We start from the raw sequence: 144,179 nt of genomic DNA on the forward strand, positions 1-144,179 counted from the left end.
TTAACAGATTTTAAAATTATTACCTATTAACACTGTCACTCTTGTTAGAACCCACAGGTCTGTGAATTTGGGCCAGCATTTACTTCTACAGGTGGATATTCAATTCTAGACTCAATTGAGATCCACACATTATTCTAGTAATCTGGAACCTCAAGTGATCTAATCAAGTCTTTAAAACGTTTAAGCTATAACAATAACATGTTTAAAGCAGACCCAAGGCAGATAGTCAGGATTTTGACATTATATGCATTAATGTTTGTAGTTTTGGTGAATACTGGTTGGATAATGAAATGGGTTTCAAAAAAAAAAATTAAATTTGGAAACAAGCCTTGATTCTTGAATTCCTTCCATCACAATCCAAACAAAGGATGGTAAAACTGAAGTGAGTTAAAGAACATTTTATTCAACAGTGCCTTGAGAGCCCAAGGAGGAGTTAATTCTGAAAATTTAAAAATTTCTTCCAAAATCAATCAAAGTCCTGCTCTACAAGAAGATTTTTTTTTTCTTAATGACAGCCTGAGGCTCAAGAACATGAGTAACAAGTTTTAAAAAAGGGAAAAACTACAAAATAGTTTCTTTGAATCAATAGCCCCCTAGGTTTTCCAGTAGTTCCCCAAGTTCCAGAGAGTTTCTCAATCACGCTCAAGGGAATTTAAAGAATCATGTATATTTTTCTTTTGAAGAATATTATGTATTTTAAAAAACAAGAATACATCAACTATAGAGAAGCTTCTTAAATTATTAAGAATTTACCTTTATAATTTCCCTATAACCTTCAATATTCATGCATATTTTTAAAAATTCAGCCTCTCAAATTCAAATAAAGGAGTGAAAACTAGTTACTCACCATTGTTTCCAAATCTCTTTCTCTTTTTACACAATACTTGAAATGAAATATGAAGGAAATAACTCTCTTCAATACAATTTTTTAAAATTTTAAATGAGTACAAAATTATAAAAAATTATTGTGCTTATTCTAACATTTATGTTGTGAAACTCACCAGGTTCTTTCTCAAGTCCTGTGGAAGAGGAGATCTTGGGTGGTATTGACAAACCAGGAAGAATGGGAAAGGCTTCTAAAGAATCCACCGTTCTGTTTCCAAAACATAAAGTTAGATCTGTATGACAACCTTCAAAGCTAATGTTACAGGATTAAGTGCTAGTCTCAGCGTCTCCAGTCCACAAGACAAACCTGTAGCACCCTCAGTGACATGCAGAGTCAATACTTATTACTGAAGAAAGATAAAATAATAACAAACTTTTCTGAGCAAGGATAACAAATAGGAATATCTGCTCTCTGAACTGGCCCTGTCTAACAAAAATCAGGAAAACGAATAAGCATCTTTGTTGTTTTACAAGAAATTTTAACACTTTCCTAACATGACTTGGGGAGCTTCAACCAAGTCATCTGAATCAAGAGTTCAGTACCACATAGAATTTTATCAAATGTAAATAGCAAACTGAAAGAAAATAAAAATCACTCCTAATCCCATCAGCATGACATGTTATATTACAAACCCCTTTAATGCTTCCTTTGGGTCAGATACTATTCTAAGTATTTTACACATCTTCCCTAAATTAAACCTACCAACAATGTGTAGTTACTATTTTAATACCCATTTCATACATGAATAAATTGAAACATTTAGTTGTCAAATAATATATAGTTCAGATTGCCCATCCAGAAATTGGTAAAGCTAGGATTTGAAGTCAGGCATTGGGGCCTCAGAAGTTAAAGTACTATTTTATACGATCTCCATGTGTCAGATATAATATATTTCAAACCCTCTCTATGTTCATGGGTACCTAAATGCACATGAACTTTCTAATTTGTTTGCACTTGGTATTATATCATTAATAAAAATACAAAGATGCACATTTTGGCCCATTATATTTTGGTATTCCATTGTATGGGTTTAGTATACTGACAGCTTATTTACCAGTCTTCTTTGGCTGATTATATAAGTTGCTTGTACACTTTTGTTATTTGTAATTAAGGATAAAAATCTTTGAGCATTCATATTTGTGCACCTGTTCAATTCTTTTCTTTTCTTACTAAAAATGTATAAAACTGTAATTGTGGTTCAAACATTCTGTAAATTTTATATAAGTTTTTGCTATTTTAAAACATTTTGCTGACCAAAATACTAGGGTGTATAAGGGCAGAGCCTGTGACTGTCCTGTTCAGAGTAACATACTTGATAGAGAGTAGTCACTCAGCAAATGGCAAATAAATGACCAATTCATAGAATCCATTAGTTTATCTGTTACTCTTGTGGCATGCCCACAGATTTGGCCAAAATATGTCAACAAAATATGGAACACTTGAATATATAGGCAGTTTTGCAAAATTTCATATGAAATTCTAGAATTGACTTATATGCTAGCAAGAATGGGGTAAAATATATTAATCAGACCCAGCTTGCTTTACTTTCCAATATGTGGTCCATGGCTTAGTATTAATCTCTAAACTAGAACTAACAGCATTTTCTCTGTGATTCCCTACTAGTGAAATATTCTACTAGAAGTAAACAACTCATTTACTTAAGCAACATATTTGACAAACATTAAGGTGAAATGACAAAGTGTTTCAACACAAATAAGAAATGCCATCAGGGATCCTACTGCTATTGTATAATATTCTCATTCTATTTTTAAATTGATCATAATTAACCTCCACATAGACTGTCATGTGCCCTTTGGAAATTCTCACTGATCATAGAACTAGGGGAAGAAATCTAGGTTCACTCACCTGAATTACAGAGTGCCTATACAGAAATACAGTTGTCTACTTTTAAAGGCTCCATATATCATCAACTAAATAATGTATTCCATACCATCTCTACGTTTATAGGCACATAAATGCATATGAACTTTCTAATTTGTTTGCACTTAGTATTATATCATGATAAAAATACTATATCATTAACTAAAATATTATATCATCAACTAAAAATCAGCACTAGTAAATAATTGAATAAGTAAATTTTTGTTGCTAGAAGATTAACATTTAGAATGCACCTATCTTTAACATTATTGTCATCAAGAGTATTTTAATATATGACAATGAATCTTTGAATTTAGAATTAAACTTAAATTTGAAAATGCAGAAATACCCCCATTTGTTTTTTTCTCTGCCGGTTAAGAAACAGAGAAATTTGAGGGAAAAGTAAGAAATCATATTTTTATAAGACTCATATTTTTCACACTTTATTTAAGAAAATTTATTTCATGTGGCTAGAGTGTTTTATGGTCTACCTAAAAATGTTATGTGTCACCTTAACAATTAGTACTTTCTAAGGCATCTTCAGGGGAACTGTAAATAGTTTATATACAACTAATCTCACAGGGGTCTATGTGACTTGAACAGAAACCTTGCCAGATCTCTCAAAGAGCTGGGCAATTCATGATAATTATTCCTAGAACGTAATTGTTAACAATCCCCTATCTGATTTCCTGACTGATTCTATTTTCCCTCTGTTGCTTGTATTCTCAGTGCTGCTTTCTGATATGCATTACATGGAGAACTAGATTTCAATAAATATATTTGGTTCAATGACTTTTTGTCTATTTAAGCATAGATTTTCAAAAAACCCAAGTCACCATGTCCCAAAACACTTATTTGTCCTTTCCTCCACATTCCCTTCACACTTCTAACATTAATGAAATGAAGCTAACTGCTAAGGTAGAAAACAAGTTACCACCTTAAACTAGCTATAAATAAAGACAAGGCGGCCCACGTGGATTGAAGTTCGGGCTTTATGTGCCCAGCGCTGTCACTGAAGTACATGCACTTGCTCTTAATTTCAAAGGGGGTTGATATTCCTCATTAAACAGGACATGTTTTCATTAAAAATGGTAAGTTAGGGTGTTGTGAGATCTTTATCTTCCACCAGTTGCAGAAGAAACAATTCTCTGAGAAATATTCAACCCTCTTGAGAAAGACATTATACTGAAAGATATTATACCTGATCAGATTTATTATTCATGAGTGCTCCACTTGTCCCTAAATCATTATTCTTCTTCCCTGGATTACGAGCCTCACCTAAATACGTTGAAATTGATTTTCAGATGAGTTTTGTTAACTTGAAATTCTAAACTCTTTCGTTCAATTGCTTTATTAACTAGTCTTTTCATAGCTAACCACTCTACTAGACCAACCTTTTCTAGATCTTGGGTTAAACTTGGAAAAACCAGAAAGGAGATTTTTTTTAAAAAACTGTTACATTTCCAGTACAATTTCTTTCCCTCTGTACTTAGTGTCCTCCCTTATCATAGATAAAACTAAAGCTGCAGTGTTGAAGCTGCAGACACATCCACTGCTCCACATTGGCATATCATGTTACACTTAAGCCAAGAAAGTGGTCACCCTGCACATGGATCTCCTTGTACAAAGCACAATTTGCAGCATCAATGTTGGAAGACATAGGCTATTCTTCACAGCCATAGTAGCATCTTCTCCAATTTCTGCTATTTATAGTTTGTACCCATTACCCCCCTTTCTGACCATGTTTTATTAATGGAACAATGTAAAATAATGTTAGCAACACATTTTAACAGAGCAGTGTTTATAGTCTGAAAGTATAAATGTCTCCCAAAATATGTGCTGAAGGCCTGTGAGTGGTTCTATCTGCAGCCTGAGGGCCATCAGTTGTGTACACAATTTTCAAGTTTTCTTGAAGAAGACAGTGATGCAAATCTGTAGAACAATTCAGAGAAGTAACTGACCCATCTCCAAACACTTGGAAACCAGAAGCAAGGCTCAAAATTCCTATGTTCAAACTGTGTTCTGTAGAACCAGCCTCACCTTCTGTTAGGGAAAGACTAACCTTTAATTATTAGATTTTAAAAGGAAAATTATAACTTACTCTGCTCCATAATTGCTGCAGAAGAGTTATTAAAATTCCAAACTTATGTAATATTATCATAAAATATGGCATTTTTCTCAAGAAAGACACAAATTGGATTTGAGCTTATGCACTGTAAAACCCAGATGGTTTGCTTAACTACTCAGACATCCTCCAGTTCAAAAGTTAATTGAACTGAAAACTAAAATTTTGATAATTGATATGCTTTGAGGGACTCAAGTAGAAAGATAAATTAGCCTCATGCATGGGGTGTTAATAGATAGATTTGAGAAACCATGACAATTGGCCAGAGAATATTGGCAAAGTACAAGAAATATACATTTTCTGTAGGTTATTTAATTACCTATTACCTGGACTTCCCGGGTTGCTGTTGCTTTTCTTTCTCCATTTTTTTACTCACGGGTTCAATATCAATCATTATTTTATGCAGTTTAACTGGTTCTGGAATTTAAGGGGGAGAAAAAGCTTTAAGTGTATAATGCTTCGTAGTTTTCTAAATGCACTTTTCAAATTAAATTGCAAATCACAGATTTTTAATAAGAAGAGGTACAATATCCTTCAAAACAATTACCAACACAGAGATACTCAAAGAACACACTCGTGTGGTTTTTTTTCACCCCATGCTTCTCAGATGCTTTGCAATTACTAAAATTTAGGACTGGCAAAGTATAGAGTAAATGAACTGCATATATCAGAAAGGAAACAGCTCCCAGAAAAATGCCTGGGACAGCACAGCACATACCAGCCTGCACAAGCCGCTTCCGCCACACACAGGCAGCACGGCCCTAGTCCTTATCGGCACAAAACTTCGTTTTTATAGGAAGGCCTGATGTTTTAAAATAATTCAGCAAATCGTAGTTAATGCAAATGGAAACACTTTCAGAAATCACATCATTTAAGACCAAAAAGTCCAGAAAAGGCAAAATCTTGCTTCAAAAAATCTGGTTCTTAGAATCTAAAGAGAAACTTACATCAATATTTTTAAATATCCATTATTTTTTACCTTGTACAGAAAATGGGACAAATACATAATCTTAAGTATTATAACAAAAATACTATGTCAGAAATTTAATGAGCACCTTGTAGCTCCTTGCTCAGGCACAATACAAGATACAGAGAAAACACGAGATGAAACCCTGTGCTTTAGAAAAAATGGATGAACTGATTGAGGGTCTCTATGTCAGCAAACAAAAGCACACTGGGCCATATTAAGTAATTTAGATTTAAATGTATAACAGGGAATACAAAATTGGGGGAGAAATGGAAAGCAGAACATGGATGTTTACTATTCATAATGTAATTGGAGGACTGGTTAGTATCCTCTATAATTTATCCCATGGACCTCAGAACAGTCATTTTTGGCAAGGTGCCTTCAACACATGAGGAAGAGCAGCTTTCTCAAGATCCTGGAAGGTCAGACCCAGGACTCACGATGTCCGTCACTGTGCTCTACTGAAGTGCCTCCTCATGCAAAGAGACAATTCCAGCCTCACTGTCCTCAGAGGGTGACTAAAAGCTCATCAGCCACGGTTTATGTACAAATACACATGGTAGGTTGAGGAATGGCTCTCTAAGTGGTGGGAGTAGAGAGCTCAGGAGACAACTTTTTGTCTTCAAAGCAGGAGCATTTAAAAATATTTACCATATGCCAAGTGTGCTAATTGCTAGATAGGGATTCTCATATTTTTCTCACAACCACCCCATAAATTGAGTATCATCATTACTCACATTTCACCGATGAGGAAACTAAAGCAGAGAAGGAGCAAATAACTTTCCCAAAGATATGGAACTCAGAGTAGGCAGAAGAACATTCAAACTCAAACAGGCAGTCCCCCAAAACTGCATTCTTAATCATTCCATGCTCTGTGGGCATCTCCGTTTATATGCTTATGGATTTCTACCTAACGAAAACTGCGACGCTGATTCCAAGAGAGTAGAGATGGATGTAAGCCACAATCATTAATAAAACACGATTGCCACTCTCAGTGGATGGCGTAAGTGACAGCGAGAAGAAGCACTACTGGAAGTAAAGGAGAAAAAAAACAGGTGGGGAGGAAGCCCAAGAAATGCAAGCCAGAGATCTAGAGACTGACTTTTACAGTGGCAATAAGGCAATAATGCTGCAGAAAGACAGCAATGGACCTTAAGAAAGTCTTAGAACCCACAGGAGGTTTTCATTTTGTTGTTTGGCCTTTCAAGACAGGAAAACTGCTGCATGTGTGAAGTTAGATGTGGAAGAAGCCGACCATCCATCAAAGATTGCTGATGCTTACATCCAAACACACTGCAAATTTGACATCATGAGCCGAGAACGGATGGACTGCAAATCAGGGGAGAAGGTGAGGAGGTGTTGTTTAAGGGTTATATTATTTTGAGAAGAATGGTCTGTGGGCATTTTTATTTATTATCTAAATGTGCTATGAAAAATCATAATGATTATCTCACATTTATAAAAATGTACATATATTCACTGTGAGTACCGGTTTATTCATTGACAGATGCACAGTGGAAATATGAAGAATGCATACCCCAGTGGAGACCCCTGATGATCAGGATAAAGACAGGAGAATAGATTCTGGCCAATCAGATGTGAGCAGATGTGAGTCCCACCAGGCCCAGGCCTTAAACTGTTCCTCCAGCCTGCTATGTGTCCTGGGAAGCAAGTCCACAAAATGGTAGAGCCACAACATGGAACTGTCTACCACACTGTGATGGAGGGGAGAAGGGCGGAATAAATCTTCACTAAATGTGAAACAAGCCACCGAGAATCACTGTTTATGTGTCACTCAGCAGAGCCCAATCTTGACTAATACTTACACTAACTAAAATTAACAACGGTGCCTATCTTTGAAGAGAAGGAGGGCGAAATATTATAGGGACTTTCCTTCTCAACATTATGTGTCTCTTTTTATACTTCTCAAAGGTTTATAATGAGCTTGTGTTACTATAATAATTAATAAAGCAAAAGAGTTACTATAAAAATAAAACAAACAATATGCCTTTTTGGAAGACTGTTAAAATCTTTAGGCATAATCCATTTAAGTGCTAAACTAAAAGCCCTCTATAGTACCAGTTAACTAAATCGTGTTAGGACTGCATCCAAAATACAAAGTAAATACAGTTTTACCCCTTAAATAGCAACACAGAATTAAAGGAAACATCTAGAAAGGCAATTAAGACTTGGGTACCCGACACTGGTTCCAATTAGCTCACCCTATTGGGAGAATAGACTCACTGTGTGACTCTGAGAAAATTACAACATCTGCGAGTTGATAACTGATTGCCTTTTTGTAAAATCTAGTCCTTAAATCAACCTCATAAAACTCTAGAATTTCAGTTCTAGAACATGAATTATTAATCTCTTCTGATTGGAACAGTTAGTACAAGAAAGAGAGAGGAAAAGAAAAGACAGGTTAACTGATGAATATTTTGAGGTTGTGTGATGAAATCAGATAAAAGGAACATAATATATTAGAATGTCAACCAGACGCCTCCAGTCCTTAAGAGTATTTGCCACAGTGGCCTCAGAGTCACTCTGCCATCAATTATTCATTGACCAAAAAGCAATTGCCTATTCAATTTCCTGCACTTTTGACTTTTTCACCTCTTTCTGGGGCTCATTTTAGTCTGACCTCCTCCAGCTGTTGTGTGTGCCTCGTGGTTCTTTCCTTGACTAGACTCTTTTTTTTTTTTTTTTTGGTATTGAGAATTGCACCCAGGGATGCTGAACCACTGAACCAAATCCTCAGCTCTTTTTTACTTTTTATTTTGAGACAGGGTCTTGCTAAGTTGCTAACAGCCTCACTAACTTGTTGAGGCTGGCTTTGAACCAGTGATCCTCCTGCCTCAGCCTCCCCAGCCACTGGGATGACAGATGTGTACCACTGTGCCAGGCTCCTTGACTATATATACTCTTACACTTCAGTTGAATGATATGGCCCACTACCATGTTATGCTTGTTACCTGAATGTACATGAATCACATATCTATGTATCTTGCTCAGACCACTCTTGAGCTCCAAATTTGAATAACTATCTCTCTCTCAATCAACATATCCCTCTCACTTTTAATGACACTACTGTCCCTTTTAAGCCTAGAAGCCATCTCCATTCTTCATTCTCCCTCAGTCATCAAATCCCCCCAATCCCTTCCCACTCACACAGCCTTAATATGGCCTTAATATTGTCGTCTCTCATCTAGAACATCAATAGCTTCCTTAACAGGATTCCCACTTACAACCATGATACCATTCCCATCCATCCCTCATACTTTCCAAAAATATTTTATTTCCAAGTTACAGAATTTTGAATTGTCATTGTGTTACTTTCTAAGGTAATTTCATGGTAAAGAACAAGTTTTGTAGAGCTCCACCTCTCTGAAATTTGTTGACTTCTACTTTATAAACCAATTTTCATAATGTTCCACATTTGCTTGAAATAATATATAATCTAAAATTGTTAGGAATAGTGTTCTATATCTATCTAATAAATAGAGCTTGTTAATTTATTTGTTCAAATAAAATACTTTATATCCTTACCAATCTGTGTGCACATATTTATATAAAAACACATGTATAAAACACATGCATACATTATTTTTTTCAGAACCACTTGAAAGTAGGTTGTAGAGTATGCCATTTTACGCTTAATTATGAAGTTCCTGAAAAGTACATCTCCTACATAGTCACAATATCCACCCCCAAAATTTAACACTGATGTAATAATATTATCTAATATCATTATTCAAAATTTCCTAATTTTGTTCAAAATATCTTTTCCAGATATTTCTCTTTTACCAACCCACAATATAATCAAGGGTCACAGGTGTCTCTTAGATCTACTTTAAGCTAGAACTTCCCTTCTAATGCCTATCCACATGTAACTACCAAGTGCTTAATATGACTACTCTCTGGATTAACACATGTTATAATTATAAAACACACATTGAATTTTCAAGATTTATTGCAAAAATATAAGCTACCTAATACATGTTGGTTACATGTTTAAATAATGTTTTCCTAGATCAAATAAAATATATTATTGAAATTGATTTTGTTTCTCTTTACTTTTTTTAGCATAGCCAATGGAAATTTTTTAAACTACATTTTCAGTTTACCTTGATTTCCAATTGGACAGCACTATCCTAGGCTATTCCTCTCACCCCTTTCATCTTTTTTGACAGGATATTCTTTACTGCAATCTGGGTTCTTATTGTGTCTCTTTGACTAGATTGAAATTAAGCATTTTTGACAGGAATACTATATAAGTGGTATTATGTCCTTCCCTTTATAATCATATCAAAAGGTGCTACTTAACTTGGTTGCTTGACTAAGGTGGTAAGTGGCACATCTTCCCATTAAAAAGGTACATTTGTCCTTTTTGTTGTGGTTAATGGCCAATCTGTCTGATCCTTTGAGTCCATGAGACTAGGTTGTTCCCCAACTGCCTTTCATTTAAAAAAAATGATTTCAGTGTCCATGGATAACTTTTGCCTTAGTAGTAGCAAAATAATATCTGGTTGTAATTCTATGGTTCCTTCTACATCGTAAAAACTGGCATTTACCTGTAAAGGAGACATTTCCTCTTTTTTCTCCCCCGGCCCAACCCCAAGTATTATTATAGACACATTAATTCCATTTTACTGAGTGTATTATCATCTATTTCTATCATTATTCTTGTTTTGTTTTGTTTCAGTACCAGGGATTGAGCCCAAGGGCACTGGACACTGAGCCACATCCCCAGCCCTATTTTGTATCTTATTTAGAGACAGGGTCTCACTGAGTTGCTTAGCACCTCGCTGTTGCTGAGGCTGGTTGTGAACCATGATCCTCCTGTCTCAGCCTCCTGAGTGGCAGGGATTACAGGCATGTGCCACTGCACCTGGCTTCATTCTTCTTTCTGATGTTCACAATGGCAAAACTGGCAGGTCACAGTCGTCCGCTCCCATTCCATTTGGGCATCCCTCCTGTAGTCTTTTGCCTTTCCACCATTCTTGTCACAAGAGTTCTCACTTTGTCCTTTCCCTATTCCAGACCAGAAATCTGGTATCCAAGAAGCAGCAATTATTCCTCTTCTAAAATAACTTTTTTCTAAAATAACTTTTATCCATTCTTCTGTTGCTTCCTAATTAGAAAAATCTGGTTACATTTATGTTAAATACATCCCCCAGAGCTCTTTGTCTTTCTTGTTTTCTAAATCTTTATACTTCACTGGTAAATTTCTTAACATTTCTTACAAATTTTATTTTGACAATATCTACAATTATTATGGATTTATTTCTAAAAGTTCCCTATAGTTCTTTATAGAGCTTTCTGAATATTTAATAGTCTCTAGTTCATTCATGTTTATACTTTCATATTTTAAAACATTAGGTTTACTTATTTCTGTTCTTTATCAGATAATTCAAATACCTATTGGTCTTTGTGTATCTAAGTCTAGTAGTGGGAAGTGGCTCAGTCTCAGTCCTAGCGGTTGACTTCCTGATACATTTTTATTTTATACATTTTCATACATTTTTATTTTACATTGGAAACTCATATGGGAATGGGGATTATTTATATATTCTATAGAAAGGATTATTTGTATATTCCATAAGAATATGAATTATTTGTGTTGAATGCAACTTGGGATTAAGAACTATTGCTTGAAAGATAATTTGTATTTGTTTCCTGTAGGAGGTTGAGGGCATTTTCAACTCATGACAATTTTAATTTCTCACTTTAGGGATTTTTGAGATACCAGTAATATGAATTCTGATTCGATCCCAAGTGAGCTTGTTTGTGGTTATGAATTACACAAGAAAACTTTTACTCTCCTTCTCACCCCAGTTTGCACTTTCAGATGTCACCCCAGTTTCAGATGTGACCACCTTTCCAGGGCGAAGGGGCTCAGGTTGGGGGAGTCTCTGACCTAACATCCTATCATGCAGTGACACAGGTATTTTCCTTGTGCCTTGCTCATCAAGGTCCAATGAAATTGAAAGCTTGGGTCCACCAGAGATAAGCCTATCCTCCTCCCAGGTGCAGAAGTGGGGCTCTGCCCTAAAATACCTCCTTGGATTTGTTTTTCTGTTTTTTCCATTTGGATTCTCAGGTGCTCTACAAAAACATGTTAAATAAAGGAATGTTTTAAATGATTTTCTCCATATTACTAGTCACATTTTAAGACTCAGCTGAAGGGATACTATCTATTTTGACATTGAAACAATTTGCACTACTCATCATTTCCCTGGTCCACCTCCCTTTTATTAGTCTGTAAACTCTCATAATGTGGGCTGAAACTTAACTCTTCTTGAATTTTCTTTAAAACCTCTTGTTAAGCCTTTGTTACATGAATCAGTAACAAAAATATTTAGTACCTCTTATTCAGTTATGCAGTTTTTGGATATTGGTATTTTATGTTTGCCAGCAACATGGATTTATTTCTTCCCTTTTTTTCTGAGATACTCTAGATACTATATACCTGCCTCCTTCAAACTACTTCAAAGGGGAAAAGAGGCCCATTTCTCCCTTGACCTTTGTAAATAATCCTATCATCCTCCTCCACAAAAATAAAATAAATAACCAAGGGCTCTAATTCATGTCATATAAACATTCAAAGTTTTTAACTGAACCAGTGTGTCACTGGGAACTGCAGTCTGAATAATTTCAAAACTGGATGTCATAAAAGAGACTGTTCTCTCCATCCTGGGTGTCCCCTCGTAGAGGAACTTTCTAAAGGACATCACAGAGGCGATTTCAGGATGTAAAAATGGTGGGGCTAGAGGAGTATTAAGGTCTTTTCCACAGAGATGCTTCATGATGCTATGAAAGTGCTTCATACCAGTTAAATGCAGATCTTTTTTTATTTAAAAAAAAACTGAGATTTTTATATTGATTATAAAATGATTCTTTTCATTTCTTTTTAAGACCCACTATTTAAATCATATTTCATTTTATGTAATTATAATAAATTTAAAACTGAAAAATGTTGCAAATTTATAGACAGATTCATTAGTCAAGAATGACAGATTGCAATTTACTGACATTTCACATTCTAGTGTGTGGGCTGGGTGGATGTCATATGATTTTCTACTGTTGGAATTTCCAGCACATGTGTGTTCTACAGAATGCCAATTCCTCACTGGTTTGTGAACTCTGTGGTGGTTTCTTGAGGACAGGAATTGTGTTTTTATGCATGCATCCATTTATTAAATCATTCATCCAACAGGTCTTTACTGAACACCTACAATGTGCCGGGCAGTCTGGTAGGACTAAGAATGCAAGAAACATCTGGAGTTATAAAGCCCTAGTTCTGGGAAGTGAAATTAACTACAAATAATTGAGTGTTCCAACTGCAGTACTATGGAACTTTATTTTCATTATCTCATGAATCTAAGAGAAGGAATGAAATGTATCCTTTAGCTTTATAATTGGGATACCAATTATCCTCTAGTGACATAGCTGAATCTTTGCCAGTAAGAATTATCAGTAGAGGCTTCACAAAACTGCACAGAATAAAAGGGTTGAGATTGATCTTCCCTGGACAACAACAACAAAGATACAGCTGCAGTTCAATGACTCTCCCTAATTGGAGCCTTTGCTCAGGCTTACCTAGTCCTGTGTCCCTAGACAATCACTTCTGGTTTTGCCATGAGCAAAATCAAAGCAGGTGTCAGGAGGCTATTCTCCATGACTATTTTCACATATCTACAAAGTCAGAGCTTTCTGAGAAATGAATCCTAGCCCCCTAGATTAAACAGTGCTTGAAAGATAAATAAGTCATGGAGTTAAAGACAGAGACCTCAAGGGAGACTGAGAGGACCCTCCGCTTGGCCATCTACCTACCTTTCAGAGAGTAATAGACCAGGGGCCTTGACTCCACCTGATCTCTCCTGATTGGAGTTGCTTGCATTTCCATCCCCTTACTCTCCGTGTCCCTACTGTATTCAATGAAGGAGGGCAAATGTGTCAAATGCCCTAAACAAGTTCCAAGATTCCCCATTTCAGAGTTCTTCTCCGGTGGTAATAACTCCATCATGCATGTAGACAACATCTGTCCTTCTTGTGTTGGTCTCCAGGGGTCTGAGGCATGAAGAACCTGAGGCAAGATACTCTGAATAACTTTATACCATCTCTAATCCACAAACCTTGTGTTTCCCATCAGGAAAGACAGAGACAGACAGACAGACACAGACACACCCACATACATACATGAAGACATGAAGCTTAACAGAAGCAAGACTAACGTGCTTCTTTCCTTCACAGATGATATGGAAAAGAGTTAGGAACTCCAGATAGGTAAGCTTTCCTTAAACCTGCAGTTAGCCTGGCCCCTTGAAACTGTTCTCCAAGGTTAAACATCTGGGAGCTCTCACTCTCTTCTCTGTGCAACTTCTGAGGTCTCAGATTCATTGCTTTTGTCGCAGTTCCTCAAGCTGAGCTCTGTCAGGCTACCCCCTCCATGCTGTCCCCCAGCTCCTCAGCACTGTGGCAGGAAGGCGCCTCTGGACCTCTTCAGTTTCCACAAAACACCTCAGTACTAACTATTATATTTTAGTACTAATTATCTTGTCGCAAATTTCTCTCAGCTCAAAAATTTTTGAAAACTCTTTAGAAACACCCATTCCTTCAGGGGAATGAGTCAAATAGTGGTGTGTGACAAACTTAAGTTGAGGCTCACAGGCACTCAGCAGGCTGAGTGAGTAGTGGAGCTCAACCCCAGCCTTGGGAAATCCACTTGGCCTCTGAGTTCCAGTTTCCTCGAACTTAAAATTGGTGGCTGATACCTCTGAGCATCATAAAATTCATTATCATGAAACATTAAACAAGTTATACACTCAATGCATATAAAGCAGTGAGCACTTAAGTTCTTGGGAAATACAGAACTGTTCCCCTTGTCATTTATACTTTTGTTGTCCCTTTTTTGTCTTCACTGAGCAAAGCATAAATAAGCCCGCTCTGTTTTACTTGGCAAGATTCCTGTATTTGGTAAGACATGGGTACCCTACAGGAATTCATCTTTGCTTCCCATAGGGTCAGAACTAAAGAAAATAGGAGACTCCGTTGTAACTCCAAATCCTTCTTAACGTGCTTCTCCCAAATGAGGCCTAAAAGTATACAAACTAGAAGTAAATAAATACACAGGGACATGCTAACAAAGTTTGAGAAGTCAAAGAACTCATTCAACCTCAGTTAGAATTCTAAGGAAGCCTGAGAGGGGAGTAACCATGGGCCAGTGGGTGACAGATACAAGAAAAAATATACCATCATGACCCAAACTCATGTGTTGCAGGGTGCAGAGAATACAAGCATTCCTGGAGAAGCCAAAAATACTGCAGTCCTTTATCATAACCATTTCATGACCCGGACATAGCAAAGAAGACCTGTATTTATAATTTTATTCCCCACACAGATATTCACCGGGAGAAGGGTGTAATTTCTAGGGCAGAGCTGCTAAGCACAGAAAGTGGAAACTTTGAAGCATCAGGGAGATGTTGCAAATGAAAGTCTTCTTTATTTATTTCATTTCTGTGGCATTAATCATGTTGCATCTTGCAAGGGTGTTGTCGTTTCTCCCGCGTGCACACGCGGAGTGACTGAGCAGTGCTATGCAATGTGTCTCTCGCGCTCTGGCACTTCCATTTCATACTTCACAGTTTTAGTGTCACTTTGAGGTTTGAAATGTTTCACAGTTATTTGCTATATGTGGGTGCCAAAATTAAAAAGAAAAAAAAAGCCAGCCTATATCACTAAAAAAGATCCAGCAAGAACAGAAAATAGTTAGTCAGATGGGAATTTTTGTCCCATTAACATTCAGAACTTTGTCAAGAATCAATTTACTTTTTATCAAAATCTAATTTATGTTCTACAGATGCGTGGTGCATACAATTATTTTTATCACCACATACAGTTCTTATAAAGTTAAATATAAACCTTTATTCCTGTAGATAAGATTCTATAATTAAAGGAAATTGCAAACACCATACATCTTTCCTAGCCTCACAACTTGCCCATATGCTCCAGCACAACAAACCGCAAAGCCTCAATCCAGCCACCTGATCGGATCCAGTATAAATATTGAGTGAATTTCTATGTGTTTATCTCTATGCATTTTTCAGCTGAATGTGTGAAAGTCAATCTATTTAAACAAAGAACGACTTAGATCTGCCACAAATATGCATTCATTAAAACTGATAATGCACTGAGCAATATATTCCCTAATAATTACTAACAATGACAGAGATTTTGCCATTAAGTTTTCTAAGACAACAGCACACCCAATGACCTCCTGCCCTCTCTCTATGTGCTTACTGTTGATCCTCTCACTGTATATACCAGAGACCCACCCACAGTCGTTGGGCATCTGACCACCTAAAAGTTACATGTTTTTTTAATTTACTCACGTATTCTGTCCAGCAGCCACCAAAAAAGATAAGTAAATAAATAAATAAATAAATACACAAAGAATGATAAAAATGTGGGGACTCATAAAAGGAAGCATTTTGCACTGGAGAATTATCTAGAATAAGCACCTAACACAAATCAAGCACTTAGCAGAGACTCATCCCTTTCCTCTCCTCGTCTTTTCAACTTCACAAGATGCCTCCTAAAGCTCTGTTGTCTGGTTTGTTTCATTAAGAATGGAAATTGAAAGCCATTGGTAAGCATGGAAAGAAGGCACAGAGAGGGGTGAGCAAATACAGATGGAAACTCAAATGGCAACACTTTTAGGCAAGCTCTGGACCAGATTCTAATATCTGAAATTATTTTTCTGAGACAGTATAAAATAATTTTTCCACTTAGGGAGAGGGAATTTATGCTTACAATATTGGCTGTCTAAAAGATTATAATTAACTACTGGACAGAAAGAGAGTTAAGTTTTCCATCTGAAGAACCCAGCACTTATCAGAGAAACTAATAATGGCTAATTATGCAAACGTGTTGACAGCCCTAGTAAAGGTTCACGGGGCCTACTCTAGTTTCAAATATTTCAGCAGGAATTCAGGATAATTCTGAAAGTGTGCATGTGTGGGGAGAGGGCCAACCTGCCACAAAACGCATGTAAGAAAGCGGATGGAGACAGTGTTAGCGTGACCTGCTTTGTGTTCTCAACGAGTCTAAATTCCAACTTGACTAAGCCATGCCCAAAATGCAAAACTGTCTCCATTTTATTTTTTATTTCCAACTTACTCTTTAAATGTGTGCACAATTAAATACTTAGCAGCAACTGAGAAATTGAACAATTTCCTTATGATAAGGATACCATTCAGCAATAATGTTACATTATTTTTAAAAGGTTTGATTTAATTTCACTACCTGCACTAGACATTCTGACAGTACGGTACGGGAGCCCCAAAGGACTAAAATTGTATCAAGGAGTCTCATGAAATTAACACAAAGGTCTCAGAATAAATCCATCAATTTAATAAATTCAGGAATTTATTAAACTTAACACTTCTGAGAGGCACCCTTATAGTAGAGTGGGTGGGGTGAAAGGTGGAAAGAATGGATCAAAAAATACATGCAAAACTTCATAACTATCATAACATCCCACCAAAGGTCAGGAAGTATTGGCACAGACAGTCGAACAAAGCCTACTAGCCAATTGTTTTTTATTTTCTTATTTAGTTACATATATGTTGCCCTTTGTGTATCAAATATCCCATCAGATGCTGTGGGATTAACAAAAGATATAAAATATGCAGCTTAATCCATCAATAAAATTAGAAAATAATATTCATATAAAATAAGAATTTATTTGAATACAATTTACAAGGCAATACTTCAGAATATTCTTGTGAATTTCAAAGGGAAAATGATGACCATGAAGGGGAAAACTGGATGAATGGGTCAACTACAAGTAATGAGAAGGTTTCAGAAAAGAGAGTCTATAAGACCAGAGAGCATTCATGAGGCCCTAACATTCTCCAGAACACTTCCCTTATCTCAAATTCCACAACCACCCCTCCTAATGCCTTTCCTGTGCTTAATACTACTGTTCTTTTGCATAAGCATACGAAAGGCATATTTCCAATGCATCATCTTTGTGAAAAGTTCAACAACTTGGAACAGGAGCCTCCAATTTTCTAATCTCTTTTTCCATATTTCCATCACTACAAAATATCTGGAGTAACTGCCTCTATATGTAAAGTTATTTATCTATAAATTATAGATTCATATTCTACCCTATTAGCATAGTTCATATATTATAAAACAAACACAAAATATACATTACAATCTGAATATATATATATAAAAAATATAAATAAGAGCTTCTTCGGACACAATCAGGTATCATTTTACTCAAGCCCCCAGAATAAGCACTTCCTCTTATGATACCAGTGGATCAGAGCAGAGGTTGCCAAATGCTATGGTTGGGAAGTGCTCCCAATGGCATATGTGTTAAAGGCTTTGTCACCACCATGTGGTGCTAGTGGGAGGTGGCAGATCATTTGGGGCCTAAAGGCAAAAAATTAGATCACTCAGGATATGCCCTTCACAGGTTGTAGGAATACTGGTCCCTTCCTTTCTTTGCTTCCATCACACCCTCTCACCACCGTGATAAACTGTGCCACCCACCACAGGCCTAAAGCAATGGGGCCAAGTGATCATCGACTGGAACCTCTGAAACCATGAGCCAAAACAAACTTTTCTACCTTTTCAGTGGCTTACCTCAGCTATTTTGTCATGGCAACAGAAAGATTAGTAGTATAGCAAACTATAGTCAATGCCTAATCCTATTTTTGTACACAATCACATCCATTTGTTTACCTGTGACTTATGACAGTTTCCGCTCTACAAAGGCAGAGATGAGTAATTGTGACAAGAAAACATATGGCCCATAAGGTCAAAAACATTTAATATCTGACTCTACAGAAAAAGTTAGCTGACCTCTAGATTAGGATTAGTTTCAACATAAAAAGGAAGAGTTCTGCAGACAGAATGTTAAGAACATAGAAAATTGAAAGAAAAGAAAAGGCAAAATTGATAAAAATCTGCTAATTAAGGATGCCAGTCAACATGCAAAACAGGTCAGATCATTAATTTCATATGTCAACTTGATTGGCTAAGGAATGCCCAGATAGCTGGAAAATATTATTTCTGAGTGTGTCTGTGAGGGTGTTTCAGAACAGATTAGCATTTGAATCAGTAAGAAGATCCACTCTCACTAATAGAAGCAGGCACCATCCAATCTACTGAGGGGTAGAGCAGAACAAAAAGGCAGAGGAAGGGTGAATTCTCATTCTCTTTCTCTCTCTCTCTCTCTCTCTCTCTCTCTCTCTCTCTCTCTCTCCCCCCTCCCCCCCCCTCTTTTTCAGGCCTGGAACATCCATCCTCTGCCTTCAAACATTGATGGCCTGGTTCTATAGTCTTCGTACTCCAACTCTGGAACTTACACAAAAACAACACTTGTCCCTCTACAGTCTCAGGCCTTTGGACTCAGACCTGGACTTACAGCACTTAGCTACGTGGTTCAGGCCATCTTACTCAGACTGAACACCAGAAACTTTCCTCATTCTCCAGCTTGCAGACAACATGTGGTGAGATTTTTCCGCTTCCAGAAATCCCATATACTCTGTTGCTCTGGAGAACCCCGACTTCTACCACGGCATAGGAGGGGAATTACCTACGAGGGTAAAACTGGCTATAGCGTCATAGAGTATGGAAACAGAATTTTAAGAAGAGTGAAAAGTAAACATAGATCAAAGGGCATAAAGACCACAATTGTGGTGTCTTTTTTAAAACAATGTTTCTTATAACACTTCTTTCAGGGAGTAGACCCATCTCCCCATTCTAGAACAACCTTAGTTGGCAGGGCTTTCATATCCATTGTGCACTTGCTGTAAACTTCAAAATAGAGCACAGGGGGATATTTAAATATCAATGGACAAAAATTGTGATTTAACATGAAGAATGAATAGCAGTGATTCCAATTCAATCTCTTACATGCACACACGTAATTCTAGGTTTGGGGTCCTCTAGAAAATGTTGTGATATTCCTTTGGTCGTCACAGAGAATTTTGTTTTTTTAATAGGCCACCAAAGATAACTGTTAGACTATAAAGAGTTTAAGGCCTTCAAATCACCAACAATCTCTTTTTTTCTTAAGTTGTATTATTCTTGAAGTTAATGCCAAAGATTGTAGTCCTTAGTTACTGTCCTAGTTTTTTGGTGAGGATAGAACCCAGGGCCTTGTGCATGCTAAGCAAGCACTCTACCAGCCCCTTATATTAGTTCTGACTTCCCCAACTAGAGCACAGAAAGAAACAAAACTGTGTTGTGTGTCTTTATATGCCCCGTGCCACTTAACTGGCCACTTGATATTATACTCAGTGAATAATGATCAGTTCCTAAGAAGTTATGTCCAAAATACATTGCTGCATGTCAAATCTGATTTTTTCCACTGCTTTTCATTGCAAAATAGAATATTCTTTTAAAAAAAGTGTTTCAAGAGACTAAGGAGAAAAAAGACCAGGAATAGGCACGTCTGGTTCTAGTCACTGGTGTGACAAACTAGCTGTTTGGACTTGAGGAAGTCATCTCTTTAATTTCCCTTTCACCATAATGATGGGTTAGAGATGCTGACAACTAATATCCTATTTAGCCGTAAAAGTCTATGCGACAAAATCACATTTAAAGATATTATGGATATTTTACACCACATTATTCCAGTCAGGAGTTGCAAAATGGTAACAGAAGGACCAAATGCAGAGGGAGACATGGCTGAGGAGTTAATTTTCAAGAACTGTATTGAAGCCAGGTGCAGTGGCACATTCCTGTAATCCCAGCTACTTGGGAGGCTAAGGCAGGAGAATTGCCACTTGGAGGGCAGCCTGAGCAACTTTGTGAGAGGCTGCCTCGAGATTTAAGAAATAAATAAACAAAAATAAAAACAGGTATGTAGCTTAGTGGTAGAGTGTTTGCCTAGTATGTATGAACTAGATTCAATCTCTAGTTCCATATTTAAAAAAAAAAAAGGAAAGGAAATAAATTGAATCAGAGTATGTCTGGATGGCTGTGCTATCTCCAGTTTGCTATAGACTCCATTCCACCCTCTGATCACACACCAGCTACTTCACACATTTTTGTTACCTGATGATCTTAAAAAGTATTTGAATTTGTAACTCATGATTTAAAGGAATAATAACTCTTGTGATCATTCTGATAGCTAGATTATTATCCTGCATATGGAACACAGAGGTACTATTGTTACTAAAAAGAACTTCAAAACACATAAATGCGAAGGTACTAAGCTTCTGCCAATATGCTCAAATTGTTTTGATTTCAGAGTGCAATGTAGCATAGTGACAAGAACACTGAATTTTCTATACAAAAAAAAAAAAGACTGGGTTCTGATCTTGTTTACCACTAATAAGACCAGTGACCTTCAGTGGCAATTCACACAGATTCTCTGGATGTCTGTTTTCTTATTAGTAAAGTGGAAGTGGGGTAGCTAGACAAAACTACATCTAATGTACATTTTATCTCAATAACTCTGCAATTCTAAGATAACAGGCAATTTCATTGTTTTGACCCTATTTCCTAGAACTTTGTGAACGCTACAGACCTTTAGAAATAAACAAATCTTTCTAAACTAAAGAGAGGCAGAGATGTAGGAACACAGTAGACCAGCAGAATCAAAATGCAGCCATGGAGGAGCAAAAAGAGTTGCTAAAATGTAGACAGCCATCAATAATGAAATAGCCCATACTAAAACATGGGGTGATCACAGCCTGAAAATGCTTTTTCTTTTGAAGCAGCCAATTCTTTTTTTTTAATATTTATTTTTTAGTTAGGACACAATATCTTTGTTTTATTTTTATGTGGTGATGAGGATCAGACTCAGTGCTTCACACATGCTAGGCGAGGGCTCTACCTCTGAGCCACAAACCCAGCCCCTGAAAGTTCTTTAGCAATAATTCAAAACTATCTGATGGCCACAGCGTTAGGCTGTGGATTCAGAATGCTGAGTTGTGGGGCAAGCTGTGCCACTTGTGTCTTCAGATTCTTTTGTACTCACCCTGAGACTCAGTTTCCCCATTTTCAAAAGAAAAGGGAATAATATGCTTTGAAACATCAAATAAGTGTGCCTAGGGTTTATGCAGGTTATGGTTTTCTTGAGGTCCTTAATGTTGGAAGAGGCTGTCCAACATGGACCCAGAGTGTCCCTGACAATCCTACTAGGTACACCAAGAATGCACGGTTCTGGCTGCTCTTTTACTCTCAACCCAGGCCTTTTCTCAGGGTTGTGTTTGCAGTGAGAAACCTTGAGGAATTAAGTAACATCTCACCCCAGAAGGAAATGCAACCTTACTCGAAATGTAATAGATTCCCCAAGCCCAGCTGTAACACAAATCTGCTATGTGTGTGCATCTCCCTGAGCCTCTCTCTCCACCTTGCTCCCAGGAGGACTCTGGAGAACTGGATATGGACAGGAAGTTCAACCTGTAGATTGTGCTGTGAATAATAAGGTCCTTATCTCTGCTAAGACCTGATTCTGTGAATCCTGCCCACATTCATGACACTGTGAAAGTGCTGCTTAGAGGAAATTCTAGCTCTTTCCCTGACCCAGTGAAGATGCTGAGTAAATGTATGATTGTTCGATGAATGCAAATTAAGGCATCTTGTTTATGTTTCATTACCGTTTTCATTTTTTGGTAGAATAAAACAGTCTTACATTTTAATTTAAAGCCAGTAAGACAGTTTATATGAAATTGCAATCTTCCTTTCTCCCGATTCTCACAAATTGTCACCTTGTAGGTAATACACTGCTGTATCATCAACATCCCACCCTGCCAACCACTCAACATTATTAGTGACCTATGGTATCTAGTACCTCAGCCCTTTCTTCTTTATTCTCCCACAGTTGGAATTTTTCTCACATTTGAAACCAAGATCTTACACCTCAGCTCTAAGGATCTTCTGATCCCTGAGCTAATCCAAGATCTACCACAATAATTACAAAGCAAGTTACTGATCTAGCACCAGAATGGAAAATATGCTTGCTTTGTCGAAACTTTACCAGTTATACTTCTCTGCCTTAATTGCACTTGAAATTGTTATAGAAAACAGGTAGAACTAAAAAGACCGTAAAATTGCTTAGGATCAGAACAGGATTTAAGCGCCACCTCTACTATATTTTGTTAGAATGTAAATATAATGGCAGGTGCTTAGGGGGAAAAAAAAAGAAAAGTATACCAATAAAAATCTTACATGCTGAACGCCAGGAAAGCAATAACACTTCTATTATAAACCATTTTATGTGATAATTGCCTTTTGAGAAATAGGGATAGGGATATTATCACTAACAGAAAGGCTTTTAAAGAAATGCGAATTCCAGATTAGGATCATTTTCAAGTGAGGTAAACAGCGATTTGTACGTGATTATTTCTTTGTTTTCTCACCAACTCTCAGCACTCCTCGTATTTCATACCATTATTTGTTTTGGGTAAAGTATCTTGAACACCTCGATATGCTTTCTCACCTTGCCTTAGGAGTCATGATTCTCCCAGACCTCAAACCGAGTCTACATGAAAGGACAAAGAACGCTGGCCAAATCATGATATGTTGTTTGTCCTCAGATGGATTTGGCACTCTTTTTGTTATTTATCAACATACACTTGCCAGTGGTATCAACAACCAGACAGAACAGGAATGTGACTCATTTGCAGCCAATCACAAAGCTTCAGGCTGTAAAAGCTGACCAGTTTTGGGACTGGTTGCAAAATCAGAAACCAAGGTGAAATAGAGGATGGAGCCTGGCCCCTAATTAAGGCACTTCTGCTGAAAGCCCTATTGCCCAGTATATTTGATGGCAAAAACATTTGTCACAGCTGTTCTCTAGCAGTTTACCAAGCAGTTAAAGTTTTATTAACTCTCAAAAGCCACAAGATACGCTAAATTCTGAAACCATATGCTATATTCTTGGGGATCAACATAGCTTGAACATGGTTACATAAACCAAAATATTTATTTCCAAATAAACGTCAGGTAAATATATCAAACTCAGTCTTAGAGTTTCTAACAAGTGTAATGTGCAACTACAACCTGTTGGTTGATGGGAAGTAAAGAAAGACAGCACATGTAACCCACATGTATTTCCAAAAAAATTCTCTTTTACAAAAGCACTATGTGTCTGCTTTACGTGGATATAGGGCCATCAGCTTTATGGGAATCAGCAATTTGCATGAGTCATCAGTAATATGTCCAGTATTTTATAGTTTACATTGTGTTTTCATACACAAATCTCATTCGGTCCTTGTAGCAATAGAGTCAGCATTTATTTTTATCATCATCTTTTAATAAAATAGGAAACTGAGCATCCAATATGTTAAATAATTTGGCCAGGTTCATGCAATAAGAGAATCAGACCTTAATGTTCGATCTCCACTCCCTAAATCCCAGATTCTTTCCAAGCAGATGCAGGGAATTTATTAAGTGTGGCACATATAATTAGAGTCCCATTATCATCCATGAGCAGACCATCATTCTGGCCTGTGCTTGCAATGTGGATACAGCAATGCAATGCCTTCTTGTTATTCATCCTACACAGCCATAGAAGATACTCCTTTAAGAAGGCAATATATTTCTTCCTGGAAGGAATGTTAATTTCAGGGCTGCAAACACAGGAACAGGAAGATGTGAAATTCACTCCACAGGCAAGAAAATAAAACTCAGTGGCCAACAACAAAAAAAAGAGAGCAATACCCCTTGTAATGGTGGAAGTCAACACTTTGAGACTAACAGTCCTGGAAGAATGATCCAAATCTAATGATCTGCACTATTAAAATTTCTGTAGGAAATAAATGACTAGAGAAGTCATATACTCATCTGATTTTACTGTTGTTGCTGTAAAAACTCTTTCTAAATGCAATTATGCCTTTAATAAGTAAATAAAATCAGTTGCAAAAGGCCGATCGGAGCAAATCGGGGTTCCAGTTATTGTCGCTTTTTCTTTTTTATTTCTTAAACAAGGCAGAAGTATTATGTACAAATTAAAAACAGATTTCACTTTAAAACCAGGCAAAGAAATGCCTTGGGCAATATAAACCCAAGGCGTAGCATGGGGTCCCAGAATTCGAAACATATAGTGTCTTTTCTAAGTTCTAACTCACAGAACAATTTTATCTAAGAAACTGTCCAGGAACACCAAAATAACCTTTATGGCCATTTTGGGCAATTCATTATGGTTACCCAGCAAGGTAATCATGCTCTCGCCTCTTTTTCAGAAACAGTCAATCTATTCCCATATTCTTGCTGCTCCTCCCATTCAACGAAGCCATCTGCTCTCCCATTAATAAATGTAGTGTTGTTCAAAAGCACTCTCCAGGTAGGTGTAGGAAAAGTCATCATTTTCACCATAAAAAGGAAAAACAAAGTGACTGTCAAAGCTCATCCCAAAGCTAATATTCTAACCTGTAAAATATCTGTACCACACAAGCTCCTTCTTCATCTTTACTAGCAAAAAAATATATATTTGTTTCCTGAGATTTCTTGAGCTCTCCAATTCATAGCACAATATCCCCCTTAGATGTCATTTCTTTGTGGTGAAGTTTCTGAAGTGCATCAGTTCTCGGCGGCTTTGGTCAGACAGGAGAGTGAAGCAGCAGCAGTAGCTGAATATTTCACTACTGACTTGTACACACAATCAGTGCTGAATTACATAGCTGTCAACACTCCCTGCCATTCTTTCTCCCCATCCCCAAGACACCTGTGAAGACCTACTGAAAATGACTCTGCCACTTGGGAATATCTTTGGAAGAACCAAGAAAACATTCAGTTGCTATAGTACATAACCGTCAATGGGCTGTTTTCATTATTATATTATATTTGGGCATTTTAAATGCCACCTTTCTTCTGAAAACTCATAGTTCTTTACGGAAATAAAACAGCCTCCAATGAAGCTAGGTTTAGATTTTTCTGAAGAAAAGCAACTTGCTCAAGGTCATAAAATAATTTAGAAGAAATACTGATTATCAAGTCCGCCCAAAGCACCTGCAAGACCCCATTTCAAGCCCCATAAGTCATTCAATTCCATCAAGAAAAAATGTAGCACAGCACATGAGTTGAAAGAATGCAAACTTCAGATTGACAGAGGTCTCAATTCCTGGTTCTGCCATTTACCATTGGTGACAACTTGGACACATATCTCTCGGAGTCTGGACTTTTATTTTCCACAAAATGCATGTAATAATATCATAGTTTGCAATATTTGGCAATGCATGGCTTAGTACAGTGACTGATAAATTACTAGATGCACAATATATGCTATTTTCCATTCTTTCTCCATTAACTGGCTTCTAATCAAACTGGAAATATTTTCCGTCTTTTAAAAACAAATATCAGTTTGCATGATATCAATACATTTTCAAATTTTTATGAAAAAATAAAGAAGCCAAGGTCATTAGTTTACAGAGCCACAACCAGATACTTCAGTCTATTCTGAATGTTGCTCAAAGGCCACATTTAGGGGCAAAGTATAGATGTAAACTAGAAACTTTGCTAGAAACTCCCATCAAATCAATTAAACTGGAGTACATATGACACCTATTAAACATGTGATGACATGTTGTATATATGTCTTTGTTAATGTCTCTCTGGTGACTCCACAAGATGCTTTTTGAACCATCTTCACTAAAGTACAAAGTACTCATTGGACTTCTGAAACAGTTTTTTAAAAGATAAAATGTCTCTAAAATAATGTTTTGATTCATTAAGTACAGTGGGATCAAAACCAGAAGGACTTGGCATTGGGCTTGTTCCTCTGGTTCTCAGGCTGCTTCGGAGCAGTGCCAGCTCAGGGAAAGGATGATCAATGTCTCGCATTCCACACTTCAGGCACTAATAGATCCTTGGCTCCAGGTTTCCCAGTGTTCAGAGGAAATGCCAGAAAACACATGCTGTGACAGAATCATTTTGGAAGCATCCATGCAGGCCAGAGAAATGAATAACTACCCTCGGCTCTCAAGAGCTCAGGCACAGCTGCTTTATACTGGACAGTGATTAGGATGGATCTCTTTATTCTGTTCAGTAACTGTTGTGCTATTAATGTTCATTACACACACACACACACACACACACACACACACACACACAGTCTTCTTAATGTGTAACTCGGGGATCAGTGCCCTATAGCAGAAGTACTTCCATGCCATGGTAAAAGGAAAAATTGAAAAGCCACTTGGTTTGTTTTAAACCTGTTTAGCTAATTACATACACATATATACACACATACACACACACACACACAAAATCAAACTTCTTTCATTCCATTATTTAATAATAATTTCTAGAATATCTTTCAGGTCTCAATGAGCTCATCATTCTGCTGTCTAGTCACTAGGATATGAATAAAATCAAGATAAACAAGGTCCCCCGCCTCTAGAGGATTACCTTCTAGCAAGGAATGCCATCAGTGCACAGGCAAACTCACCTTATGGAAGATGTTCTTGAAGCTACAAGTTACCAGGAGGACCTGACACTTCTCGAAAAGGTAGTAAGAACCTAGTCCCACCACACTTTAGAAGACTGTTGATGTCTCTGGGGGAGCTACTTCCCAAGCAATCCTTAGGTGTCTGATTAGTCAGTGCCCTTAGAGTACAGCACCATGAAGAAGGCTCTTTCTTCTTCTTCTTCTTTCTTCTTTCTTTCCTCCTCCTCCTCCTCCTCCTCCTCCTCCTCCTCCTCCTCCTCCTCTTCTTCTTCTTCTCCTTCTTCTTCTCCTTCTTCTTCTCCTTCTTCTTCTCCTTCTTCTTCTCCTTCTTCTTCTCCTTCTTCTTCTCTTTCTTTTTATTTTTAAAATATATGTCCTGAAAAGGAACTTACCCTGGTATGTTTGTTGTGATACAAAATGACTGTGTAAGTCAAGATGTAAATAAATTTCTCCTCAGGAAAAATGATAGGAAGTTTATAAATGGACTGGCTATCCAAAGCTTGCTAATAGTAACGGTTATTAGTAAAATAACTAGTGTTAACTATTTGAGAGTAGAATTCTCTTCTACTGACCTTCTACTGAAATAAAAGACAAAAATATAGAGGCTAAAATGCACATTTGCATAATTGCAAGAACATTTTTGTTTACTGTGATAGACCCTGCTTTTTCCTACAAGAGCCCCTTCTCTCACAAAAAGGTGATTTGTTTGGGGTTGCCTGTCCCATGCACTTCCCTCCTCCAAACATACTCTGCCGAAAAGTTAGGCCTGATCTTCTATATTGGTTCCTTATCACCACCACCCCTGTCCTGATCAAGGATTTGGGATGACCTGGCAGGGAGGAACTTTAGTGACTAGATGCTACAGAAAATGTCTATATTTCAGAGTACAGAAGAAGCACTCTGATTTTTTTTCCTCTACATTGCAGAATTCCATATTAAATTTATTAAAAATAAAAAGTCAATTAATTTAGCCTCTGCTTATTTTTTATATAAACATATATAAGTCTCAACATAGTATTACCCCATAAAGACAACTAACATCTTCATAAGTTAAGCCTAAAATATTTAAAGTTAGCTTGGTTTGATTTACTAAATAGTATTTACTGGTCCAATTTGTGCCTGAAAAGGTTAAAGTAATATAAATGTTAATGGGTGGGGTTGACCAACTTCCACACAGTAGGGCAAGAGTAATTATGGGCTCCTGGGCTACATATAAATACCCGAGAGAAGGGAAGTGTTCCATGGTATACATTTTTTTTTTATGTCCCAAAGTACCTAACATGGCTAGCAGGAAATTTATGTGCCATTCAGTAAAAGATTTAATTACCTTAATAACCAGTTTATGGTTGTTCCTTTCTCAACCCATCCTAAAGTTATGAAAGCTCAGACTACAAGCAAATCCCCAGCACCAGCAAATGAGGAACATGGTGGCCTTTAGCAATAAGAATTTTTATCATTGAGGAGCATGTAGATATTGGCCATAGTAATGCCAATCTTAGTTCAGAAATACAAGAGAAAAAATAATACAGTGCAAGAGAAAGGCTCATAACTCTGGTTAGTGATAGTAAAAGCCCTTCCTTTTCTACAACTGGTAAGGGGAAGTTTCATTCTAGAATAGGATTAAGAAGCCATGGAGCCACTTATCCTGAGCCACATTCTCTCAGTTTTCTCCATTGCCTTAGTTCCTGTGTCTTACTTTTGAATTCAACTGGTTCCAAACTCAGAAAACATGGCGCTACTTTAACAACACTGATCCCTATATCCCATTCCCAAAACCCGTGAAAGAGTTATGTTTTTGCTGTTGTTGTCATTAAGCAAGAAATAAGAAAAGTCATTGCTGCTAGTCTGACAGTTCCTGAAGGCAAAGATCATGGTATATAGTGTCTGATTAAAGGAGGAGCTCAATACAGCAGCTCAACAAAAATACGATTGAAGAAATGGGAGTTGGAACAATTGCCCTATCAATCATCTGTACTCATCCTGACAAGGAAAATAATCTAGAAAAATGATGTCTAGAACTGAAACTTCCTTTTGGAAGTACACGGAGATCATTTTCTACACGCATTATAAAAAAAAAAATTATGAGAAACTTGGTGACTAAAAGGAACAGAACCTTATTCTCTCACAATCATGGAGGCCATAGGTCCAAAACCAAGGTGCCAGGAGGGCTGCTTTCCCTCAGAGGCTCTGGGGGCAAATCCATTCCCAGCCTCTTCCAGCTTCCGGTGACTCCCAGCCATCCTTAGTTATGGCTACCTGGTGCCAATCCCGCCTCCATGGTCATAATGCTGACTTCTCCTCTTCACCTGTCTCTACTCTCCGTCTCCTACTCTTTTATAGACACTTCTGATAGTTTTTACAGCCCACCTGGATAATCCAGGATGATGTGCCCAGTCCAAGATCTTTCACATGATCACATCTGGAAAAACCCTTTGTCGAGATGGGCAAGATTACAGATCCTAGGAATTAAAATTTTCTATCTTCAGGCAGCCATTATTCAATTTACTACATACACCTTGAGGGAAATTATTCTTGTAATGAATGGGTAATAAATAAGTTCCTATCAGAACTCCAGTGACAACCAACAAAAGACAAAATCAGCATAACCAAACAGAAGAAAGGACCAAGTGGTAAAGCTGGGATTTGAGCCACTTTTACGGTTCTATCAAAAGACAGGAATCCGTTAATTCACAGAAACTGGAAAACCCAGGAAAAGTTTATCTTGAGCAACACTTGGTCCAAAGCCCTAAGCCATGTCATTAGGACTTGACTTCTCTCCATCATTCAGCTACTCCTTCCATGGTGTGTTTAGGGATTTCACACTGTGTCTTCTGGCACTTCCAAGTTCTCGTCTTCATTGCTGTTGGTGCCAATCACTGGAGGCATTACTATGGCCAAGACAGTAACTCATCTCATTGGCTGGGCCAAAATCACATGCCTGGAGCTGGGGATGGGTAACAGCCCTACCTAACCTGCATGGACTTGAAGTAGATGGGTTTTCTCCAGATGGAATCAGAATGCTATTACTTAAGCTCAGGGTGAAGGATACTAGGAAGCTCAAAGAAGCAAATACTCACCCAAGAAGATTTTCACTACAAATAGGAAAGTACCATGCATTTTAGTTCCTGAGAAGAGTTAAAGAATTGGTATTATGTACTCATATGTTAAAGCTCCTGGAATGACCCTGCCCACTGTCACACTTTTGGTCCCTGCCTGTACTCCTCATTAAGCGTGAAACATGAAACAAATGAGCTGAACCAGAAAACCTCTGCAAGTTACTACTCCGTCCTCTGGGTCGAACGATATCAGAGTTAGTAGAAGGCAGATGGTAATAAAAATGTCTTTCAATTGTTTCTGAAGCCTTGTAAAGTTTTTCATATTTAAGACACTATATTGTTGCATTAAGTTAGTAAATATACAGCTACTTCAAGACAGCAAATCTCGATACTACAGCAAGTACTATTAAGGTCCTAGAGTACTGTCTTACTCTGAGTCATCACTCTGGCATCTTTGTGTTTCAGAGCTCACCGGGTCAATATGAAAAGAGAAGAAACAGGAGGAAGAAAGGGAAAGGACTGTGTGGAAGACATCTGTCACTCAGATATGTAATTCTATTCCTTTGCTAACTTTAAGAATTCTGTTTAGGTTCTTTCTGCCAGAACATTGAAAAGCAAAAGAAAATTCCTGAGAAGAAATGGGAAGAAACAGCAATCTGAACCAGGAGGAAATAAAGAAAAGAAACAGCAGTTGCAGAATTCCCTGTGTGATGATCTCCCAAAAGATTAACCCAAATGTATTCCTTCATTTATAAATTCCACAATAAGAGTCTGTTTTTATGCATGGAGAAATATTAGTACGTTTCAAGTTCCAAAGCTTCAAAAATCAAATTATTTTGTGATACCAAATTCAATATCATTTTCCACCTCATTGAAAAAAAAAAAAGTCTAGTTTCCACTTTGCTTATAAATTGTTATGGATCCCAGTCTTAAATTCTTCCAAGTAATTTTGTGGAAATAAGTAAAAGACAGTTTTAACACATTTGCTACTATCACATGTGTACTTGAAATCATTAAAATATAAAGTGGAATATTTTATAAACATCATTGATCAAAAAACCATTTGGTGAGTTGTCATGACTGTGGGCAAAGGAATGAGCAGAGCACAAAGTCATTTTTCCTGAGAGTTTTCTCCAGTGCTTTCTCAATATGCAGTCATTTTTAAAGCATTATTAAAATTCATTATGCCTTCATTTTATATACAAAGGAAAAGACTTTTGATTGGGAGACCAAAGAACACATTCACATTCTCTCTCTTCCTCTTTTCCCCTGCCCCCTCTCTTTCCCTTTCTTCCTCTCTCTCTCTTCATCTCTCTCTCCCTCCCTCCTCCTCCTTCCCCTCTCTCTACCTTTCCCAGACTAGCTAAGATCCAATATCATCCCTAAGTATATGTACTTACATGGGCAGTGTGAAATCTCATCGAGTTTAATTAAAGATGGTTTTCAAATTTAACTAGTCCAAAAAGTAAACCTAAATATGTTTTATTTCCAGGGGAATGCATAAAGAAATGAAGAATATATATTTTATGAATGCTATGAACTAATATTTAGTTGTTTCACGGTCAGATTTTATGCCTGATCTCTAATTTCTAACATTCAATAATCATTTCTAATAATTAGAAATTAATCAGATTCATAATGGATTGGCAGAATGACAATAGACATAGGTTAAGCAGGACTGCAGAATATCGACATACTCCAATGGGAAACTGTTTTCATATTTTTCCTTATTTTGCTCTATTAAGAAAAATAGGCAAGTATAAAGAACATATTTACTGAGGATATTTGATATTATAATTGTTACAGTGTATTCTTAAACTTGATATCCTTGGTTCAAATTCAAGGATTGGCCTGTTCTCACATAAGATATTGAGTTTACAGAAGAAAATGCAACTGAATTTGTCAGCCTGAGTAGAGAGGACAAGTTCCACACACAGGACATACTTTTTCTTCCCCCCCAATCTTACAAACTTAAATCAAGTTCTGGAATTAATGCCGCTGATATCTTAGATCATGCTTCCATTCACACAGAGTGAGTATCAGGAATATGTTTAAAAAACAGATCCAAAGTATGAACTTACTATATGCTTTCCAGGATAGAACTTTGAAAAATAAACTGCAATTTTAATTCACATATACACTAAGATCAGCACTTCACAGCTGTCTGGTGGGGCACATAGGAATGTTCTCAGGGAAAGTCTCTGAAACTGTCTTCCTTCCCCAAAATCCTTGTCCTCATGATTCCAACTGCTCAAGAGAACAATCCCCCAAAGAGATAAAATGCCGTCCTTAGAATGAATTACCACCTTCTCTAAGAGACCCTCGGAACTAGTCTCTCACTCTTCTTCCATTCCCCTCAATCTTCACAGACCCACAGTCTTTCATCTCTCTCCACACAACTCCCTGAACTCTACATGGTGCTTTAAGAACCTCAGGACCCCTGGGTTTGGTGGTGCTTGCCTTGTAATCCCAGCAGCTCTGGAGGCTGAGGCAGGAGGATCTCGAGTTCAAAGCCAGCCTCCGCAACTTAGCAAGGCCCTAAGCAACTTAGCGAGACCCTGACTAAATAAAATATTTAAAAGGGCTGGGGATGTGGCTTGGTGTTAAGACCCTTGGGTTCAATCCCTGATACCAAAAATAAATAAATAAAACAAACTCAGGGCTTTCCATCAGCTAAACTGATCTCACTGCATTTTCTATAGATTCCCTCCCCATCTTCTTGTTTCACCCACCTTTACTGTCCTAAGGACTCAACTCTCATGATAACTTCACCCTTCTCCTTACTCCTACACTCCACCTCTTCCAGCTCTCCCATGGTCTGTTTACTCTTTCCTTCCAGCCCTCGCAAACTCTTAAGACTTTAGGTAAAATCAATTTCTTCCTTGATCCTCAGGGACACTTTCCAACCACTTCTCTTTTCTCAGGAAAAAAAAAAAAACTAACACAATAAACTATCTCTTCATTTTCATACTCACCCCGATCATGATAACTTCACCCTAAAACTCCATCTCTTCCAGTCCTATCCTGCCCTCAAGTGAAGACCCCAGTTCTAACTGCACTGAGAAAATAGAAGCCAGTCCATCACCTAATCCACCAGCCTGTCCCCTCTGTGCCCGTGTCCTTGCCTTTCACCTGGGACAACAGGTGAGCTGTCCTTGCTCCTGTCTAAGGCACTTTTCTTGATTGAAATATGAGTAGCATACTCCATGCTCCTCTGATTTCCCTTCTAGCTGTTCATTTTCCACTTCCTTTGCTGGGAACTCCTCTTCTTGCCCTTGATGTTGGAAATCCCTGAAGCTCAGTTCTTAGACTTTTTTTTGCACTTACATTCACCCTCTCATTGACATTATCTGTATTGCTGCTGTCCAATACGGTGGCCACTAACTACCCGTAGCTACTGAACATTTAAAATTTGTCTAGTCCCGTTTGAAGAATAGTTCAACTAAAATATAGACCAGATTTTGAAAACTTAGTGTCTTGGTCCACTTTGTGCTACTATAACAGAATATGTGTCCCTGGGTAATTTATTAAGAACAGAGATTCATTTCTTATGGTTCTGGAAGCTGGGAATTCCAAGGTTGAGAGGCCAGTATCTAGTGAGGGCTCATTTGCTATGTTGTCACATGAGAGAAGGGAGAAAGGCAAGAAGGAGTCCACAAGGGACAGGGCGAGAGGTGGAACTTGAAGCCTCAAGTCTTAAAATAACTGTTGTTTTAAATTCATTCATGAAGACAGGCCCTCACTGCCTCATCACCTCTCGCCAGTCTACCTCTTACCACTGTTGCAACTAGGATTATGTGTCTAACATGTTTTTTAAGTGACATTGCACTTACTATGAAAAAAAAGACATAAAATATCACAGTACTTTTTATATTGACTATTAAAATTGATAACATTTCAGCTCTATTAGGTTAAATAAATGCATTATTAAAATTAATTTGACCATTACTTTTTACTTTTAAATATAGCCACTAGAAAATTTTCAATTATGATATTTGCAGTTCACACTGGACAATATTGATGTATTCATTAATGGCTTTAGCAATTCCTAAAAAGTCCACACCTATGGAATAGATTACCTTGTTGATATTTTGATTCGTATATCTAATAAGCACCTCAAACTTCCCATGTCCAAAATCCTAAATTTTGAGTTTCTGCCCTTTCAAAATTGCATCTCCTTCTCTTCCCCAATTCAATGAGTAGCAATGCTCCTCTCCAGTCCACCAGGCAGGACTAAAGCCTAAAAGTCATTCTTTTTTGGGGGGATTGGGGGATAACTAAAAATTGAACCCAGGGGAACCAAGCCATATCACCAGCCCTTTTTAATATTTTATTTAGAGTCAGGATCTCTCTAAGTTGCTTAGGCCTTGCTAAGTTGCTGATGCTGGCTTTGAACTCAAGATCTTCCTGCCTCAATTTCCCAAACCTCTGGGGTTTTAGGTATGTGCCACCATGCCCAGCTAAAAGTCATTATTGTCTCTCCCTTCCCCTCACACCCCATGCCTCATCTTTCAAGGACTAACAATTCCACCATCAAAATATTTTTAAGGCAGCAGTGTAAGGAAGTGATCTTAGGGAGATCACTTAGGGAATAAAAGAGGGAGAAATAAAACAGGCAAAATAGGAGAGCTAATTTAAGAATCTATGTTGACCTAACCATCCATCACCCTGTGACACTGGTTGCTTAACTGTGTGGAACTTTCTGAAAACTTTATGGAATGGTGCTGAAACCCTTGTGCCTGAAGAAAGAGAGGAGGAATCACTATCCTTGAGCAGTCATTCGCCCTTCCTGCTCACTCAAGTGGCTGGGCTGAGCCAGGTTGTATGCAGAAGGGTGGATCCCAGGGCAGGAAGAAGTCAGGGAAACTAGAGCAGAAACCAGTCAGTAGCTGGAATGGGTAGAAGAATATGAGGCTGAGAAGATTTCAAGTGGTGTGTGAAACGTGTTCGACTGAACAGCCCACATGCAGTGGTATACTAAAGTCAGCTCACACCTGTCAGGAGAGCTGATTGCAGGCATCTCCTCCCAATACCTACCATCAGTGATGTCACATTGGTCATCTGAAATGGGCTGTGTTCAGAGTATTTACACCATGGAAATCAGCAGATGCTACAAACCAGGGCTTCCTCCCTCCCTGCAACTTTTACCAGCATACCATTTGACATCAGGTTCTGTTTTTATACAGGCTCAGTTCACTTCTTCTCTAGCTCATTCTCAAAAACTGCAGCCACATTAGCTTTTTTTTTTTTTTTTTCATTTTGAGTGCCACCCCCCAACTTTGGTTCACTGCAAATGGTTTCCCTGTTGCCTAGATTTTCCTACTACTAGGCTGAGTGATTCCTACTCATCTTGTACATCATCACTCAAATGTCATTTCCTCTAGGAAGGCTTTCCTGAGCTTCAGTCAGGTCCAATTCACTCCGTATACACTCTTAGTCTACGTATTTGTGAGTATTTATTGATAATGCCAGATTCACGGGAACCCAATAGACCTCCAGGAGCCAAATCCGATGCAGTCACACAAGAGTCTTTATTGCAAGCTCAAGCCTGGACTCACAACTGTTTCCGATGCAGCGGTCCCAGGGAGTGAGTCCCAGCCCTTTGTTCAGTGAGATTTTATAGGTTTTTGGGGATACTCTATGCGTCACAACATTACCTAGCAAAGCATTTCACATCACAGGAAAGTCAAACCACAACTCTTAACATTGATTAGCACATTCACTGGTGGGAACAAGTTGGGTAGGGGTGATTGGTTAGTACAAGAGGGGGATTTCTTTGAACTGATTGGTTTAGGCCACGAGGAGAGTACGTGCTAAACTACATGGTTTCCCAACATGTTATCAACCACCATAAACTATAGGGGGGTCATCTGGCATCCCAGGTATTTTCCCTGTCTCATGCTGATTGGAGGTTGCTGGGGGGTTGCTATGGGTCCTCATGTAGCTTAACTGAGTCAGGGACACCTGGTGCTGCAGATCTCTCCTGTTACTTACAGACAACTCAGCAGGGTGGGTATGTGCCTAGGAGTGCTCTGTGGGTTTTTCCCAGGACAAGGGTCACGTCCCCTTCCTTAGGACAGGCCTTAAGGTAGAAGCTGGTTTCTCAAAAATGGAGTCACAGCAGTTTCTCAGTTTCTCCAGCTAGACCGTGAGTTCCATGAGAACATAGTTCAAGTCCAGTTTTTCTCACCTTTGTATTCTCTGCCCAGAGTGTTGCACAGTGTGTTAGTCACGTCTGCACCACTGTGACCAAAATATCTGACAAGAACAATTTAGAGGAGGGAAAGTATTTTGGCCCACAGTTTCAGAGCTTTAGTTTATAGTCAGCTGACTCCATTGCTCTGGGCCCAAAGTGAGGCAGAGCATCATAGAAGAAAGGTGTGGCAGGGGAGAGTTGCCCGCCTCATGGCCACCAGGAGCAGACAGAGAAAGGAAAAGGAATCAGGGAAGATGAACCCTTCCAGGGCATGCTCAAGTGATCCACCTCCTCCAGCTACTACCCCCTGCCTAGTTACCACCCAGCTAGTCCATTCAACCTGGGACAAACTGATTAGGTCACACTCTCATAATCTAATCATTTCACCTCTGAACATTCCTGCATTAATATAGGTACACCTCATATCCAAACCATAACATATAGTTATTTAATGAACAAAAGTTTTTAGATCAACAGATATTAAAAGAAATATTACCTCTATTAAATGAGTAAAGCTACAGTTGTCTGATGGATATTGAAAAAAAGTCCTCATACTTGGAAATTTTAGAGCCAAGTTAGAGAACACAAGAAGACTCCATGGGTATGCGTCACAGCTATAATCTTCTGAGCCAAATATGTCCTATAGCCAACTATTAAGGACATGAGAAACTTCTTTAGCCAAACATCAATAAAGAAAAGATGTGAGTCTAGAGATGGGCACAGTGGTGCACACCTGCAATCCCAACAACTTGTGAGGATAAGCCAGAGGATCACAAGTTCAAGGCCAGATTTTGCAACTTACTGAGTTCCTGTCTCAAAATTAAAAATAAAAAGGATTGGCTATTCTGGAAAGCGGTAGGTAGTTTCCTCAAAAAACTAGGAATAGAACCACCATTTGACCCAGTTATGCCACTCCTTGATACATATACAAAGAAGTTAAAATCAGCATACTATAGTGATGCAGCCACATCAATGTTGACAGCAGCACAATTCACAATAACGAAACTATGAACCAACCTATGTGCCCTTCAAAAGATGAATAGATAAGGAAACCATGGCATATGTATACAATGGACTATTACTCCCCCATAAAAAAGAATGACTTCATGACAGTTGCAGGTAAATGGATGGATCTGGAGACTATCATGTTAAATAAAATAAGCTAATCTCAAAAAAAAAAACAACAGTTGATTGTTTTCTCTGATATGTAGATGCTAACACACAACAAGGAGGGGTGAGAGGAATAGACATTTAGTGGATTATACAAATGGGAATGAAGGGAAGGGAGAAGGAAGGGGAATGGGAAAGACAGTAGAATGAATCTGACACAATTTTCCTATGTTCATGTACGAATATGCCACCAGTGAAACTCCACATCATACACAGCCACAGACTGTGGTTAGAATAAGATATACTCTGTATATCTAAAAAGAACAAATAAAATTTGAAAAAATATAAAGGGTTAGGGATGTAGCTCAGTGATAAAGCACCCCTGAGTTCAATTTTTAGTACCAAAATACAAAAGCGGATGAGCTGATGATGTAGCTCAGTGACACAAAGCCCCTGGTTCAGTCAGTCCCCTCTGCTGGGGTTAAAACAGGACATAAGTCTGTGGAGTATCTATCGTCCCTGCCAAAGTATCCCCTATTAGAGTTCACATATCCATCCATGCTTGATCCATGCTTGATCCCTGACACACTTCCCCTCCCCCAACAAGACAATCCAAAGTTGTCCCAGGCACTGCACCCAGCTCTGGGCCCAGGACCAATGGTTGATTTCCGACTTTCTTGGTCAAATCTTTATGGTCCAGTAGCAGGTGAACCAAATTCAAAAATTATCTCTAGCTTCCCCCTGAAGTTCACGACATACAGTAACAGAACAGGTACAAGAAAATTGCAAGAAACTTCCCTTAGTGAAAGGGAAGGAGAGAATATGCATAGAGGTCCCTGATCCAGAGAGGGTACAGAATTCTGCTGGGCTGCTGGAAAGTCACCAAGAAGACCCCCTAGGGATGTCTTTGAATACACAGCCATTCTATTCTGGGAAGCATTCTGTTGTTGTTCTGGGTCTTTTTGTTTTTGTAGTGTCTCCTGGATCCGGAGCCTCTCAAGGCTCTTATTTCTTGCTCCCCAGTCACATCTTGCTGTCATCCTCCCTGGAGGCTGCATAATGTGTGTAGTTAACTTCCTGTGGGTTATTTTACTTTGTGAACATTCAATTAAATCAAGTCTCATGCTTTTTTCAGCAATGGAATTTTCTTAAAAATTTGGTGATTTTTTTTTACAATCTATTTGCTTCCAATTAATTTTACATGACAATAAACACATTCAGTCTTATTTTTTCCCCCTGAGGTTTCTTTTCCCCACTTTTTAAAATTGGTGCATTATAGTTTTACGTACTGATGGGGTTTATTGTAACATATTCATACATGCACACAATATAATTTGGCCCATATCCCTCATCAGCAATCCCCCTTCCTCCCCACCTCCCACCCCTTGGAGCATTTCCTCTATTGACCTCCCTTTGGTTTTCATGAGATCTGTCCCCTCCTTTGTTTGCTTTTTTCCTCTCTAACTTCCACATATGAAAGAAAACATATGGCCCCTGACCTCCTGAGTTTTACTTATTTCACTTAACACAATGGTCTCTAGTTCCATCCATGTTCCTGCAAATGACATAATTCATTTTTCTTTAGGACTGAAAAAAAACTCCATAGTGTATATTACCAAATTTTCTCAGAGTCATTTTTTATACAGAGTTCTAACATTGCCTTGGTTTCCTTACCCCTTGGCTTTAGTCTCTTAGTGGTGACTGCCCTGAGGCCATCTGAGATAATGGGCTAGGTGGTGAAAGATATATCCTTTACATTATTTTTTGCTGCAATGTCAAATCATAAGGGTATTTGCTCAAAAAAAAAAATCCCCAAATATCTCTGGGGTATCTCTGTGGAAATTTCATTTCCCATTGCAAACTAGTTGGTACTTTCTTAGATATATAACTTTTTGGTACTTTTCTTAGATATCCTAAACGCATTCAGAAACCACCATAAAGCTTCTTCACCTAAAGCTACAAGGCTCAGGAGGCAATGGTCTACATTCCAACTTATTCCTGGTGGCAGCATTACCATTTACATAGGATGCTCTCCAACCTTCTAAATTGCCCTGGGTTCTAGTATGTCAATGGTTCTGTGCTGCCTCTTAGAGGAAACCTCTAGGCCAAGGCCACGTCTCTTCCCAGTTTCTCATACTCCACTGCTGACCAAGTCTAGATCACTCTACCTCTCCAATACCTCTAAATCCCTTTCCTTCAGTGCTATCCCCAGTACAACTGTCTTAATTTAAGTCCTCCTTTCTCATGTAAATTAACGTTTCCTTACTGGTCTCTATGCCTCCAAGATCACATTCCATCTCTGCTGCCAGTAAACATTCTAAAGTGCAAATGTGATTGCAAATTTTCTTGAAAACATTTGGATGACTCCTATACTTTTAGGTTAAAATTCAATGTTTGTTATGGTTTGGAGGTGAGGGTGTCCCCCAAAAGTTCACATATAAGACAATTCAAGGTTCAGAGGAGAAATGATTGGGTTGGGAGAGTCTTAACCCAATCGGTGATTTAATCCCCTGATAGGGATTAACTGAAGTGGTAGGATGTGGCTGGAGGAGGTGGGCATTGGGGCATGGCTTTGGGAATATATTTGTATCTAGCAAGTGGACCCTCTCTCTCTGCTTCTTGATCACCAGGATATGAGCGGCTTCCCCAGGCCACACACTCCGCCATGATGTTCGGCCCCATCACGAGCCCCGAGAATTGAAGCCAGCTTTCTATGGACTAAGACCTCTGAAAACTTGAGCCCTCAAATCAACTTTTCCTCCTCTATAGTTGTTCTGGTCAGATCCTTCAGACACAGCAGCAAAAAAGCTGACTAAAACAATGTTCTTCAGTGTCTAGTTACCACTCCCGAAACCTCATGTTCCAGGTCTAGAAGAACAATTTAGCTCCTTTGAATATACCACAATCACCTTTTCAGAATTCGATCATCAGGTAGATGCTAAGACCTCTAACTAGATGGGGTTTTTCTTCTTTCTTAAGTTAATTATTCATACTTCAAAATTTACCAAAGATGTTAAATTTCCTGGGAACCTGTCTCTGGCTGCTAATCTGAAAGAGGTATCCCCCAATTGATTTCAAATCAATAGATTTGTTTCTATATATAATTATCAATTTGGTATATTTTAATTACCTGTCCTCCTTCATCCCACAGTATGCCATCATGTCCATCAAATTTGAACTCTTAAGGGCAAGTAGCATATCTTTTGTTCCTTATACATCAAATATTTAATAAATGGCTATTGGAGAACACATACACGAACCTCAAAGTCTCAGCATGGTAATGGACCCTCCTGTATACACACATCTTCAGTCTTCTCTTAAGTACCAGATCTCATTTTCCAACCTCCTAATGACTATCTCATACACATAGCTAATTAACAGGTCTAAAGTAAACGTCCCAATCCTTCTCCCAATCCTTTCCCTGTCTATCCAATATCTGCTTTTCTCTGATATGGCCTGAAGGTTTGTGTCCTTCCAAAATTATTCCTGGAATCTAAGACCCAGTGCAATAGTGTTAAGAAGTGGGGTTCCTGGGAAATAATTAGGTCATAAGGGCTCCACTTTCATGGATAAGACTAATGCCTTCATAAAATATGCTTCAGAGAGCAGCCTAGCCCTCTTCTCTTCCATCCCTCCAACTATGTAAGGGACATTCCCTCCAGAGGATGCAATGTTGAAGCACCATCTTTGAAGCAGAGAGCAGGCCCTTACCACTTCCCAATTTTTTGTGCCTTGATCTTTGACTTCCCAGCCTCCATTACTGTGAGAAATAAACTTAGACCATTTACATATTACCCAGTCTCAAGTATTTTGTTATAGCAGCAGAAACAGACTGAAACACCCACTGATTCCCTGTTTCAATTCAATGATATCTGTCTAGTTTCAAAGTCTAGAAACCTCAACATCTTTCTCAAAATCTTAATTTTCATTATACAACCAGTTGATCTTCCAAAAAATAATTAAGTCATCCTAAAATAGTTCTCTAAGTCTGAATTTACCAATATATATATTTTTAAAAAAAAACAACTCAAGAACATTAATTGGAGTAATATGAAAAACAATGGTATTCTTTGGTCAAATGAAAACAGTAAACTAATTTCTTTTTTGCAGTATTTTCCAGAGGTTTTAATATATTAATGATCAATATGAATGTTCAAGAGGGGAAAATAATAGGTATTTTTTCAAACTTATCTGACCAAAGAGCAATTTTGCCACAGCAAGTCACTCAGGACTAGTGTTCCAGCACTTACATGCCATCTCCTCTCTATGCGCCATGCTTCACTGTGTCCCTGCGAGAGAGCCCTCCTCTCTTACCTGCCCCGTCTCTGTGTCTCAGCCAGCCTCCCCACTAAACTCTCTGGTGCCATTCTCTCCGTAGCCTCTGCTGCCAGTTTTATTTTCCTGACAGAAATAATGGGTCACACCTGACCCCTTCCTTAATCACAGCTTCAAAGTCATCTCTGGTTTTTCATGAAACAGATTCAATTCCTAGTCCTGCTTATGTTCCCTCAAACCTAGCCCTACCACTCCTCCCAACTTCATTTCTTACCACATCACTTTGTTCCAAAAATATACCATGATTTTTTACCCTTTAGAACTTTAATATGCTTGGCTCTAAATGCTTAATGTGTCCTCTGGGTCCCTGCCCTACCTCTCAACAAACTTCTCCTTAAAACCATTTCTCAGGAGATCTACTCCAATAAACTGTCATTCCGGCCTTTCTTGGTTTCTGCTTGATGTCTCCATAACACTCTGCATTTACCTCTATTATGGCAAGGATCACCCTGTGTTTAACCCACACAACTGTCTGAGCCTTTTAATTTTAATTTTTTCAGTTCCTAACATAGTGCTTGGCACAGAGCAGGCACTTTTTGTAGAGTGAAAAAGATACAAATGAATGAATGAATGAATGAGCATGTTTACAAATATAACTAAGAGGAGAAAATTAACATGAGGGCTTGAAAGCCATAACTAGAAACATGCTATGAAAAGTTCCTTTATGGGACTGGGGCTGTAGCTCAGTGGTAGAGCCCTTGCCTAGCATGTGTGAGGCACTGGGTTCGACCCTCAGCACCACATAAAAACAAATAAATAAAATAAAGGCATGCTGTTCTTATACAATTAAAATGTTTAAAAAAAAAGAAAAAGAAAAGTTAGTTTATTTAAGTCAGTAATGACTCAGGCAAATAACACTTTCCTTGAATAGAACTCCGGTTTCTAATTTACTGATAGGGGGTATATATCTTGTCTTAAGGGAAAAACGTTTCAGCTTAAAAAAAAAAAATCTTTGTAGTGTTTTGGGGGAGCATACTTGTATTTTATTGTATGTATTATTGGTAAGTTGCCTGCTTCACCTACCTCATTTGATAGCAGAATTCAGGCCTATAATCTAATGACTGTTTTGGTTACAGTAAAATAAACAGTCTCTGAGGATCTGCACTAGAAAGAACATCACTGCTAGAAGACACGCCAGCCAGTCTGGTCCCCCAAACTTCCTTTTCCCATAAAGATGCTCTCCTCATTTTCTGGTGGTCCCAGAGACTGGCAGCTCTGTTAATCACACCTCCCTATCTTTCATGGCTCAAATTTAAAGTTTAGAGATTGCCCGAACAAGGAAATTCTGTTACAAGCACGGGAGAAGTCAATAGTTCCTTCTACTGGTTGCTGAATTGCTTAACTCCACCCCAAACTTACCTTTTGTAAAAAGATCTATACACTGGTATTTTTCTTTCATTTTAGAGACATGTGGCTCCTGGGAAGAAGTTTGTGGTATCGAGGGCTCCTCTAAAGTTTCACTTTTGGAAAGCTCCTTGGAGAAACCAATACTTCTCAGTGCTGTCCGGTGTTCTTGGACCATGTCAAATGATTCCATTTTTTTAATCTTTAAAGGTATGTATTTGCTGGATTTCAGTTTTTGATGTTTGTTTCTAAAAACATTTATAGAAGGACCTCGAATTTTATTCTATAAGTAAAACAAAAAAAATTTTTTCAATTGATTTTAGTATTCATGATTTACAAAATTCATAATTTTCATCAACAAATTAATAAAAACGTATAATATACTGTAATAGCAAATTAATAATTTGGTAATACATTAAATTTTAATCAATTAACAAAATTGTGTCTTTACCAAATACATTTTACAAACTACCTTACTATACCAGGCATTCACTATAAAGCACAGAATAATAATCAGCTAAATCAAGTGTTATTCTATGTAACTCTCCAAAATCCCTTCACAAGTATGAGATTCATATCTCACTTCAAAAGAAATGTTAATTTTTAAAATAGTAACTTTCCCTTCAAATGTGATGTTTTAAAATACAGGTTCAAAGTCTATTTTAAAATAGGAGTTTTCAAATAGACATATAAGAATTTAATTCTTTTGGCCATCTTTAAGGAACTTTTAAATGTCCATAAAATGCTAGCATCCCTGAAAGAATGAACAAGGCTCATCGTCGGAGAAAATGCCCATTTATTGAGGAACAGCTCTGCATATTTATAGAGCCAGGGGTGGTTTGACGGTTATAATAGTTTAACAGTTTAATGGTTTGACAGTTGGCACAAGGTGCTTTCTGATTGGTAGGTAAGGATCATGTGAGTCAGCAGGGCTAGTCTGATTGGTGGGTAAGGATCATGTGAGCCAGCAGGGCTAGTCTGATTGGTGAGCAAGGATCATGTGTGCCAGCAGGGCTCACCATTGGAGGCTCTTTTCAGGGGATGGGGAAATTAGTCTTTGGAGCCGGGGCGACTACCAACAATCCCCAAATCTCTTTTTCTTCTAAACTGGAAATAATTGAACAGATGTGAAAGTAGGCTCTCAAGAAAACCATACTGATAATAGGATATGTATTTCAGAGTCTTTTATTCACCTAATTCTATGTTCATTTTGACCAACTTGAATAAAGAAACTAATATAGCTCCAGACCTTTGATGGATAATTACCTGAATAATTATAATTGGTCTAAGGATACAGCAATAGCTCTCTGCTCCCAACCTTGGAAGAGGTCAAATCATTGCCATTTCAAATCATTTCCAACTCGAGATGCCAACAAAAAGGCTACTACAGTAAGCTGGCATTGTCTGGCCAGGCAACCTTATGCTTTTACAGTCAGATAAGATTCCTAACACAGGTCATGTTTCCAAAGGCAGGTGTGTCGAAAAGAACACTATCAAGCTTTCATCACATGCTCCTCCCAGCAAAACCAATACAATTAAAAATTATTTAAAATGTGTTAAAGGAAAAAATTGATAAGTGATGTTAATAACAATGTTGATTATAAGATAAAACCACCTATAGCCCATGTCAGCATAGAGAACCATCCAAAAGAAACGTAAGTAAAAATTACAGCCCTCCTTCCTACCAAAATAAGCATTATAAAATATTTAATATCTTCATTTAAAATTCTATAAAATATTTTTTTAAGTATTCAAACCAGAAAAAGGCATATAGTACACCATTCTAAGATGCCCTTCCCCCACCTGCCTCTCAAAGGTCCCTTTGTCACAACAGCTGCCCCTTCTCCAGATTTCCCAAGTGCTCTGTGGATGCTTTTCTCCAAAATGTCATCCATTGCTGGCCTTCCTCTTCTCTTGGCTCTCCTTTTCCCTGCCTCTTCTCATCTTCCAGATCTATGCCATTCAGCAAATATTTATTGAGCCAGGCATAATGCTTGTTGCTAAGATGCTATCAGAGTGGCAAGCAGACTATTCTAATGCAAAGTGACCTGGATGAAGACACAGGTAAGCATGTCTTGCCATGGGCAAACACAAAGTAAGATGCATCTCCCAGTACGTTTCTCACTTTATCTTCATCTACACAGTGTTTAGAGAAGTGTTTACTTGAGATAACAAATTCAAATAATCTTGTTATAATTCACCAAAAGAAAACATCCAAAATTGTATTAAATGTGCAAACTCAATACACGTGTATATGATTAAAAACTTGTATGACTGAAAAATCCTATTTTTAAATGCCATCTGAAATCGACTTTCATAGCTACTGACAGTTTTATTTTCTCTTCTATTCTGAACCTGTCACATATTAGGGTTCATGCAATTCTTGGAATAACCCATTGTAATATACAAAAATAGTTTCCTAAAAAACAATGATAGATAAATACAAAGCACTAACCTCATTTATTCTTTGATAATGTTCGGCAATGAGAGTTTTTGCTTCTTGAAAAAAATCTTGCTGGATGATCTCTGATGTAGGCCCTGAAAGAAAAACAGAGAAACACTTCATTTTTTTTTTAAGTAGTTACTTGTACTATTATCTCCATCAAAATGATGAAACTGTGAGATTAAATTTTGGGGACAGGTATGACTCTCATAAGACATTATAAAAAGTAAACTTTATAAAAGAACATTATAAATGGATACAAAAGAAGTCAATACAATGATTACTTAACTTAATATTTTGCTACTTAAAATGAAAACTCAGTTTGCAGTGGTCACAGTGATGAGATAGATTATCCTAAATTATTAAAGCTCAGTGAACGGAGGGAGTGGGGATAGGAAGAGGAAAGACAGTGGAAAGAACCTGACATAACTTTCCCATGTACTTATATGATCCACCACAGTGAATCTCAACACCATGATGTATATCCATAAGACTGGGCCCCTAATTAGAATAAGATATACTTTGCCGCAGTCTGGCTGGGCACAAATCACGAGCCACTGAAGCAGGAACAAACTTTATTTTTTATTTTTTATTTTTTTTTAAGAGAGAGTGAGAGAGGAGAGAGAGAGAGAGAATTTTTAATATTTATTTTTTAGTTCTCGGCAGACACAACATCTTTGTTTGTATGTGGTGCTGAGGATCGAACCCGGGCCACACGCATGCCAGGCGAGCGCGCTACCGCTTGAGCCACATCCCCAGCCCAAACTTTATTTTTTTACTGCAAGAAAAAACCTCACACACGCTCCTGGGGAATCCTCCCGAAAAGCCACGAGGCTCCTGCAGGAAACCTCAGCTGGAAATCTCTCCCCGGGAAATCCCTCCTCCTGCACTTCGCCAACCAATGGGAACTCCCGGGGAATCCCAGTGAGAACTAAAAATAGCGCGAGAACTCAAAAATAGTGCTAGAACTCAAAAGTAGCGGCAGAGGCGGATATTAACGCCTTGCCTGTCAATCAATACTGTTGGCAAAATGCCAGGGGCCATACAGACTCAGCTGTGGCTCTCAGCATCTCCCCCTTCTGTTTAATTAAACAACAAGTAATGTGGCTTAGGGACCGTGCCTGTTAGGTAGTCCAATTCAACATATGGTCCTTACCCATCATCGGATGAACTGACCTCTAGGCGTCAGCCTCCTGTCTTAGGTTGGTACCACTGCAATCGGATCATACCCGTCACTGACTACCGGTCCAGCATACAGCCATACTTGTGGATAGGCCTTTGCACCAGTGGGGGGGTGAGGTTCTTTGCCTCACCTCTGTTGGCCCCCAAACTTGGCCTTGGTGCCAGTGGGGGGGTGAGGTTCTTTGCCTCACCTCTGTTGGCCCCCAAATTTTAGACCATCACTAGTAGAAGGGAGGAGGATGAAAAATGCCATGACACCAAGCCAATTGAGGGCTCCGTTGAAAAATTGTACCACCGGTGACACCATCAGCAAAGATGCCAGCATTACCACAATTCGCTGCACCAACAGATAGTTCACAATGCATACAAGTGATACATAGTCCAGGCAAGTTCTGCAAGCAGTTCAAAGTAGAGGAATCTGTCAATATGTCCATTTCCTCCCAAAGTAAATCGACTCCTTGATTGAGCATTACTTGTTGAGTTATTATTCACTGATGCATCAGTTTATACAGTTTGTTGATAGCTACCGAAGAAGCTGTAGTATGGTTTTATCTTTGTCTTCACTGGCACTGGGATGAAGATAGGAATTCTGGCAATGATGCTAGGAAAAAAATTATGTAACATTCCAACAGGCATTAAGAAAACAATTTTTTGAACAATTTACATTATCCTGAACAGAATTATTAAATATAATGAAAAGGAAAAGTGAAAGTAAACAAACAGATCTGTTAATCACTTTTAAAAACAATAGTAAGCAAACAGATCTGTTAACCACCTTAGAAAACAATCATTAACAGCTGTTTACCTAATTTAGATTAAACCACTTAAATCACGTGAGTAAAAAAAATTCGGATCCATTTTTTCATGAGCGCTCCTCATATAAAAATATGGACATACACACATACAGACATACAACACAAAACAGTGCACACATAACATACAACATATAAGACAATAATAACGGCCTTGTAGCTTTACCTAGGTAAAATCTCCATTGCAATGTTTAAAAACTCAACAGTCAAAAAATAAAACACAGTCAAAAAACAAAACTGATCAGAAGAACATTAACCTAGGTTTGTATGAGCTCAAAAAATAAAACAGAACTTTATGATGTGGGAAAAATGCAATAATAAAATAGATATGGAAAAAAGGCACCGTGGTTAATCACTGTCGCAGATGTAAGAATAGCCAAGCTGGAGCTCTGGATATCAGCTGTTATGGATTTCAGTCAAATCATCTTCTTTTTCTGTAGAAATTGTTTTGGTTAACCTCTCTGGAATCCAAATTGGCTGCTGTTCTCCCTGTGGGAACACACAAATGGAACCCCGACTCCAGACAATAACTGGGTCAGGACCTTTCCATTGTCCTGTTAGAATATCTTTCCAAAGTACCTTAGTTATGTACATTTTTCGGATACATATGTCTTTCCGCAGCACTAAGTCCTGATGAATCCAAATTTAGAAAGTTTAGAGTAAAAAGGGTTATTTTAAGTTTATCTTTGGGGGATATATACCCCTTTCCAATTCCCTGTTTTTGTTTTAATAAGTACGTTTTAATAGTTTGATGAGCTCTTTCAACTATGCCTTGTCCCTGTGGATTGTATGGGATTCCTGTTATATGAGTAATACCAAAAGATGAGCAAAATTGTATAAAAGAGTTAGAAGTGTAACCAGGACCATTATCAGTTTTTAACTGTTTAGGAACACCCACAGTGGCAAAATTTTGTAAGCAATGAGCTATAACATCTTTAGTTTTTTTCTCCGGTATGAAGAGAGCCCATCAAGAATCCGGAAGAAGTATCAACTGTAACATGTAAATATTTTAATTTTTCAAATTTTGGCAAGTGTGTGACATCCATCTGCCAAATATGGTTAGGTAACAGTCCTCTAGGATTGACTCCAAGATTAACTTGTGGTAAAAAGGTCACACAATTTTGACATTGTTTTATTATTTGTCTAGCTTGTTTCTTAGTTATTTTAAAACGTTTTTGTAAAGTATTAGCATTGACATGGAACCTTTTATGAAAATGTGTAGCTTTTTCTAGTGTAGAGAAAATATGTATGTCATGTGTAGTTTTATCTGTTAAATCATTGCCCAAACTAAGGGCTCCAGGCAATCCTGTATGTGCTCTGATATGTCCTATAAAGAATGAATCTTTTCTGTCCCAGATTAGACTTTGTATAGCAGAAAACAAAGAGAAAACAGTAGAGGAAGGGGAAATCCTACCAGCATCTTCAAGGGATACTATAGCATTAACTATATACTGACTATCAGAAAATAAATTAAATACAGAATCTTTAAACATCACAAAAGCTTGTAAAACTGCATTAAGCTCTACCTTTTGAGCTGATTGTTTGGGTACTAAAAATGTAAAAGTTTGATCAGGTGTAACTACTACTGCTGTACCATTATTTGACCCATCAGTGAATATATTTGGAGCATTTATGATAGGGGTTTTTCTTGTCATTTTTGGAAAAACTACAGGATGTTTAGACCAAAAAGACAACAAAGGATTAGATGGTAAGTGATTATCAAATGAAACATTAGATTTACACATGATTATTGCCCAAGTATTTAACTCATTAGCTAACTCATCAATTTGATCCATAGTATATGGGGTAATAATTTTATTGGGAGAAATTCCAAACACTCCCTTTGCTGCTTTTATTCCTTTGAGTATTAATTGTCCTACAGCCTCAGGATACCTAGTAAGAATAGTGTTAGGAGAATAAGATAAATGTATCCACAATAACGGACCATCTTGCCAAAATACTCCTGTAGGAATATTTTTTGTTGGTATTACAATAAATAATAAAGGCAAACTTATATCAATTCTATCCAAATACATATTTTCCATATATGTTTCAATAATTTTTAATGCCTTTCTTGCTTCAGGAGTTAATATGCGGGGTGAATTTGGATCTGATGGACCTTTTAGGATATCAAATAAAGGTCCCAACTCTCCTGTTGGTATGCCTAGATAAGGCCTTATCCAATTTATGTCTCCTAATAACTTTTGAAAGTCATTAAGTGATCTGAGTTGATCTACTCGTATTTGAATTTTTGGTGGACGGACCATGGTTGAGGATAATAGAACTCCTAAATAATTAATTGGAAAATTTAATTGTACCTTATCTATTCCTATCTCTAGATTATAATTTTTTAACAAGTTTGTAAGTGTGGCATAACATTCCAGCAATGTGTTTTTATCTTTATGTGCTAATAATACATCAACCATATAGTGAAATATTTTTAGTTCAGGATTTTGATTTCTAAGTGGCTGGATTGCTTTATTAACATATATTTGACACATAGTCGGACTGTTAGCCATACCTTGAGGGAGTACTTTCCACTCATATCTCTCATCAGGACCTTCATGATTTAATGCAGGGATAGTAAATGCAAAACGTGGACTATCCTCGGGATGAATTGGAATCGAAAAAAAGCAATCTTTAATGTCTATAGCTAAAACATGCCACGTTTTTGGTAAAGCAGACAATTGAGGAATCCCTGATTGAGCAGGTCCCATAATAACCATCTCATTATTAATTGCTCTTAAATCTTGTAATAATCTCCATTTACCCGATTTCTTTTTAATGACAAAAATGGGAGTATTATAGGGAGATACAGAAGGTTGTATATGTCCCTCCGCTAATTGTTGTTTGACTAGGTCATGGGCTGCTTGTATCTTTTCTTTAGTCAGGGGCCACTGAGAAACCCATACCAGTCTATCTGATTTCCAAGTGATTTTTATTGCCTCAGTGACTCCTTCTGAAAACCCAGTCCATGTCTATTTATTCTTTGATCTATTTGTATTGGTGCTGCTATACCTTGTTCTTGTTTTTCTAATCTTTTTCCTTTCCTAAAACCTTGTCTAGCCATAATAGTGGGTGCATTTTGATTGATATTATTTGTTAATGTCAAACCTAATTGATCTAAGACATCTCGTCCCCATAAATTTACGGGAAGATGATCCAATACATATGGCTGTATAGTTCCTTCACATCCTTCAGGATCCTTCCAATCTAAGACCATTGCACTTCTATGGGGATTAGTTGCCACTCCTAGGCCTCGAAGCGTTTGAGTGGCTTGTTGTAATGGCCAATGTTTTGGCCATTCTTGACGAGATATGATGCTAAGGTCTGCACCTGTATCCAGTAGCCCATTAAATTCATGTCCTTGAATATTTAGTTTTAGCATTGGGCGAGAATCTAAATTCAAAGACAGCATAGCCCAATCTACACCTGTGGAGCCTAAACCCCTGGAACCTCTTTCCATAGAGGTTACTGGAAAATTTATCATGTAGGCTGGATATTATTAATAACTGTGCTATTCTATATCCTGGTGAAATTACTGATATACCCTTTGGAGAACTAGCTATAATTTTTATTTCACCTTCATAATCGGGATCAATTACCCCAGGACTTATCATAAGTCCTTTTAGAGTAGAAGAACTGCGTCCTAACAATAAGCCTACTGTTCCTTGGGGAAGAGGTCCTTTTACTCCTGTGGGAATGATTTGAACTCCCATCTCTGGAGTTAGTACTGCTCTGGCGGAGGCGCAGATGTCCAACCCTGCGCTCCCTCTGGTTCATCTGATGAGAGATCTGATGGATAATGTGTCCTGGGTACTACCCTGATGGGGTTGCTGGGTTCCTCCATGTTTTTTCTGGGTTCCTCCAGTGCCCCGTACATTTGTGGTCGTGGGCCCCGGAGCATTGGGCCCCCCTGTCCGTTTTTTGGCAATGGAGCCTGATGCCTTTCTCCACGATATCGTGGGTAACCACCTGGTCCTTGTCCATTTTTTGATAATGGAGTACCCTCTATGGTGGTTTGAGAACGGCATTCATTAGCCCAGTGTCTCCCTCTACGGCATTGTGGGCAAATATCCGGTGTTCTATTCCTTTGATACCTAACTTTGTTAAACCTTCCTCCTATGGAGCAACTCCTTTTGAAATGTCCTGTTTGTTCACAATTGTAGCATGTTTTTGGCCTGGCATCTAAAGCCTGTTGTACTGCTGCCAAGACTTGTCCTTGTTCATTAATGTCTCTACATAATTTAATATATGTGTTTAAATCTTCATGTCTCCATGGTCTAATGACCTCTCTGCAGCAACGATTTGCTTGGTCATAAGCCAGTTGTTTTATAAATGGCATTGCTTGTTCTGTATCCCCAAAAATTCTGGAAGCTGCTTGAATAAGCCTATCTACAAATTCAGCATAAGGTTCATTAGTTCCTTGTATTACCTTAGATAATTGACCTTGTAAATCTCCATGCCCCTGTAAAGTTTTCCATGCCCTAACTGCATCCACAGCAATTTGTGCGTATACGCCAGGATCATATTCAATTTGTTGCTGTTGACCCTCATAAGGTCCTTTTCCTAACAACATATCTAGATTTCTTTGAGGGTAACCAGCTGCTGCATTTCGCCTAGCTGTCTCCCTGCAAAATTCCTCATTGGCAACCTTCCATAACAAATATTGTCCTCCATTTAGCACAGATCTACACATGCTAGCCCAATCTGCTGGAGTCATGTCCAAGTTAGTAATGGATTCGACCATGCTTACAGTGAAGGGTGCATGAGGACCATAGGTTGTTACAGCCTCCTTTAACTGCTTCACTGTTTTGAACTCTAACGCACGGTGAATTCGCTGCCCTCCTGCCTGCTCAAGTACAGGGCATGCTAATCTTTGAGGTCCTGTCTCAGGATCCCATCTATCAACTACGGGGTTTGAGGGGGTTGAGGGCCACTCAGCTATCTCCATAGGTGGAGCTGTTGGCTGAATTACGCCCTCTGGTGATAGATCGGTGTTAGTAGCAGCCTCCTGTTGTTGCTTCCCCCCTGATAGCTGTTTCTCCTCTAAGCTTTCTTCCTTTAAATTTTCTTCCTCTGTCTGACTAGCTTGAGAGACCTTCTCTTTTGCTTGATCTAAATTGTCTTTCTCCATGGTTTGAACCTCTAACAATTTATTTAACACTCTTTCAGTTTGTTTTTTACTAATTTCTAATCTGTTACAAAGATAACGCAACCCAAAAAGATAACACAAAACAAAACCGAAACAGAATGAAACAAAAATGGAACAAAAAATCGTTGTATCAATTTTCCTATTTTCTGGACATGTGCATTTGTGGTCTATTTCTATCTCTTCCTCAGGGGCAAACAACTTCAAACCTTGAGCCAACCATTTTTCCCAGTCTGCCTGAGAAAATTCTAGGGATAGGCAGCTTGAAACAAAACCAAAACAAATCAAAGCAAGAACATATTGGTTTTTAAAATGGTCACCCATTCTCTTGCCTTCCCTTAGGGGTAAGCAATTTCACTTACCCCGAAGCTTCAGACGTTCCCCGTGTGGGCCGCCAAATGCCGCAGTCTGGCTGGGCACAAATCACGAGCCACTGAAGCAGGAACAAACTTTATTTTTTTACTGCAAGAAAAAACCTCACACACGCTCCTGGGGAATCCTCCCGAAAAGCCACGAGGCTCCTGCAGGAAACCTCAGCTGGAAATCTCTCCCCGGGAAATCCCTCCTCCTGCACTTCGCCAACCAATGGGAACTCCCGGGGAATCCCCGTGAGAACTAAAAATAGCGTGAGAACTCAAAAATAGCGCTAGAACTCAAAAGTAGCGGCAGAGGCGGATAGTAACGCCTTGCCTGTCAATCAATACTGTTGGCAAAATGCCAGGGGCCATACAGACTCGGCTGTGGCTCTCAGCAATACTTCATGTACATATAATTATATAAAAATGGACTCTACTCTCATGTAAAACTAAAAAGAACCAACAAAAAATATTAAAGCTCAGGAAAAACAAATAAAACACACAAAGTTAAAATATCCATCTGTTTTGGAAGTTCTTTAAATATTACTTTATAGAAGACACAACATATTTTGGACATAAAAGTTATTAATCTGTGTTTTCTATACTTGATGACTAATGCATGTGGCTGAACATTTCTTCAAGAATATTTACCTTAAAACTTGTTGAAAAAAATTTAACTGCAAAATAAGATGCTTCCATAAGTTTACAGGATAGGAATTGCCGTGAAGTAAAACTATACAAACTAACAGATAAGTAACATGGTAGTGATAGCTCATTTCTATTTATCTAAATTTCTTAATTCTTTTTAACCCAGGCCACATACAGATTTCTACAGCATGTACAGTCAATATCATTCTTGTTTACTTTTGTCTAAGATTTTCTCCCCATATATTTCCTTTATATTAGCTGTTCCTGATATTTCTATTTCTTGGCTTCCTCCTCCTAATCTCAACTCAGTAAAATTTAAACATGTTACCTGCTGATATTAGCTTCTTCTTCATCTTTCCAGTGGGGTCCTCCTATCTATAACTCGACCTCCTTTAGGGCTCTTCTTCTCATAGGCTCAAATTTTAATTAATTAAAAAGTCCATCTTCATGCAGATACAAAACATAATAAGATACTTCCATACCCACCAGAATGACTAAAATTAACAAGATGAATAACTCAGAATGTTGTTCATGCTATGGAGCTAATGAGACTCTCTTGTTCTGGTGGAAACATAAAACCAGGTCATCAGTACGGAAAAAGGTATGACAGTTTCTTGAAAACCAAAATAACTACTCATCCTGTGACTCAGCAATTCCACTCCCAGATATTTACCAGAGAGAATTAAAACATGTTAACAAAAGACTCCTACAAAAATGTTCACAACGGCTTTACTCATAATTCCAAGTTGGAAAGGACTCAGATGTGTATCAACAAGAGAATGGATAAACACATTGTGGTATACTTATACAATCAAAAACCACTTAGCAATAAAAAGAACCAAATTACTCACATGCACAAGAACACAGAAAAATCTCAAAAAACATTATACCATGTTAAAGCAGCTTTACAAAAAAAAAAGAGCATTTTGTGTAGTTCCACTCATATGAAGCTCTCCAGCAGACAAAACTAATCTATGATAGAAAGAACAGTGATTCTACTGTGTGGAGTATCATGGAGTATCAAGCATTAACTGAAAAGGGACAAGAAAAGTTTTGTGGTTTTTTTTCTGAGATAATGATGATATCACTTGATAGGAACAAGACATATATAATTATCATAACTCAATAAATGGACACTTAAGATTTCTGCATTGTTTACATATATTTTACATAAAAGTTATAGAGTTAAATACTCTGTAGTTATGGAGAAACTACAAATATTGAATTCTAACTGATATACACGTTGATTAATGGATAAATCCATGTTCAACCAAGTACAGTAAAATATTAATGTAACAACTGGGTAGTAGATATATGGGTGTTGAATCAAAATTCTTTCAAGTTTACTATAAGTTTGAAATAATAAAGTATTGGGGCAAAACTCTCATTGTTTTTCATTGTGTAGACTCGAGGGCCACAAGCAGCTGAGGTCCTGAGGAATGGATCCTAGGGGAGAACCCAGCAATAAAGAAGAAGAAAAGTGGTCTCTCAATCTACCATACAAGTGCTTGGTTAGAATAGGCAGCGTACCAAAGGTGACCCAACAGCACACACAGCCTTGGAGATGTCCCTCTACAGTCTTCTAGGAAGAACAATACCTCCCTAGCTCTCCAGCCCCTCCCTAAATCCACTCCTACTTAGGAAGTGCTTTTAAGTCATTAACAATACAATGCAGCACAAACTCACGTGCAAATCACAAAATCTATATGCATTTCACAATTCGGAGCCATAAGATGCACTGTCCTCATATGGAATATACAAGAGTTCAGAAAGGAGAACGTCAGTTTCATCAAGTTTCAACTAAAATCCAACTCCGCTCTGAGGAGGCCTCTATCCAGAGCACTTCCTTCCTGGAGTAGAGACAGTGAGCTGTTCCCAGGTGTGGCTCCACAACTCGTCCTCTTTTTCTTCCTCTCACAACACTCCTTTCCTCTTTCCATTCCCTTCTTAGAAATCAAACCTCCCTAACAATTATTTTAATTACAATTAATTGCAATATGGTCATGAGTCATGCACAGGACAAGCTATATAATGAAATGTTAAGTCACCTTTTTTTTAAAATATAGCTTTATAAAAACAACTATCATTTCCGCCAAGAACTTAAAGATGATCTGGTCTTCATTTACAAGTAAAGCTCTGAGAGGCAGAGGGCATTAGTGACTTCTGAAGCCACACAGCTGTGCTGCAAGCCTGCAGAGGCTTTGGTCTTCCGAGTCACATGCTGCTTTTTTTCCACACGTCTGCCACTTTTCCTGATGCCATTTACTCCCTGCTAGGGCACTGGAGACTCCTCTGAGACTTGGCTGGCCACTCTGGTGAAATGCTCACATTTCACTGACATTTGCATTTTAAGCCTGCACTCGGGCACCCTTGATGTCATTTAATGTGCTGATGCAGCTGTTCTGATTTTCCCAGTAGTAAGTAAAAATTAGCTGTTGACAGAGGAGTTCAATTCCCAAGATGCCATTTTCTTCCTAGCTGGGCTCTGTTGATCTGTGTGCCTAATTTCCCCACCCCAAAGGGCCATTGGTCCTCTATGAACCATGGAGAAGCTCAGCTCCACTCTGACAACCCTGATGGCCTTCTTGGGGCCAACCAGCCAGATTCTGACTCTTTGAGGTCCTGCCTCAGCGAACCCATACAGCAGGCACCAGAGTCTTGAATGGAACGAGGCCTTAATATTGTTCATAAAAGAACAGAGACAGACAGCCATGGTCAGAGTGTAGCAATTGTGCACAGTTCTCGAAGCAGCTCCACAGAGAGCAGGTGGACACGCTGATCCCAGGCAGGCGACCCTGAATCCTTGTTGTCATTTTGGGTGCTGAGGCAGCTGTTCAGATTTTCTTATGACATCAAAAATTAGCCTTGAAGCAGGAGCCGTGGTGCACTGTACCTCCCAGCAGCTCAGAGGCTGAGGCAGGAGGATCACAAGTTCAAAGCCAGCCTCAGCAACTCAGAGAGACCCTGTCTCTAAGTAAAATATAAAAAAGGGACTAGGGGTGTTGCTCAGTGTTGAAGCCCCCGAGTTCAATCTCCAGTACCAAAAATAAAGCCCTGAAGAAAAGGGTTAAATTCCCAAGGTGGCACAAGACAATTCATATTGGCATGGCTTAGCAAGGACAATGCCAGGGTTGTTTCTTCATAATGTTCAAGGATATAGACATGGTTTAAATGTGAGGTGTCCTCCAAAAGCTCACATGTGAGACAATGCAAGAAGGTTCAGTGGAGAAATGATTATGTCGTAAGAGTCTTAACCCAATCGGTGAATTGATCCCTTGATAGGGATTAACTGAGTGGTAATGGGGTGGGGTGTGGCTGGAGGAGGAGGTTCATTGGGGGCGTGGCTAGGGGGTATATATTTTGTATCTGGAGAGTGGAATTTTCTTCTCTCTCTGCTTTCTGATCATGGTGTGAGCTGCTTCCCTCGGCCACACTTTCCTGCCACGATGTTCAGCCTCACCTGGTGCCCCAAGGAATGGAACTGCTTTCTATGGGCTAAGACCTCTGAAACCACAAGCCTCCAAATAAACCCTTCCTCCCCTACAATTGTTCTGGTCAGGTCCTTTAGACACAGCAACAAAAAAGCTGACTAAAACAGATATGTAAATATCCAACAATTGAATCTAAAGTTATGAGAAATTAGACAATTCTGATCAGGAGGATCCATCCTGTTGGGAAGCTCTGAGGCTTCTGTTTCTTTGTTCACAATGGGATGAGCATTAAGCTTGCAGCTTTTTTTTTTTTTCCCCTCACGTGCTGGGAATTGAACCCAGGCCCTTGTGCATGAGAGGCAAGCACTCTACCAACTGAGCCATATCCCCAGCCCTAGTTTACAGCTTTTATGCATTCAAGTTCACATTTTAACTGAAAGTATTAAAAGGAAGTCACCAATGTCTGCTCCTTCTCCATCAAGACAACTACACTTAATCCTTTGTTTATTTGTAAATACACATCACTAGAATAATTATGTTAAGATTATTTTTCTAATTTAGTTTGAATAAACTCATATCACAGTTCTTCTTATATAAAACTAATGAATAAATGTGTTCACAGATAATAAAATCTCTTTATCCCTGGGATTCTTCAAATTACTAAATCCCCAAACCAAGGATATAACTCTGAAACAGCAGTTGCCTAGCATGTGCAAGGCCCTGGGTTCAATGCCCAGCACTGCCGAGAGAGAGAGAGAGAGAGAGAGAGAGAGAGAGAGAGAGAGAGAGAGAATAAATCATCATAAGCAATAACAAATGTTTAATAATAAAGTTCATGAAGACACCGGAAATGATTATATTAAGCTGACTTACAAATGAGTGCAAATATTAATGTTTCCATAGAGAAAGAAAATGTGAGTACTTCTAATCCTAAAGTTTTCAATAGCCTAAAATAATTTCTTACATTTATTTTCTCTTTGAAGGAAAACTCATTCTTCATATATCACCCATTTAATGTTATTGCAATGATAGTTCATCAACTGTTTTAAGGGCTCTGTATAGTTTCAGTAAATCTTAGAACTAAAGATACAGTAAGAAAATGTAGTCATGGAAACTCTGACAGGGAATGAGCCATTTCTTGATTATAATCATTCAGCAAATCTTGTCTGTATCCAAAAAGACCCAGGGGCTTGCAAGCATGTGTTTTTCATAACCATAACAAATAACTGGCCACATTCAGAGGGTTTCCATTCTTCCCATTAAAAGACTGTGTTCTCCAGAGTGTTTCACAAAAATTTGCTAAGAAGATAACCCTAACCAAAGGTATATGGCCACATGGATAAGGCCATCAAAGTGTGTGTTATCAGAGTAAATGCCTGACTGATTTCACAGGTGTTAGAAAAGCTTCCCCTCAGGTACAATGGGAGCTGGGTTCAAGATATATTCATTAAGCACCTACTTAGGGTTAAGTACTTTTTAGTGCTAAATGACCCAAAATATGTAAGATAAAGATAGCTAGCTATTTTTACCCTCTAGGTGCTTAACTGTCTAGTGCCAAAAAAAAAAATGTTAAGAAATGAACTTCAGCAAGAAACATGGTATAATAGAGGACAGTGTAAATCACTACCAGCCAGCTCACTAATGTAGAAATTTCTCTTTAAAGAGATAACACTTTACGTTGCATTATTAGAGATAAGGTAAATCAGAAATATCCCAAGAGAAGTAACACAGTGAATCAAATCCAGGATAAGGCTGTGGTTTTAAGTTTGTGCTTCATTAATTTCATGTGCCTTGGGGGCTCTTCCTTCTTTCAATCAGAGCAGCTCAGACCGTCTCTGTTTTACATATGTGAGCTCTTTCAAACTTGTATTTTGCAGAAAATAATTTCTTGGCTAAAAATAATATACACCCAACAGGTAAAAAACAAATCAACAAAACTTTGGGTATAAGTGCATAAACACAAAGATCTCTTTTCAAAGACATCTTCAAAAAGAACCTGTGTTTTTAGCTGGCTCAGAGGGTAGAAGAGGTCAGAATTATCCTGGTGTAGGGGCAGGAGGAGCTATGGAGAGGGGAAAAGCGGAAGCAGGGATAAGCCAGACAGGAGAGAAGCTGAAACTAAGATCACTAGCCATATTTCTAGGGTAAAGAGTTGTAGAAGCTGGAAAGTGAATAGAAGCTCTTTGAATTAAAACTTCAAATCAAATAATTTATATACAATTCTTTTCACATGTAAAAGAAGATATGAGGCTAGGCCAACAGCTCAGGAGGCTGAGACAGGAGGTTCACAAGTTCAAAGCCTGCCTCAGCAAAAGTGAGGTGCTAAGCAACTCAGTGAGACCCTGTCTCTAAATAAAATACAAAATAGGATGCGGGTGTGGCTCAGTGGGCAAGTGCCCCTGAGTTCAAAAAAAGAAAAATAAGACATGAATTATTTCTTTTCAAAAAAAGTTAAACAAGTGAAACTCAAATTTCAAGGGGCATATAGTAATGTCCTAAATCACATATTGAACCATTTTGTTCTCACAAAACATTCTGCGTCAAGATCCAACTCTTCAGTTCCACATTGAGGGCATCTGAGACACATTTTTCCTTACTCTCCCTCCTATTTCCCTGGTCATCTTTAGCAATGTATCTTACCTTCTTGGCAACAAAAATGATCAATAGGTTCCCTGCCTACCTAGAGAGATTTTACATCCCCCCCTCAAAAAAAAAATAAATAAGTAAAATCTCTGTTATTTCTCAGACTGGGGACAGGCTGCTAAGAAAATGTAGGGGAATTTCAAGCTCATAGCATTGTGACTTCCAATATGATTTAAGTAATTGTGTGCATGACCTGAAGGCAAAATGAAACTGAGAACATTTCTCCTCTGCTTCCTGGATCTTCTTCCCTTCCCACCGTTTCTAGCTTGAAAATTTTGCTGTATTCTCCAAATGGAGAAATAGCAGAAGCGATCCTCACAACACTACATTGTTAGCACTGGACAGATGCCAGGTGGTGGTACCATACACTAATGGAGGCCCTAACAGAAGAGTAATAGTCTCAGCTTTATGCCCAGCACTCCAGGTTTCTCAGGCATGCTACCTAACCCTAAATTTAGGATTGTTTGCTGAATCAAGATCAATTCTAAAAGGAATATAATGTTCATAATGGATTCTATATTTGAAATTTGATGAGAGTAAACCAAAGTATTCTACACACACACACACACACACACACACACACACACAACTACGTGAGGCAACAGATATGTTAATTAACTTGACTGTGGTAATAATTTCACAATGGGTACATATAGCTAAACATCATGTCATTATGCTGAACACCTTAAACGTCTACAAATTTTATTCATCCGTGATACCCCAATGAAGATAGAAAAAAATAATAATGTGAGCTGCATATGTAATTTGTATGTAATTTAAAATTTTCTAAAATACTAAAAATAAGTGAAAAAATAAGTAAAAATTCAAATTAATTTTAATAACATAGCTATTATTATATTTTAATAAAATATATTTTAATAAACTATGCCCTAATATATTGCCAACATTAATCAATATTCAATATTCCAAAAAAATTTAAAATATTACATTTTAATAAAATATGTCCAAATATGCTCTCAACATTAATCAATATTCAAAATTAATGAGATATTTTACATTGTTTTTTGGTTCTATTTCGAAATCCTATATGTGTTTTTCACATACAACATATCAATTCAGATGCTAAATTTTTATCAGAAATATTTCATCTGTATGTTGATTTTATAAAATATTCACTTGAAAATGCAGATTCATATACTTAAGATAGGCTTCAAACACACTTAAAAGTTTTCCAATAACTGAATTATCCATTTTCAATTTAAGATATTAAATTAAATATTCATTTTCTTACGTTCGCTGCCATATTTCAAGCACTGCATATTGACTGGCGAATAACACAATGGATAACATACTAAACTAAAAGTTGCTACAAATCTCTCAGAAGTTGGTGATATTTAAATAAAAGTAATGTAAAGTGTGCAAATATAGAACTCAGAGAGCTATTAATTAAAGACAAGATTATTTAAAATAATTGGAGTGCCATGCGCCATGCATCAAGTAATTAGGTAGGCATCAATACTCACATTTCTCTTTTTCAGGCTCAGTCTCTGCAGAAGCCATCATGGGCAGTGAGGGCGATCTTTCTGAAGGATGATTTCCAAGTCCTTAAACACAGTTACATTAAGTCATTCAATGATGAGGAATGTTTATTTTTAGTTATTTCTTTTCACTCACAAATAAAGAGGATGAACAATGAACAACTTTTACACTTCATTCTTCTGCTCTAAAACCTTCAATGGCAATAACATTAATGCCACCATCAGGTAGGGCTCTGCACCTTACTGGTTCCGAATAGCCTGTTTTGTGTCCCGCTAAGGTTCAAGTGCTGAAAGCTGGGTCCTTCCTGTGGGGATGACCTCCCACCGTGCAGCCTGGTGAGAGGTCCTTAGTTCTACTGGAGGCGTGCCATCTGAAGGGATCCTGACACTCCTCCTCTGTGGCTTCCTGTTTCTGGGATGTGATCTCTTGCTTTCACATGTGCACTTCCACCAGGATGTGATTCAACCAAGAGAGCCCTCACCTGAGCTGGGCCAAAGCTAGCACCCATTTACCCTCCAAAATTGTAAGCTAAATAAGTCTCTTTTCTTTATAAAGGTAGACTGCCTCAGATGTTTCATTATTTTCCAACCTAAATCCAATTAATACCTGGTACACACCTTATGTGTTCCTGCCTTTGAGCACAGGGTTATGTCAGTCACCTGGGCCTCCAGCTGTGCTGTCCATACACCTCCCTTAAAACTTATATGCTCTTGTGTAAGAAGATAAAAAGACAAAGTGACTGCTATATACAAAAGACCAATATTCCCAAAGAGATTTTAATTGCCTTGGAAACACAAAATTAGAATTTATACCAATAGTCCTCAACCCTTGATGAACATCAAAATCAACTGAAAAGGTTTTAATAAAGTATCAAAGTCTAGAGTGAAGCCTAGGCAGGTGCATTTTTTGAAGTTTCCCAAAGATTCAAATGTGCAGAGGAGTGAGCTCCTGCCTTGGGCTCAGTGTTGGGATTCTGGAGGTGCTCAAAAACAAGGCAGAGTAATGAGTTCACAGAGCTGAGCCCTTGCTCCTACAGTTTAGATTGGCATTACCTTCATAGTTTCATCCAAAACACATCAAATGTGGTCTCTATAGCCAGGGAGTCATTACACTGATATATACGACTACATACTCACGTGGTTTTATAATTACAAACAGGGATATTAAATGCTTTCAAAAGTCCCATGAAGCTTATTGTTCTCAACCTGTCAGTAGAAGATTCAGTTGTCTGATTCAACCAACAAATTATGAGGGGAGTACGCAAGATCTGTTCAATAATTTGGGTATTATTTGAATAAACACAGAAGCCAGTTTTGACCCAGGGAAGTCTAACTCTCAAAGGACTACAACACTTTGCTGCAGCTTCTTCCCCAAAGAAGGGAAATTACTGTAGTTATGGTTTTAAAATAACAAATCTAGGACATCCAAAAAGATTAATTCTCAAATCATCAGCATCATACCATGGGCAAGGGCACAGAACATGTACCTTGTCTGTCTCGTTCGGCAAGTAAACCTGGATAAATTAAAATACAGCACCTCCCTCAGCAATTAACCATCAGAAGTCATCTCCCAGTTTGGCTTAATTAGTGTCTTCTTACATTTAAATACAAGAAAAAATAAATTAAAAATGTGCTCTGTCATTGTCTCATATTAATCTCCATAGAACTGGACTCTTCTCTGGGGCTGTTGGCTCCTTTACCTTAATTCGGTGTGCCAGGAGTGTCATCCTGTATTAAACTGTCTGGCAGCAAGACATCCCACTGTCCTTCTAAGGCAGAAAACTAGTCCAGCATCCTAAGGGGTGCTGTCATAGTAATGCCCTCACAAACCCAAGGTGATGGGCAAAACTCCAAGACAAGAGATGGGGATGGAAGAAGGATGCAAAGGGTAGAATTGCTTAGAGATAGATGATCACAGTGACCCAGACTATCAGGACACAGGGTCCCTCTCCACTTTAAGACCATGCAGACAGTTATGAGATTCTGAGCCCCTCCTGATGCACTGATCCATAAATAAATGCATATCTGGTACCTGAGTTGAAAGGGCTTTCCATCTATTTTGGAAGAAAAGGCAAAATAATGGTCAAGCTTTAAAACCAAGATACAACTATACTCCAGATGTCATAAGAAAGTCTCTGAGCCCTGGGAAGTAGGTGCTATAAACCCATGAGCAGCACAAGTTCAAAGGTCAATGACACCAGCAAGGGCAGAAAGTGTAATGCATCAAGCGGGACTGAGCCACACCTGGAAGGCAGGGCCCAGGGGCAGTAGTGCAAGCAAGGGCATCAACCAGACACAAGCCAGCACACGCCTGTGGCACTAAAAATCAGTCCTGAGTAGGTGAGACTGCTCTCCCCTAATAGGAACACAGAAGGCAGGTAAAAGAAACAGCACAGCAGATGCAGGGCTGAGAACACCTGTGGTCCTGGGGACAGCAAGCAGCACCTGTGTCTGAAACAGGGTTAGACTTCCTGCTGCTGTTACGGACAATGAACTAATCCATTTGGGGACATTTTTTGACATATCCACTGTTCTGGAATGTTGCTTCCATAAGGGCAAGGACTGTTTTCCTCCCTGCTATACTCCCAGTGCCTGGAATGGGGCCCAGCATGCAGAAGTGCCTCATAAAATATTTGTGGAATGAGTAATTATGGCAACAGCACGCTGGTCAGGGATGCCCTTCCTCCTCATGCCTCTTTCAGCACATTTAGAAAAATGTCCCTTCACCTTTCTCTTCCAGTAGATGCAACTTAAGGCTCTCCTAAACTGGGTTACAAGGATGCTAAGAATTTCTAATTCCATTTTTATGTGGGTAAAGACAAGCAGAAGAGGAAAAACATTTTGTATTTTATCTTATTAGCTTGACCTTCCTAGACAACTGATAAGACTTTATTATGGTGTCTACTATAATTTGCATCTTAAATGTCCTCCAAAATGTCCCACATGTTGAGGACTTGGTCCCCACTCCATGGCACTGTTGGGAAAGATGGAACCTATAGGAGGTGGGGCCTGGTGGGAGGAAGTTAGGTCATTGGAAGCATGCCTTTGAAGGAGATAAATATTGGGATGACAGCTCCTTTCTCTCTCTTTTTATCTTCCTCCTTCTCTCCCTATTCTCCTTCTCTTTCTCCTTCTTCTTTCTCCCCTCCACCCCCTCTCTCCAGAGCCAAGTAACCATGAAGAGAAACCTCTGAAAGTATAAAATCAACCTTTCCTCTTCATACATTGATTATCTGATTATCTCAGGTATTTTGTCACAGCAACAGAAAGCTAACACAGAATCCTTTATGAATTAAGTATCCTGGTGGCAAAGAACTGCCCTGTGGTTCACAGCAGAATGCAGAAAAATGAACCATGCTCCAGGGATGGACAGGCAGTTTCAGCATTTGATATTAGAGCAAATGAGAGCAAATCTTTATTTTCAACCTCAAACTTTCTCCTCATTGTTCCTTCCCACAACCCTCCTAACCTTCAATCACACTTTCCCTCCTTCCTATTTCTTGAGAAACTGTCCCTATATCTACCTAGTTGTTCAAGTCATGAACCTTTGATTCCTTCTAATTTTCACTTCCCACACCAACCACCAAGTTTTCTAGATAGATGAACTTCAAAATACACCTGCATCTTCCAGATACAATTGCTTCATACCCAGGCCCCTGAAACAGCCTCCTAACTGCTCTCTTTCCACCCCTTCCCTATTCATTCTTCACATAGCAGGAGTCAACTTTCTTAATGTGAATCAGATCACTTCCCTTCCATGGCTTCTGACTGCAATGAGAATAAACCCTAGCCTCTTGCCTGGCGGTCTCTTCTCTCGTGCCACTGAGTAAATATGGATGAAAAGTATACAGCTGTCATTCCACAGTTCCACCCAGAGCTGATTCAAGGGCCCTAGTTTGACCTGTCTAGGCCTCATTTCATCATTTGCATAATAAAGTTGTTGGGAGAAAGGATCCCCCAGACCCCATTAGATGCTAAACCCTATTACCACACTGCTTTTATACACTATGCTGAAAAGCAATGGTGCCAAATCCCGGAAATCAACTGCATGGTCCAGGTTCCTGCCTCTCCTCTGTCCCTCTCAACTTTCCCATTTCCCTTGTGGCTCTGGAGCAGAATACCAAGGAAATCCGTATGGATCTCATGTCTCTTGTTGCAGCTCTTGCCACTGCTCTCGAGTTGTGGCTTCTGGAACCTCCCTCCCAGGATCTTTCCTTATCTCTGTTTCCTGTATGAAGCATGAGCCTCCCTCTATTTTTCTTCAAGTCAACAAAGACGCTTAAGTCAGCCATTTTCCAGATTGGCTTCCTGACTGGCTTCTCTCTCTCTGTCCCTCTGACCAGAAGATCTGATGGTATCAAACACTGGGAAGAAGAAGAGAGAAAGAGAGCAAGGAACTAAACTGCTTTAGTCAGCTTCATGTTGCTGTGACCAAAAGACCTGACAAGAACAATGTAGAGGAGGAAAGGTTTAATCTGGTTATGGTTTTGGAGGTCTCGGTCCATAGATGGCTGGCTCCACAGCTCTGTCCCTAAGGTGAGGCAGAACATTGTGGTAGGAGGGCTGGGTGAGGGAAAACAGCTCTGGGCCAGGCAAACAGGAAGGAGAGAGTGTTCATTCACCAAGGACAAAACCCCAGTGATCCACCTCCTCCAGCCATTACTTGCCTACAGTTAATACCCAGCTAATCCACATGAATGGATTAATCCACTGATTAAGTTACTACTCTCATAATCTAACCATTCACCTCTGAATGTTCTTGTGTTGTCTCACATATGAAGTTTTGGAGACCACCACACACCCAAACAATAACAAAAACCAAAACAGAACAAGTATCCACTAGGACCAATAAAACAGGGCCAATAACAGGTGCCTAAAATGGGTAAATGTAAACTAGATGAAAAGAGAATGAAAGATTTATAATCACACAGTCAAAATTTGAGCGAATTATATTCAGAGGGCTATAAAATGAGATGGAAAGATGATACTGTATCAATTTGTGACCATGAGTATCAGATGGGAGCCCAGGGGCTGGGAGCAACATTAGCAAATATTGAATAAAACACCTTTTTCCTGAGGCAGACACCACCCTCTGATTCTCTGAGTAACTCTGGTTAATTTCTTATCCAGAGCAAGGAGGTGGGAAGGAAAGGGACATAACGAATCTTTGGGCTGCCCAGTCCCACTTAACACAAACCGCGTGGCAAGAGAAAACTCAGATTTCAGTCCCACTCCTGCCACAACCAAAGGTGTGATCTGGGCCAGACCACTTAACTTCTGAGTCCTACCTCCTCAACTGTAAGGGGAGGACTTTAAAATACACACAAGGTGTGACAATCACAGCTTCAGCCCAGGTGTAAGGGAATTCTCAGAAGGCAGTGAGAACTGATGAACAGAATGCACAGCTGTTCTGATTGGAGAGGGTCACAAAGCTGCCCCTGAGCCAATTCTTGCTCCCAGCTAATCCCAACCCCAACACAGAGAAGTTATCTTACCCTCACTGGTGCTTTCCAGCTATCAGACTTAATGGTTTCATGAAACAGATGTTATTGTCTATTCCACTGTGGTCAAGCCTAGACACACATTAACTGAGATACCCCAAATACTCCTACTCATGCAAAAAAAAATTTGAATCTTTAAATCACAAAAGAATTCACTTTATTTCAATTATCAATTCATTAAGAAAGAGGTGCTTAACTAAGAACATTCTCCCCATGATGCTTTAAAATTCTCTCAAAGACGCTGCTTAGTTAAAAAATATTCTTTTCAACTTTACCTCTCTAAATGAGTGAAAGAAAACTAACCCTTCAGAGCCATAGTCAATAAGCCATGCAGTTTTTCTGTGATCTTATTTTAGTGTTTGATAGAGCAACACATAAAATATGATTTGTCAGTAATGAACATGTACCCTAAAGATCACTGAGAATCAAAGATCACCAACAGGTAATGGTGGGCTGGGGTTGGGGAGATTAGTCTATCATTCCACAGTGGCTAAGGGGAATAACTTGGTGGGGATACAGGGGTGCACACAATCAGTGTCATAGGTGGAACCTTTCCTGAGTTAAGAGATTTAACTGTTCAAGGTTCTTGAAAACTGAATTTTAGTCCCTTTATCATTCAAAATAATACACACAAACATAGCATATACAATGCAAATAAATTTTTTGCATGATTTCTTTTTTTATTTATATATGACAGCAGAATGCATTACAATTCTTATTGCACATATAGAGCACAAGTTTTCATATCTCTGTTTCTATACAAAGTATATTCACACCAATTCATAACTTTTACAAATCAATGAAAAAGATAGATAACCTAATATAAAAATAGGCAGAAGACTGGAATAGTCACTTTGTAAGGGGGCGTTCCAAAGAGAAATAATCATGTGAAAAGATACTCAAAACCCATTTGTCATCCAAGACACCCAAAATAAAACCACAACCATCTCACACCCAAACAAATGGCTTTTTAAAAACATTAAGAGTAGGGCTGGGGTTGTAGCTCAGTGGTGAAGCACTTCCCTCACAAGTATGAGACACTGGGTTCGATCCTCAGCACCACATAAAAATAAATGAATAAAATAAAGGCATTGTGTCCATCTACAACTAAAAATATTTTTTAAAAAATCAAGAGTCCATGAGGACACAGAGCTACGGAAATACTCATTTACTATCTCAAGGAGTATACATTTGTAATCTTTGGGAAACTAATTGGCATTGTCTTCAAAAACCAAATCTATAACTAAGACCCAATCCTCTGAATCCCAGCACAAAGTCTTAATAGCATTTACTAAACGACACATATGAGATGGATATAACATCTAAATACTAGAAGCAAACCAAAGGTCCACTGACAGCAGAATAATGGTAAATAATTGTCATTTTATTTGCTCAATGGATATTTTATAGCCATGAGAATGAATTGTGGTACACAGATATAAATGATCTCACACATACCCTTGAAAGAAAGAAGCCCTAGGGACATTAGCTAAAATATAAAGTTAAAACATAAGCAGAATCTTGTGTCTAGTGTTACTATATTAATAACAATAGAAAACAAGACAATGGCAATCTCTGGGGAGTGTAATATGTCAGGTGAGTTCACCAGGGTCTGTCATTGCTCTCTCTCTATGGGATGGTGGTTTCATGATGTGTTCACTTTGTAAATATGCATAAAGCTGCACACTTATAGGAACTGTGCAGTTTTCTAAAATGTCATACATCAATTATAATTTACTTAATAACAATATTAATATATAGTACATTAATTTTTCAATGTGACACATTAAAACTGAAAATACTACCTTAGTCATTACATTTCTCTTCTTTTTACCACCAAAACAAATATGAAGCATAGATCTTTGCTAAAAGCCATCAATATCGGTGCTAGATTATAAACCCTACCAGGGAAGAAACTAGTTTTTAAAATTTCCTTTATGTCTTCCTTAAGATCAAGTACACAGTAAGCCACGTAATAAATACTCCATAAAAAAAAATTGATTTGAATTCCTGCAAGGAAATCCTAAAGTTTTACAACTTTCTAGGCTTTCTCAGACTACTACTGAAATGTCCTTATAACCTATCATGAATTTTTGCACTGTGGCTAATGGACTTTGCTTGTTAAATTTTATCCATCTAGTTATCTTGATAGGAAGACCACAATTATAGAAATGAGATAAGAAGCTCATTACTTTGGTCCTGAGTGAGTGCTAGAGAAACACACACGTACTCACACAAACCAAAAACTAGTCTGAAAAAAGTTCACATTATTCCACATTTTTCTCACCCCAAATTCCCATTTCAGTCTTTGAATTCAGCTTTCAGATGCTGGGAGAAAGGGCCAGAGTGGAAGTAACAGAGAAAGTGCAGCTTTTCTTGCATCAAATGTTAAAATATTAGAAGCTATGTCTTATAAAATTTTATTTCTGAGAATTTGGTTAGAAACCCATCAGTAAGAACACGTGTGTCCAAGAACAAATGAGGGTACTAGTGCCTTGTGTCCTAGTCACTCCACTGTAGCAAAATGTTTTCCAAATGGCTTATGAAAATCCCCATATCACGCATGTGGTGTTATGCCTTCAGTGATAACTGTGGCATGTTATGACTCTCTTTTCCTTGTGATTTTCACAGATGAAAACAGGGTTGGTATAAAACTACATTCTCTCAGCTATTAATCACAAGAGCCTTAAATAGAAGCCATTAACATCTTATAAATAACAATAAAGAGTGAAAACTTGATTTATAAAGCAGTCCCCTGCTGAGATGTTTGGGACACTGTGTAAACATTTAAAGACAACAATGAAAACACTATAAAGTTAATTGTAACAAATTAAATAAAACAAATTAAAGGCCAACGCTGCTAAACCGCTTCAATAGAATTATGCCTTGTGCAAAAATACCAACTGATGTTAAAGAGCCAGATCTAGAAATTGAGCACATTATGAAATATTGCAAATCCTGACTTCTACTTTCAGTTTTCTTTTTTCTCAGTGACCTTGAGAAAACTAATTTTACAGGCTTTGAAATGGTATTGGAAAGTTTATATTTAAGGGACAGCTTCAAATAATATCATTTAAAATTGGAAAGCATCTTAGGAGTCATCTGGTTAGCCCCTCGGATTACAGGTACAGAAAGAGCAACACAGGGATGTGATTTTAAATTTACACTGGGTTTGTGAATGAACTAGAACCAGACTTCTGGTCTCCTGACTCCTGATAATACACAATTACTCCAGACAAAATTTCTTTCTGGAAATGGTTATTTGCCCTCTGTGAATTTTTCATGCCTTTATCTTTTACCTACTCTCTCAATCAAGCTTTTTCCCCCATATTTGTCTGATGAAGACAATAAAGCATCATTGGGAGAAGAAAGAGTCTATGCTCAGATGGGTCTGGGTTCCTGCCCAGGGTTCTTTACCTGCTAGTCACTGACCTTAGGCTTTGGGTAACCAGCTTACTCTGGTTTTCCAAGGATATTCTTGGTTTTAAAAGTAAGGGTCCTGAGTTCTATCAAATTGAGTTCTTGATCCCAGCTAATTAACTCACCTGGCTAAGATCTTTCAGATAAAATATAGATGTTAATAATAATTAAGCTCAAAGCCCTGTGGTCAGGCCAAATGAATTAAATGGAAAAGACGTGACACAATGCCCAGGCCTGACCCTAGAGAGCACTCACTTTCATATCTTTCCCTTCTTCTTGGGTCTCTTTCCATGTTGGAAAGGTAAATTTCAGAATTTTTTTTTTTGTTTGCTTGTTTTGTTTTTTTAACAGAGGATATATAAAACCAAATAGGAGAACGAGTTAAATAGAGGCCATTAACACCTTGTAAATAACAATAAAGAGTGAAAACTTGATAGAGTTTGAAGGTAGACCTGGCAGAATTTGCTAAGGAATAGATATGGAGTGTGCAAAAAAGAGAATATTCAAGGATGAGCGTTGGGCCTCAGTAACCGGATGAATGGAGATGTTATTTGTCGAGGTTGGGAAGATTGTTGGAGGAGAATCAGAGACTTGGTTTTGATATGAAAACTTTGAGATGGTTTTGTAACCTACAAATGGAAACAGCCAGGTTGAAAAACATCTATGTTGCCAGTTGTTAACACAGAGAAAACAGAACAAGCAGCAGAACAAGCAGGAGGGTGGGAGTATCCCAGAAACAGAGGAGAACACAGAGAAGGCAGGACAGTACCGTGAGGCCATGCTGGTCAACATAAATAAGCAGGAACTGAAGGAACGCCAAGGTCATGGCATGCAGGAGAGGACATCATAAAAAACCCTACACTTAGGTTTATTACTAGATATGAGCTCTATGAAAGTTTAAAACAGAAGAAAAGAGGAGGAGTAAGCTTTTCCCTAAGAAATGAGACAGGACTAAGGTAGGGATGTACTGTTAGTCATCTTCAAGGACCAAAGACAGAAAATAAATGCAGAATGGAGATGGAACTCCCCGTGGAGGCTGCCCCAGCTCCCCGAAGCAGGAGAGGCAACTGGAGCTCAGCTCCCAGGGGGTAACCAGAACTCACCACAATCCCCACATGAGGTGAGACTCGGGGGCCAGGCTCCGTTAAAACCACCCGATGAGTAGAAAAGAACAACTTCCAACTGTCGCTGGAAGCTGAGCTCATCATAAATTCCATGTTTACAAGGATGGTGGAATGTGATGGGCATCATTATCCAAAGTACATGTATGAAGACATGAATTGGTGTCAACATACTTTATATACACATGGAGATATGAAAAATTGTGCTCTATATGTGTAATAAGAATTGTGATGCATTCCGATGTCATTTATTTAAAAAAATACAATCAACTAATAAAATAATAAATAAATAAATTCCATGTTTGGAGAGGCAGAGAAACATTTGACCACCAGGCCCGAGCCTCACTAGCCACTGATTAGAAGCAGGATGTGAAGGCAAAGGGGCAAGAGCCACAAGGAACCAGTAAGGGACCCAATTCTAAACGGGAAAATCTGGTGACAACTAAAGTACTGAGAGTCAGAAAGTGGTGAGTGTGAAGGCAAATAAAATGCAAAATACAATAAAATTTCCTACTATACACAGCCTGAAAAACTATTAAATAGCTTTAAAATTACAAAACACATGTCCAAAACTAGCACCAGGAAAGACAGCCAATAATGTCAACAATTGGAATAGTAATTCACTCCATAGGAAATTAAAACAATAAAAGAATAAGAAAAAGAATTTACAGTAAGTTAAGACTCCACGTAGAGACAGAAGAGGAAATAATATGCCTAAAAAAGAATAATTAAAATATGATGCAAAATAGTCAGAAATAAAATATGTATATGAAAAAAAAACCAAATCAGAACCCTTGAAACAAAGAAAATCAGAACTTTTAAAAAAATGTTTAAGTTCAATATATGGAATAAAATCTAGATTGGACACAGTGTAAGAAAACTAGTGAATCAGAAGATAACACTGAGGAATTTTCCAGAAACCAGGAAAAAGGGAAATAGATGAAAAAAGAATTATAATATATAAAGAAGAAGATTGAAAAATTCCAACATGTATATAAAGGAAGTTTGAGGTGGGAATAGGAGGAAATAAAAGAAAAGCAAAAGTTGAAATGTCAGTATTAGAAAATGATGGGAATTTTGAGACTGGAATATATTCCTGATGCCAAGCAAGAAGAATAAAAATAAATCCACAGCCAGACACTTGCTAGTGAGCAACAGGAATGAGGAAACCATCGAGGCTCCTTGCCTCTGGTTTCTGTCTTACCCTTCTCCTTTGAACTTGATCCCTTCAGGATTTTCCCTTTGCTACTCCATCTAAACCACTTCTGAGGACACTGAGAGACATCGCCAGAGCCCCCTAGAAGAATGAACTCCCCAGCTCCTAGAAATGCCCCCACAGTCCTCAGGGATGAAGAAATGCACTGGCTAAGGAATTGCCTTGTCCAAAATCATGCCCCTTTCCTGGGCACCCCTCTTTCAATGACTAGTCAACAAGGGGTTTGTGAGGGCCTGGACACCTTGTCCCAACACAAGACTATTCTGAAGGGTCACCTTCACATCAGAGCTCCGATGGCATCTGCCGAAGCCTTCACTAGACCACATCACAGACCATCTCTCCCTCTGCTTCCTTCTCTTTTGCACAAGATGGGGATTCCAAGAGCACTTACTTATTAACCTTTTGTTCACCTCCATCTCGGAGTCGGCTGCCTGGAGAACACACCTGCCATCCTTTTATTGAGGTCATTGATAACCTCCACTGAGACATTTTATCGTTGTCTCCTTATTGAAGGATTTCCTCCTCTGGCTCCTGGGAACTTGTGCTGTCCTTTCCTCTTACCTTCTGTAACATCCATCTCCATCTCTTTTGCTGGTTCCTTCTTATTTCGCTGACCCCCCTGCATCAGAATTCCCCAGGCTCTGACCTGGAACTGCTTTTCTATTCCACCACAAACATTTACCTAGATTTCATCTAGCCCCACTTAAATATCATCTCTGTGTTAACACTGGCAACATAGATTTTTTTTTTTTTCAGCCTGGCTCTCTCTCTCCTTGGCTATTTCATGTTTCCATTTGTAGGTTACACAACCATCTCAAAGTTTTTATATCAAAACCAAGTCTCTGATTCTCCTCCAACAATCTTCCCAGCCTCAACAAATAACATCTCCATTCATCCAGTTACCGAGGCCCAACGCTCATCCTTGAATATTCTCTTTTTACACATCACAGATCCTATTCCTTAGCAAATCCTGCCAGGTCTACCTTCAAACTCTATCAGAACTGAAAGCTTCACACTATCTTTACTATTAACACTCTAGTGAAAACCACCAGTCTCTCACCTAGATGATTAGAGTAGCCTCCAAACCAGCCTAACTCTACACACTATCTATTCTCAACCCAGTAACCAGAATTCTCACATTAAAACAGAAGTCAGATCATACCCTTTGTTTAGAAAGCATCCACGGATTCCAATATTACTCAGCACAAATGGAAGTCTTGCAATACCCCCTTCTGGCCCTCCCTAGTCTCTGACCTCACTTTTCCTAACCTTAATTCCTCTCCTGGAACCATAAAGCTTTCCTTGATGCTCTGGTCAGACCAGGAAAGCCCCCAAATATTTACATTTGATATTTCTTTTCTTCTGGTACCCTTCCTTCAGATCCCAGCAAGGTAACAACCCTTTACTTCTTCTAAGTACACATTCAAATGCACCCTTCATCAGCCATCTGTCTACAACTACAATGTTCCACATCCTACTCTCTGATTTACTTTCCCCCTTAAACCTGATGCTTTTAACATATTTTGTGTTTTCTTTATTTATTATCGATCTCTCCATGGTGAAGATTGCTAGCTGATTCCAAAATGACTTTCTCTTACTGTAGGGCCCACAAGTGGACCACGTTTTCCAGGAACTCTTGAAGTTAAATGTGGACAAGTGACTGAGTTCTGGCTGCGAGAAGGTGGGCTAAAACAGTAAGTTCCACAGGCAGTTCCACTGGTCCTAAACACATCCTCCACAATCCTCCACACTCTTTTTCCTCTCTGGCTGCAGGAATGGAGGTGATTCTGGGAAGGCATTGGAGACAGCAGAGCCACAAAGTGAAAGAAGTCTGTAATTTCTAATAATCTGCCTAGAGGAGACTGATTAAATGAAATAGTTTGATTAAATAAATAAATAAAATTGCAAGGAATTGAGCCACTGATAATTGGGAGTGTAATTTATTACAGCAGTTAGTCTTCTCTTAGCTTATGTATTTGCCTCTTAGAGAGTAAGGTCTATTAGTGCGGTATTTTTTACTTCTTTGTCAATGATGTATCCCCAGTGCCTAGACCACTTACTGGCAATCACTAAATATTTGAAGAATAATGGATAAATAAATAAATGATTAGAATTCTCAGAGTAAAAACAGGCACTCTAGAAAGGGATGAGGAATTTTGGTAGAAGAATCTTGTTGTCAATGATAGTTGACAGAAGAAAAATAATATCTTAAGACATCTGAGGAATATATAACTAGAGGTCAAATGTGCACAAATTAGTAAGGAGTCATATTGACATCAAATGCATTTTTTATTTAATATATATTTTTATCATCTTGCACAAATCGAGATACACGATCTTTTTAAGCATTTAGGGGGCCCTTTCTTAAAGTGCCCTATGCTAAACCACATGAAATTTCTCAGTAGATATTTGAATAATGCAATTGTCAAAAATTAGCTATAAAGATAGCTCATTAAAAGTGTACTCCTCAATAACTTATTGATTAAAGCACGATCAGTAGTCAACATAACGCTGAACTACTCTACTTCAAGACTTATTGTAAAGCTGCCGTCATCAAGACAGTGTAGTTTGGATGAAGGAATACATAAATACATCAGCAGAATGAAGCAGGCCAGAAAGAGATCCACATAAATACAGTCAACTGAGCTTTGATAATGGAGCATAGGCAAAACAAAAGAAAAAGTCTTTTTCAACAGATGGTTCTGTAACAACTGGACACTGAGGTGCAAAAATGAATCTAGACACAGAATTTACTCCATACTCAAAAGCTAACTCAAACTGGGTCACCAACCTAAATGCAAAATGCAAAACTAGAAAACTCTCTCTAGATAACTTAGGGAAAAGTCTAGATGACTTTGGTTCAGCAATGATTTTTTTTTTTTTTTTTGTACAACACCAAAGGCATGATCTATGAAAAATATCAATAAGCTAAGCTGGATTTTATTAAAATTTAAAACTTCTCTGTAAAAGACACTACCTAGAGAAAAAGATAAGCCATAGTCTAGGAGAAAATGTTTGCAAAAGACATATCTGATAAAAGACTATTATTCAAAAATATACAAAGAACTTAAAACTACACAATAAGAAAACAAACAATCCCATTTTAAAATTTGCCAAAGATTTTAACAGACACTTCAATTTAAAAAAAAGATATGTAAATGGAAAATAAGCATATGAAAAGATGCTCTATATTATATGTCATCAGGGAAATACAAATTAAAACAACAGTGACATACCACTATATACCTATTAAAGGGGCCAAAATATAGATTACTGATACCACCAAAAACTAAATATATTCTTACCATATTATAAGTCCAGCAGCTTCACTCCTTGATATTTACTATAAGAGTTGAAAACTTACGTCCAGGTGAAAGCCCACACATAAATTTACAGGAGCTCTATTTATAATGGCTAAAAGAGAAACATTCAAGATTGTCTTCAATAGGTTGGAATATTATTCAGCCCTAAAAGGAAATGAGCTATCAAGACATGAGAAAACAAGGAAGATACTTCAATTAAAACTGATAAGTGAAAGAAGCCAAACTGGAAAAGCAATATAGTACATGACCACAATTATATAACATTCTTGAAAACACAAAGGTATGGAAACAGTAAAAAGATCACTGGTTGCCAAAGGTAAAGGAGGAGAGAGAGATTAATAGAGCACAGAGGATTTTTAGTTAAGTGAAAATACACTGTATAGTGGTAAACACATGTCTTTGTACAATTGTTCAAACATACAGAATGTGTAACACCAAGAGTGAACCCTCATGTAAACTACAGACACTGGGTAACAATGAGATGTCAGTGTAGGGTCATTAACTGTAACAAATCCATCAGTCTGGTGGGGATATTGATAGTGTATCTCTGAGGGCAGAAGATATAATGGAAATATCTGTACCTTTCTGTAAAAACTGTAAATATTATGAAATATTTAAATCTGGGAATAAGTGAAAATATAACAAATCACTACAAGTGATGGTATCAAAAATCTTCTTCACAAAGAGCATAAAAATAAAGCCTACAAAATGGGAGAAAATCTTTGCCACTCACACCTCTCAGATAGGGTGTTAATTTCCAGGATATACAAAGAACTCAAAAAGTTTAGCACCAAAGAAACAAATAACCCTGTCAATAAATGGCAAAGGAACTAAACAGACACTATTCAAAAGAAGAAATACAAACAGTCAACAAATATATGAAAAAAATTCAATATCTCTAGCATTACTAGAGAAATGCAAAGATATTTCATCTCATTTCAACCAAAATGGCAATTATCAAGAATACCCCCCTATATAAGAATAAAGAATTCAGGTGGTGGTCTCTCTTTCCAACAGAACTCTAAGGTTGAAAGCCATCACAGAATCCAAGGAACAAGGATTTTCTGTCTGTGTGTAATTATTTTGTGCCAACCCAAATTCACCTGCAGTGATCCTGAATGATTTAGTTGCTTATCGAGGCAGGTGGTGCCTGAACAGGGAATTTTACAAATTTAGTGGGTCTGGAATTTCTCTCCAGAAGTTAAGCGTGCTTAGGCTTTCAAAGTATTGTGGGTTGATTTGTAGAAAATAAGTGAATTAGATAGAAGAAAAAAAATGTGATGTTAAACTCAAAACATCTGGGAATTTTTCATCTTTAGAAAGTGAAAAAAAATTATTTTGCAATTCTAGAGACCCTAATTAGGCACAAAGAATCCTCTCCCAAGGGAAAAGTGCTTTGATGGGTCTTTCTTAGATTGTTTTTGTGAATTTTTGTATTTTGAAAAATAAGGTAAAGTTTTGGGGGTTTATGTGCTAGAAATCTGTGCTTGGAGAGTGAGGGAAAAAAGGAGAAATGATTTTTTTTTTTATAGTGAGACTTGATACAGAGGATTCTTTATCTATAGAGAAGTGGATTTTGTTTTTCTATTGTTTTTTGAAAATACTCAATTTATACTAAATCTCTTCACTACATTCTTGTCCTACCAGGATCAAAATGACCTTGACCCAACTATTGTTCTGGGACAGATGTAAGGTTTTGACCACTCCCTATGACTCTGTCCACCCCCAGCAGTATTTTTACTCCTTGGAAAACCCAGTCTAAATGCCACCAGCAAACTGCCTAAAGATTTGGTAACAGCACCAGTGTCTGCTGAGGGTCCCATTTTTTAAGTTAAAAGATTTTGAGATGCTCACAGGAGAATGCACTACTAAGGGGAAGTATAAAAGATGGGAGCACAAGGACTCTGTGCCATGGTGGGGCAGGATAAGGACAGCTGGGGAAATTATGGGGACTCGTGGTGGCTTGAGGAGACTGGTGTTTGCCCTGGGCAACAGAGGACAGTTGGCTGGTTGCGACCCCACTCCAGGCAGCCACAAGATGGCCCACAACACCATGGGTCCAAGACAACTGGTGGGACAAGCCCGTGTGTGATGCAGTCGCAGAGGGACCCCCTGCGGGGAAAGGCAGACGTATCCAACGCAGAGTGACCAACTGGGGAAGCTCTGGGAGTACTTGCCCTGAACAGGACCCTGCCTTGGGCAACCGCGTGGCAGCGGGCACCACCATAGTTTCCCATAGCCCACTCCTGGGACTCACCCGCTTGTATCTTCTTCCCAGACTCAAAGCCCAACCTGGGGGGACAATCACAGGCATGAGAGGCCAAGTCAGCCCGAGGGGCCCATGGCAGCAGTGGCTGCAGCTAGTCGCAGCAGCCATGCCTACTGGCTCCACACTGGTCTATCATCTTGACAACCACTCACAGGAGCACAGACTGGACAGCACCAAACCACGGACATGTATTACTGGGCACAGCAGAACCTCAACCAGGACTGCTACGGTCAGAAGAGAAAATGCATGGGGTAAAAATTCTAAAATTTCAAGCAAAACTTTGGGTTATGTTCTGTTTCCAGGCTTCTACATGAAAGAAGTCCCGGGGCAACATGGAGGATGAGTTCCACCTCCTGTATTTTCCCTGGGCTTCCCATTGGTCCTTCCCACTGTCACTTAAGCAGGGCTTCCAGCTCTGACTTTCAGCTATTAACATACTTCTTTCTCACAAAGGCTGACAACCATTACAAGACCTGTGCCCAGCTGTTAAAAAAAAAAATTCCTTCATGATTTTAATACATTCCCACTAAGAAAGATATTTCCTTTTCAGGCAAAATCAGGTGTGACAGGCTTCAACATTGCTACTCTAATCCTGACATGTTCTCAAAGCTAAATAACCTGATATTTTCTCTATAACTATATTGTTTTTTAAAAAATTGCAAAAATAATCCCAGGAATAAGAGATACTATGCATACCTTTGTTCACAATTTAACTTTCTTTTTAGAAACTATATTTGGATGAATTTGACTACAGTGAAAACAAGCTGGCACCAAAAATGTTTACTCAGTATTTTCATAATGGTCAAGAAATCCTTATTCTTTTCATTTCTAACTATGTATTAGGATGGCCTTAGGCCTGAGCCTAAGCAACTCCATTTTTTTTTTTTTAAAGAGAGAGGAGAAAGAGAGAGAGAATTTTTAAATATTTATTTCTTTTTAGTTATGGGTGGACACAACATCTTTGTTTGCACGTGGTGCTGAGGATCGAACCTGGGCCGCACGCATGCCAGGCAAGCGCGCTACCGCTTGAGCCACATCCCCAGCCCAGCAACTCCATTTTTAAAAAACTCCAGCTTGAAACCTGCAGTCTCACCAGGCACACCCACAGATCCCTTCAGTACGGCCTCAGACAAGTTACTTCCCCTCCCCCTGACATAGTGAAGCCCCTGGCAGGCTGTCCTCGCCTGATGAGAGGGAAAGGCAAGAAGATCAGGGTGGAGACCACCAGGCCAGATGTTTCTGACCCCAGAGTAAATGATGTCATTGAGAAATCCGGTGGTAGCTGATAAGGATTGAAAGGGGGGTCAAAGGCCCCCAAATTTAGTATAAATAATAGAGCTGATGAACAGGGATTCAGCCAGCCAAAACAAGGATGCACTGGAGCTGAGAGCCTGATGAGGACCTGGCATCCCATCACTTGTCATTGTTCCTGATCCTCTGTGTGATCCTCACTGCTCTCAAACTCTACAGCCTCGGTGAGAGCCACAACTTCTCCCTTCAACCCTCTTCTCAACTGTTCGTCCACTCAATGGCAGGAAAAGCCTGCCTTGGTTCCGGACCTGGTCACCGCTGTCTGAGTGAGTGTGCATCTGCTGGACTTGAAACCTAAGGCTTCAGACTTTTGAACTTAGCATGCAGAGGGAATGTCTGTCATTAGCCTACCATGACTAAGTGTGTTTTGCAGTGCTTAGAATTAATCTAGAATTGTTTGCTGTGAATTAATTAATCTAGAATTGTTTGCTGTGAATTGATTATGCCTACAATTAAGAAATGTCGTTTTCTTGATTAAGAACCTATAGAGTGAAATTGTATTGAGTAATTTGAGTGAATAAAGCATTGAAAGGGGCAGAAGCACGTGGACATACTTTATTTCTCCCCTCAACTGCATACGTCGAAATTTTGCCCCATCGAGACACTATGTAATTACAAGAAATAAATAAAATGTACATAAGGATCTTATTTTAACCACATCATGTGACGTCACCAAGATATAAAAAGTGCACTCCTAGATGTGTGGCTTACATACTTATTCAGGGGAGAAAAGGGTGTTTTTCTGCAAGGTCTCTATGGAGCTGCTAGTCTCCAGGCTTAATATTTTTAGTATTCATCTCAGCTTTAGAACTGTTTCTATGTTCTTAATCTAAAGGTCCTCAGAACTGCTATGAGCTGGCCATTCTTGCATGGTGTAGTGTTCCCCTACTGGACAATCTTTGCTCTAAAACTGTATTGTGATGAATAAAATATTTTCAGATCTACTTAAAAAAAAAAAGTGCACTCCTAATCAATAAGTTAAAAATGGATCTAAATATTTTAAGAACCACATGGTTTCATAAGATATACGTAATTGTAAGCTATACCTTTATTCTTAATGCATATTTTTCCAGGTACTTAAATAATCTATATACTTTAATTTATATGATAATTAACATATATGTGCCTATTTGCTTCTAATTGTTTTCCCTCAACAGGAAGCATGTAATTCATACCTTTTATACATGCATTTATCTGATGCTCTACTTTTTATAGCTAAAAATATTTAAGATAAATGTAATTTACTATAAAATACTTAATTCAAGAGATACTTGAATAATAAAATCAAAATATAACCATCAAATGAAATGATAGATACAATTTTATAAACAGAGATGTCCAAAAGGCATTTCATTTAAAGTATCTCTTCTTATTAAAAAAATAACAATTATTTAGATTCTAAGATTTATAGGAATTCTTCCAAATATAACCAAGGAAGAATTCTAAAGGGAGACAGAAGGAAATACTTCTGCGGAGAGAATAAAAAATTGGAAGAATCCACAGAGGAAGAAAGAAATCATCTCTAGATAAAAGAAAAGGTCTTTATATTCTAAATTTTAATAATGAAAGAATTTTTCTGAATAGGGAAATCCTTATATGATTGTCTAAAAAATGATATAGGAAATTAAGATAGTTTGACAATAGATTTATATATGACTAGATTAACTATATAAACTGACCGATTCTAGGATATTTCAGGATATTCCCCTGATACTAATATACTGAAGTAAGCTAAGATTTTTGTCCATATTCTGACATGACAGAGATTAATTATCATTAAGCTTATACGTAACGATTTTTGCTATTTGAACAAGGACTAAATTTTTAGTGAATAAAATTCACACATCTTTGGCTAAACAATAAATGTCTTTCAATATTGCTTTGAGTTCCAATTTTGAAACTTCTATTTTAAAACTAAGACTTAATTAATTCCAATAATTACTGCTAATCTTGCATATTTTAGTGTTGAATAATAAAGTTGCAAACTTTATAGGAAATTCATTTTCATCATATAGGGTTCTCTGACTGGACCTATTCTCCATAAAATATATGATAAGACTTGTATGCTACTCCCTATCCTGTGAAATAGCCTTAATGACATTTTTTAAAGACAACTGAGAGACACTAACCCATTTAAAAATAATATTGTAAAATATAAGGATATTTTGAGATCTTCTTTCAGGAAGGGATTACAAGTTCCTTTAGTTTGTCCATTTTACATGTAACATCAAAATGGCTCATCTAGTCTATATACTGGGAAATTACAATGATTAATAAAAGATGTCTCACTTTTATATCTAGCCTCAATTACTGTCATCAGAGAAGGCCTTTAAACATTGCCTACTGGAAACAAAGATCAAAGGAGACGTCTCAGACTTGATAGAGACCAAAACAAATTCAGAGAGAGTTTTTTAAAGATCCAAATACATGTATTGTACTGTTTTAAAATTTATGCCAAATGTCTAACCTCACCTAGATATATATATGCTAGCACTTAGTTAAATTTTTAGGTAAAATAACACCCTAAAATAATTTTTAAAAAGATTTATCTTAACCATGTCCCAATAACACAGAATAGGGACAAATGTAATAGTTTGTCTGAAGCACAGACAACTCCCCAAAACAGATTAATATCCAACAGATAAATAAAATACCTAAAAATAATTTTAGTAAGCCTTTAGAAAAATTCTACTATTTTCATGGAGAGGCTCAAAAAGACAGTACAACACCCTGGATTTATAGGGGGCCACTAATTTTCAAAAGATGAGTTTATCATCCAGTTTGCCCTAGATATTCCAAGGGATTTACAAGGTCAACATAGTTGCCGCAGTCTGGCTGGGCACAATTCAGGAGCCACTTGTCAAAAGAAACTAACTTTATTTTAGAACCACACACGCCAAACAAAACAGCTCCTCAGGAAAAACCTTCAGAGCCCACCTGCCACCACCGGCTTCCCACAAGCCTCTCTCACAAACACAAGCCTCCCCACCTCCCACAATCCTCCTGCTCTTGAGGCTGATTGGCTGGGTCTCATGGGCGGAGCCAAAGAAGTCCCCCAATGAGCAGCTCCGTGGTCTGAAAGGGCAGGGAAACAGCCCAATGAGCATCACTGCAGAGGAGCCAATCAGCTAGATGTTGCTGGGGCCACTGTGAGCCAATCATCAGCCGGCAGCTGGAAGTTTGCTGGGGCCCCTTCGGCTGTGGCTCTCAACACATAGTCCCAGCCAAGTTTGGATGTTACACCATAGTTAAATGAGGACCAAACAGAAGAAAGGGAAGTGTAGAAACAAGAAGAACTAAACTGATAATCTTACCCCCAGAGAAATAAGCTACCTGGGTAAAAATTTTACTCCTCTTCAAAATTATAAACAAATTTTGGAAGCCTCTAAACATTGAAACAAGGCCTTACTTCAAGCCCCTTTCAACAGTTTGTCACTGAGAAAAATAACCCTCAAAATAGTCACCCCTAAAATACTAGACAGACAGCCATAAATAAATCAGCTCAACAGCCAATAGTTTAGCTCAATAGAAAGCTTCAAATGTAATAAACCCATTCTCTATCTTAACTAAAGACAAGATAATGCCCCACATCATACGGTGGTATTTTTAAAATTAGTAAAGTCATAAATCATACATAATTATTAAAACTAATCTTGCTACATTAAGTAAAATTATTAAAGATGTTTATACAACTGTTTCTTTATGCATAAAGGTTATTTTGAAATAAATCCCTCAATATGTCACTGCTAACTCAATACCATATAAAATTCTAAATTAGATCACTGTCTTAAACAATACTGTTGACTTGTTTTTACCCATTAATTTTTAAGGTAGTAACTCCCCATACTTAAACCAACATGAAGCTTTATAACAATAATAACAGTTTTTTATAGATAAGTAAATAGAGGGCTATCCATTTCTCTACTTCATTTTTATTAATGTTAAAAAACAAAATATCTTTCCTATGTTTATTAAACACATGTATTTTCTATTCTGGAAAGATGTCTCTCTATATATTTCTCATGCCCCTAGTGAAGGCCACAACTCCTAAATTAAAAACTCTGTCTCACTTCTTTCCAAATTAAGATAATTATTTAAAATTCATCTAGAGCTAATTTCAAAGTACAAATTTTTACATACAATTTATTATATTCATTATTGGTAATCCTGTTAAAGTCAATATCAAGCCATACATTTAGTAAAGGCTAAGTTTCTATTTAGCATGGTCCCTTTCCAATTCATGAATGTTAAACTCAACATAACTAGTAGATGACCTTAGTCAAATTTTATGACCAGATAGAGATAATAGACCTCTTCTTATTATTTAAATATTTGTACTACTGTCTATAACTTATACTAACAATACTATGGCTCTATTTAATTTTATCAAATAAAGAAAGGGGAAAACAGGACCCCATGTACACACACTAGATCTTACAAAATATTTTTAAAATTTTTCTTAATTTTGATACTGACAGTCTTACTGCTGCTGAACACGATTTAGTAAGTTAAATCAAATTTCAAAAGAGTTTAACCGGTCATCATGGAAAGGCTGAAAACCCAGACACAAGAAGGTAAATCTCCCAGCTGCAGAGTTTACAGCCATTCAAGTTTCACAAGCTTGTAAGGTAAGTAAAAAATTATGAAGAGACTTCTGTGGACCCAATTTCTCAAGTCCACTTTTAATGTACTTTACAATGTGGACTGGAAAATCTAGTTACCCATGTAATTAGATTAATTATATAGACTATAATGGTCAGCTACCTATGTTGATTCTATGATATATGTTGGTCCTTAGAAATTAAGACTATATATCTGGACAATTGTCAAAACAGAAAGACTGTTAAAATATTTTCCTAAATAGGTCAGTTATTTACAGACTGGTTTCCTAGAATTGACAAGGACAATTGCAGAAGGCTTAACCCTCAGTGAGATGGCATCCAAAAGGATGTCTGATGCTTAACTTCTGCCTCCAGAATTTTTGCATTACTGACAGACCTAAGAGATTCCTTAAATGTGAGAATTAAGAGAAAGGATGATAAATATCATGTAAAAATGCAACTTGCCTAATTGTATAACTATTTATAATAGAGGAAAAGGACATTTATCCTTCATCAACATTTCTTTGTCATATTGTCAGCTAGCATTTTGGAACCATGGCATGCTGAAATTGACATTCAGGCTTGAAACAGGTGCATACCAATTAACCAGACCTAGGCAAGCTCTTGATCTCATGATCCTTGAAGTGACTACTTAAAATATAATTATAACCATTGTGGCTATGTCTCAAAACCTACAACACGTGAATTTTCTTAATAATTTGTCTTAAATTACTTCCAAGATCCTCCATGGTCAGATGAATACTGATGGAAGGGTTAGAACTAAGTTGAACACTCTAGAAGCCACTGCAATGAATAATACAAAGGAGCTCTCTGCTCTATGGTTTGAAGAAAGGTTTAAATGCCATGCCAATTAAATATGTCTGTGTTACTATGGCCAAACACAATGCTTCCCAATAAAATTGGGAAAAGATTAAAAACCTGATGAGTGTTTGGCAGAGTAATAATAATAACCTGGGTCTTTTGAAGTGAATTAAATGACTTTAATCCTAAAAATGTGTTGGAACATTCTATATGATATGTTATTGGATATGTTTTTCTACTAATTCCTTTTGTGTCTCAATTGTAGGTCATGAAGACCTTGGACTAAGAATCCAGTGACTGGAAGAAATAATTCCCTAATAGCCTTTATATATTAAGAAAGAGGAAATATGTCAGGGCCTGCCACATAGGAGCTGAGCACCTCCTAGCTTTGAGCAATGGAAATGTGGAGACTGGCTTCCCTGACCAGGAAGCAGGAGGATCTTCATCTTCACTCAGCAGAGGAGCAAAGCTTTGAGAGTAGGCGTTACCCAACAGAGTGGGCTGCCTTCTTGTTCTTTTGTAATACTAAACCTGACCATTTTGGAAAGAACATTTCATGGAACCGCCCTTTGTGTATCCCCCCTATATAAGAATAAAGAATTCAGGTGGTTCTCTCTCTTTCCAACAGACCCCTAAGGTCGAGAGCCATCACAGAACCCAAAGAGAAAGGATTTTCTGTTTGTGTGTAATTATTCCGTGCCAACCCAAATTCACCTGAATGATCCTGAATGACTTAGTCATTCGTCACGGCATACATATATGAATACACTGCAGTGAATCTCACCATCATGTACATCCACAAAACTGGGATCCTAATTAAAATAAGATATATTCCATGCATAAATATATCAAAATAGATTCAACTGTCATGTACAACTAAAAAGAACCAATAAAAATTAAAACTTTAAAAAGAAAAAAATGCAACATGTCATATCTGTGGAAAGCAGGCAAAGTAGTATTAAGAAGCAAATTCATTGCCTTAAATGTATTTATTAAAACAAAGTAACAAATATTTACAATAAACATTCAACCTTAATAGATAAGCTATATATATATATATATATATATATATATATATATATATATGTGTGTGTGTGTGTGTGTGTGTGTGTGTGTTAAATGCAAAGAAAGTAAAAGAAAGAAACTAATAACTATGAGAAAAAAATCAGTAATATTAAAAAAACTGTCAAAAAACGGCACAGCAGAGGCCTTCAACAAAAGCTGATCATTTGAAATAATAACACAGTATACAAAGGTCTAGGTTCTAGGTGCTGCAAAAAAGGAAGGAAGGGAGGAAGGGGCAGAGGGAGGAAAAGTGAGACAAATATGCAATACCCGGGACTAAAGGCCAGGCTGAAAACAGACAGGCCAAGTAAGGCAGCATAGTAAGGAAGGTCCAAACCTCCAAGACCATGCAAAGATTCTAGGTCTTACATGGAAAAATAATAGAGAACAGGAAAAAGATTCCAGAGAAGAACATGATGTACACTATTGGGAGAGGCAATGCTTAGTGCATCAGGTGCCCGTGAGCTAGCTCTTCCCTCTAAGAAGAACTTTCCTTCTAAGTAAAAAGCTAGCATTACATAAAATAAAATCAATGTAGACTACAAGGCCTTTATTAAGGACTATTTAAAGAAGATTAAAATAATATAGCAGAAGGCTGAGAGTGAATTTCATTGTTCTTTTATACATGTGAATAGCTCATTAATAGAAATCAAGGTATTCATTAAAAAAGCACAGCCAATCTTCCTCCAGAGAAGAATCCCTCATGACACTATTTTCCAGGGTTCTTGATTACATATGCTAGGAAACAGCTTGCAGGCATGGAACACTAATTATTTAATTTTTATTAAACTGAAAAATGTAAACATTAACCAGGGAAGTCAGAGCATTAGATTTATATATTTTTAAAGATGTATATTTACTTTCTTATATTTGGCAGATTTCTGAGATATGTCAAAACAGTATAGGGAAAATTAGAAAGTCAATCAAAAAAATAAAAAACACAGGGCTAGATGTGCAGCTCAGTGGTGCACCATTTGCTTAGTATTTCTGAGGCCCTGGGTTAAATTACTAGTACCATAAATAAATAAATACCAGTTTGTGAGCAACAAGTACAGACTCAGTGGCAGAGTGGTTGCCTAGCATGTGTGAGGCACTGGGTTCAATTCTCAGCACCACATATAAATAAATAAGTAAAACTAAAGGTTCACTGTGACAACTAAAAAATAGATATTTAAAAAAATATTTAAGAATCATTTATCAGTGTAGCAAATAAGAAGTAATAAAAATAAGATACAGTAAGATAATGTTAAGTAAAATATTAAGAAAATTGCATGGTGGATTTTTAAAATTATATCTAAAAGCTTAAAAATGTGGAAGTTCTTCATTGATCAGGAAATTTGAAGCATATGTGAATTTAAAAGTAATAAATAGAACAAAATCGGATTAAGACAAAGATTCTTTGAAGACAGCCTCTGCTATCTTCTCCCCAGTGACAGGGACATGGAGCTGTATCCGCAGGGTAGCTTGAAAGATGACACTAGAATCCAGTCTGGAGATCCAGACTGCACACTCTAACCACCCTGCTACCTCACCAGCAGGCATCAGAGCAAACTGGGCCAAATATAAATGAGTAATCAAACATTTAATGCCACCTTCTGTGAGGCAGTACTACAGAGCTAACTGACAGGACTTTCTTACTCATGCAGCCCCTTCCTTAAGAAGATGGAAGCATTGACAACCAGAGTTGTAGCATTTCTATGTTATAACAGCATCTAGCTCCTACAAACTCTGCTCCTCTGGCCCTTTCTAAAGGGCAATCAACATCAGCAGGGGACTGACTCTCAACTGCTTTGCTATTGAATGTTTCAGATAGAGTTTCACATGATGAATTTGAAAAAAGAATGTTTAGTTTAGATAAAATTTTTAAAAGCCTATTCAGTTGTAGCTGAGGAATCCTATTCTGCACAGATCTTAATAGCCTTTAAAAGACAAATCCCCAATATTTTATTTATATGACTTTTTTTCAAATCACTCTTATTAGGGGTTTCTAGAGATGTTAATCGGTCACCATGCTGCCATTTTTAGTAGTAGCTTTAGTAAAAGTCTTAAATTTAAATACATATTTACATGGGGTGCACACACACAAGCATACACATTCACAGCAAGGACTGTGCTCCCCTAACTCCAAGTGAATTTAGACAACAAAGGCCAAGCAGTACATTCAATGAGTGAGATTAAAACTTAGATCTAATCTAACATTGGCCTTCATCCTAAAAATATTATGGCTTCCTCTCTATATAGTTTATCATCATCACTGTCATCACCAGAAAGCAATAGCATAGACAGTACATTATGCTGACTAGTGTACAGGCCAGCGTGATTTATATGACATCAGAGAGAACAAGCAAAAACACCTAGAATGCCTACTAAGCTGTTGGTTGAAAAGTCAGGCAAGCAGGCATCAAATCCAGATTTGGCAAAATAAACATTTGCAATAGTTGCAGAGTATTGTATTTTTGCATGTAGAGTTGAGGAAGCATACCAAAATACATGAAAAAGACATGATTTTTAAGAGGTTATAAGGAGAAAAAGAAATGTAGAGAAGCACAAATTCCTGAAGGGAGATGCTTTTCCCCTAAATTGGAAGATGAGACATAATCTCACATAGGTTCATAAAATATGAAAAACTGGGATAGGAAGCCCTCAGGGTAGGACTCTCTGTGCTAGACCCTTTAACTCATTATCTTGTTGAAGATACACATAATAGCTCTGGTTTTAGTAATAATAATCTCAATTCTTAAGGGCATTTGAGTTTGCTCTTGGCCAAAGAACTACAGATGGCTAAGCCAGGGTTCAGCCCAGACTCCACCTACTCAAAAATCCAGCTCTTACACACTGGGCATCCTGCCATTCACTATGAAATGAACAAGCAAAAACTCCCACAGGAAGATGCAATGCCTCCTCAGGAACTGGAGGAATCTCTGCAATAAGGAGAAATGACTGAGAGCAGAAAGTACTCAGTGGCCCGGCAGATAGAGAGGAAACAAAGTGCCTTTATTTGCCAGGGAAAGGATGAATGTTTCTGAAGTAAAAGCAAAGTCCAAATTGACCTTATGAACAAAGTGCTGGGGTCAAGTACTTGGTTACCAGGCAAATCTGGACTGAACTCAGGATGCTACAATACCCCCACTGCAGGAGCAGGCACTACAGACATCATAGCTGGATCAATATTTGCCATCCCTGTGAGAAGTTTCTTAACAAAAATAACAAGATTCAACATTTGTGTCCATCTGGATGTTGCAAAAATCAGGAAAGATCAGTAAGAGGGCCCTAGAGAGATGTTTGGGTCAGCCACCAACCCAGAAAATGATAAGGCAGAGCTGAGAGCCACTACATATAGAAAAAAAATAATAATAATAATGTTTTCTTCTCCCAAATCACTTTAAAATCATTTAAACAGATAAAAAAAATACCAAAATCTATTTCTTCATAAAATAGCCTTGTAAAGTTTAGAATGTGACTAATACATTTATGGAACTGATGGGCTGGCTAATGCTGGGATGGGGAAAACCAAGAGTGAAGGTCCGAGTTCCTCAGGAAAGTCTGCCTCTGAAGGAAATGCCTCCAGTAATAATAGTCAGCACCTGTGAAGCAGGAGGCAGACTCGGAGCAAACCAAAATCTCTGTGAGAGCTACACAGGGAAATCAAAGATAAAGTACTGTTGAAGATGAGAGAAAAGACGATCGATCAAGAGCTCTTGGTTTTCTCTATACAGGTTGAATATCCTTTATCCAAAATGCTTGGAACCTGAAGTGTTTCCGATTTCTAATTTTTTTTAAATTTTTGGAATATTTGCATACATATAATAAAATCAGGGGTTGGGACCAAGTTTAAGCATGGAATAATTTATGTATCATACACACTTACTAGCCAGGGTCTGGATGTAATTTTGTTCAATATTTTTAATAATTTTGTACATGAAAATTAAGTTTCGCAGTGTGGAATTTTCCACCTATTGTCTTGTGTTGGCACTCAAAAAGTCGTGAATTTTAGAGCATTTTGGATTTCAGATTTTCAGATTAGAGATGCTCAACCTGCACTGTATTCCCCTGATGTGCTACTAAACATTTACTATTTTGAAATCATCACCCCGCAAATGGCAGAATTGTTATGAAAGAACCTTTGCATAACAAAGATAGTTAATGAAAACAGAAAATTCCCTGGGTCCTCAACGGCACAGGATTTGGTTCTCAGGTTTGTAAATTAAGAAATTCACTACATATAGCTTTTTACATTTCTAAATTCATTGTCACTATTGCTTCTCTTTCTACCTTAATGGGAAAAGATAGGAAAAAAAGGAGGGGGGCAGAATTATGCTTAACCTAATAGTAGTAAACATATTTTTTCTTTACCTAGGGACTAACTGAAATAATTTTACCTAGTGATATTTCTAACAATAACAAATATTATGTTTTCAAAATAATATACAGAGAAGGATCACATTTTGTAAAAATATAAATCCAATTATGATACAAAACTATATGCATTATTCATATCTTTTAAAAGAGGGACTAGGAAGAAGTAAATACTAATAAGATGATTTTTATAAACAAAAATCACCTGTCATCACCAAAATGGCACTGTACATATTTTTTATAGTAACTATCATAAAAATCTTAATGGAGTTAGGTATTCTCAGACACTGTCATTCATGAATTTTCAACTGGGTAACATTTTGCCTGAGAAAACTTGACACATACATTTTTGTTGTTTTATTGAAATTCTTACTCTATAGCTCAATTTTTCAAAGATCTGTATTCATTTCAAAATACCTCCATAATATATTTTTCTTTTAATTATATTTAATTAGTCAGTTCCTATTATTTTAGAAATCACACAAAATCACTTCTCAAGGAGATGACAGTAAATAGCAAATCCCATCCATGCAGGAGGCTAGAATAGTCACAGAGGGCAATAGCTTGTGCTCTTGTCCGCAGTGTCTAGGGTGCGTCTTGTCTCACATCTTTCCTACACTGACCATGTTGGTGAGTGTGAAATTTCCAATACTGCAAATATGCATTTTGGTTCCAAACTAAATGGTCTGCTGAGCTGTGTCATCACCACTGCTGATCATTACTATTTCCTAAGGAAAATTATAATGGTATGAAGAACCAGTCCTTATGTGTAAATAGCATTTAAAAATATAAAAGAATGAACAGGAAGGTAAGTGGGATTATGAATACATTTTAAAATATTCTAGAATGGACTTTTGTAAACATACATGTACTAAAAATGTTCAGTTTAATAGTTTATAGTATTTACCATTTTTAACTTAGATGTCTGGCCTAATTTTATATGGGCCTATGGGCCTAGAGGGAAAAAAAAAATCTGTGTGAAATAAGTGTGCCAACCAGTCCCATGTCTCACCCAAAGTCACAGCCCAGTGAAATTCATCACCACTGTAAGTTCCCGGAAAGATAACTCAACTGGAGATGAGGTTGTTTTCACACATCTTATATTTTGCTTAAAATTAAGCTATTATTACATTTTTTAAAATGTGAAAGATGGGTATATGAAACCATGGCCAATCATGACATAAGCAGAAACAGTTTCATATCACTCTGGAGCCTTTTGTGATTTAGAGATTGGATTAACTGCAGCATCCAGTGACCTTGCCCACATTACTATCTCTGCCGATAATAAAAACCAGAGTTAGAATCTGAAAGTATATTTACTAGATAAAATCATTTTCTATCCCAACTTTGGATGGGGATATAAAGCCTAATAAATTGCACAAATAACCAACAGTCAATAAGAAAAAAAAAAACAGTTAAGCAGAGATATTATGTCAAATATCATTGCCTCTCTTTAAACATTTTTGGAGAAGCACATCTGGAAGTTAAAATCGAGACTTATTTAGGATCAATTTTCTGAACAGCCTACACACCTCTCAGGAACATTAATGTTTGCCGCCAAGAGTGCCACCATGCAGAATCCAGCCTGTGACGTTTCTGTCTGTAATAAGATTATCCCAATATTCTCCCCACCCTACAGGGTGAGGTTACTCAACAACAGGAGCTCTTAAACAGGGACCAAGGATCATTAGGGAGAATACTCATGAGATTTGGCAATTGAATCACATACTTACTGAAGGATTAAGATGTGTGAATACTCTGTGGAATTAACTTGGCACTAAGAATGATGAACAAAACAGCTGACAAACTTGAGCCTTTGAGGCATTTTATGTAACTTGTCCACCAGAATAATTAAATTCTCTGCTGCAGCTGAAACTAAATATAGAAAAAAATATATTTAGAGATAATTTAAACTATTTGACATATTACATTAGATCAAATGTCTTTCAAAGGAATATTGAAACCTCTACAGATTATATAGTAAAATATGCAAATAATCTCCCATTATAAAGATTTATTGGTGTTTGCATTTAAATATAAGGAAGTTTTACTAACCCTACATTAGAACTTACCTAACTTTAGACTTTCTCACTACATGTCTGTGTTAGACCAGGACGCAAGAAAAGACCACTGACTCCAATTAAAATCAAATTAAAGTAAGCTTATTATTTCAACCGGCTGGGCTCCCTCTCCCTCCCAAAACGGCGGGAACAAGACAGCACCCCAGCTTTCCTGCAGCCCAGCTTGATAGCCCAGAAAGTTACACAAAGGGGGGTTACAGATAAAGAACACTGACAAGCATCACACTAATGGTAGTTTACATTTTTTGCTGGCCCCAACATCAGAATTTATGAGGACCATTAGAGCCTCAGAGAGGGTCGTCGTTGTCTGGCCAGGGAAGGCCAAGATTTGTGAGGCGTCACTAAAGTTTCAGAGAGGGCTGCTATCTGGTCAGAGAGCCAGGCATGGGTGAGTTCAAGACACGGGCAGGCATTCTGAGCAGGTTCAGAATTTGCAGTAATTTATAGTAAAGCCAAAATTATCTTTTCATGGCTTTGTGGCGAGATGGCTCCCAATTTTAAGAAAAGATCAGGTTGGGTCTATCATCTGTCCATTCTTGACCAGCTTTCATCCTGAATCCCTTTCTCATTCTAAAAAGGTCTCTTAGTGGAATTTATCTGCACCCATGTATCCAAATACCTCCTGAGGTCCAGAATATATAGTTAGACGCCTGCTGGATATATCCCACAAAGTAGTCCATCAGGAATCATAAACTCAAGTTTGCCAGATAAAACCCATGGATTTTCACATTTGAATAAGCCCTTCTCTATATCTGTGCAAATGAAAAGACCAACTATTCTGACCAAGTATGGTGTGCACATGGGGGGAGAGAAAATACAGCCCAAGTTCCTCAAAAGTGCAAAGTGACATTAGAGACCAATCCACACCAAGCCAAGATCATCCAAAACATGTGGTGCTGTAGAGATAAAAGAGCACACAAAACATAGACCATGGCCAGGTGCAGTGGCTCATGCCTGTAATCCCAGTGGCTTGGGAGGCTGAGACAGGAGGATCATGAATTCAAAGTCAGCCTCAGCAACGAGGCCAGGCCCTAAGCAACTCAGTGAGATAATGAGAGCAACTAAGAACAGAGCAGGGAGGAAGAGCAGGAGGAAAAGATTAACATTAAACAGAGACATGAGGTGGGAGGGAAAGGGAGAAAAAAGAGAAATTGCATGGAAATGGAGGGAGAACCTCATTGTTATACAAAATTACATATAAGAGGTTGTGAGGGGGAATGGGAAAAAATAAGGAGAGAAATGAATTACAGTAGATGGGGTAGAGAGAGAAGATGGGAGGGGAGGGGAGGGGGGATAGTAGAGGATAGGAAAGGTAGCAGAATACAACAGTCACTAATATGGCATCATGTAAAAATGTGAATGTGTAACCGACGTGATTCTGCAATCTGTATTTGGGGTAAAAATGGGAGTTCATAACCCACTTGAATCTAATGTATGTGTAAAGAGCTTTGTAATGTTTTGAACAACCAATTAAAAAAAATAAAGGAAAAAAAAATTGGGCTGGGGATGTGGCTCAGTGGTTGAGTGTACCTTAGTGCAATCCCCCGTACAAAAACAAAAAAACAAAAAAAAAATCCCACTATAGACCATGTTACACTAATAAAAAAAAAGAGATAGAGTGATTATATTAATAGTAAAGTCTATTTCAGAGCAAAGAATATTATAAGGGATGAAAATGTCACTCTATAATGATAAAATAGTCAACTCATCAAGAAGGTAAAACAATCCTCAAGGTTAATGGACATAATAACAGAGCTTCCAACTGCTTTAAGTAAAAACTATATAATATATATATATATATATATATATATATATATATATATATTACATATATATTTATTTTTATTTACATATAAAATATATATTACATATATATTTGTTTTTACACATATATTTGTTTTTTACATATATATTTTTACAAATATGTATATATACATATATATAATTGCAAAGATAATTCTACAAGTATAGTTGAGAACTTTAATATCTTTTATATCAATAATTAATATATTAATATAAAAATAGATAAAACAGTAATATAAAAATAGACAAAAGTAAGAATACATAATACTATATCAAGCAACATGGATAAGACAGGGTCTCCCCAAGTTACACAGTCTGGCCTTGAACTTGTGATCCATGTGCCTCAGTCTCCCAAGTTGCTGGGATAACAGGTGTATGCCACTGTGCCTGGATCCCTATATCTATTGTTAAAATTGATCATGTAGTTAAAACTTTTTTAACAAACAAAACTCCAGACATAGACAACTTTACTCATGAATTCCACCAAATATTTACAGAAAATACAATATTGATTCTACACAGGCTCTTCCAGAAAATTGGAAAGAGTAACTACTTTCCTGAGGCAACAACTCATGAGGCATGGATTAAAGACATAAAAATTATCAAAACTCATAAAACAGAGGCTGGGGATGTGGCTCAAGCGGTAGCGTGCTGGCCTAGCATGCGTGCGGCCCGGGTTCGATCCTCAGCACCACATACCAACAAAGATGTTGTGTCCGCCGAGAACTAAAAAATAAATATTAAAAATTCTCTCTCTCTCTCTCTCTCTCTCTCTCTCTCTCTCTCTCTCTCTCTCTCTCCTCTCTCACACTCTCTTAAAAAAAACTAATAAAACAAAACCTATAGATACTAACCTTCATGAATATGAAAGTAAAAAACTTCCACAAAATATCAGCAAATAAAACTTTGCATGGAAAATAAAAAGGGGCAATAAGGATATGATCATGATAAAATAGAGTTTACCCCATAACACAAGTTGGTTTAACAATCAGATATCTCTAAGCATAATTCACCATATTAACAAACTAAAAGGTAAAAAACATATGATCATCTCAATATTGAGAAAAACATGACAAAGTCTAATATATGCTCTTAATATTATAAACAAACAAACAAAACCTCTTTGCAAGCTATGAATAGAAGGGAATATTCCTGACCTGGCAAGGAACAACTATGAAAATTTTATAGTTAGCATCACACTAAATGACATAAGACTAAACAATTTCCTCCTGAAATCAAGAGCAAGGCAAGGATGGCTGGAATCATCTCTTCTTTACAGCAGTGCATTCAAACCAGTGCAGTAGGTGAAGAAAGTAAAATAAAAGGCATCCAGATTGCAAATGAAGAAAAACTCTAATTTCTCCAGTTCTCTTACTATTGTACCTCTAACTTTATGATTTAGATTTATTCACTTTTTACATACCTTAAATAATAAAAGAATTGCATAATTATATTAAAATTAGAACAAGGATATCTATCAACAATTACGCACTTCCTATAAATAACATGATTATTTTTGGTGAGATCATCAGGGAAAACTGCTATCTGTTTAATAAACTGAATATTATTTTATGCCAAGAACCTCCTGACAACCACTTTGAAATCTGTTTTTTAAAATGTTCTACGTACTTATCTATTTTGACCTAGAATTATCATTTAAATATTTGCTCCTGACAAACACAATGTCTAATCATAGGAAGCAAGTAAAATTAAAACAAAAGAATAAGGATGTTAAAGGTTTGGGTATGAGATGTCCTCCAAAAGCTCACATGAGTCAATGCAAGAAGGTTCATAGGAGACATGATTGAACTGTGCCTTAACCCAATCAGTAAATTAACCCCCTGATAGGGATGAACTGAGTGGTAACTGAAGTGGTGGGGTGTGGCTGGAGGAGGTGGGAATTGGGGCGTGACTTTGGGACAGTGAGTAGAGAGTCTGTCTCTCTCTCTCTCTCTCTCTCTCTCTCTCTCCTTCTTGATCATCATGTGAGCTGCTTCCCTCTGCCACACTCTTCCACCTCAAGTCCTCACCTCAAGTCCCAAGGAATGGAGCCTGCTGTCTATGGACTAAGACCTCTGAGATCATGAGCCCCTAAGAATTTATAATAAAATCACCTTTCCTCCTCTATAGTTGTTCTGGCTGGGTCTTTTAGTCACAGAGGTGAAAAAGCTGACTAAAACAAAAGACTAAAGACAAAGACCCCCTGAAAATAATTATGCCATAGTATCTCTTAAATTTCCCTCCTGTTACAAGCTAGCAAATTTAGCCTTTCAAAAATATTCCACAATATAATGGAATTCCTTGCATTTTTATCTGATAAGACTCACAGTCTCATAAAATTTTTCATTAAGATCTTTATTATTTATTTGTTGCTAAGTTACTTGGTATGTACTTCTTCATAGTGATTCTTTGAAATGTGGTGTGTTCACAATTTTATACTAAAATCACCCTGTAGATTCCATGTTTACAGTAGTTTTACTCTCACTCGGGAACAAACTCGAGTGAATAAAAAAGCATAAGTTCTTGGGCTTGCTAATGAATTGTTATGATGACACTTTTATTATCTTTATTAAAAATGACCATGCTAAGAGACTTATTTTTTATCCTAATATGAAGTAACATTGGAAGATTTTTGAAGAAAAATAATGGTATTTCTTTAGTAGGATGACCCTATGTCCCATTTCAATCTGTTAAGTTTTTCTTTACACCTACTAACCCAGTTCCACATAGTTCAGTATTTGTTCTGCTGAAGGTGTTCTAGTAAAAGTTTGGGTGATTAACTAGATGATGATTCTCCCTTTTAAAGAGACTCTTCTGAGTCTTTAGGAAATGTTCATACCTTTTGATCCATTAACCCTTCAAGAAATCTGTATTAAGAAAATTGTCATGGGTGCAAAGATATTCATTTGTATGCAAATATGTCCACTATGAGAGCATTTATAATCATAAAAACATGAACAACTTAAAAGTCCAACAATAGAACTGTTAAGTTTACAAATAAATGGAATATTATATAAAGCTTAAACATTTTTAAATGTTCAATGACTGAAAAACATTCAAAATGTAATACTGATAGAACAAATAATATACACCATGTGTTTATAATTTAATTCCTACTCTATCACATACATTGCATACATAAGAACATACACATTCACTCATCATTCAGAAAAACAGAAATTGCAAAATAATGAATGGTTATTCATGGATAACATACCCATAAATATATTATCTGTAATAGATTTCTTTAAAATTTGATGTAATTTCCAGATTTTCAAATAATATGTCAATTTTTATAAACAGAAAACAATACACATAACCACAAGAACATAAGAAGGAATCAGAGTGATAAGAGATCTACCAGTTTAGAGTATTGGCAATAAAGTGATCAATTTGAATAAGAGAAACATAAAGCAAAAATTTTTTCTAAAAATAACATTGTAACACAGGTTAGTAGCATAGGTCTTTTTTTCTGTGTTTTCATCCTTTTCAGATTACTAATATTATAATTAATAATTCAAACAGAAAAAATGTCTAAAAACTGAGCTAGTACACAGTCTCATAATATTAGTAAAAGTCTTATAAACTTGTAAAAGCCACACATCATCTTGATTCTCATATTACAGGCACTTTAAAAGAAACATATTTAGAAATGGAACATGTTTAAGGACAGCAAGTAAGATTTAAAAAAAAAAAAAACCTTGAAAGCATGCTATAAGGAGAACTCTTTAAACCCCAGATATTGCTTATCTGAATTTTAGTGGACATGGGTTTTGTGTAATCTAGTGAAGAAATAACTAATGCTCAAAGCTATCTAAGAATGAAATGGAGTATCTCATCAGGCAACCAGTTCCCCCTTTCGTGCAAAAGAACCTGCATGACAATCACGTTGACATCTGTTATTGTTTTTGAATATATCCTTCTTAATCTTGTCTAAGAAGAGCTAGGCATCAGATGGGCATTTAAACTATTCTCTAACGATCTCTTCAAATCTGGCATGATGTGATGTTAACAGTACTCCAGGTTGAAATCCACATTGCTCACATTTCTTTTTACATCAAACTGTAAGATAAAGCTAAGGTGCCATCATTAACAGCCAGTTAGTGATTATCCACAGCCCCCGGATTGTTCCTTAGTACTCCCCCTAGAGGTGGAGGGGGTAGAGCAGAGCTCATTCCAGTGCATGTTAGAAGTTTAAAACCTGATTTCATGCATGAGCTTACTGAATACCACTGGCCAAAGTGGTAAACTAGTATTATGAGTACACTCCCTTAACGCCATCCCTATTACCTATTTCCTTTTGCATTTGGCATTTTTGGGTTGTTAACTAACTTTACAATTAAGATTTTAGAACAGAAATCTTCTAGGCTTCCCTGAAATGCCAACTTTGTAACACTATGAATAGAAAGTGCTGAGCTCATCTAGCCCTAACTCAAAGTTCCAATGTTACCATAATTGAATACACGTTATAAAAATGACCCTGTGTCCTCCTCCACCATGACTTCCAAAGTAAATGTTAATGTTGTTCACTCCAGGATGAATGAATGTTAATATCTCCACACTTCACTATTCTAGATTTAAGAATAATGTTAAGTTCCTCATCCAGAAAATTTATTTACAGAAAATAGAATACATTGACCATGTAAAAAAAATGTGGTTTTTCACTTTGGGAAGCAGTATGGAGATTCCTCAGAAAACTTGGAATGGAACTACCATTTGATCCAGTTATGCCACACCTTGGTATATACACAAAGGACTTAAAATCAGCATACTACAGTGAAGCAGCTACAACCATGTTTATAGCAGTTCAGTTCATAATAGCCAAGCTGTGGAACCAACTTAGGTGCCCTTTAATAGATGAATGGATAAAGAAGAGGTGGTCTGTATACACAATGGAATATTACTTAGGCATAAAGAATGAAATTGTGGCATTTTCTGGTAAACGGATGGAACTAGAGACTATTATGCTAAGTGAAGTAATCCAATGGCCCCAAAACAAAGGCTGAATGTTCTCTCTGATATGTGAATGCTAACGCATGATGTAGATTGGGGGTAAGTTCATAGGACTAGACAAAGGCAAATGAAGGGAAGTGGGGGATGGGAATGGGAAGGACACTAGAATGAATTGGACATCACTTTTCCATTCCTTCCAGTTGTTCTTTGTAGATAAATATTACAGTAGAATATGTTTTGACACCTTATACACATATGGAATGTAACTTCCCGTTCTTGTAGTTGAGCATGATGTGGAGTTATTCTGGCCATGTATTCCTACAGGGACATAGGAAAGTTATGTCCAATTCATTCTACTGACCTTCCCATTCCCATCCCCCCCTCTTCCCTTCATTTGCCTTTGTCCAATTCAAAGAACTAACCTCCACTCTATATCATGTTAGCATCCACATATCAGAGAGAACATTTAGCCTTTGTTTTGGGGGGGGATTGGCTTATTTCATTTAGCATGATAGTCTCTAGTTCCATCCATTTACCAGCAAATGCTACAATTTTATTCTTCTTTATGCCTGAGTAATATTCCTTTGTGTATACATCCATCTTATCTGCAGAGGGAAATAATGTTTGACAGCCTTGTTTACTGGGACTGATTGATTTTTTTTCCTCTTCTCACGTATCTTTTTATAATGATTTGTTTAAAATTGAAGTCAAACTTAGAATAGTATTCCACTCATTAAAAAAATAAATAAAAATAAAAATAACAAATGAAAATAAACAGTTAAAAAAATGAAAGCCATTTCTGCATTTCCTAAACCTACAAAATCTGTGAAGATAGTTCAGACTTGTGTGTTATTGTACATAAAGATTTATTAACATGGGATTTTTAGCAATAAAAATTACACTCTGGATGAATATTTACTGACACGAAAGAATTTGTGGTAGACTGATAACTAAAAAATCAGGTTGAAACAATATGTGCTGAATCATTATTGCAGTAAATAAATGTATAAAATGTTTTTTAAAAATTATTTTTTGATTATAGTAAAAAAAACACCTAGCACAAAATTCACCATTTTTATGTAAAAAGCCTAATAATATAAAGCATGTCTCCATTGTTGTGAACCAATTCTCCAAAGCTTTTCCACTGTGCACAATAGAAATTCTACATACATTAAGCAATGTCCCATTTCCCCCTTTCCCAGGGTTAGTACCTGGTAACCAACATTCTACTTTCTATTTTTAAAACTTTTACATCTGTGTGTGTGTGTGTGTAAGCAGGAAGAAATGCCTACTAATGTTTCAGCTAATTTATTTTTATAAAAATCAGTCATAATTCAAAAACACGGTTTTCCTGAATGCCACAGTATGTAATGCTACTCAACTATAGAAGCAATCTGGAGAGTGATGGCCATTTTTTCTTATTAGAACTAGAAAGTGAGTGTTAGAAAAAAAAAAAAAACACAAGACGCATTTAAATAGCTTTTCTTCTCAGTTTTGTTCCAATATAGCAAGAGTATAATTAGCTGAACAAGTTGGCTAACTCTGTAATACATGTCACCTCCTCAACTTGCAAACCTGAAGCAGTGACAAGTTTTGCAATAAAACCAAAAGTCTCTAATTCCTTAAAAACATACATTCAGAAAGAGGAAGTAAAAAAAAAAGAAACTGATTTTTCTCCCTTTTCCTCAAGGAATGTATATATAAAAGAAAGGTTAGAAATACATATATATTTTTAATTTAGAAAGTTAAGAGGCTGCAATAATTAGAAGACACTGTCTCTTCTCACCACCAAGTCATCACTTCCACACTATTAGACAGCTTCATGAGCCTGACTGCTCATTGCCATTTAATGATGCTGGAAAGAAGCCAGCATTTTTCTTGGGTTCTTTTGCCAAGGGGGAAAAAAATCCAAGAAGTTTTTTTAGGCAATAAAGCTACTCAATTATTTTATTTCGTTTTGCAGTATTCCTCTTTTTTTGTGAACATTCAAACAGTGAATTATTTTCCTTCACACGACACCCAACTTTAAGGTTTCCAAGAGATAGAACTCTTGAATTTACCCAAGTTCTTGCAAATGTTTAAATATAAGATCTTCTCTGAAAGAAGTATCTCGTTGCTTCTCTAAAAATGAATGCCTCAAGACTTGGCCCAGGATGTGTATTAACCAGATTAAAAAGAAAAAAAAACTAATGCATGAGGTGTTTAACATCAACAAACTAAAATCTGTAATAATCTATAATAACCAAATAAGCCATTCATAGAAGTTCAGCAGAACCTTAATACGTCAATTAAGAGACAACAAAAAATGAATCCCCAAAGCTACAAAAATCTACTAAATAATCTGATAATATAATAACTATCACCTCGTAATCCCCAAACTTCTAATGTTCTTCCTGGACTTCTGTTGGCCAGCACAGATCATGAGCTATATATTATATAGCAATTTTAACTAGGCTGTTAACCAGATTAATGATTCTAAGGATATATTTTACAATTCTTTAGCAGTTGCATGTCTTAAATTATCCTTTGCTTGCACAAGTTAAAAAAGGTAGCATATTATAGAGCTTTGAGTTTCTCCAGTTCACCTATTTTAAATTCAGATATTAACCAAAGTAATGATGTTTGTTCACCAGGAAACACTATCTATGCAGGTTCAAGTATCTATTTTTTAAATTGTCATTAATTCAAGGGTTAAGTGCATCGTAAATGAAAGACGCTCTACTTGTCAGGGATGGTGACGCAAAGATAGACAATTATGCCTGCCCTCATTCAGTTTTCAATCTACTCTCATGTCAGATGTAACAGCTATGTCCACATGTCAGAGGGTAACGACTGTATTTTGAGTGATGTGTACATCTAATTGATAAACACCCCAACACAATAAGGTTACATATGACAAACCCACAGCAAACATCCCACTGAATGGGGAAATGTCAAAAGCTCTCCTTCTAAGAAAGAACTGCAATGAAAAGAAGTGATACCACCGGTGACCAGTGACGAGTCCTACTTCCTCAAAAGTTGAAGTTTGAGCGTTACAGAAGCTCTGAGGCAAGCATGTAAAACTGATTTTATTTAAAAAGTAGTAATACAGACTTCTCCTGGGAGGGAGAAGGGGCCATAGCTGGTATCCCAAGAAGGGAGAGCATCCTGCCCCTTTTATATATTTTAGACTTTCTTTATTCCTCTGCTTTCTTCCCCATTCGCTCTCTCCTTCCAGGTACATGACTAGGTCCAGGAGTTGCTGGTGGGATGACCAAAAGGTGAGAAGAAGATGGACAGGGGGAAGGGCCAACTGGAGTAATCTGGACAGAAAGGGAGCAGCAGCCCAGGGGCATTAATCAGCAGCTCCCTGTCTGTTCAGGGGGTGCTTCAGTAACAACCTTCTGGGAGGTGTAGTGTAGGCAGGTAAACTTGGTAATCAAAGTGCTCTGGAGGCAATACACTCCAATCTTCCAGGGTCAGTCTCCAACTTCTCAGACTCAAATCGGCCTCCATTTTCTCCATCCCGCCTACTTTCCTCTCTACACTGACTGCCTGTCTTTAATTCTTGCTTCACAAGGATGGCTATTTCACCACTCTTACTCCACATAGAGCTGCAAGTCCTAGTCAGAGCAACTGGGTAAGAAGAGAAACAAATAGAGGGTCCAAATTGGAAAGAAGGATGGCAAATTATGGTATGAATCTGGTTTGCAGATGGCATGATCTCATATGTGGAAAATCTAAAGACCACCAAAAAGTTGTAAAAACTTAAAAAAAAAAGAACAAATTCAGTTAAGTTGAAGGATACAAAATCAACACGTACAAACCAGTAGCATTTCTATACACCAAAGAAGAAATCAAGAAAACAATACATTTTCAATAATGAGTAAAATAAGACAAAACACCTTGGAATAAAGTTAATGACAGAGGATCAAGATCTCTACAATGAAAACTACAAAATTTTCTTCTCAAATAAATTAAAGAACACATACCACATACAAAAAGGAAAGACATCCATGTTCATACATAGAAGAACACTGTTAAAATGTCCAGGATAACCAGAGCAATTTACAGATTCAATACAATTATTATCCAAATCCCAATGTCATCCTTCACAGAAATAGAAAAAAAAAAACTTATAATTCACATGAAACCACAAAAGTCCTCAAATGATCAAAGCACCAGAACAACTAACTTCAAATCATGTTACAAATCCCGTAATAATCAAAACTGAAGGGCTGGGAATACAGTCCAGTGGTAGAGTGCTTGCCTAGCATGTGGAAGGCTGTAAATTCAATTCCTAATACTGTAATAATAATAATAATAACAATGATAATAAGGAAGAAAGAAAACCCATCATGACCCTAGCATAAAAATAGATACATGTTTACATACACTAATAGAATGAAACAGAGAACCCAGAAATAAATCCACATATGCATAGCCAAACAATTTTGATTTCCAATGAGTGTGCAAAGAACATGTCCTTCAATAAGCATAACTTATTGAAGGACAGTCTCTTCAATAAGTTATGCAGGGAAAACTGGATATCCTTATGAAGAAGAATGAAACTGAATCCCCACATCTCACCACATACAGAAATCAATTCAAAATATCAACTCAAAGGCATAAGTGCAAACCCTTAAACTATGAAGCTACTAGAAGAAAACATAAAGGAAATACTTAAGACCTTGGCAGAGGGAAAGCTGTTTCAGACAAGAGCTGCAAAGCACAGGCAACAAAAGCCAAACCAGACAAGTGGGACTATATCAAAATAAGAAGTTTCTGTGAAGGAAGGAAACAACAGATTGAAGACATAAATTCTGTAGAATGGGAATAAAAATTGTAAACCATCCATCTGACAAGGGAATAATACATAGGATACATAAAGAATATAAAGAACTCATCAGCAAAAATATCTATTAATCCACTTAAAAATGGGCAAATGATATGAATAGACATCTCTTAAAAGGAAATATGCAAATGGCAAAAAAGTATATGAAAACATATTCAGCATCACTAATGATCAGGAAATGAAAATCAAAACTACAACAAAATATTGTCTTACCCCAATTCCTATGACTATTATCAAAAGGATTTCAAAAATGGTGACAATGATGCAGATAAAGATGAACTCTAATACACTGTCAAGAATGTAATGTAAATTAGTGTAGCTATAATGAAAAACAACACAAAGTTTTCTCAAAAAAACTAGAAATACAACTATCATATAATACAGAAATCCCACTAATGTATATGTATCCAAGAGAAGAAAGTCAGTATGCCAAAGAGGTAACTGAATTCCCGTGTTTATTGTAACACTATTCATGTTAGTCAAGATCTGGAATCAATCACATTGTCCATCAAAGCAGGGATGGGTAAAGAAAATGTGATACATTTAAACAGAATGTCATTAGGCTATAAGAAAGAATTAAATCCCGGTCATTTGGGGCATAATGGATAGAACTGGATGATATTATGTTAAGTAAAATAAGCCAGGAATATAAAAACAACTGCCTCAAAGCTTCATTCATGTGAGAGAGCTAAAAAAAAAAAATGATCTCATAGAAACAGAGGAATAGTGATTAGCAGAGGTTGGGAAGGGTAGAACAGTAAGAAGAAGAGAGAAGGGTTTATTAATGTGTATAAAAGTATAGTTGATAGGATTGAGTCCTAGCATTTTATGCCATGGTAAGGGAACTAAAGTTAATAAAAATTTATTGTATATTTCATTTAGGTGCAGTGGTGCACACCTGTAATCCAGCAGTTCCGGAGGCTGAGATAGGAGAATTGCAAGTTCAAAGTCAGCCTCAGCAACTGAGACACACTAAGCAACTCAGTAATACCCTGTCTCTAAATAAAATACAAAATAGGGCTCAGGATGTGGCTCGGTGGTCAAGTGCTCCTGAGTTCAATCCCTGGTACCAAAAAACAAAACAAAACAAAAATTATTGTATATTTTAAATAGCTAGAAGATAAGATTTTCAATGTTCCTAATACAAAGAAACAATACTTGTTTGGAAGATAGAAATGATAACTACACTAATTTTGATCATTGTATATCATTATATGTTGTATACATGTATCCCAGAGGTTGGGAAAGGTAGAACAGTACCCAATACTGTTGTGTATTGGATTAATAATACACTGAGTAGATTAAAATGGATTCTCAACATATTAAAATTTATGAGACACAACTAAATAGAAAAATATAGTTAGTTAGAAGGATTAAGTCCTAGTATTCTATACCATATTAAGGTAGCTAAAGTTAATAAAAATGTATATTTCGAATGGCTAGAAGAGACATATACAACTGAAGAATTGTTGAGAAGGAAATTCTATAAAGATTTATATTAGAAAATAAATTCTGAAAATTAAAGCTTCCATCTCCAGAACCTAGGAAAAGAACAATGAAGAGAAAAAAAAATCAGTTCTTTGAAAAGTTAAATATAATCAACAAGCTACTCGAATAACTGACAAAGAAAAAAGAAAAAAAAAACCAGAATACATATCACTAATATCAGAAATGAATTAGGATATCACTTTGGATCCTGCAGACATCAAAAGAATAAGGAAATACTTCAAATAACTCAATGTACATACACAATGCCTCCCAAAGTATAACTACCATAATTAACCTAATAAGAAACAGATAAATTGTTTTGTTTGTCTATTATTTGATTGGTTCCTTTGGTAATCTTATCCTTCCCTCTCCCCTTGCTTTATTAACTCTAGCTTCCACATGAGAGGAAACATTTATTGTCTAAATTCAGCTAATTTCACTTAGCATGATTTTCTCTATTTCCTTCCATTTACTGGCCATAAATTCATTCTTTTTAATGGCTGAGTAGAACTTCATTGTGTGTGTGCATATGTGTGGTGTGTGTATGTGTGTGTGTGTGTGTGTGTGTGTATAACATAATTTCTTAATCCATTCATCTACTTACAGGCATCTGAGTTGATTCTATAATTTAGCTATTATGGAGGATTGTGCTGCTATAAACATGGATGTGGCTGTGTTGTTGTTGAACGCCAATTATCCAACTTTTTGGAAAATACTTAGGAGTGGGATACATGGGTCATATGATGGTTCCATCCCTTTTTTGAGGAATCCACAAACTGCTTTCCAGAGTGGTGGTACTAGTCAACAATGTACAGGTGTTCCTTTTTCCCCACAACCTCACCAGCATTTATTGTTGTTTGTATTCTTGATCAATGCCATTCTGAATGGAGTGAGATGAAATCTTAGTGTAGTTTGATTTGCATTTTTCCCTGCTTGCTAGAGATGTTGAACAATTTTTTCATATACTCATTGGCCATTTGTGTTTCTTCTTTTGAGTTCTTTTGCATTTTTAAAAATTTATTTGTTCTCATGAGTTATGCATAATAGCAGTTCTCATAAGTTATACATGATTCTGTTCAATTCATTGAACACTAATGGAGCACAATTTTTCACTTCTCTGGTTGTACACAAAGTAGGCTCACAACATTCAAGAACATGGGATCTCTTTCATCCTCTAAGTGAAATAGATAATTTAATTTCTTTCTTCAGTATTCTACAACTTTCAATGTACAGCTCTTTTACCTCCATGGTTAGGTTAATTCCCAAGGTTTTTGTTTATTTGTTTGTTTGTTGAAGTGATTGTAAATGGGATTGTTTTGTTGTTTTCTTCTTCAACTGAATCACTAATGAAATACAGGAAAGTTACTGATGCATGAATGCTGATCTTGTCTCCTTCTACTTTGCTAAATTCATTTATAAGCATTTGAAGTCTTCTGGTGGAGTTATCCTATAATCTTCTAGTTATAGGATCATATAGGCAAACAGGGGTAGTTTGGCTTCTTCTTTTCCTATTTGTATCTCTTTGATTTCTTTCTCTTGCCTGATTTTTCTGGCTAATGTCTCAAGGTCTGTGTTGAAAAGGAGTGGTGAGAGTGGACAGCCTTGTCTTGCTCCCGATTGTTGAAGAAATGCTTTTAGTTTGTCTCCATGTAGTATGATGTTGGCTTTGGGTTTGTCATAAATGGCCTTTGTGCTATTGAGGTAAGTTCCTTCAGTCTCTAGTTACTCCAGCATTTTTAACATGAATAGGTGTTGGATTTTATCAAAGGTCTTTACTTCTTCTTTTGATTTTTGTCCTTCATTCTGTTTAAGTGTTGGATTACATTTATTGATTTGTGCATGTTGAACCAACCTTGCATCCCTGGAGTGAAAACCACTTGATCATGTTGTTATCTTCTTGATGTATTTTTTAAATGAAATTTGCTAATATTTTACTTAGGATTTTCACGTCTATGTTCATCAAAGATATTGGTCTGTAGTTTTTTTTTTTTTTTCCCTTCATGAACCTTTGTCTTGTTTTGGTATCAGGGTTATATTAGCTTCAGAGTGTTCCCTCTCCTTCAATTTTGTGAAATAATTTGAGAAGCAGTAGTGTTAGTTATTCTGTAAAGGTCTGGTAGAACTCAACTAAGAATCCATTGGGTCCGGACTTTTTTTTTTTTTTTGAGGAATTTTAATTGCTGTTTCAATTTAATTATTTGATATTGGTCTGTTTAGGATTTCTATATCTTCCTGGTTCAATACAGGCAGGTCATATGTGTCCAGAAATCTGTCCAGGTCTTCTCGATTTTTCAATTTATTGCAGGATGAATTTTCAAAATAGGATTGGATAATCTTTTGGATTTCAGAGGGGTCTGTGTTGATATATCCTTTTTCATCCCTGATCTTGTTGGTTTCCTTCTTCTCATCCTTTCTTTTGGTTAATTTGGCTAAGAATTTGTCAATTTTTATTTATCTTTTCACAGAATACATTTGTTTAAAAAATTTTATAGTTGTAGATGGACAGAATGCCTTTATTTTATTTGTTTATTTTTATGTGGTGTTGAGGATCTAGTGCCTCACATGTGTTAGGCAAGTGCTCTGCCACTGAGCTACAGCCCCACCCCCAAAGAACCAACTCTTCATTACTTTGATCCTGTGTATTGTTTTCTTATTTTCAATTTCACTGATTTCAGCTCTCATCTTAATTATTTCCTCTCTTCTGCTGGTTTAAGGGTGAGTTTTTTTTTTTCTGAGGCCTTGAGGTGGTGCCCTGCTTATTTATTTAGGATCTCCCTAATTTTTTTAATATAGGCACTCAGTGCTATAAATGTACCCCTTAGAACTGTCTTCATACTGTCCCAGAAATTTTGATATGATGTGTGTTTGTTCTTGTTCATTGCTAAGAATTTCTTTATTTTGGTTCTCATTTCTTCTTTGATCCATTCTTCATTTAAGAGAGAATTATTGTTCAATCTCCATGTGTTTGTGGGTTTCTATATTTTTCCTGCTGTTGATTTCCATTATGATCTGATAGGATGCATGAAATTATATCTTTTTTTAATATTTGCTAAAATGTGCTTTATGGCCTAGAATATGATCTATTTTGGGAAAAGTTCCATGAGCAGCTGAGAAAAAGATAAATTCAGCTCTTTGTGAATAGAATATTCTGTAGATGTCCATGATGTGCATTTGAGTTACAGTATTGTTCAGGTTGGAAATATCTTTGTTGATTTTTTCCTTTGATGACCTATTCATGATAAGGGTGTATTTAAATTCCCCCAGTATTACTGTGTTGGGGTTTATTTGGAATTTAATGTCATAGAGTATTTTTTCCATGTAATTAGGTACATTGACATTTGAGACATAACTGTTTACTATGGTTATACCTTCTTGATGGATTGTTGCCTTTACTAGGATGTAATGTCTTTGTCTCTTCTGATTAATTTTCGCTTGGAATCTGCTTTGTCAGATATGAGATGAACTACTTGTTGTCTTCAATCACACACCTGGAATATTTTTTGCCATCCTTTTACCTTCAGCCTATGAGTTTATTTTCCTGTAAGATGGGTCTCAGCATATGGTTGGACTTTGGGTTTTGATCCATTCTGCTAATCTGTGTCTTTTAACTGAGGAGTTGAGACCATTAACATTCAGTGTTAGTAGGGATAAGTGTTTGTGGTTTCCTGTCATTTTGTGGCTTTGCTGTATTTTATCCCATCTTCTCATTTAGTGGATTATTATTCTATTGAATTTCCCATTTGTGGGCTTTGGGAATTGCTTTTTATTTCCTCTGTGTTAAGGGGAGGCTGGGAGAATTAAATGAACTCTAGATAGGGCAAAGGGGAAAAGGAGAGGGAGGCGAAGGGAGGGGGCATAGGGATAGGAAGGACGGTGGAATGAGATGGTCATCCTGACCCTAAGTACATGTATGAAGACAGGAAGGATGTGGCTCTACTTTGTGTACAACCAGAGAGATATGAAAAACTGTGCTCTCTATGTGTAATATGAATTGTAATGCATTCTGTTGCCATATATAACAAAATAAAATAAAATAAAAAACTAAAAAATAAAAGTTTATCCTTGAGTATTCTTTCAGTGCTGGTTTGGTGCTCATGAATTCTTTTAGTTTATTCTTGTCATGGAATGTTTTTATTTCCCCCTCCAATTTGAAACTGAGTTTTGCTGGACATAGTAACCAATCCTGACAAACAGTTGTTTTCTTTTAGGGCTTGGACTATTTCATTCCAGGCCCTCCTTGATATCAGGGTCTGAGCAGAGAAATTCGAAGAGAACCTTATTGATTTGCCTCTAAATATGAACTGATGTTTCTCTTTTGGCTTTTAATATTCTTTCCTTTTTTTTTGATAGCTCTTGACTTTGATATATCTTGGCAAGCTTCTCATTTGGTTGAGTCTAGTTGTGGTTCTGTAAGCCTGCTGAATGTGGATATTTATCTCGTTTCTGATACGGGAGAAGTTTCAGTAACTCTGGTAACTAGTCTGTTAGCGATGCCTTCAAATGAGTTTATAATTTGATTGATCTTGTTTTTATTTCTAGGAGCTCTGCTTAGTTTCTTTTCACGATTTGTTTCTTTATTATAATGGTCTTTCATCTCCTTTAATTGCTCTCTTAATTCTTTGCTTTGATCTTCTTGAACACTTTAATAATCAGTTTTTTTTAAATATAATCTTTCTCTGGGTTTTCATCTACCTCACTATCAGTGGGTTACTTTGTTGGGGGAGATTTTTTTTGGAGAGAGATTTGTTTGCCTGTTTTCTCATGTTTTCAGAGGTCTTGATCTTGCACAGGAATTGAAGTGGATTCCTCTACCTTTTTTTTTATGTGTGCCTTTTTGTATGTAGTTATCTTATTCATTCTGGAATTTCTATTTTTGATGTAAGAATAAATGCCAAGTGCTAAGTTCCCTCCCTGGTTGTTCCCTCTTGGGTTCTTGTTAATGGTCTGAAGGTTTTGGTTTCCTTCCTTCTTTGAGTTGGGAGTAATTTGAGGAAACACTTAGTTCTGCAGCAAAATCTCTACTTGTCAACTTTTAGTGTCTATGTGCATTCCCAGTACCTCACAGAATAGGGGCAAGATAAACAATAGTAAAAACTGTTACAAACAGTAAACACTGTTAAAGTAAATTGCCAGATCCTGCTATGATGTCTTCAACATTAATTGCCACCAATAAACAGCAATGGTGGGTTCGGAAGCAGAAAGAAACTTGGAGTTAGCAAATAGCAGGTATCAACTATGTTGTCCACAGTAGTAGTGATTGTAATAGCATTAATGGTGGGGCATAGGTTATATAAGCCATTTGGTTCTCAATGATGGTATAGATACAGTTAACTGGAGAAAAATAAAATGTGTTAGGAACTTAGAAAAGACTTACAATTTCAGAAACTGAACAGAGAATGCAGAAGAGCAGAGGCAGGTGATGTTTATACAGAGGGAGGGGGAAAAAATAGAAGCAGCACAGTCCTGGGAGAGAGGGAGAAAGAACAATAGAATTAGGATGATAGCAAGAGAAGATAAGATTGAAAGAGAAATAAACACATAAAATCAAACTATGATTTACAATTCAAGGAACCCTAACTCTCACAAGACAACCATTGAAAAAGATAATTACATTTTTAAAATGCTAAATATGAGAGAAAAGAAGACAAATAAGTGTATGCAGAGATGTGCCCAAAAGAAATGGGACAGCCAGAATTCACAGGCATGCATGTGTGCCTGCATGCACGTGCACCCAAATGGAAGGAATAAGAAAAAAAAAATGATTTATGTATATTTGTGTGTGTGTGTGTGTGTTTAAAAATCCAATATCTTAGTTTAGACTGAAGAGACCTTTTCCACCTAAGTGGTCAAAATATTTGTCCATAATGGGTGATTAATGTCTATGTCCAATAGTCTTTCTCACCAATCGTTCTTAAGTAAAGTACTGTTAGAACAAGGGGCGGGAGTGTTACTCCTTCCTGTTATTGTGTTCTGAGTTACCAGTTGGAGTGGCCTAAAATTGAAGTTGTTTGACAATAAGACTCAAGTGTCCCTTCTCACCAGTTTGAGGTGCAGTTTGATGTACAGTTTGCGATTTGACCCTTCTACCAGATCCATGCGATCCTAAAGTACCACTTCTGCAGCACATTCCATGAGGGCAGATCCTGCAGGCAGTCTCACCAGCAATGTATAAGAGAACATTTTCCCCCACATCCTTGCCAACATTTATTGTTACTTGCATTCTTGATAATTGACAAGTGACATTTTCAATTTCCCAGCACCAAGCCATACCTCATTGCTACCTGAAATGTGGCTTCCTCTGGTCCCCCTTCTTCTGCCCATGGTGGGTCAGCTCAGGCAGCCACCACCTGTGGTGGGCTTGCTTCTTGATTTTATTGTATCCAACCTTCTGAGTTCCCAAGCTGTTCTGTGTCCAGTATTAAATCCCGGTGAAATCCCTCGTTCACCCTCCTCTCTGAGAAGCTGTCTATCTGCTGCCTTCGTCTCACGCCATGCAGCAGCCTGAAAAGCAGCTTCCTCTACTTCACCATCTTTCTTTTTCTCAGAAAGAGGTCATTTGTATAGCTTTATAACTATTAAGCAGATTGAGATGGTAATCTTTAAATTCCCCCAAAAGAAATCACCAGACCTAGATGGTTTTCCTGGGAAATATTACTCGTTTAAAAAAGAATTAACATAAATTCTTGAAATTTCTTCCAGAATGCAGAGGAGAGAGAAACACTTATAAGTTCATTTCACCAAATCAGTAAAAACAGACAAGAATAATACCAAACAACCACAATGCACCCAGACCCATGACCCTCATGAACATAGACACAGATCCTTAATAGAATAGTGGTAAATGAAATTCAGCTAGCAGTTTTAAAATTATACACCATGACCAAGGGGAATTTTTTTCCAGGGATCCAATGATGGGTCAACATTCAAAAATCAAGAAATGCAATCCACTATATTAACAACTCAAGAAAAAAAATAGCCCGATTGTATTGATTGAAGCTTTTGACAAACTTCAACACCCATTCTTAGTAAACACTCTTAGAAAAACAAATACAAAATTTCCTCAGTTTAGGGGCTGGGGATGTGGCTCAAGTGGTAGTGAGCTCGCCTGGCATGCGTGTGGCCCGGGTTCGATCCTCAGCACCACATACAAACAAGATGTTGTGTCCGCCGAAAACCAAAATTTCCTCAGTTTAATAAAGTGCATCTACAAAAAATATATAGTTGACATTATGCTTAATGCTGAAGACTGAATGTTTTTTCCCTAAGAGGGAGAACTCATCAAGAATTCCCATCCTCATCACTCTGTTTAATGGATAATAAAAATTCTAGACACTGCAGCAAAACAAGGTAAGGAAATAAAAGGTATCCAGATTCAAAAGGAAGAAATAAAACTGTCACTATTTGCAGATGGTAAGACTGGCTACATAAAACATCACAGGGAATCCACCAATGAGTGAATTCACTCATTAGAACCAATGAGTGAATTCAGTACAGCATTATACAAGATAAATGAGTATATTTCAATAATGCAATGAACCTATACATACAAATGAACCCACAGATACAAAATATAAAAACACAATGCCATTTACAATCACCCAAAAAGCAAATAAAATATCCAAATGTAAATATACAACAAAACATGTACAGAACTTATATAATGATAACTACACAACGCTGCCCAAAGAAGACAAAGATCTAAGTAAATGGAGAGAGATTCCATGGTCATGGATTGGAAGAGTAGAGCACAACGTGTTAATCAACTTTGCATCTCTATGACCAAAATATCTAACAAGAACAACTTAGAGGAAGAAATGTCCATTTTAAAAAATAGTTTTAGTTGTAGACGGACACAATACCTTTATTTTATTATTATTGATCTTTATACAGTACTGAGGCTCGAACCCAGTGCCTCACATGTGCCAGGCAAGGGCTCAACCACTGAGCCACTACCCCAGCCCAAGAAATGTCTAACTGGGCTCACAGTTCCAGAGGTTTACTCCATGATCCTGCCGAGTCCACTGCTTCATGGCTGAGGACATGGTGAGAGAGCACTACTCCTTTCAAGTAGAGAGAGGGAAGAGGGAGGAGACACAGGGGACAATGCGCCCTTCTAGAGCAGCGATTGATCCACTTCCTCCAGCCACACCCCACCTACCTACAGTTCCACCAGTCAGTCCATTCAAACTAGGACAGACTGATTAGGTTACAGCTCCCAGAATCTAGTCATTTCACCTCTGAATATTTCTGCATTAACACAGATGCTTCGGGGCAACACCTCATATCCAAACCATAACACATGGGGAAGATGTCAATTCTCCCCAAACTGAGACGCTTTTAAAACAATTTCTATAAATACCGTAGTCAATATTTTTATATGGTTACACAAGATTCTTCTAAAATGTATGTGAAAAAGTAACTTGGAATTGCTAAAAAAAAAAAAAAAAGAAAGAAAGAAAAAGAAAAAGGAAAAGAACTTTTTAAATGGTAGGAATCAGTGTACCCAAGTTCAAGACTTATTATACAGTGACCAAGACATGAGGCACTGGTATAAACACCCAGAGCCCTGGAAGGGAATGCGGAACACAGAAATAGACCCACAAAACTCAGGTCCAAGTTTGACAAATATGCAAAAAGAATTCAATGGAAGTAGAGTCTTTGAAACAAATAGTGCCAGAAAAATTAGATAAACCGACTAAAAAATGAAACTCAACCACTTCATGTGAAATAGAAGTGTAGGTTTGGAAAGTCAAAACTGGGAAATGAAACAGATAAAGAATTAAATAAACAGGCAGCCATTCATTCACTCAGAGAAAGCAATCATTTAAAGATTCTGCTACACAGAATGTGCATTTGATTTTTTAATATCCTGAAATACATATTGACAACTTTACACCAACTCTCAAACACTGAATTAGCACTGCCTACGAGGCAATAGGTCAGGTTTAGTAGGATCATTATCTTTATATGATGGTGTTTATAAAGATATTTGAATTTTTATTGTATCACTTCATTATTTCACAAAAATGTGTGAAAATCTGAAAAATCCAGATTCCTAGTGATGGAAAATGTAAGCCATAAAAATCCAATTGAATTTGAGAGAAAGATGGAAGTTATTGAGTGTACCCAAAATAACACATTCTTAATGCTCATGAGATACTTACTAGATTTCAGTCATCTCGTCTGATGTCAATACAAAGGAAAATGACAAAATTAAATTTACAACATAAAATATTTGAAACTTACTGTTGAAAGTTGACATTAAAAGAAAAGTAATAATTAGACATGTTATAAATATTTTTAGCTGTATTGAAACAGAACCTATGTTAGAACAAGTAAATACTGCCTAACTTTTGCACATTTGCATTGGTAGATCAGTCTGGCAATACAGCTCAATGATTCTTAAATGAGTCTCAGCATGAAGATTTCAAAATTCAATTAAACACACACACACACACACTCACACACACTCACACACATTGGGAATGTGTGACCACCATCCTATTTAAGGAGTCTCATGATCCAGGACATCATCAACAACCCAATGTGGACACCAAGCTAATCTTTGGCCTTAATGGAATGACGATGTTTTTTTAAGTTTATTTTACTCTCAATTGATATATAAAAAATTATACATATTTAGGGGGTATAAAGGGATGTTTCAGTACATGTATAAATTATGTAGTGATCAAATCAGGCTAACTGCATATTCATATTTCAAACATTTATCATTTTTTTCTGTTCAAACACAACATACATTATTAATAACTATAGTTCACCTACTGTGCAACAGAATCCCAGAATTTATTCCTCCTATTACTTGTATGCATTAATCAGCTAGAGTAACTCTTAAATATATATTTTTCTTTAGGAAAAAAATCTTTAAATGAAGCTGCACTGAAATTTTCTGATGAAAGGAATGAAAAGAGTCTTATTGCACTGGAAAGAAATCTAAGAAAGGAAAGTAGGTATAAATTTCATTTCCTAGAAGAAAATTAAAAGTAATTTAAAAAGCCTACTCCTACACAGGGTGTAGGAAGCAGGTATATTAGGTAAATAAGTTCAAGACTCAATTAAAAATAAAACTTTAGAAATTAGTTGTTCTATTAACACGAAAAGTTAGCTCAGTGTCCAGGTTGACTTGCTGATAATGTCCTAGATGGCAGAACTTTACATCTGGGGTGAGAGTCAAACTGGCACAGTGTTTCTTTTCTCCCTGGTGTGAATTATCACTACTCACAGATTTCCACCTAAAGTGTATATGCTTATTGTATTTCCCCATGTACTAGAATATAAGCCATAAGAGGGCACAGACTTCACGTTGTTACCCTCTATATGTGAAACATTTTATTGAATAAATAAATAGGTAGATATGTTAATGAATGAATTAAGAGCAAAGTGAACACACTAAGACATAGAAGAAATAAACAACTATGAAGAATAAACAAAATAATCTAATATAAGGCTAAATTCTACATAACAAACCGAACAGAAAAAGCATTCAGGGATATAATAGACCATAACTTCCCAATTTTTAAAGATCCAGCAAGGAAAATAATAACCTTTTTTTCACTCATGGGAATTAAGCTGACTTCATACTTCATCATAGCATTTGCCAGAAGAAAAAGAGGAAATGACTTAAATATTCTAAAGAGAGTGTGACCTTAGAATTTTATACTCGTCCAACTTTTCCTTTGAAATCCAGCCAATTTTAATAAGCACACAAAATCATTAAAATTATGATTTCTACAGTAGATTCGGAAAAAGTGGAATCCTGTCTATCAAGAAATAGGTTAAATAAGGAACTCAGAAGTGAAAAGACAACTGATGAATAAAGTAAGTGTTGATAGGCATTAAATCAATTTAAATCTATTTAAACAACCACAGGCATTGACTTTAAAATATTATTTCATTGCTTTAAGCTTTGGTAAAGAAAATGATATAACCAACAAAACTTAAAGATTTGTGGAAAGGTAGCTGGAGGAAGTGAAAGAGTAATTACTTCCTTGTAATTCACGTAAGGGAGAAAGAAAATTAATATTATCTCAAATTGAAGCATGAAATCTTTTTCTTCCTCATGACCTAAACAACTTAATTATCTTCCATAATATTTTTTTTTACCTTAAACTTCTTAGAAATTATTTTGCAAATCTTTTCTTAAATGGTTCAAATAGGAAATATTGCAGGCTTCTTAGACTCTGTACAATATTTTTTATTTATTATTCTTTGTTTCCCAATTCTTTAAAAACATAAATAGCAATTTTAGCCCTCAACTATATTAAAACAGGCCATGATCAGGTTTTGTCCTGCTCACTGAAGGTTCCTGACTCCTGGCTTAAGTGAAGTAACATCGAGCCAAATTTCTGTTGTTTGTCAGTATCACCCTAGAATATTTTGATTGTGTTAAGTTTAAGTAAAACTGATTGTATTATTTTATGTTTCAAAAATATGTGATAATGTTTAAGACTTCTACTTCTGACTGAGAAGAAATAACAAAGACTGGATTTCCCCTCTAACTGGATCAACTAAATTAATGAACCTAATATATGAAACATGTCAAGTCTCAGAAATCATGTAATGAGGGGCTGGGGCTGGGGCTCAGAAGTAGAGTGCTCATGCGTGAAGCACTGGGTTTGATCCTCAGCATGACATAAAAATAAAATAAAGGTATTATGTCCACCTACAACTAAAAAAATATTTAAAAATCAGGAAATTAGAAAAACTATCCTATTCACAATAGCCTCAAAGAAAATAAAATATTTTGGGAATGAATCAGAAGAGGTAAAAGACTTCTACAATGAAAACTACAGAATACTAAAGAAAGAAATTGAAGAGGACCTTAGAACATGGAAATTTTCCCCATGTTCTTGGATAGGTCAAATGAATATTGTCAAAATGACAATATCACCAAAAGTGTTCTACAGTTTAATGCAATTCCTATTAAGGTTCCAATGATGTTCTTCATAGAAATAGAAAAAGCAGTCATGAAATTCATTTGGAAAGATAAGAGATCCAGAACAGCCAAAGCAATCCTCATCAAGAAAGTGAAGCAGGAGGCATCACAAAACCAGACCTTAAATTATACTACAGAGCTATAATAACAAAAACAGCATGGTATTGGCACCAGAAAGGACATGTAGACCAATGGTACAGAATAGAAGACACAGAGACAATCCCATATAAGCACAGTTATCTCATACTAGACAGAGGCACCATAAACATGCATTGGAGAAAAGGTAGCCTCTTCAACAAATGGGATGCTGGGAAAACTGGAAACCATATGTAATAAAATAAAATTAGATCCCTATCTCTCACCCTGCACAAAACTCAACTCTAAGTAGATCAAAGACATAGACATTTTACCAGATACCCTGTGCCTGCTTGAAGGAAATAGTAGGCCCAAATCTCCATCATGTTGACTTAGGCACTGACTTCCTCGACAAAGACTCCTAAAGAACAAGAAGTAGAATTTTAAAAATCAATAAATGGGATTATATCAAACTTAAAAGCTTCTTCACAGCAAAGGAAACAGTCAAGAGGATGAAGAAAGAGCCTAAACAATAAATGCTGGCAAAGATGTGGTGAAAAAGGCACACTCAAAAATGGCTGGTGGGACTGCAAATTGGTGCAACTACTATGGAAAGCAGTATGGAGATTCCTCAGAAAATTGGGAAGAGAACCACCATTTGATCCAGCTATCCCACTCCTTGGTTTATACAATCAGCATACTATAGTGATACAACCACATCAAAGTTTATAGCAGCTCAATTCACAATAGCTAAACTACAGAACCCTCCTAGGTGTCTCTCAATAGATGAATGGATAAAGATACACACAATGGAACATTACTCAGCCATAAAGAAGAATGAAATTATGGCATTTGCTGGTAAATGGATGGAACTGGAAGCTATCATGCTAAGTGAAATAAGCCCAGTACCCAAATCCAAAGGCTGTATATTCTCTCTAATATGCAGATGCTAACTCACAATAGGCCTGGGAGTGGGCAGTGGAGGGAATGATTGGATATGGGGGAATGGGGGAACATAGGAGGAATGGGAACAGGAAAGACAGCAGATTGAGCTGGACATAGACTTTCCTGTTTTCATGTATGAATACCACAACCAGTTTAACCCCACATCATGTACAACCACAGAATGGAAAGTTATACTCCATGTATGTATAATGTCAAAAATATATTCTAGTATCATGTATAACTAAAAAGAATAAATAAATAAAAAGTTAAAAATCCTTAAAAAAGAAAATCCCAGGACCAAAAGGATTTTCAGCTGAGTTGTACAAGACCTTTAAAGAAAAAATAGCACCAGTCTCTCTCATATTATGCCATGAAATTGAAAGGAAGGGAAGAATCCCAAATATATTCTATAAAACCCGTAGAACACAAATACCAAAACCAAACAAAGACACAATGAGAAAGGAAAACTAAAGACCAATTTCCTGATGAACAGATATGTAAAAATCCTTAACAAAATATTAGCAAATTGCACTCAAAAACACATCAAGAAGATCATACAACATAACATGATCAAGTGCATTTCATTCCAGGGATGTAAGGTGGTTCAACATGTGGAAGACAATAAATGTAATTCACCACATAAATAGAATTAAGGACAATAATCATAGGATCATCTCCACAGACTCAGAAAAGGTCTTTGGCAAGATCCAGGATCCATTCATGTTAAAAATGCTGGAGAAACCAGGTATGGAAGGAACTTACCTCAAGATTATAAAGGATGTATATGATTAAAAAAAAAAACCAACAGCATACTGAACAAAGAAAAGCTGAAAGCATTTCCTCCAAAATCAGGAACAAGACAGGATGTCATTCTCACCACTCCTATTCAGTGCAGTCCTTGAAACTCTAGTCAGAGCAATCGGGTAAGAGAGAAAAGTTAAAGGGATACAAACAGAAAAAGAGGAAGTCAGATTATTATTTACCAATGACATTATCCTATATCTAGAAGAACCCAAATACTCCACCAAACAACTTCTAGAGCTGAAAAATTCATCAGGACACAACATCAACATCCATAAATTAATAGCTCCTATAATGAATCTTGTGAAGAAGAAATCAGGAAATCTATCCCAATTACAAGTTAATAACTTCAAAAAAAATAAAATAAGTTAGTAACTTCAAAAAATAAAATAAAATACTTGGGAATTACTGTAAACAAGGAGATGAAAGATTGCCACAATAAAAACTGTAGAGAAATAAAGAAAGAAACTGAGGAAGATCTTAGAACATGCAAAGACCTCCCATGTTCTTGGATAGTCAGAATTAATGTATTCAAATGGACATATTACCAAAGGTGTTATGCAGACTCATTGCAATACTCATCAAAATACCAATGGCATTCTTCCCAGAACTAGAAAAACAGTCCTAAATTTCTAAGAGTAAGAGACCCTGAATAGCCAAAGCAATACTGAGTAAAAAGAGCAGTGCCCATCAACTCATCCTCAGCTCCGCTCAGCAATGCAACTCCTCAGTGAAGCCCTAAGCAACCTAATGAGACCCTGTCTCACAATAAATAATAAAAAGGGATGGGGGATGTGGCTCATTGTTTGAAAGCCCCTGAGTTTAATCCCTAGTACCCAAAATAATTAATTAAGTAAGTAAGTAATTTTAATAACAGAGGAAAATAATTTAAAAGATATATGAGAGAAAATATATGCCATTTTACAGTAATTTTAAAAATATTGAAAAGGTTACATTAATAACACACAAAGCAGACTTTATACAGGAAATATTATCAGAGATAAAAGAGTCTTTTTATACTGATGACAAGGTCAATTCATTAAGAGGACATAATATTCTATAACAAGTACATACCTAAAAATATAGCTTCAAAATACATGAAGCAAAAATTCATAGAGCTAAGAAAAATCCATAAAACAAAAAAAGTATAAAGATTTCAACACCACATTTAAGTAATTAATATATCAAGTTGACATAAAATTAGTACAGATGAACACATAAACACATCTACCAACTTAATCTAATTGGCATTTATAGGGTACTCCTATGAACAATTTCCTCTTATGTGATCCATTCTCAATAATTCTACTCAGAACAATTATTGAAATGAACCACATAAAAGGAAAATAATAAGAAACATTTAAAAGAATACAAATTATATAAAGTATGTTCTCTAACAATACTAGTAATAAATTATATAATAAAAACAGAAATATAGAAAGCAATAATAGAAATACAGGTGGAAAACTCTCAAGGGTTTAAATCAACTTAAAAAATAATTGGCTGTTTAAAGCAAATATAATAACAATGTACTGTGGCATTGTTAACATCTTATAGAAGCAAAATACTGTAAACTAAGTAACACTCCTCTAAATAACTCAAAGGTCAAAAAAGAAATCAAAAGAAATTAGAAAAAGTTCGTGAACTATATGCACATATATCCACCATATATTAAATTTTGTAGGATTCAAAATTTAATAAATACATTTAAAAAACATGTGGGATTCAGTTAAAGTAACACTAGCATAGAAATATGTACTAAATATCCATATTATGAAAGCATAAAGTTCTACAATATTCAACTTCAGCTTCCACATTAAAAATAAAACAAAAACTAGAAAAAAAAGAATAAATCCAAATAAGCAGGACAAAATCAAACAATAATAAAGATTTCAGAGAAAACCAATAGTATAGAAAAAAATGGAGAAAAATCATTGAAATAAAAAACTCCTTCTTTGGGAACATCGGTAAAATTGATAAAATTCTACTGCACTGATGAGCAAGAAGGAGAGACAGCTTACGGATATGGACTGGGGATGTGATATCACTAAAGTTTTCAGAGAAATTAAAATAATTTCGAAGGAATATTTTATCAACTTTATGTCAATAAGCAATTTAGATGAAATTAAATTTCTTGGAAAACACAAACTACCAAAGCTGACTCAAAAATAAAATGATAACTGAAATGGCATGGTATCTATCGAAGGTATTCAAAGTGCAGTTTCAAACATTCCCAGAAAGAAATTTCCTGGGTGGGATGGCTTCACTGGTGGCATATGTAAACACCAAGAGCCAGAAAAAACGGGGGACCATCCTTAGCCTGCCTGCCTGAAGGAGCAGAAGGCATCATCCCATTTAATTAAGCTATTGCTATCTCTGCATCTATCACTTGAACCATCTGTAATATAGAGAATGTTCATTTAAGTAGGGAGGCCATTTCTGAGTAAGGATTTCAGGCACTTTGCAGCTTCATTCCTAGTAGCTTTATATGAAATTGATGCAAATCAACTCTACAAAGTGCCCCACTACAATAATAAACATTATTATTTTTTTAAAAGAGAGAGAGAGGGAGGGAGGGAGGATTTTTTTAATATTTATTTTTTAGTTTGTTTTTGGCGGACACAACATCTTTGTTGGTATGTGGTGCTGAGGATGGAACCTGGGCCGCACGCATGCCAGGCGAGCGTGCTACCGCTTGAGCCACATCCCCAGCCCCTAAAACATTATTATTTTAGAAAAGAATAAAGGTTGAAGAATCAAGTAAGTGTGCCATGTCATAAAATCAATGAGGAAGAGTATTGGTATGTGTTCCACAGAGCTACACTCAGCAGAAAGGTTCCAGATCAAGAGAGCCGAGAACAGGCCACTCGGTTAAGTCATTGGGAGATCAGGACAGCTTCTCTGAGGTGCAGATGGACAAGCCAAATTACAAGGTGTTAAGGAGTGAGTGACTGGCCAGGTAGTGAAGAAAATGGCTTAATGGATCTGATTGGATGATATCCATACCCCACTGTAACGACAGGAGGAATCAGAAAATTTAAAAAATAAATAAATAAACAAACAAACAAAGAGTGAGGGGCTGGGGTTGTGGCTTAGCGGTAGAGAACTTGGGGTTGTGTGAGGCAGTGGGTTCAATCCTCAGCACCACATAAAAATCAATAAACAAAATAAAGATATTTGTCCATCTACAACTAAAAAAAAACAAGTGGGGTATCTCAGAAAAGCCATCTTAATCAACTCATGTAATTGTTGAAAAACATCAGTGCAGAGAGTGACATCCACACAAGATGATATGAAGTAAAAGACAATTTATCTTCAAAAGGGAAAGCAGATGAGATTGCACATGTCCTGAAAGAGAGTCAAGTATTTCTTCCTACAAAATAAAACAAGAAAAAGACATCTTAAAAGCAGTCAATTAAATGTAGAGAACAATGTGATCAAATTGGCCTTATTGTATCATTAAGACTATACACTGCACAAGAGTGTTTATATTCTCAAAAAAAAAAAAAACCCTTCAATCTGCCTTCCAAAATCTATCTATAGAATTTCAAAGTGTTCTTTAAATACGTTACTGTAGAGGCAATGGAAATCACATTCCTCACCACGTCCTTAAGAGTGATTACCCTCTGTGGTTTCACTTTTTAAACAAGGAAATCAAATCAGTAAGTTGATTTCAGTATATGTGAAAAATTCTCAGGTGTATCATCTTAAAATTCATCTCCTATAGACATTTTTTAAGTGTCTCTTAAATTGGCAAGCTATATTTAGACATTTTTTAAGTCCTAAATGTCTAGTAAATTTATATTATTTACCCAGTGAAAATGCCAACTGTTCTATTATCATTTATCTATTTGAATAAATCCGATTTCACCAATTGCATTTTCCCCAAGAAAAAATTTTGGTGTAACCAAACATTATAGATGATTATAGATCAGACAGAAAATGCTAATAAGGAAAGATTATTTCATTGGCACCATATTTTTTTGTCTATTTTGATGATTTCAATGGCACCATATTTTTTTTTTCTACTTGGTTTCTCTGCTGGAAATGGAATGCAGAGAACCAAATGAAACCCCGTGAGTCTTGTCTTTACAGTCCAAATTGTTCATCAGCAAACATCAGGGCAGAATCCCTGGACTCCTAGGAGCTCCATCCAGGTATGTATGTGTCTTCAGCAGAGTCATTTGGTTCACATTCAGTCATTTTAGGCTGGAGATGAGGCTTTGGGTCAGTGTCCACATTTGTCCTCTATTGAAGAACTGGCTGTGGTGCTAAGCCTGTCAGTGTGTCATGACATGTGGCCTGAGACATTTGAACCTCCTCAGGCAAATATCTGCTCCCGTCATTTATCAATCATATGACAATGAAAAGGGTGAAATTTCAGATCAAGAGATGCGTATCATATGGACACGTGAGTCTTGGAAAGTGCCTTCCTTAACTAAAAAGTAGAATATTTTACTGTAAAAAAAAAAAAGAAACGAAAATACTAAAAAAAAAAAAAAAAAACCCTCATCAAATTAGTTAGCTCCACAACTATTCCTAAATCGCTGTTACTTTAGACCAACTATACTACCAGAGAGTCATTCTTATCATATATGACTTGGCATTTGGTAACAGTTATTGTTTCCTCTGCTGTTACTGTTTAATATTCACCACTTAATAATTTTATGTTGTCTGCCTTCCGCAGAGAAAACTATTAATTGAGATCTTTTCCTATTGCAAGTTTTAGAAAGTAATGTAAAATTTGAACTCAACAAAGGGGAATTAATAAGCTCATAGCATTAAAAAGTCCAAAGTGAAACTTGTTCCCGGCATGTGTAGTTCGAAGGGCTTAAATAATTTGTTGGGATTCAGTTTCTCTGTATTCATCTCTTGGCCCTTATTACCTTTCTGTTATTTCCATCCCAAGCAAGATCCCTATTGGTGAAAAGATGGCTTCCCTCAGTTCTAGGTTTGTACCTTAATTTTAACAAAGACCCATGGATTGATTGCCTTTAGCTTAGAGAGCCAGGTCCTGGGCCTGGTTACATCTCCATCCTGACCCAATCAAACACTTTGGACAAAGGCACATGATATTCTCCTTGGTCTGCCTTGTTTTATACCCACCCCTGGAGATATATCCAAAACACACGTACTAAAAGTGGTTGGCATATCAGGAGCAACAGAGAAATCTTACTGAAAGAAGCAGAAACAATGGTGTTCAGGGAAAAAAAAACAACAACAAATATCTTCTATAGTAATGATATAAACCCACTGTCTCAATAAGATGGGTTTTGGATTTCTCTTCCCAAAGAATTATATAAAAATCTAAATAAGCATTTTTCATCACCAAAGGCAAAGAATGTAATGAGGTCAGATAGTGCTTTGGAAAGATATATTATTATACAGAATTTGAGTCCAAATTCTAGGTAAATTCTTCAGGGCTCTTAGATAAGTTCCTTATCTTCTTAAGCCTTATTTTCCTCAACTGTCAAGTATGAATGATAGCACCTACTTCACTTGGTTCTTATAAGGATAAATGTGAAATAATGGAAAAATACGCTGTAAGCTATGAAGCGTTCAACAAACATTAAAGTTAGGTGGAAGATGACTCACTGGAGTCAGAAATAATATCTAATACCAGAAACTTTGTTTTTCATTATCCAAGGCTAATAGCCACACCCATGTACAGAGCAAGTTGTAATACTAATATTATTTAATTTAGGGATTTCCAGATCTCATGTGCTACAATACACAGTTTCTATCAGAAACTACCAGTTTTCCAAAGGATAAAACCTGTCAGAAGAAAAAAACCAGGTTCATAAACAAAACATTCTTGTCACACACCATTAACAGGAGGTGAAAACAAAAAAATAGAAAATTTTGTTTAGATTCAGAGCTATTCACTAGCTGAGTATAGCTCATAGCAGAAATAAAAATATCTAATACAAGCTAAAAACAAAAGAAAGCAATGAAAAAACAAAAACAAATTTTTTTAAAAAACACACTTTTGCAGATTCATCCAGCAAATCAATTTAGAGAGAATAGCTACTATACTGACTCATTCCTTTGCTCTTCTAACCTTTAAACTTGTTCCACTTATCACCCAACCACAAGTTTGGCCCTGCATGAAGATTTCTAATCCTGACTTTAAAGACCCCAGACCAGCAATTCTGCAATGAATCAGGCTTGCTATTGGCCCCTAGTTGACTTCATTTTCTGGGACTGATAACTGGATTGTTGCTTTATTCGTTAAAATAAACCCCCACTCATATTGCAGTTACAAGGCTGCCTTGTTCCTGAGTTCATTTTCCTGTACATCCCTAACCTCTAAATCAACTTCACTTCATTCATTCACTATTCCAGTAAATACTTATTAAGCATCTGTTGGTTTCTAAACATTGTGCTCGGGAACATGGATGTGGACGTCACAGTTGCCTTCATGTTGCTGACCATGGGCTATTTCCAGACTCCTCTGGTCCCACACCTCACCCACTCACTGGGGTGAGAGTAGTTTGCCAGTGACCTCTTGACACCTATCACCTGAATGCCGGCCGTTCACAAGCAGCCTAGGGGGCATAAATAACATCCAAGGGCAACACACTGTTTGTACGCTCTGTGCCAGAACTGAATCTGTGTAGAAATTTACTACATGTGTGTATGTTCCTGCAGCGCTCGTTCAACATTCCAGGGCAAAATGGAGAACAAAAATTATCAGGCCATTAGTCTAATACTAACGACCTGTGGTTGCCTCCTTCTCTTCAGTATGGTTCCAATATTCATGCATCACCCTCTGTAATGCACGACTCCTGCTTCCCAACCTCCACATGCACACCTCCACGCCATCAGCAAGGCTGCCTTCTCAACGTGTGGCCCTTTCTTGTCTCTTGAGTTCAGCCACCAAGTAGTGACTCTGTGTTCTTTACTAGAAGGGAATTGGAGATGTCAAAAGGAAAAATCACACACACACACACACACACACACACACACACACACACACAAACTGGATAAGAATAATTACCTTGGATTGGTACTGAATACAAGCTACAGCTTATAATGGTGCCTGACATACAGCATTTTACAGTTCCACAAAGAATATTCACACACATTACCTCAGCTGAAATCAGAGAAGTTTACAAAAATGTTAGCAAACAGCAAGCAAAGGGGGAACAAAAACCCCAACTCGGGCTTTGTCGTAACACTGATAATGGAAATGTCCACCCTATCTTCTGCAGTCACTGAAGAGCTTAACTGCATGATATTCTGATAAATGCTCACCTCCATTCATCAAAACCCAATCATGCCATAATCTGATTTAAACTTTTCATGGTTTTACACTATTTTTATAAAGAGGAAAAAAAAAACTTTTTAACACTCACCACGGATTTCCTGATTTAGTTGGTTCATTCCTCCCCAGTTTTATCTTCCCCTGACTCCCAGAACTAACTGATTACTTTGATTTCTACTTGGCCTTTCTGATTTCTACTGGGCCTTTACTGCCTTCATTTTTATCTCCAAAGCATCTTGCTTTCTCCTCCTTCAGGACCTTTGCTCTTCCTTGGAATGCTCCTCCATCATCGCCTCGTGGGTAATTCCTATGCTTCCTTCCTATCTCTGCTCAGGCTTCTCCAGCTGGCATTACTCATGCCCAGAGAGCTCTGGCCTCTTCCCTGAGAGCATTTATTATAGTTCTGGTTTTATTTTCAGTATTATGAATATTTTATATTATCAATCTTCTCCAATGAGACTGTAAATGTAAGAGGGGAAACTGTGTCTATTTTTACGTATCACTAAACCTACAGAACCAATGTACAATTTAATTATAATAACTCCCAGGGATCACTGTCTGCAGAGGGTTTGGTCTATGTTAGCAGCTCACAGCACGGTCTTCAGCGTCAGAAAGACCTAGTTTCAAATTCTATTACCACCCATGAAATTTGGGGCTGGCTGCCTCGTCTTTTGAGTCTTCATTTTTTTTCATTTTTATAGTAAGAATAATAATGGTCTAGCCAAACCATAGCTTGTGAAGATTTTAAAAAATCACATAGAAAGCAAAGGTCAATGCTCATTTCCTCTCACTGCCTACCACTGGGTCTCAAATAGACCATTTACATTAGGAAGGAAAGTTTCATGGTTAAGCATTTGTGTCCACTTCATGGAGCTAAGAGATGGCCAGGTAACTGGTAAAATATGGTTTCCAAGTGGGTCTGTGAGGATGTTTCCATAAGAGAGAAGCATTTGAATTGTTAGACTGAGGAAAGAATCATCTTCACAAATTTGAGTTGGTATCATTCAGTCAGGTTGAGGGCTCAAAGAGAATCAAAAGGTGAAAGAGGGCAATTCATTTGCTTCCTGAACTGGGATGTCCACCTTTTCCTGCCCTCATTCAGACATCCTGCTGCTTTTCAGGCTTCTGGACTCTGAATTTACACCTGTGCCCTCCCTCCACCCAGTTCTCAAGCCTTTGGACTACGGGTGTCACCATGAGCTCTCCTGGTACTAATGCTTCAGACAGCACACAGTATAACTTCTCCATAAATGTGAGAAGCCTATTCGTATAATAGAACTCCTTCATGTCCGTACATATCTGTGGGTATCCTACTGGTTCTATGTCTCTGGGGAATCCTAACACAGAAGATGAATAATGTTTTTATTTAATTAAAGTCTTTGCCAGATTGGATGTGGTGGTACACATTTGTAATCCCAGTGAGTGTGGAAGCTCAGGCAGGAGGATCATAAGTTCAAGGTCAGCCTTGATAATTTATCAAGACTCTGTCTCAAAATAAAAAATGAATAAATAAATAAAAGTGGCTGGGGATGGAGTTCAGTGATAAAGTGCCCTGGATTCCATCCCCAGTACCCACAAAAAAATCTTGTCAATAAAATCACCTAAGTACCAACTCTACATTGAATCTGTCACTAGAGAATGAAGATCTTGAAACATGTTTTCTGATGCAAGAAACTTTAAAATGTCTGTGGGATTGAATAACTCATGAGATGATTTAAGATGGTGATTAGAAAATGATGGCCTGTTTGTTCAATTAAGGGTTAAAGATGAAGTGGAGGGTCCTTGCATACTTAAAAATAAAATTCTTCCCAGAACATAAACTGAAGCCTCAATGCCAAAGGTAAGTAACTACAAATTCTATTCTGAGATAACTCAAGGGTCAAGCCAAATACCAAGGAAAAACTCGCATACTCACATCCCTCTAGTATCAATGTAATGGTCACCTAGTGGAGAGTCTGGTGACTGAACTCAACCATTCAATTTTAGTGTTCTTTATATCTTTAAGTTCATCATCTCAATACTAACATGAAACAAATATGAATTTACACACATTAGTATCCTCCTATATGTTAGGTCATTGACATCATTTTAGAAAGAGCATTGGTGATCACAGAAAATCAAAACTTCAGTAATTATAAAGCAATATAATCTAAGGTACAAATAATTTTGCAATTAAAAATCCCAATTAAAGAGTCAACACTGGCACTGATGCAGCCTATTTCATTACACATAAACCATTTTTGTAGGTAACACAGTTCACTGACAAATTTCATTACTGTCTTTTGTTGTTTTTCTCCAGCTTTCTTTCATTAACTATCATTTTTAACCTGGAAGTTATTTTAATGAGTTTTCTACAGCTATACTATTGAATGATGGAGAATTCCAAAAGGTTCACTGTACATCAGAAACATAACCTTGTTTTACACAATGTCCTTATTTTATACCATCTCGATGTTTAGATGAAGAGCCTGTAATAACAGAATAAGAAGCAAAGCTCCAAGATCCCATATGATCACTTGGAAACAGTCATCATTGCAAACAGTACACATTTAAACTATCACACTGGAATCCTAAATCTTAAACTCAACACAGAAATTAAATACCAGTAGAAAAATAAATATGGGTTGAGAACTAAAATTGTTTTTCCTTCAACACATGAAGAAAGTGTGTATACACAACTGACATCAAGAACAAGCTAACCAGAGACCAAATTGATGCAAACAGGATGCCAAGCAAAATTCAGCTCTCTGCCAAAGGTTTTCCCCAGGAGGTGAATAACATTTTCCATAAGTCTATGGAAATTGCAGAATTGGTTTGGTAATGAAATACTCTTAGCCACTTTTTATGTGTGATTTAACATTTCTGTTCTCTACTGAACAGTATAGGTTACATTAATTGCATCAGAGGGGAACCCATATTTATATTCAGTGAAAGATTAGCAGTATTTTAATTCACTTGAGAAAATTTTACCATATGTAAAAATGAAATATGCATTTTTAAACCTACTTTTGATAGTGTAAGACTATTTATACAATTATAGTGTAATTCTGCAAGATTAAAATTAAATATAAAATTTTCAGCCAGGAGCACTTCATATTATGTTAATCCACAGAGTGTCATAATTAAAAGAGTTGTATTGTAATTTTCATAAAGTTACAAGTGTAGGCCAACTCGTCACTAGAAAGCTAGATCATCTTGGGGAAAAGAAGAAGATTTTTAAAAATACTTTTTTGTCCAATTGGTCCTGAAATTTATTATAGGTGATTTTCAAACAATAGAAAAACTTAGCATATAAGTAATCTTTTAGCTTTAACACATCTTCAGTTACCTTCTTTGCAATTCCATGTGTTTATAAAAAGAAGTTGTAACTGACTGCTTTTCTGTTTCTGTGCTTACTGTTTTCATTTTACTAGAGCATTCCCAGAGATGAGAAAAGCAAACAATCAAACAAAATTATGGAAAATACAAGTGATGCTGCAAAATTATAGTGAAGCCTTGAAACAGTCTCCAAAGTACTCAGGAGAACAAAGGCTTTCAAAAGTTTTCAACCATGATACTAAAGCAGGCTCTACACTGGGCCCCGGGCCTTTTATCAGCCGGGCAATGTGCACATGCAGTAGATTGTCCTGGAACTATTCATAAATTGTCTACATCCTTGGTCTGACACCTGTGATGACTTAGAAAATTAAACTTCACATTTGTTTATCTATGAGGTCATCACAAATCCCTCGATGGTATTTTGGCTTAATGAAGAAGTGTTAAGAGAGATTTGCATCCCTTTGCTAATTCACGTAAGCACTCCACTGGCTTAGTTAGTACACGGCTACCTTCTGACCAAGGAAAACAGGAGTCCATAGCATTTTAAACCTGAGATCTTCTAGAGAAACTGAGATTATTTTCTGTTTAATCTTGATTTTAAGTGTTCAGGGTCAGAGCCACCTCAAATTTTCTTCTATGCTAAAGGAAGGAGGCAGATGATGAATTTTTATTAATTTCTTATTCTTTACTTCTAGACATCTCTTTCCCCCCATGGTTTCAGTCTTTTACTTTACCCCTCCTAGAGTCTCTCTACTAATTTTGCCAGCTTCTATCCCACTCCCTCAGTCCTTTCCTGCTTCGTAACTATAAGATCAGGAAAAACCAAATATTGCTTTAAGCAATATTCATTCTAAGCATATATTGTTCAAAATACGGATGAATTGTTTTTAGTTATTTTACTTTTGCCAGAACACAAATTTGCAACAACAAAACTTTCACATGTTGTATTGTAATATTTATGGTTAGGCCAGTGAATTTAAAAAATTAGCCATTCAGAGGCTGGGAAGATAGCTCAGTTGTTACAGCGCTTGCCTAGCATGCACAAGGCCCTGGGTTCAATCCCCAGAATCACAGGGGAAAACAATTAGCCATTCAACAAGTATTTACTGGGTCACACTGTCCATTAACTCAGTCCATGATAGAATCTATGAAGAATAAAGAAGGGGGAAAGAAACCTATGAGGTACTTAAAACCTAAATTCAATTCTCCTAAAAGTATATGAAACACAAAAAGACCAAAAGCATTGAAATTTAATATAACACTTTAAATGAATGCTACTGCTGAGACAGGATGAATGATTGAACACAAACATTTGCTTTTCTCCCAAATAATACTGAAATGAATTGAAAAGTATAGAAAAAGAATATAGTGACAAAAAGCAAATGAAGTAGGAAATCAGAAAAAAAAGCACAGTGCAGGTGGTATTAATAAAGCTAAGAAAAAGACTGAGATTTCTGAGATGTGCAGAGTTCATTGGTCTATAATTTCCAATGATTATAAAAGAGGATTACTGATTTTGTGGTAAGGAGAGAGATAAAAGAACTCCATTGTTGAGAGCCACAGCCGAAGGGGCCCCAGCAAAATTCCAGCTGATTGGCTCACCGTGGCCCAGCAAACTTCTAGCTGCCAACTGATTGGCTCCTCTGCGGTGATGCTCATTGGGCTGTTTCCCCGCCCTTTCAGACCACGGAGCTGCTCATTGGGGGACTTTTTTTGGCTCTGCCCACGCGACCCAGCCAATCAGCCTCAAAAGCAGGAGGAGTGGGGGAGGTTGAGAGGCTTGTGGGAAGCCGGTGGTGGCAGTTGGGCTCTGAGGGTTTTTCCTGAGGAGCTGTGTGGTTTGGTGTGTGTGTTCTAAAAATAAAGTTCGTTTCTTTTGACAAGTGGCTCCTGAATTGTGCCAGGCCAGACTGCGGCAGCCAACCTTGAACATTCAGGAAGTATTAGAAAAAAGAAAATAAGTAAACAAGACCAGAATATACAAGAACTTTGAGAAAACATGAAGAGATCAAATTTAAGAACCACTGGGATTAAAGAGGTTTGGGAGATTCAGGATAATGGCATTGATAAACTCTTCAGGGAAATAATGGGAAGTTTTAGAAACTTTGAAGATGAGGTAGACATCCAGATATACAGGATGCATTCAGAACCCCAAAAAGAGAGGATCAAAAACAGCCTCTCCATAATCCCTTATAATTAAAATGCCTAACATACAGAAGAAAAATAGAGTTTTTAAAGTCTCAAGAGAAAAAGTCAAGTCACATTTAGAGGTAAGTAATCAGAATTACTTTTGATTTCTTAGAACAAACACAAATCCAGGATGGTTTGGAATAACGGGTGCCTAGCACTGGATGAAAATAATAGCCAGCCACAATTGCTATATCAAACAACACTGTCCTAAGAATCAAAGAAGAAATAAAACCTTCCAAAATAAGCAGAAACAAAAAGAATTCACAACTGCCAGAACTACAGAAAGCACTTAAGGAAATACCACATATAGAATAAAGCAAAAACAAAACCTAGTATTATCCCAAATGGACAAAGCTCACTTAAAGAATAACTAATAACATCTTGGAAGGCTGAGACAGGAAGATCACCAGTTCAAAGCCAGCCTCAGCAACAATGAGGTGCTAAGCAACTCAGTGAGATGTTGTCTCTGAATAAAATATAAAAATATGTTTGGATGTGGCTCAGTGGTTGAATGTCCTGGAGTTCGATCCCTAGTATCCTCCCCCCCCCAAAAAAAAAATAGCTTATAAAATGAGAAACAGGACCAAATTAAACATTAGAAATAAATGAAAATGGCAGGAGTTAATAAATATTTCTATATATAACATTGAATAAAAATGGACTCAAGTCTCATATTAAAAGGCATAGGCAGCTGGTAGCATGGATAAAAAACAACACCCAACTATATGTTGTTTGTAAGAGACTCACCTAACAGCAACAACCACCACAGGCTCAAAATGAAAGGACAGTAATAGATATGCCATGCAAAGGAAGCCTGAAAACAAGCAGGAGTAGCTATTCTCATATGTGACAGAGCAAGCCGCATGCCAAAATTAATCAGAAGAAACAAAGAAGGTCATTCATACTGGTAATGAAAATAATACAACAATGAGATACAATGATAGTAAATATTTATATCCCCAATGTCAGTGCACCTAATTACATAAAACACACTACTCAAAGACTTGAATAGATCCCAGTACAATATTACTGGGTGATTTCAACAGAAATAAATTCAGTAAAGACATTTCAGACCTAAAAAATATACATCAAATACACAACAAATATTTATAAAATATTTCATTCAACAGCCAAATCCACTTTTTTCTCAGCTGCTCATGGAGACTTCTCCAAATAGACCATATTTTACTCCACTACGCAACTCTCAGCAAAGGCAATTTTATATATATATATATATATATATATATATATGTATAAAATTTTATGCATTTTATATGATAACAATGGAATTAAATTAGAAATCAAAACCAGAAACACTAAAAGGAGATTTAGTGTGATAGACATCATTATCCAAAGTACATGTATAAAGATGCAAATTGGTGTCAACATACTTTATATACAACCAGAGATATGAAAAATTGTGCTGTATACATGTAATAAGAATTATAATGCATTCCACTGTCATTTATTTTTGAATCAATTAAAAAAAGATACACTTTGAGTAAAATACACTATGAGTAGGCAAAATATACTATGAATGCCTACATAAAAAAATCAGAAATCTCAAATAAATAACCTAATGCTGCATTGCAAGGCCTTTGAAAAAAAAACAGAACAAACCAATTCTAAAATAAGTAGAAATAGAAAGAAATAATTAAGATTAAATCAATGAAATAGCGAATAAAGAAACAATATAAAGGATCAAGAAATAACTCTTTGAAAAGATAAACAACATATAAACATTTAGTCAAATAAACAAAAAGAAAGATCCAAATCAATAAAACTAGATATGAAAAAAGAGAAATCATTACAGACATCACATAAACCAGAGGATCATTAGGTACTATTTTGAAAACTTGTACTCCAATAAATTGAAAAATCTAGATGAAGTGGATGGATATATTTCTAGACACATACAACCTGCCAAAATTTAATAAAGAAAAAGAGAAAACTAAACAGACCAAAAACTAGCAATGATATAGAAACTAATAGAAACCCTTCCAATAAAGAAAAGCCCAAGACCAGATGGATTCTCAGCTGAATTCTATCACACCTTTAAAGAAGAACTAAGGTCAATACTTATAAATATTATATATGAAAAACCCAAAGTAAAATAGTGAATGGAGAAAAATTGAAGGCATTCCTTTAAAACTCAGAACAAGACAAGGATCTCCACTCTCACCACTCCTGTTTAATATACTACTAAGAATCCTACTCAAAGCAATGGGAGAAGATATAAAATAGGGGGAAAATAAGTCATATTATCACTGTTTGCATTTCATATGATCCTATACTCACAAAATCCAAAAAGTTCCACCAAAAAATGCTAGAGCCAATAAATAAGTTCAGCAAAGTACCAGCTTACAAAATCCACATACAAAAATCTGTAGTTTTTCGATACTCCAAGAATGAATATAATGAGAAATAAATCAGGAAAACAATTCCATTCACAATAACCTCAAAAAAAATACAATACCAAGGAATGAATCTAACAACTGAGGTAAAAGACCTATACAATGGAACACTGAAGAAGACTCAAGATGGAAAGATGTTGGAATAACTTTTGGTTCACAGCTAGTAGCTACGAGCAGCTCAGAGCTAGGAAAACCTACGCTTGTACAGGCCTGAGAGGAACACCTGCAGGACGGGGCGCTCTGCTCTAGCGAGCTGTCTGTGAAACCACTTGTGGTCAGCATTGCCAAGCTACCAGACTACCAGGTCAGGAAACTGAGAGTCAAGTGCTTCAGGGCATGTAACCCCACAATTCATAGCCCCCTCCCTTAGGGACAAGGACCCTTCCAGACTGCCTTCCATCATGATAGCAATATTTAGCACTTCCTCATGGTGTGGTTACATTAGGCATGAGATGATTAGCTTATAGATGTTAAGGTGCTTCTGTGTGATTGGCAGGCACGCCCTACCTGAACCCTATAACAGCTGTATGCATTTCAAAAATAAATGAGCTTGAGCTTGCTGAATGTCGACTGAGCTTGTTGAAGGTTGACTCCGTTTCTCATCAGCCAGCTCTCTTACCAGCCCCTAGTGTCCTTGTGTTGATTTGACACTGTGTCTCTACACACACCCCCACCCCAGCAATTGAGGTAGCCAAATGACCACCGACCACACCAGGAACGTAGGAACACATACAGAAAGAGCTCTCCAGAATTAATATTAATAGAATATTAAGATTGCTAAAATGGGCATAGTACCAAAAGCAATATATAGATTCAATTCAGTCCCTATCAAAATAGAAAGAACAGTACTAAAATTCAATTTGAAGAATAAAAGTTCCAGACAAGCCAAAGCAATTCTTAAAAAAAAAAAAAAATGCTGATTTCACAATACCTGACTTCAAATTACACTACAGAGTTCTAATAACAAAAACTTGATGCTACTTTTGGAAAAACAAACAAACAGAATAGTATACAGAGAGACAAACACAGAGTTGCCTGATCTTTGACAAAGGTGCCAAAAAATAAATTAGATAAAAGACAACCTTTAATAAAAATGGTGCTGGAAAACTGGTTATCCATATGTGGAAGAACGAGACTAGATTCTTATCTCTCACCCTGCAGGAAAGTTAACTCAAAATGGGTTAAAGGCCTAGAAATTAGATCAAAAACTAATTCTTAGGGCAGGGGAGTAAGATCAACACTCCAATATATAGACACAGGCAACAACTTTCTCATTAGGACTCCTAAAACTCAATAAATAATAACAAAAATTAATAAATGGGTTAATATTTTAAAAGTTTCTTCTTCACAAAGAAAATAATTAAGAGTTTGAAGATAGAAAATACAAAATGGAGACCTTTGATAACTACTTTTTTGATGGAGGATTAATATCCAGAATATATGCATATGCATATATATAAAAAATTTAACCCCCAAAAAAAGTCCAATTAATAAATGAGCAAATAAACTAAACAGATGTGTCTCAAAAAAAGAAATACAAATAGCCAAGAAATATAGGGGAAAAAAATGTCCAACATCATTAGCAACAGGGAAATGCGAATTGAAACTTCACTGGGATTTCCTCACTCTCCAGTTAGAATGGAAGTTATCAAGAATATAAATAATATCCCAGCAACTCAGGAGGCTGAGGCAGGAAGATCACAAGTTCAAAGCTCAGCAACAGTAAGGTGCTAAGCAACTCAGTGAGACCCTGTACCCTGTCTCTAAATAAAATACAAAACAGGGCTGAGGATGTGGCTCAGTGGGTGAGTGCCCCTGAGTTCATTTCCCTGTGTGTGTGTGTGTGTGTGTGTGTGTATGTGTGTATATATAAAATAAATGCTGGATAAGATGTAAAGAAAAAGGAAAGCTCTACACAGTTGGTGGGATTGTAAATATCTCCACTATGAATATCAGTATGGAAGTTCCTCAAAAGATTAGGAATGAAATTTTGATATGACCCAAATGTACTACTACTCTGTACTTCTCCTAAAGTATTAAAAGTCAGCCCATTATAGCAATATCTACATATTTACTCATATTTACAGCAACAAAATTCATGGCAGGCCAAACTAGGTGTCCATCATAGATAAATGGATAAAGAAATATATATGAGTTTTATTTAAGCCATAAAGAAGAATGTATTTATGTCATTTGAAGGAAAATGGATGGAACTTGAGAAGATTATGTGAAGTGAAATAAGCCAAAATCATAAAGTCAAGGGTGAAATGTTTTCTCTCATACATGGAAGCGAGAGAAGAAAAAGAAGGAGGGAAGAGGAGTAGGAAAGGGAAATAATGGGGAACAACATTAGCCAAATTGTACTGTTATATCATGTGCATACATGAATATGTAACAACAAGTCCCATCATTGTGTACAATTTTAATGCACAATAAAAAGATGGGAAAAAATAAAAATAAAACAATTTTGCACATTTTTATTTCTAAATTTTCTCATCACACAAGCGTAACAGCTCTTAAAGTGTTAGATCTGTTAGCATAACAAGAATTTGTAAATGTTCAAGTATTTCCAATTTCCTACCAATATCATCAGTTGCCATGAGTGAAAAAAAAAAGAACTTAACACTTATAATGGTTTGATTTTGTTTCTCATCTAATTTACGCACTAAAATTAAATCTCATGAATGCTCATCCAGTCAAAGGTGAAACATCTGACATTTTTGCAAATAAGCATGGAACACCAGATAAAAATGCAGTGTTGACAATTATTTGTTCTGTGATAATAATACAAATTTTGATAGAGCACAATGACAAGATTAAAAACAGCGACCATGCTAAATTAAGACTGGAAAAACGTACTTGGAGCTGACCGTGGTACACACATAATATATAATTGTATTGAAACAAGCTGTGATTATCTGCCAAATGAAATAGAAAATTCAATTGTCAAAATATGCAAAATATTGAGTGTCTAGGAATATTAAAGGTACTAATCTAGAGGTGTTTTGTGAAAAGCTATTGTTAATTTTTTCACATGTGTATACTATATACCTTAGTATGGCAATATGTGTATTCTCTTTTTTTTTTAGGCTACTCAATTGAATTTTGAGAAATATTACTTTTGAATATTTTATGAATCAATCTTTACAATATGGTCATAAACTTTCATAAGCAAATGCTTTAAATTCTGATTATATTCTTGTCAATATTTGTTGGATACTTTTAATCAAAGTTGCCAATGAATAGAGGAACAAAAATCTTTAAGCCTTGAAGTTTTAGTAAATTTCAATTTTTGAAAACAGCTTGGAAACAGGAAAATATACTTGCATCCCTGCAAAAGCAAAGGAGGGAAATGAACAAGTTAAATGATGAAGGCTTAAAATCTAGGGCTGGGGATGTGGCTCAAGCAGTAGCGCGCTCGCCTGGCATGCCTACAGCTCACGTTCGGAGGTTCAGTGCCCCTGAATTCAATCCCAGTACCAAAAAAAAAAAAAAAAGACATACAGGATTTATATTTTGAAAATCTATTTGTGTTTCACATTTCTCAACTTAGAAGAACTCTTGGTAGAGCTCTTATTTTTAAGAGAGGATGAATATATATCCTCTATCAGACTAGTGAAATTTGGAAGGCTGTGTCTTTGCAACATCTAAAGTTTATGAAATATTCACAGGAATTATAAACAAAAAGAAATTTGATGAGGAGTCTTATAAAAATATTTATCAAAAGAAGTTACTCTAAATGAAGGTTAAAAGGTAGCAAACAAATACCTTTGAACATATTTGGGTTGAAATAGTAACATATTTTATTTTTTTAAAATAAGAACTAAGGCCAGGTGCAGTGGCAAATGCCTGTAATTCCAGCTACTGGGGAGGCTGAGGCAGGAGGATCACAAGGTCAAGTCCAACCTTGGCAACTTAGCAAAATCCTGTCTTGAAATTAAAAATTTATAAAATGTTGGGGATATAAATCATTGATAAAACCACTCCTCTATTCAATCCCCAGTGCTAGAAAAAGAGAGAAAAAATAACTGAGGACATTTTTATTTAGCAACACTTACCATGCCTTTACCAGGCACCTCAGCACCTATCCAGAGTTATTTTCTCAGTTAAAAATAATCATGGGGAAGAATCAGTGTAGGTGTCAATGAGTTCAATTTTGTGGGGGGGGAAAAACTAAAACTAAAACAACTATGTTGAAAAATAAAATTTTCAGATAAATACTACTATCACTGGAATAAAAACAGGCTAAGAGTTACTTTAGTACATCTCTAGAACATGAATACTTCACTTACCAAAAATAGTTATTTCACTTACAGTTATTTTTCTGCTTGTTTAGCTTAATACATACGGACATATTTATTCTAATTGTTTTCAAGATTTTTATCTTTGAAAATTGTCTTCAAATAGAACAGTTTTATTGGCTATGACCCAAAAACAATCAATTTGCCAATAAAATGCATTAAAATGAGAGCTCTTCTGCAATATCCAACTTTACTGCTTTTGAAAGGTTAAAGTAATCTTGATACACAGGAAAAGTCGGGAGAAGTCTAAGATCAGCAGCACAACCTTCTGCTTGTTCCTTGCCACTTTAGGAGGCACTCTGGTCAAGTCTAACACACAGGCATTATCAAAGTGATGCATGGGACCCATTGCTTAGAGCCATTTTGATCATAAAGCATTTCCATTTCATATTCTGATAATTACACAACTGTCATTGACATTTTCCATCAGGACATGCTCTGGAAATCTTTCAAATCTGTAGAGTTGGTTACCACAAGTAAGTGAGACAGATGAGATATAGTCTGCTAAGAATATTTCATAGATAAAGATCTTCATTTATCCCTATCCCCTAGTAAATACCTAGAGTCTAATTAATTACTTGTTTTTCTTTCTCCCCCTCACTCTCCCTCCAGTTATTCACCTAACTGCTAACCATTTTCTGCTCATAGGTATTAGAATGTCGAAGTCTCCATACCAACATAAGAAGTCAGTTTACGGATCAACACATACAGATTTTTTAAATTAAGTAATTTAAAAATTATATGCTAATTGCATATAGCACTTCTTGAATGCTCTTAAAAATGCCTACATTTGGAAAAGGTGATAAATCACATGATCAATGGAACTATTACATACAAAGTGGTGGCTTCCAACCCTCCAAGTTTACTTTTACCAAGCGTGTATGAATGACATCATTTGGTCCTAATTAGATAATAAAGCTGCAATTAAGATAAACACTCAAACTGGTAGGTGGTACCTGGACTCTACTGTAGCTGCCAACTTCCCATTATGTTATGTTATGATAAACTTAGCTTGCTTTTCTATTCCTAAATGCTGTTGTACAGAAAAACAAGCTTAATAATCAAAGGCTTTACAATTTAGAGCAAGCTTTTAAAAATTGCATAAGATAAAATATTTTTCAAGCCTACCACAGATAAGTACATTACATTATCCTTGTCATGTAGCAAAACAAAGAAAAAAATCACATCTCTGAAAACAATCTAGTGATTTTCCTCCATCAAGAGTTGCAGAACTGTTTTATTGAATAATTCTGACTCTTCTCCTTGCCTGTGACAATAATTAATCTCATTACCCTGATTATTTATTCGTTGCTTAGTGAAATAAAATATACTAACACTATATATGTTTTTGGCATTGCTCTAATACACCTGGTTTGTTTTATAGAGTCTATATTCTCCTTCCTAAAATATTAAGATGTACGTTAAACAAAATACAACACAAACTCCAAAAAGAAATAGGAAACTCTTTTACACAGTGGCCAACAGTATTAAATCAAGGGTTTTATGACAGAGAAAGGACTGGCCCAAACATTGCCAAGTTTACCTTTGGCATTTGCCCAATTCTCTTTTTTTTTTTCACTCCTCTCCAAGTTTCGTTTCTCCTCCGCCCCGGGCCCAGGTATCCAGAGCCCTCAAAAGCTACCCTTCCTATGTCAAGAGGGAGCCCCCTTCCACACTTTCAGCTTAGGCTTGCCTCACATTGAAGAACCCCAAGGACTAAAGTACTTCTCTCTCTCTTCCTGACCCTCATCAAAACTTCCATTAACTGGAAGAAAGCAATTTAATTAAACTAAGCCACATTGGACTGTGAATGATTGATTAATAGACTACTTAACCTGCCCTGGGATACTTTTTTTTTTTTTTTTAAAGAAGACGCCGTAATGTAAGTGAATCTGGAAGAGGCAGAATTTTAAACAGTTCCAAAAAGTAAAGAGAAATATATGGGCTTCATTCAGAGAGATGTGTTTTGATAGAAGGGCCTTTTGAGGATCTCTTAAATTATCCCTGTTGGTGGCCAGTACTCAGCCTCCATTCCTAACTAGGAGAATAAAGCATTGACTGAAATGCCCTTTTCTAGTTTTATAAGTGATCAGGAAAGTACTCTCAAAGGAAGGCATTTGACTTTGAAACGGACTTCAGAAGTCAAAGTATGGTTTATTACTCCTCTGGGTGAACTGAGAAATATAAATGCTTCTTTTAACTTGGAGTCAAATTTCCAAGAGCCATCCTCAAATACCAAATATCAATAGGACAAAGGGTAAATCCTTTATTGTGTTGAAGTGACCCTACAGATATCCTTTTTAGATTCATTACATGTTTTTAACTTTTAATTGGAGGATGCAAATGAGCACCAGAAATACATGATATATAACCCCATGTTGCAAAGATGCAAATGAGAACATAAAGGAAAAGGAGGCCTCCAAGCTTCATACTAAAGTTCATTCGTTCATTCTTTCATCTCATCAGTTCCACCTTCTGCCTTACACACACACACACACACACACACACACACACACACACACACACTCTCTCCTTAAGTGAGAGCAAAACCCCTATTCCTCAAACAGTATTGACAGAGTATCCTCTTAAAATTTAGCTACATATCATCTAACCATTTTGGAATAATATTGATAATTAAAATGCTCACATATCCTCGGTGGTAAAATAGACTAGAAGTAATTACAACTAACTTCTTGCTTTGATTGGTCATGCATTATTTTTTCTGCCTTATCCCCAGGCAGAAAATGCAGAGAACTGTTTATGGTTTGCCTCTTGTTTGAGACACATAAATTGAAGTGAATCCTCTGCTCTGGCTAATTACAAATTTTGTTCTCCCCAGATCATGACACATGCCTCTGTGGTCGTGATAAAAGCTTCTAGTATTTCACTCTGTTGTAATAATTACAAAAAAAAACAACAATCTATTCCTGGTTATGAGTCAATTATATTAATATCTCAGATTTCTAAGCATCTTGTCAGACCATACTTAGTCCTTGATAAACTTTTCTACTGTATTAAAAGATATACTTAGCCCATGGTGGACTTTTTCACTGCACTGAAAGATCACACTTCATCTTAATTTTCAAAATTTACATGGGGAGTGGGTACTGGATAGAAAGTTATTATATGCAAGAAAGGGTTCTTAGTTGTGGAATCTGTACTTCAAAGGAAAAAAATGTTTAATTATTGTTTTTCTTTTAACTCAAAAACAATAAATCTCTCTTCTCAGCTAAGTAAACTTTCTACATATTCTGGTGCACCATGAACTTAAAATCTGGCTTCTGAAAGAAACTAAATTTCTGACTCAAACATACATCAAAGGGTATTCCAAGGTAATGTAAGATATTGAACAAACAGGTGTAATTTGGCTTTCTTTTTTAAAAAATTGTGATCTGGAAAGAATGGGAAGAACAGTAGATGACACAATGGTGACTTCATTTTGAAAGCTAGAAAGTAGGTGGATTAAAAAGTAACTGAATTACTCAATCCAACAAAGCTCAATCTTAAGTGGGTAGGGAGAAAAGTCAACTATTGACTAGTTGTACAAGAGATTCCCCAAAACACCCAGAAAGTGGCAATACCAGTTTCTCTAGAACTGAGAATAGAGATGGGTAGGGAGATAGAAAACTAAAATACAGAGGGTGGAATAAAAGTTATTTGAGAAATGGCTGGATACCTAGATGTCTTCTCCTACTCTACTTAAATTACTAGAATTTTGTGTTAATCCAAGTATCTTCATAAAGAAATGGAACAACTGAACCATCCATCAAAAAGAAATGCCCCTAAAGAGCTCTTTCATTGTTTAGTCCAGAACAATGTCATTTCATTAGAAAAAGCCAATGGGACCAGCAAGTACCAAAATTATTATTTTACCATCTTTAACACAGACTGCCTCTTGGATTTTCTCACAACTTGATAAAGTACAAAACCTGCTCTGATCCATTTATAGAATTCCAAAGCTTCATTACAAACATCCCATGATTTGGAAATCTGCAGTTCATTAGGAGCATGCTGAGATCCAGGGCTTCATGAAGGAGTTGGCTAAATGATAGGATCAGCTGAAAAAAATCTTCTGAATCATTTTACATTTCTAAAAATAAGCAAGAGACTCTCCTGATAAGCCTGAGATACCAAAAATCAAGTGGAATGTAGGTTTTAGGTTCTTTAATACTTGTGAGAATAAAACCTGTGCACAGTACCAGTTTTCTCAGATATAGAGAATTATGTCTTAAAATTAGAAGATGTGAGGAGATCCAAGATGGCAGAACAGAGGAGGTCATGTTCCTGGCTGCTCCATGGCGTGAAACCAAGAAAGCAGACAGAGAGCTTCTCCACAAGATGGGTGAGCAAGACATTCCAAGAGGAAATATTGAAGTGCAAATTTCCATCAGATACTGGTCAAGTAATCTCATTTCAAACAATAATTTATTTGGTAGTTCCTTATTAAAAATCACATTGGAGATTTGTAACTTCCTCCCCTTGAAAACATATAATTAGTCATGCTGTATTGGAAACAGTTCTAGAAAATGACTTCTTACCATCAGAATTGTTTTCACAGTCTGTTCTGAAACAGTCTTTATCAAGCTAATTATCTTAATTAAGTCTATATGGTAATTACTTCAAGATGGACAAGGTAGTCTATGTACATTTAATCACCCTAAAAGAATACACTGATATTTTTATTATATTTTCAGGACTGACATTTTTAGTATGTTTTCAGAATTCATATTTTCAGTATGTTTTCAGAATTCCATAACAACTTTTTCATAACAAATGGCAATTATCAATCAGGTGCCCAGAAAGATTATTCCAAAATCACCATTCACCTCTATTCCATCTCACTCAGGAAGAGTTAAGAATAATTCCTCTGAATAATTTCTTTGATCTATCCCTTGGGTCTATCATTAGCATTTGACCCAAAGGACAGAGACTATCAAGAGTGAAAAACGTATAATGCTGACAAAGATCCTTCATATTACCCCTTTGGAATATAAATTATATACAAGCTAAAAGTCTATGACTTTTCCAATGTCACATTTAATCTCTAATTCAGTCTAAAGAGATTAAGTGTGTCCAAGAGCACTCTAAAAATCTACCTTTAAACAACATGATTTAGTGACTGTTTATTTTAGGGAATAAAATGACAAGAGAATATCCCATTCTTTGAAATGGGCACGATTTTTATTATATCCTATAAGAAATCTCTAAAAGAAGTGGCCTTTGTTGACAATAGTCATTAACATGTGAGCAATAGTACTAAAATA

The 144,179-nt window shown here is 36.8% G+C and overlaps 1 protein-coding gene across 1 annotated transcript; it reads right to left on the bottom strand.

Moving 5' to 3' along the window:
* Positions 1–5,214: 5,214 nt before the first annotated feature.
* On the bottom strand, positions 5,215–61,509 carry LOC144257130 (IQ domain-containing protein M-like). Its single transcript, XM_077803105.1, has 4 exons — positions 61,473–61,509; positions 45,777–45,859; positions 43,337–43,604; positions 5,215–5,309 (listed from the first exon to the last, which is right to left on the bottom strand). The coding sequence occupies exons 1-4, from the start codon at positions 61,507–61,509 to the stop codon at positions 5,215–5,217; spliced, it is 483 nt and encodes a 160-aa protein (XP_077659231.1).
* Between the last annotated feature and the right edge of the window lie 82,670 nt (positions 61,510–144,179).

Source organism: Urocitellus parryii, chromosome 10 (genome assembly GCF_045843805.1).
Source record: "Urocitellus parryii isolate mUroPar1 chromosome 10, mUroPar1.hap1, whole genome shotgun sequence".
Classification (NCBI taxonomy): Eukaryota; Metazoa; Chordata; class Mammalia; order Rodentia; family Sciuridae; genus Urocitellus; species Urocitellus parryii.

Excerpts from the sequence above, each read along its gene's own strand:
- LOC144257130 (XM_077803105.1), bottom strand. The coding sequence starts at position 61,509 with ATGGCTTCTGCAGAGACTGAGCCTGAAAAAGAGAAAT. Across the intron at positions 45,860-61,472 it reads TGAGCCTGAAAAAGAGAAAT|GGCCTACATCAGAGATCATC; the intron begins GTGAGTATTGAT and ends TTTTTCTTTCAG. Across the intron at positions 43,605-45,776 it reads ATTATCAAAGAATAAATGAG|AATAAAATTCGAGGTCCTTC; the intron begins GTTAGTGCTTTG and ends TTTTACTTATAG.